General features: G+C 42.6%; 1 protein-coding gene and 1 long non-coding RNA gene across 3 annotated transcripts; one reads left to right on the plus strand and one right to left on the minus strand.

The window, feature by feature from the left end:
• Positions 1-39,947: 39,947 nt before the first annotated feature.
• On the minus strand, positions 39,948-105,549 carry CERK (ceramide kinase). Of its 2 annotated transcripts, none has more exons than XM_006120418.4 (13): positions 105,186-105,549; positions 93,349-93,453; positions 92,108-92,230; positions 87,766-87,891; positions 86,864-86,927; positions 81,322-81,467; positions 63,406-63,480; positions 60,593-60,745; positions 55,276-55,381; positions 53,519-53,586; positions 47,474-47,679; positions 44,478-44,686; positions 39,948-42,871 (listed from the first exon to the last, which is right to left on the minus strand). In XM_006120418.4, exons 1-13 carry the CDS (start codon positions 105,325-105,327, stop codon positions 42,796-42,798), a joined length of 1,599 nt encoding a protein of 532 aa, XP_006120480.2. In that variant the 5' UTR covers positions 105,328-105,549; the 3' UTR covers positions 39,948-42,795. The 2 variants fall into 2 exon arrangements, with proteins under 2 accessions (XP_006120480.2, XP_006120479.2); XM_006120417.4 differs by having other exon boundaries at positions 47,474-47,682; positions 105,186-105,543.
• Positions 105,550-111,730: 6,181 nt separating this feature from the next.
• LOC142826515 (uncharacterized) lies at positions 111,731-126,599 on the plus strand. The gene is made up of 5 exons (XR_012900699.1): positions 111,731-111,922; positions 115,137-115,331; positions 118,505-118,608; positions 125,558-125,682; positions 125,875-126,599. It is a non-coding gene; the product is annotated as an uncharacterized LOC142826515 (long non-coding RNA).
• Positions 126,600-144,179: the final 17,580 nt, after the last annotated feature.

Genomic DNA, 144,179 nt, shown 5'->3' on the forward strand with positions numbered 1-144,179 from the left:
CTTGTGTTCCTCAGTAAATGGTTTCTAAGGCTCATTTTCCCTTTATAGGCAAATGTATTTCCAAAAAGACCAATCATTTACATTTGTGATAGATATTTAAAGCATTCAGTAGTTGCTTTGAGGATAAGTATAGTAGCAGGCTAATTGTAATCTGTCTACTCATTTCTCTTGAATCTATTGCAGAAATAAGTATGTAAATATAGTTTAAATAAATGGCATTTGTCGATAGATGTTACCTTTTGCTTAGATATGTATTGTGCTGTGTGTTGTCTATTGGATTTAGGGCTAGGTCCTCCAGCCACTGATATTGTTAAACTCCCATTAAGTACAATGAAAGTAACATCAAACCATTTCCTTGCATAACTATCAAATTAGTATTATTAATATTCCTCTTCACATATGTGTTAAGTATGGTTGTGTGATGGGGTGCCTCGGCCCCACACTATAAAGCAGGATGTGGGCTGGGCCCACCTGGCTGGAAGTGCCCCTCCCCCATGGCCTTGCCGGGCATGCTCACAGGTGAGCTTGAGTATAAAAGACCCTGCAGAGCCAACACAGCCTGAGCCAATGCAGCAGCCGCTACAGCCCCAGCAGCAACCACTGCAGAGACAGCCACGGCCCCAGAGGCAGGCTGGAGGTACGGCAGTGGACAGACACATGGGGTGATAGGAAGTGGCCCAGGGAGGGGAATTGAGACCCCGAGTGCCCAGCGTGTTGCGGAGAGGAACCCCTGCTGAGCGAGCAGTGGACCGAGCCACTGCCAATAGGGACCTGGGCTGGGACCCGGTGGAGTGGTCCCCCTACCCCTCAGTGCTCCTAAACAGAGGTAGTTCCTGAAACCTGTGGACTAGGCAGCAGGGCCGTATTTACTCCAATAGAAGGGGGCACGACAAGGACTGGGACTCAGGGCTGTATTTACTCCCAATAAAGCAGAGTGCTTCAAAAACAAGGCTGCAGGGCTGTATTAACCCCGATAGAGGGGCACTATAAGGACTAGGCTGTATTTACCCCAATAAAGGAGCACTACAAGGATTAGAACTCAGGGCCTTATTTACCCCAACAGAGGGGAGTGCTACTCAGACTGGGCCTTGGGACCGCAATGACCCCTATGGGGGTGGGGGAAAGCTATAGGAATTTAGGCTGCTGAGCTGCACTGATCCCCTAGAGGTGGATCTGGGACTCAGACGCCAGCCATTGGGCTGTACAGACCCTGATAAGTGGACCCATGGGAAATTTTGACTGTGGGAATCTGCACGAGGGGAGACCATCCCTCAACAGGTTGTTACTAGAATAGTCTCTCTGCTGTGTCATGGGAAAACAAATTAAGTTTGTTTCCTAGAATGTGTCTGTTGCTTGATCTCATCAAAGTTCTGAATCCTGCAACTTGGAATAGGATACCCGTAGTAAGCACTAAAAATACTATAAGGCTACGTCTACACTGGCCCCTTTTTCGGAAGGGGCATGCTAATTTTGAAAGTGGGAATAGGGAAATCCGCGGGGGATTTAAATATCCCCCGCGGGATTTAAATAAACATGGCCGCCGCTTTTTTTCCGGCTTTAGGAAAAGCCGGAAAAAAGCATCTAGACTGGCCCGATCCTCCGGAATAAAGCCCTATTCCGGAGGATCTCTTATTCCTACTTTGAATAGGATCTCTTATTCCTATTCCCACTTTCAAAATTAGCATGCCCCTTCCGAAAAAGGGGCCAGTGTAGACGTAGCCTAATTGTTTAGGAGCTAAACTGTACCATAGGAAATTAGTGACAGATAAGGTTGATAACAACAGACTGATTTTTTTTTTCAAAAATGTACATGAAGGCAATTGAAAATGAGATGGGGAGAGTTCAGGGTACGTGTGATGTGGCATTCAATATGCTTTATGGCATGAATATGACATAACGGAGATATACTTTATGCAAGATGGTCCATGTACAGTGCCATTTGAAGTTAGGAATATTAACCTGTGTATCTGTGTTTCATATTTGCTGCTTTGGGTCACTGCCAAAACTTCAGAAACTGCAATGGAAAAGTCCGACAGGGTTGACAGTCCATCAGCTAATACCATGGACTGTGCATAGGCTTGTGCTTCCTGTGGGCATTCTATAATGCTACTGACCCGTGGATGACTTAGTTCTGGGTTATACTATAGCCCACTTCATGTAGTTTCTTAGTTGGGGTTGGTGAGAGACTGTGCATACCTTCTTCCACATTGAAGGAGATGAATATCATATAACTTTGGTTTTTTTACACCAAAGGGGTGTGTGTGTGTGTGTGTGTGTGTGTGTGTGTGTGTGTGTGTATACATGTGTGAACATCTGAGTGCTGTATTAAGTCCCTTAAGCTGAGTCTTCCTAGAGCTGTTCTCAGTATTTATACTTCTGTAGCTGGGGGTGGCCCTCTCGTAGCTTTGCTACAAGAGCCCTTAATGCCTGGCTCAGCAAGACAGGGTTTCAGAGGGGACCAGGCTGTCAGAATAGGCTGACTCAGTGGTATCTCAGCCCTTCAATTGGTGTCCTAAAAGTCCTAAACCATCGCAGTATGTAAAAGACCATGACTGGCAACTACATTCCTCTGCCACATCAACGCTTTCTGCAAGAAGAGTAAAGCTTATCTGAGAGAGCTTCTCAAGGGGAATGATAATCCAACACTGTAGAATAAACTCCCACGGGAACTAAGCCTACCACGAATCTTATCACTTTTGACTCTTAATGCAAGATGTAGTTCTATGACCTTGTCAAGTGCAAAATAAAAAAATCCCCAAGAAAATACTCCCACTGCACTCACTGCTCCCCTTGTAGAGAGGAAGAGAGAACAAACAGATGTTAGTCCCATTACTTAATGCACTGCTGGAAGACAAGCAGATACTACAGTGATGAGCACAGTACAGGAACACACCTGTATAAAATAGAATAGATGTTGAAATTTGCTACTGGTGAATGTTCACTTTGGTCAGATTTGCTATGGAACCCTTTAGCTCCATTGCTATAAAGGCAGGGGGACGGTGTAACATTTTCTTTGGTCCAGTCAGGACTAAAGATTGTTGGTGCCCTGTTGCCAGGCAACTATCTCTTAAGCAGAGAGGAGGCTAGAGGGATGGAATTAAAGCAGCAGGCCTAGATGTCCCCAAAGAGTGAGTCTCTGACTGGTTCAGTACCCCAGAAACCAGATGCCTGGGAGACAGAAGATAATTCTTCCCTCTGAAGTAATAGCTGAAAGGAAAGAGAGATGGAGAGAGCCAGAGTTTGGGTGTGGGGACTACAGCTCCCCTCAGTGACAGGTTTTACAATTTTCTCAAGCTCTGCCAAGGTAAGTATCCATAGAGCCTACCACACCGCTTTGAAGGGAGTGACTGCCCGATAGATAGTTCAGCTGACTGTCAGCTTGCTTAGCCTGCAGTCTGATCACTCTCACATGTGTTAGCCAGGAGGAAAAGTAGAAAGATTATATCTAAGCTTGTTACCCCCGTGTGAGGAGGTTTCAGACCATCTCCTGGAGCTGAACAGCTATTTCTTAGACCCAGACTGCTCTGTGACTCATTGTACCTCCGGGCTGGACTTCCACAGGCATGTTAGCAAGTTGACTTAACAACTTTGAGGTATATGGCATCCTCTATGGATGATTGTACATGCATATATTACAAATCTATAAATATTCACATTTTTTCAGTATAACTTCCTCTTTCCAATGTTTGTTTAAAATTTCTATTGTTTTATATAAAGTTTACTGGAATTTGGTAATTTGAGAATTGTGACCTTATTTACAGAGTGCCTGCAGTTACCACTGTAAAATGGATTACCCAATATTTCCCTGGAGACCCTGCCATCAGAAAAGCAATTCAGATAATCCAGATCACCAATCAGAGGAGTTGTGATTTCAGCAGTGAGACCCACATTGCCAGAATGACAAGAACCAGGACTCTGCTTCCTGCAGCTCCCGTTGGTGGGAAACAGCAAACCACAGACAATGGGAGCTGTGTGGCTCCATGGCTGAGAAGCCTTAGAGTAGACAAAACATCACAGGCCTGCTAGGGCTACGTCTAGACTGCAAGCCTCTTTCAAAATATACTTTCGAAAAAGCCTCTTTCGAAAAAGAGCGTAGAGACTGCAAGCAGTACTTTCGAAAAAGCAAGCCACTTTTTCGAAAGAAAGCACCCAGGCAGTCTGGATGCTCTCTTTCAAAAAAGCCTTGTTTGCATTCAAGAATGCCTTTTTTTGAAAGAGCACTTTTGAAAAAAGGCGTTCTTCCTCATGAAATGAGGTTTTCCGCCGTTGAAAGAAAAGCCGAGTACTTTCGATTTAATTTCGAAAGAACGCGGCTGTAGTCTAGACGCAGGTGAATTTTTTTCGAAAAAAACCTTGAGTCTGGGCACAGCCTAGGGGCTTTCCCTGGCAGGTCTATAAACCAAGTTTGAAAACCCCTGCTTTAAGGTGACACAGGACTGCTCCATCTATAGTCAGTCCTGGATCACAGATACGGAGGGTGAACCTTGTTGGGAACGACAGTAACAGAGAATTGGGAAGCACTCCGTGTTGCAGAGCAGGCATAATACAGGCCCTCATTGGTCTAGATTGCCCCCCAGAATGTCATTCCTGCCAAAAAATAGGGAGGAAAAAGCTCCCATTTAAAAAACAACTTTTATTTTAAAAGCAATTTCCACCTCCTGTCTTCAGGTACTCTGATGTCTAGATGTCTTCCTTGGCAGCCCAGAGCACCATGTTCTAAGAGAAGGCAGCAAAATGAAGACGAAAGGCTTGTCTGTACTTTAATCAGATTGTCTCCTGAAATCACAGTCTTTATTCATCTTCTTATAGGACCAGCTTTTGCCTTCTACCCTTCACTAGACTGGTGATAAATCACAATGTGGGCTGGAGTCAGCTTCTATTGTGTAATACACGGTTAATTCAAGATGCGGCTGAAGAAACCTTCGCTTTTGGGTCTGGCTGGCTCTGTGACCTCCCTTATTTGAAAGAAAAAGGGCTTTTGTGAAAGGGGAAAGGTGCACTAAATTAAGACAGATCAGTAACTCTGAATGGGCTGGAATTTTCAGAGAGGATTTTAGATTCTGGCCGTCAATCATTAGCAGCACCTCAACCAGACAGAATCCAGACAGCAGAAAATGAATATTGAGAAGACTGAAATTGCATTGAAAAGGTCAGCAGTTCAAACAGTCTCAAGTTAAAGTACAGTAGGGAGAGGTAATGAAAGGATAGATTTTCAAATGTTTGATTCTACCATGCTATTCATAAAAGGTCTCATCTGGGGTTTTCACATTTTTTCCCCCTCACATGCTTGTTCTTTTTTTTAACTCAAAGTACAGAATGGGGGGAACAGATGGATATGATGCCTGCTGTGCATAAAACAGTTAAAAGACACTGATATTCTAAAAGAGAAAAATAGCTATGCTAGTTCCAGTTAGAAATTGAATATGAGAATCACTTCGGTAACAATGATCCTGCAAGATACGTGTGACAGTAATATGTGTTTGTACAGCACAATGGGGCATTGGATCCAGCATATATATTTGGCTATATATTTGTATTTATTTATATTATTATATTTATTTAGTAATAACTATTATTAATAATAATAATGAAAGATGGGCTCAGTTTGCAAACCAGATCCTGATCCTCATTTGTAACATTCCAGGGTTCAGGAGTGTCCAGTCCTAGGGAAAGAATCCATTTGAAAAATTTGGATCTAGATCTACATGCAGATTTTGAATGCAACCTCCATATTTCAAGGGTGTTTACATTCAGTGCTATTGCTCAGGCCCATCTCAAATCCATGTTAATGACAGGTATCCATTCAGAGGAGTGTATTTTCAGAGAAACAGCAACATTTACAGATTCTGCACTAGACAGTCATTGCTACCAAGATGCTATAACCAATGACATCCATAAGCCCCTCATATATCCTGTTCCAAGGAAATGCTTTCTACTGTGCAGTGACACCTAATGTCATGGCTATTAGCCGATAGCATTCTGTTTGTGACATCTGATTGACATGTTGTCATGAGGAATCTTGAGTTGGCAATATGAATTTGTGTATGAGGATTATTTTAGGAGATGGGATGACAATTTTACATTTCTGTCTGGTACTGTAAAATGAACTGCACTTAGCTCTTTATTGTTTTTAAAGATCCCAGTGAAGATTTCTTCTGTTTTAAGCAAAAGAAAAAAATTGCCAATGATAAGCTGTGGACACCAGGAAAATCTTTTAACCTTGCAAATCTTACTGTGCTGTACATTAGTGTCAGAAACTGAACTAATTAAACTGGAAAGCTGCTTACTTCTCTCTCTGCACTCACATATTATAGAAGAGGAAACAAGATATAATTACTGGGGGAAATGGCCCTGAATATAATGGAAATTTTTTGCCACCTGTGAGCATTGTGAATGTGAAATCTTTGTTGTACAAATTACAGACTACATATAGTTCTGGACATCTACCTTTTAGAACAACGAAGACAAATTACAGGGAATTCAGAGAACAGTGAGAAATAACTGAGGGGCTGGAGAGATTGATTTATGGCGCAAGATTAAAAGAGCTAAATATTTTAAATTGCCCCAAATAGGGTCTAAGGAACTATAACTGTCTACAAGTATGTGAAAGATCGAAATAGCAAGGAGGCAAAGGGATTGTTTAGAGTGATTCTAAGAGGTATAGTTAGGAATAATATGATGAAATTGAGCAAAGGGAGATTTAAATTGACAAAATAGCTAACAGTGAGGTCTAGCATATTGTGAAATAGCTTCCCAAGTGGAAGAAGCCCCATTTCTTGGATGATTTAAAAATAGGCTGGACATCATACTTTCAAATATAATGTCATAGAATAGAAGAATAACCCAGTATGTGTTTTTAAACTCCAGTTTCTATAATCCGCAATTGTTTTTGATAGTGTAGACTACCTCCTTTTCCGTTATGTGCACCATATAATCTCCCATTGGCAATTGAATAATATCCCTGTCAGCTAACACGGACAATGAGTACAAGGAAAGTGTTTAATGCATTGTGAGCAGGTGGAAACAAGGAGGAGGAGCTAGCAGTATATGACAAGCCAGCAGCCACATTCAGAACTACAACTGAGGCTTATATTTAATTTCTCCTTATGAATCCTGCAACCATAAAATAATCACTGAAATTCTGAAAAAAGAGGAGGAAGAAGAAAAAAAGCAAAACTACCAACCCATCAATGTTCATTTGAAATGTCTAATGAATTGATTGTGTTTACTCCCTTTTTATGTTCTACTTCTGCATCTTTTCTGGTAGATGAATTCACTGGCTCCCATGCTTGCCAAAGCCGCACATTTTAAGTACGTATTACAGAAAGCAAATGTTGTAGCTGTCATTGTCCTCAAGTCCTGCTTATATTAAACCTGATGTGGTGGGCTTAATATAGCCAGGCTCTTTCCAGTGAGATCAATAGGAAGACTTGCAGAAGTAAAGGCTACACAGGGGGCCCTTCAGGAAGGAAGGCACGCTAAGCATTAAGGCAGTAGTAGTCATTAGCAGGAGCCTGGTTTGAAAGCAGTGGGAAAAGATAGTTTCATGGGTGAGATACAAAACCAGGAGTCAGGAACTATAACTGACTTCTAGGTTCTATTCCTGACTCAACCACAGACTTTTCTTTGTTTGATTTATAAACTAGTTGATAAATCTCTTTGGGCCTGAGTGCTTTCATCTGTAAAATGGGGATAATAACATTTGCCCAGAACTGAGAGCTCTTGTGAGGCTCAGTTCTCTTTTCTGATGTTAGATCCAAGTAATTAGCATTAACTGAGAACAGTTATTGCATTGCAAAAGTCTTTAAGATCCTCAGGTGAGAAATGCTATGGAAGTGAAAAGGATTATTTAATGTCTCTTTTACTGTGTCTATCAACAGATGATTCATCTTGTTTGTTATTAGTAGTGCAGTGTTAGATCTGACAAATCATGCTGGGAAGCAAATCTTAGTCCTTGGAAGCAGCAGGATAGGCAAGTGATGTCCATGAGCACAGCAACAAGAGATGGCGGAGAGTTAGATGGTCTCTATCTGAAAACAAAAAAAGGTAAAATGTAAAAGTGTTTCATCTTACAACCTTAAAACAGTCTTTGCAAAGCAATACCAGCTATCTCATCATGGACTGCTTCCATCTAAATACAGCAAAAGCCGGCTGTACCAAGTTTAAAAAAAGAGGACAGTCAAGTAACTCCAAGGCAGCATAGTTACTTTGTTACAAAACTGTAACCACAGTTAATGATATTGAAAAACAGAAATACAAAACAAAGCATCTGGCTTCAATATGCCAATGAACCTTCTGCAAGCCAAAAATAGAAAAGCTATCAGTACTTGGACTCCATTTAATAAATATTCCATTAGCATATTGGAAATACATGTCTAAGCTGTAAAGTGGTGCTAGCTCCTTGAAAAAATTAGCAATGGAAAATGTAGATCTGTCAACAATTAGGGAGATTCTTGGAATTATGTGAGTTATTTTTTTCAAAGTAGTGGCAGGGAAGGCTGACGAGGAAGGATATGTGGGAAGAAAGTCAAAAGAAATAAGATCCCCAATAAAGGTTCTGATGCTGGGTTAATGTTAATGTACTATCTTCTTTCTACCGCCAGCATGTAGTGCCAGCGGATGGCTGCTGAAGTCCAACTATCTTAAAGAACCTCTTTCTTCACTAATATTTTCAATAGAGGGTGTGCACTGCATAGTGAACCACAGGGAATGTTTCTAGCAGCGATGGCGTGCAAGCATAGTTTGCCACTGCTTCTAAGCACTAGCCAGAGAGACTGTGCTGGAGAGAACACATGCTGCAAGGTTAATAAGAGAGACCCTCACAAACCAGCCTGGTTCAAGCTCTAGGAAATATAGAGGCTGCTTTTCTGTTGTGTTCAACTCACTTTCCACCCCTGAGATGCTGGGTGATTGCTTGGGAAGAGAAAAGGAGAACCGTGGCTGGGGACCATGGACAGCTGACACAAGCTAGAGCAGCACCCAACCTGTTTTAAAGTGGTCCAGGGTCATGGCTGGGACAAAGACACAAGGATCTCTGACCAAATCTCTGGGATTCTCCTTCCCTACTACACTGCATTGTGCTGATACTGCTTTGAGGAACTGCTCTGTGTGTTAGAGCTTGTCTAGGTGCACAGTTCCGTTTGCCGCAATGTGAGGTGGAACACTACTGTTCCTGTTTCAGAGAGGAGTGAATTAAAATTAGTGTGTGGTACAGGGTCCATGTGGACATGCAGTGCTCAGCAGGCTAGTGCATGGTAGATTTACACTCCAGCGTAATGTGTTTGACTAGACCAACCCTTAACCTTTAATGTGTTTTCTGGTATAACGATCACCCTGGTTTTAAGAAAAACCCACCTCATGCCTTCCATAACCCACTCCTTGTGTGCTGGGCAGGGGCATTCAGACAGCCCCTGGGGACTGCATTACAAAGGGAGTATATTTAAAAGGCAAAGATAATTTGCCATGCCTTTGTCTAAGAGAACTCTCCTATCATCCTCAGAGTGCACCACCTGAGGAGCCAAAAGCAAGAGCAGCCCTAATACTGTGATGATATGAGGGTATATAAGTAAGAAGAGTAAGGGCTTGGAAGTCCTTCCCTGCTATAGATCAGTCCTTTCTTGCTTCAGGGTCTTGTCTCTGGCAAGGACCCAGGTGCTTCTAAGGTGATCAGTTTGAGGCAGTCTTATATCCTGGAGTGTTCCTGAGATCAGTGCAGACAGAACCACTCAAAAAGGAGTTTGTAGAGTCTTTTTCTAAGGACTCAGGGTGAGATTTCAATTCCCGTCAGGATCTCCTGACTACATAAATCAGGGCTACCTCTCTGTGACTTTCTTTCAGGAATGTAGCTATGAAGCTAAAATGTAGCTTAATGTAATGTCCCTTACCAGCCATCCTTTCAGACTTGCAGAAAGGAACAGCTAGTGCAGTTGATACAGATGCATTAAGCAGGCTGTTTGTGATTGTTATTAATGTTAAAGTAGGAACAGACCAAAAGGGTCTATTTAACACTATTGCCACCCTTTTACCATAAAGATTGTTTTCTTTCTTTAAGAGTGTAAGAAATGTTTGTGGGGATACTAGATCTGTTTTTACAGAAGGAACTGTAATTTTTCATTTTGTGAGTACAGAATGAGGAATGGGTATTAGAAGATAAGTGTGAAGGCCATCACCAGATCAGATGTTGTAAGAAGGAGCTGAGGACAGACATAAGAAAGATTGATCTATACCTCTGAGATGCAGATTGAGGACTCTAAAAGATAAGACATGAGCCTATCAATTGGGACAAGATAGCTGTGATATGAGAAGAACAACTTAAGAAAACAAGCACTCCTTAAACACTGATTACAGCATGACAGTGTGAAACTTGCTGATCTCAATGAGGAAAAACTGCTATAAAAGGGGGCTGCTTTGCCTCAGTTTTTGGGTCCTGTCTTGCCATCCTGGAGCATTGGTCTGGTCTGATAAAAGCCCCACTCCTTGTTCAGTCAACCTGGTCAGTAGGCTGATAAAAACAACAGACTGGTAACTATAGCAAGGTTGGTAGTGTGTGTGTGTGTGTGTGTGTGTGTGTGTGTGTTAGCTGCTTTACTAATGTATTCTTAATACATGGGATCCCCTAAAAAGATCCTGTGTGCTTCTTATAAGCATAACAGGCCTTCAGGGAAGAGTCCTTAGTTTTTGATTAGTTAAAAAAGTGACTATTCCAATTTTCCAGAGCAGAGCTGGTTCTAGGCATAAGAAGGAGATATTGAGGAGACGTGGGTTGGCATTTTGAAATATTTTGTCTTAACTTTCTAGTTCTTTTCAGTAGAAATGCCTATAAAATCTAGCTATTCCATATCCTCAAAATATTATCTTTTACACCAGGAAGACACTTCCAGTAACACTGCAAAACTTTCTTTCCACAATAGCGAATGTGAAGAAGCAAATAGAATACCTTTACCTTTCTTGCATATAAAAAAGGTCAGTTCCTTCTATACATTGAAGATAAATTAATGCAAACTTGAAAAAAAATCCTTAAATCAAACAAACATAAAAATGTAGACTTGCATATTGACAGATTATGTTGTGATATATCAAATACAGAAAAAGTAAAACCAGTGTACCATGAAGGATTATATCACAGCAGTCACCAGATCATCTGTCTGCTTCAGCTACTTAATCAAGCATGAGTCCATAAAACCACCTGGGTGGTTAAGACACGTAAGTGACTATGTGCGGATTAAAGGAGCACGTCAACACTAAAACAGTTGGACAGTGATGCATCCTGATACTTTTTTCTAATGTGACCCTCATCGACCACAGCTGCAGAACCAGTCATGTTGCCTTAGTGACAAGTATCTACCTAATGTAATTTTTCACTTTTGAAGATAGTCCTCTGTGACAGGCAGAGGCTGTTTATTGTGGCATTTCTGCTGCACATTGTTACACTTTACATGTCTTGCTGCATATTTGTGATGTCCCAACTGACAGGTGCATGTCTTAAGTTCTACCAGGGGCAGGAATTAACAGACAAGAGAGCCCAAAGCAGTGGAAGCATCTGGTAAAAAGAAAAAAAAAAGTCTCGTAGTCTGTATTCTGTCAAGTGTAATTAGAGTTGCCAATTGTCATTGCTGCCAGCACTTAGCTAAATAAGTTGCTGTGATGTTATCTAGCTGGCAAAGTCAAAGCCAGTCTATAAACTCAAAAGGTAGGATAATCACAAAAAATTATAATAGTCTAGTTATTTATTGCCTCACAAGCTAATTGGTGAAAGTCAAAAAGTTTAATGAACTGCAAAAGAGTTTTAATAAGTGTGTGCTTTGAAAAAAATTATCAGCAATACATGTATTAGTGGTAAGAGGATGTGTTCTTCAGCCCAAATAAGAAGCATACAATATATTGAAATATATTTTATTTCATTTCTTTTAGAATGACATACATGTGATATAGAAGAACATGCATATCCCACAGACCCAGAGTTTACTGCAGGTCCCCTTTCACTACAGAACTATACTTCAGGCACTACAGTTTTCATTTCAAAACGTGTAACCCTTCTGCCTGGTGGAGCCAGGGCCAGGTTCAATATCGAGGGGTTCCTCTCCATCCATCCAATACAGAACTGGCTCAAGACCCTACCCAGTAACCTGGGGAATTAACCTGGGCACCTTTGAGAGACCATGCTTCCCCACTTGCAAGCACAGAAACTAAGCATAGAAAATAAACTTTTAATAAAAGGGAGGGAAATAACTTGGCATTAATTTGGGAAAACACCACAAACAGAGTTCATAACCAAAACCATGAGTAACAGTCCCACTCTGTGTAGGATGGGCCATGTCCCTTTTCCTCTCAGCTTCTTAAGTCCAGCAATCTGAATGTACCTTTCACATGCCCAACCCTTTTCTGCTCCCCACTTAGTTGCTGCCCTTGGTCAGAGCAGACCCAGAGTTCACCTCCCATCCTGAGTGGTTGGAGGGAAAGAGGCATCTTATTCACTCTGCTGGTCACTTGCCATCCGCCTGTGCACTGCTTTCTGCCACTCATCACATCTCTCCTCACATACTGCTGGCTCCCAGTCACCACCCACTGTCATCCACTTTTTGGCTGCAACTTCTGTCCATCAGTCTCAAATGATTTCGACTTCCAAGTAAGGGAAAATAAATACAGTTCCAACTGTGTCTGGGTGGGCACAGGTCAAACCAGGCCAGGCAGGGAAAGCCATATAGCCTTCTAACCAGAATAACCTTCCCGTACCCCTTATAGGGCTCTGGAAGTTGAGCCCCGGAATTAGCAAGATTCTTTTTGCTAACTGTGAACCCTTTCATTTGCAACAATGTAGCAGACCTGCTTTTCTGTATTCCCACATTTCCAAAATTGGTAACCTTATTTTAGCTATTCCTGTATTTAATACAGACATAGCTGGTGTTGGGTTACACATTAAGTTGAATATAATGAGCAAAATACTACTCTATCTGCTAAATATCAAAAAATCTAAGCAAAGCAGGAGCAAACTGTATTACATAGGTACACCCAGAGTCTCCCCCCACTTCCAGCTAGCTGTAAGGGACACAGTCCTTTGGATCCTGCTTTCACATGTTATAACTGGTTGTGAAGAAAGCCCTCCATATATGAATTAAACCTAAAACCTAAAACCAATGCAGTTCTCTGCAATGCTGGCTTTTAGGGTCTGCAACCCTTCTGATACAACAGTCTGATGGGGGAGGAGGGCTGCCTGTTCACCTTCATGGGATGCTGAAGCATCATGATGACAATATCAGAGTCAATATGATTATGGCTGATCAGCTTCACATTCACTCCAAGTTTTCTGGCATCTGAAGAAAAACTGCAAACTGGGGCACTCTCGTGCTGGGGAGCTGACGAGAATGATGTCATGTCACCCAAAAGGAATATTTGCAGGAACCGTGAGGTTTGATAGTCACACCTTGCTTGTTGAAGCTGGTTATACTTCAACAATTTCACTCAATGTAATGGAATCGCTAGAAGCAACACGTCCTAGCTGGTGCAAAAGAGGCCCACTCTGTAATATGGGACACAGAGCTGATAGAATGATTGTTTCTGCACTGTATTTCTCTCGATGAAAAAAGATTATAAACGGTTGCAATGTGTATAATTTGTTTCTGACATTTATGTGGCAATGATTTGTAAACATATTGAAACTTTGTAGAAAGAAAGAATAGCGAGTAGTGTTTATGCTTGAGCAATAAGGGCATTCAGCACATATTGTTGCAGTTAAAAAGGAATTTAATTTTTGTTTTAGACAGGTAGTCACACGAGTCAGTTTCAGCAAAAACAAGGAGTCCTGTGGCACTTTAGCAGGGCTGGGCAACCTCGGCTAGTAAGTGGGCTGCCTGAGTGGCCCTCTTTCATCAAAATGGCAAGACTGTCTCAAACAAGATGGTCTCCCAAGATAGGGTAGGTTTGCTAACTGCACTTGTGTTCCTAGAATTTGTGAAGTGTGCTGACTGAACCATAGCAGCACTTTGATTGAATGAAGAGAGAGTATGTGGCTCTCACAGTCAATGTTGTGTGCAATCAGCACATCCCTCACTTCATGTGTGGAATCTGGATAAGAAAAAAACCTACATGGATGGAAACCAGCAGAATCTGGCAACACTGTGTATGGGCAACAGTAAACAAAATGTCGCTTGGGCCACATATAGACTCCCAATGGGTCATATGCAGCCCTCAGGCTGCAGGTTGCCTATCATTGCCTTAAAGATTAAGAAATTTATTAGAGCATAAGCTTTCATGAGTTGCAACTCATTTCATCAAATGCATGTAATGAAAGAATCAGATGGCAGGGATACAGAGATGGGAGTGTTATATCAGTGCTTCCAGCAGTGATAAGAAGGTGAAAGTGGGCCATATCCACCCTGACTGAATTAGCACTGATGTAACATTCTCTTCCTTGTATCCCTGCCATCTGATTCTTTCATTTCATTCATCTGATGAAGTGAGTTCCAATTCATAAAAGCTTGATGCCTAATAAATGTCTTAGTCTTTAATGTGCCATCGGACTCCTTGTTATTTTGCTAAAAGAGACTAACACGGTTCCCCTCTGAAACCTGTCACCATGCAAGGCATTGAATTTAGCCATATGAAGTGGAAATGCATCAGCTTAATGAAAAAACTTGCACAGCTATAGACATCAGCATCTTCATTCCCAAGTGCAAACATGTGGGCATCATGCCAAATGGGCTGAAGGTGAAAAATCCATTACCATCAACTTACTACACAGACTACAGTGGGAGATTGTACCACACACTATCAAAGAAACTACAGAATCATCTGATTGGCATCCTGTAGAGCAAGCCAGAGAAGATCAAGAAGGAGCTCTCAAAACTGGTGGCTCTTATATAAAGCTGACATTCCACAATAACTTCCACCTGTGTGGACTTTACAAAATTTTTGATTACCCTTGCCTCGCCCAACAATTATTAATCTATCCAGCTACACACACAGTCTGGCAGAAGAGTTTGTCCTATCTTGGTGACTCTCTTTCTGCTCCACCATTCCCATGCACATGATACAGTTCTGTGGTGACCTGGAAGCCTACTTTCACCACCTCTAACACAGGGAATATTTCCACTACACCACACCACTGAATAACACACTAACAATAGTGCAAATAAGTGATGGTCACATAAACACAACCCTATACCGAAAATCTACTGATCACTTACTCCATATGCCAAAAACGTAGGGCCTGGTGCCAGGGACCACAGCTCCTATTGAGGTCAATGAGGGTTGCACATGACTCTGCTAGAGTTGAATTAGACCCTCCTTCCATCCTGTTGCACTGGGTTTGTTCTTGTCAGTAGTTTTTCCATCATTCCTAATTGGCTGTTAATGAGCTGTCAGTAACATCTGCTCATTAGGTGCATATTGAAAGGTTGCTGTAGCTTGATTTGAAGTTTATCTGAAATATTACAGAATAAACGTCAAGCTGATTATTGTCATTACCCTTTTGTCCTGATGTACAGTACACACATTATGTGATCTCCCCTACAGATGAGGTGACTTTAAGTGCCCCTTTACAATATTTAAAGAGCTAAACAGAGGATTTATAAGTCATATGAATGCTGATCCAAAGCTCTGCTGTGACATAAACTACAGAACGGTTTAGTCTAATCCTGTATTAAAAACATGGCATAAAGTATCTTTTCTGGTTATTTATTATTTAATAACAAGAAATTGGGCACATTGGCTGAGAGGCAACAAAGATTGTATTTCTGAAAAAGGATGAGAGAGAGAGAGTGTGTGTTCATCTTTGGATATTCTACCCTTCATCCATTCTTTGTCTTCTTAGATTCTGAGATCTATGTTTTGTACAATGGAAGCCTGATCCTAGTACGTGGCTTCAAGGTGACTGCACTGTATTAATGAACAATAATTACTGAGCACCATAATTGTCAAAGGGAAGATGAGTATGGGCCCCGAGAGATTTGCTCTCAAGAAACAACTCATGTCATGAGCCCGTTTGATGTCAAATATGCTACACTGCAAGACAGCACTCAATCACATCGGCCCAGTTCTGAATGACACAGGAATTATGTGAAGGTTTTCAGATAACAATAAAATATCCTATTGGATGAGACCCCCCAAGGTGAGGTGCTGAATCTCTTCTGGTTATTAAAGGTTCCATGTCACTTTCATTGTGGACATGCAGAAAGAAAGACAAGATGTGAGGTACAGGGCTCACTTAGACTTCATCTGTAACTTAATTCCCCTGGGAGGGCTCCATCTGGAGGGAAAGGATTTATATACCCTGCCTCAGAGGCAGCTTACCTGAGTAACTTCAACCAGACCACCAGGTCAAGTGATGCCTTTACCTTCACCCAAACACCCTCCATCCACCCAAGGTCAATGGAGAACCCTTAAAGAAGCTACCACCCAGCTATTCCTGCTAATGGGGAAAAGAGCAAACCTCCTCCCCTAACACACACACACATTTGAGGTTGCAGGGAATCCATTCTTAAGAATAAGGATATTGGACTGGGTGACCTGGCAAGTTTTCAGGTCAGATAATAATATTCTGACCTGCCTATGTTTTCTCTGTGTTTTCAGTTGGCTATTAGCATTCACTTTCTATTCCAACCTGATGTTTGGTGTGTCTGGAAAGGCAGATGAAAAACAGCTGTGTGCTCAAAGGTTGTATGAGACAATAATAAATAAAGTAGGGATAAAAGAGGCTTATGGGGATAAGCAAGGAGATTAATGATATGATGTTTGAGGAACATGATTGGCTTATTAAACAGCACAGAGATCAAGGCAGGAACATGATGAAAAAGAACCTGGAGAAAATTATTAAAGAAGCATAAAAATGAATAAAGAAGGGTAAAGTAGCAAATATAAAGCAACTAGCAAAGAAGAGAGTAATGAGAAATTGTAACTTCTTTAAATACACCGTAATGGGCCCAGTGCCTGCACAAAAGAGTTTTAGGCTTCAAAACGACTTCAGCTTTTTTGCCAGGGCTTGGAAAGTCTGTAGAGCTGGCAAGAGGAAAAACACAGTAATTAGCACCTTTCAGCCACTGGATACCGGTGCCAGGTGGTAGACATTTCTTTCCTTCCCAGTTATGAAATAAAGTGCTGCCATCACAGCGAACATGGTAGATACAATTTAAGAGAAGGAGGAAATGTTAGCATAGATCAGTGTTTCCCAATTTTATTTGGCCACGGAACCCTTTTAAACTCAGAAGAATTTCGAGGAACCCCTACAGCCAGGGGAAAAATTGTCAAATATTGGCTCCTCTCTGTCTCTTTAAGAGGGGCGAAGGGAAGTGAGTGAGTTCTCGCTGAACCCTTACTTTCGCTTCGCAGAACTTTGGGATTCCGTGGAGCACCATTTGGGAAACACTGGCATAGATAAAGATCTGGGGTGACAGGCTTTGGTATTACAATGCAACTGGCAATAATGTATCAGTGTCTAGTCATTCCTCTGGGAAAATAGTAGTTCCCTCGGCAGCTATCCCTCGCCATGGTCAGTAGGTGTGGGGTGCATAGCACACTGAAATGTGAGTTCCAGGAACAGTTTTAAATAGATATTTCAGTACATGCATGAAGATTTAGGACAAGAACTGAGAATTAATCAGAGCTGAATGACAGAGCTGTAGAGTGTGGTGGGAACAGAGGTTTAGTGAGCAGGGTACAGGCATGGGAACTGGGAGACCTGAGTTTTAAGTGGCCGTGGGGTTTGTTACAATATTTAAAGGCTGTATCATCATTTTACAGGATTCTACCCAACAACTCATAGAGTGCAGCAGTGAGGGAAAAAATTCCAAGTTTCTGATGTTTGTTAGAAGATACCTTCATGAAGCCTGAGTTGAAACCATCTGGGGTTAAATATCTGTAATGGGGTATTATTCTTATTTTTTAAAGAGTATTTTTAAAATGTGGCACCCACACATTGTGGGGGCACAAACACAGACTTTGTTAGACACCTAACTGTGCCTTTGTGCTTTAAATTTAGGCTATTATATTCATTCATCTTTAACAAACATTGCATGAAGTTGAATAACTTAGCTTGGTGCATGAGCCCGAGTGGTCTGTTTGGTCTAGTTATTTTTATGAGGATACAGCAATAAATCTGCAAAATATCCATTTCCAAAACAAAAGCACAATGTATGTAAAGATCTCCCAAATGAATAAGCTTGGAGAGAAAATTTCTTGCCGAGAAAACCGACCTATTAAAAAAAAAAGTTGGCTGAAAAGTAATTGAGTTTTTTCTTAAAAAAAAAGTCAGCAAGCACCTGTGCAGTTGTGAGGAAATTGTGAAGACAAAGGAAGGCAGTTGGGGAAGAGTAGCCACTCAATCCCTCTGGATTTTTTTTTTCTGAAAGTGAACATGGTAACAAGCTAATGTAGGATTTTGACTGACCGCACAAAAGCTCTTGGCATTCGGTGGCAAGATAGAATGAACTGATTAAACTGTCTAAAAAGTGGAGCAGCTGTGCTTGGGCTTATTCAGAAAGACTATAGCACCAAGGCTAATTGGCAGTTAAATTTATCTGCCTCTGTTGCTATGTTGAAGGAAAGTTTAAGAACTGAAATTTCCCAGTAGATATTTCCCCCATTGACCTTTTAATTAAAACTCTGCTCTGCACTGCCTTGAATATAGAAAATTATTGAAGGGTGATGTAAAGAACATTGGTTATTTTTGTTTCACAACAGCCTGGCTTCCATTTACATTGTGTGGCCACGGGAGATAATTTCTGGGAGAAATGAGGAAAGAAGAGAGATAGAAGACAGGAGATCTGGGTCTCATTCCTGGCCATGTTAAGCATCTAAATCTACATTAGATAATAAAATTGAGTGGCCTCGTTTTCCAGATATGGATGTCACAGCTGCCACTCAAATCAAGCTTGAAAGAGTTGGCCTTAATCTTACAAGGCAATTTGTGCTTTAATAGAGAAGGCCCATGCAGTCTACACGCAACATAAACCCCAAACATGGGGCTCTGAATTCTAATCTCCATGCTTCATTTTCTTTTCATCTGTAAATGTAGATAATTATGCTTTACTATCAGGATAAAAATGACTAACATTTGTAAAAGATTCCCAGATGGAAGATGGTGGAATATGCTGTAACCTATCTGTGGGTGTCAACCCAAACCTATAGATAAAAGGAATGATAGCAAAGGTAAGGGAAAAACAGAAACTTCACTTTCTTGTACCAATGAACCAGGATAAAGGGAAAAAAGCTAATGTCTCACCCTTTACTTCATAATCAGGCTCTTGTTTAGAACTTTCCAAAGCCTTCCTTCTGCCTGGCTTCCAGCTGTAGATTTAAAGAAAGTGTACTCATATTCTCACAGGGGTTGTATTAATTAACAACCGTTGCAGAAGCAGCAGAGTTAACTGCCAAGTGATGAAGTGATGGGATTTAAACAACCCCACCAAAGCTCTGTAATTTAAAATTATATAATTTCTCAACTGCTGTCATCCAGTGTTTCCACAGCCTGTGAATTGTGTAGAGTTTTGCAAAAGTAGCCTATGTCTACACTATAGAATTAAGTCAGCGCAAAGTACGCCGATGATCATAAACTGCTATAGTTACAAAACATGCCATCTACATGTTTTGTTAGTCTATAAAGTGCTACCAGACCATTTGTTGTTTTTTTCTGTAACAGACTAACTTGGCTATCCCCTGAAGCTGCTATAGTTACGTCACCTGTGCATGTTCACACAACACTCCTTGTGTTGGCTAAGTGCATCTGCAACTGGTGCTCTAGCATTGACAGTGAGAGCATCACACTGCAGGTAGCTATCCCACTGTGCAACAATCCACCTTCTGCAGCTAGGAGTTGTGGGAAGGTGGAGTGGGTCTCAGTGCATCCTGGTTGCTGGCTCAATGTCCTATGATGAAGTTATGTTTGTGTTACTATTCCATGGGCTTCCGACTAAATGATGTGCCATTTTGCAGCCGTTCCTATTTACTGTGCACCTGCCATCTCTGCCTGAAAGAATGGATTCACAGAGATACACAGCTCTCTGCTGTTGTAGTCACTGTTCTGACCACAATGAGGTTGATCATGCAATATATCATGAGCTCTGAATCAGAACTGGAATCTGTAATGCGTGCCTTGCTGTGTGCCAGGGAAAGAAACCCCAGGTTACTTTTGCCATTCACCGAACAGCTGGACATGGAGGACCATAGCTTTTGGGCTCGGGAAACAAGCACTGAGTGGTGGGCTCGCATTCTTATGCAGGTCTGGGATGAGGAGTGGTGGCTGCAGAATTCTGAGGGTGCAAAATCACTTTCCTGGAACTGTGTGTGGAGCTCGATGCAGCACTGTGGCACAGGACACCAAAATGAGAGCTGCTCTCTTGGTAGAGAAGCGTGTGGCTATCACTGTGTGGCAACCACTAAGAGTGAGACTCAAATCAGTTTGGCATTGGAAAGTCCACCAGAGAGGTTGCCTGCACACAGGTGTTCAAGTCCACTAATTGCATCCTGCTATGAAGGACTGTGGCTCTGGGAAATGGGTGTGAAATAGTGGATGGCTTTGCAGCACTGGGATTCCTTAACTGTGGCGGGGGATAGATGGCAGGCATATCTCAATTGTAGCCCCAGAGCATCTTGTGCCAAATTATCACAACAGAAAGTAGTACTTCTCTGTGTTATTTCAGGTGCTTGTGAACCACTGGGCTAATTTCACCGATGTTCAGGGAAGGTACAGGACCCATTTATCTTCAGGAACAGTGACCTGTGCAGAGAGCAGTAAGCAGGGACTTTCTTTCCAGACCAAAAGATTCCAATGGGGAATGCTGAAATGCCCACAGTGATCTTGGGAGATCCATTGTACCCTTTAAACCCATGACTCATGAAGCCTTACACAGGAAATCTGAGCACAGCAAGGAGCTCTTCAACACTCGCTAGTGTAGATGTAGCCTAAGGATGAACAGTTTCCCTGGCAGTGGAGCATGGAGGCGAATCACCTGGTGGCTCATTTTGAGCAATCAGATAGCAGAGGTGTTAGAGGGGGTATGATGGTGCTATCCGAGGGCTTTGAGGCACCATTTTGACAATGATCATCAGTAATGTGTCTTTCTATAAAGCATTCTGCCATGCATTCTGACTGCAGCATGATTAGGGACTTCAGCATCTTGATTTGTTCCTCTGCCACTTTTATCATTCACTCCTGGCCCACTAAAATTTGCTCCTGACTCTCCTTCGTCTCCAGCCTAGCTTCATGCCCTCTGTTTGTTGTCTGGCAACACAGTATTGGTACACCTTCTGAAACATGTCCTCCTTGTTCTTCCTCAGTCATTCCCTTCTCAGGTGAAGGCTTTCCACCAGGGTCTTGTGGGTCCCCGGAAGGTCACATCTGCAGAAGAACAAGCAACAATAAATAGAAGCACGATAGTGCACTTGGAGCATTGAATCATAACAGTAAAATACAACTTCTCACTGTCCCTCAGAAAGAACGCAGCTCGACAAATTCCCTAAGAATGGAAAGTTTTAACTGTGGTAGGAGTAGTGTTCAACATGGGGCAAAGAATTTTTTAAGGGATTACTGCAAGTGAGCAGGGACTATATTGTACATACTGCCACCATTTTCCATAGCGTGTGTGTGTGTGTGCATGATTGAAGCTAATAGTTCACTCCTGAGGGTAAGCAAGGATGCTTGCATGTGTACAGCATCCGACCAAGTCCCTATGTTATTCATCTGTGTGTTGCTTTGGTCCCTGCACGAGTGACTGCTGATTGGTGCAAGAAAGTTTCCTGCAATGGGAGAAGGACCAAAGCAGTTCTGCCCAAGAGCATTAAGCAGAGGATTGACAAGTACCTCCAGGAAAATTTTCTAGTGATCTCTCTGGATGATTTCTATGAAATCTCAGTGTGCATTAACACACGGCTGTACCCCACTGCATAGCTGTATAAAGGAATGTGAAACAGTCACAAACATAGCTAGTCTTGTATATTTCTATCCCATAAGCCATGTTTTGCATATAACAAAACAAAGGACAACTTTACCTTAGGTAACTGAGCACCATCAACATAAAAAGATTACTTACCAGATTTTTCCTATCCTTTATCAGGTGTACCACAGATGGGGTGCTGGGACTGGCTTGAACCATCCAGGGTCAAGAAGCGGTTCTGGATCACCACTGAACTCTGTTGACAGTCACATCTCATCCTCCAACTCCACTTCCTCATCAATCACTTCATCCTCAGGGGTGAGTTTTCTAGCTGCTGTCTCAACTCCTGAAATATCCATAGGGCTGTTGGAGGTGGAAGTGGGGGTCACCACTGAGGATAGCATCCTGCTCCTAACAGAAGCAGCTGGTCTTTGGTGTAGCACCCGAGCAATGGTTTGATTCCTGTGCCTTCTTGCTATGCCTGCCTCAGCTCATTTTTCTTCATACTGCACTGATGCTTGTCTAGTTCATAGCTCTTATCCAACATGACAACAGAAACTTTTCACTAAAGCATTGAAATTCCTATGGCTGGAATGGAGCCAGGGCAGTGTAGCCTCTGCTCCCCACAGACCCAACATATCCAACAATTTAGGTGTGTGCTCCAAGTGGGTGAGGCTTTGCTGCATAGAGCCACCATGGTCAGCCAGGAAGATGCTATGAGACCTGTCCATGCTGAGTAAATTTCAAAATTCCCCAGGCCTTTAAAGGGGGAAAGGCAGATGTCAGCATACCCGGGTGCAAGGCCATAGAGTTCGAATGCTGACTAGAGTGGTCAGGATGGGCAGTGTGGGAGATCTCATAGAGGTCATTTACAGCAACATAACCAAGCACAGTATCTACACTGATACTTTGTCACTCTACCTTTGTTGCAAAAATCTGTAGGCCTCTCATCAAGGTGGTTTTATTTTGGTGTCAAAGCAGGAAAGTTTTGTTTTTGGAGGAACATTGTTGACTGTACACCGCCACTGTATTGTCAATAAAAGTCACCTTTTGTCAAAAAAAACTATGCAATGTAGACATGGCCTTAGATTAATTGTGAGTGCTTTATACCTTTCTCTAAATCCTTCTGGATCAGGCTGTGCCAGGGGTAGCCCACCTGTCCACTAGTGAACTGTAAATTGGGCTTTTCCATAAACAGCATATCAGACCATGACTGAATACGTAAATATTAAGTTCTAAAAGACCTACTACAGGCTGCTGCATGGCCTTGCCCAAGTCACATCACTATTATCTGCTGTTGTTCTCCAGGCAAAGGAATGCCTGTTAAATTTTAAGTTCTCTGGGGCAAGGACTTTCTTTTACTGTATGCATAGTAAGGCCCTGCTTGTTCTTGGTGCCCCTTGGCACTACCAGAATGCAAACAACAATAATATATTAAAAAATCATAAGTCAGGGCCCAAATATTATGAGACTAGCTTAAAATTATGAGATTTTAAAATAATAGCTTTGGGCAGCTTTCTGTTTAATGTCCAGTTTTGGGACCTTTGAGGTTAACTCAGATCATATTTTCAAGCTTTGTGCCACAACCATGAGGATCAAAAATAACACACTTTTATTTAAAGGGAAAGCTTTGATGCTTTAAATAAAATACCACATATGGTGAGAGTTGGCAATGGAATTGCAGCTTCTGTCCCTTCTCGGTTTTACACCTGATTGAGATTTCATGGCTTCTAGTGATGCATCCATGTTACACAGGGATGGTGCTCAAGGCAAGGAAAGCAAAGGTCAGTCTCTATCATGGTCCACTGCCTCTGAAGTTAGAGAGACAGAGGGTTAAGATGGTGCTCTGACTGTTGGTGTTGTGTATGCCCACACATGTAACTGTTTAGCTATTTAGATTTAAGAGTAACCCTGACTTTTTTCCATTGTAGTTTTACCCCAGGTCTATCTTTATTTAAATCTAGGGCTTGGAGAGTTGCAAATAGCATTACTGTATGTTATGTATTTAATTCCATGTCTCTCTCATAATATATATCATGTCTATTATTTACTCCTTATATGTCACAAATTATTCAATAAAGCAGTCATTTGGGTGTCAAAAAGCATCCACTAAGTATGAATTGAACAGCTCTATTTACTATTTTTTCTGTTTTTATAAATTGAACTTTTATCCCTTCTCTCGGTGACTTATGTAGTAGTACAGGTTTGGAATCATGTGGTAAGAGACGCAAGCTAATAGCATAGGTATACGCTGTCTCATTGTTGACAGGGTGTTGTGTCTTCAGTGCTGTATACTACACTTTTTGAGGGAGGGTTGGTCACAAAAGATAACAATATTAAGGCAATTACTTTTGCTACACTACCGTTGCATCTATGTGCAGAGTTTGTGCTGGCATTCTTAGCATCCTCTCTTCTAAGTGTGCTCAGAGAAGTCTGAGATGACACATGGTACAAGTGCTGGTGACTACTCCACACAAAGAGGACCAGTGTGTGGCTATGTTTTACTGGTGGTGGTAGCGAGTTAGGGGAAACATTTCCCATCTCCAACTTTTTTACTCATTCACTGGTATCTCTGTGAATGGGACTGTACTTTCAAAAATACCAGGCCACTTAGTCTTGGTGATTGAGCTGTGTAATTTTAGGCAAACAAGTTTGAAAACATTGATTCCCCCTCTGTTCAGTTGCTGGTTTCCTGCCTTCTTATCTCTTCTTCCTCCAAAATTAATAAAGATGTGAGTGATATTTTCTCTCTATATTTGCAGGTATCAGGAAAATCTAATCTATCAATCCATCCATGCACACACCTTTGCAGGGTATGCATCCTAGCCATCCTATCCCACCCCTTTTTATGTCACCTGTCTTCTCGGGGTATGTCTACACTGCACGCTTATTTTGAAATAAGCTATTCCGAATAGTTATTTTGAAATAGTTTATTTTGCAGTCTAAACTGCAGGGAAGCCTAAAAATTAGTCCAATGTAGGCTTGCCTAATGTAGATATGCTGTCTTCATTTACAGCCCGTGGAGGCACTGAGGAGGAATAACTTAAAATGGCCCTAGTGAAGAGCTATTTTGAAATAGCAGCAGTGGAGTATCTACACATGCCTTATTTCAAAATAGCTCTTTCGGAATAGGTGTTATTCCTAGTAGAATGAGGTTTACAGATTTCAGAATAAGCCATCTTATTCAAAATTTCGAAATAATAGAATGGCTGAGTAGATGCTCGCATTGTTATTTCAAAATAAGGCTAGTTATCGTGAAATAACAGTGCAGTATAGACACACCCTTAGAGGCAAACATCTTCTAAGCATAGACTGTGCCTTGCTAAGTGTTTATACAACTCCTAATACAACAGATCCCTGATTCTGATTAGAGTAATGCCTCTGGCATTATGGTAATGTTGATATTACATAAGAATACTAATGCTACTTCAGTTGCACCCTTGCAACAGCTAATTACAAACACATTAAGTGTTGCAACGGACTAAGCCCCCAAGGATGAAGGCCATTTTCTTGAAAACATAGCTCACAATATCTATAAAAATTGCTCTGCTTGTGAAGGGCCAACCTTATACACGAGTAGGGCCCTTCCAAATTCACAACAGTCCTTTCTGGTTGATTGTATGGTCAGCATTTTTTAAATAATAAATTTCAGCTATTTAAATATGAAATTTCAGGGTGCTGTAATTGTAGGGGTCCTGACCTAAAAAGGAGTTGTTGGTGTCACAGGGTTATTGTGGGAGGGTTGTGACACTGCTACCCTGATGTCTGAGCTGCTACTGGTGGCAAAGCTGCCTTCAGAGCTAGGCAGCTGGAAAGCAGTGGCTGCTGGCTGGAAGCCTACTTCTTACAGCATAGCCATCACCAGCAACAGCACAGAAGTCATGATTTGGCATTGCCACCCTTACTTCTGTGCTGCTGCCTACAGAGCTGGGTCCTCAATCAGCAGCTGCCACTCTCCAGCTGCCCAGCTCTGAAGGCTACAGCACAGAAGTAAAGATGGTGTGGTATGGCATTGTCACTCATACTTCTGTACTGCTGCTGGAGGGGCACTGCCTTCAGAGAGGGCTGACTACCCAACAACCGCCACTCTGTGGTTGCCCAAATCTGAAGGCAGTGCAGAAGTAAGGGTGGAAATACTGTAATGCCCTCAAAAGAACCTTGTGACCCCTCAACTCCTGGAACTGATTTTTGGGTCAGGACACCCAGTTTGAGAAACACTGGCCTCCCTTGTGAAATCTGTATAGTATAGGACAAAAGGACACAGAAAAAACAGTTTCACTTGCAGACGAGATTTCACGGTTCATGGCATGTTTTTCATGACTGTGAATTTGGTAGGGCCCTATGCATGAGCATATTCAAAGAAGCAAAAACTTGGCTAAATTCATGTTCCATGCCAATTCTGAGCTCAGGTTGTTAGCATGCACATAAACCTGTTAGGGGTCTGTACCGTTAATTCATTTCTCATAAACAGTGGATGGGTAGTGGAATGCTAGCCAGGTGTAGGATGATGAAATTTTTTAAACTATGAAATTGTTCCAGTAGGCTGGGCAGGTGCAGAAGAGCAATGGGATAAGTCCCTGAAAGGCATTTCTTGGACAGATGACGCCACACAGACTTTGAAACACCAGCTGCTTGTTGCACCTGTAAGTAATTGCTGTGCTGCTGAAAAACAAGATTGCTCTCTTGGGATGCAAGTGTTCTTTACTCTGAAGCCTGGGAAAATAAATGGCTTCTTTCTGTCAAAATATCAAAAATGTCATTTAGAGCTCAGCAATCAGTCTTAAAAGGTGGTACTTGTCTGACACAGCTACAAAAGTGGTGTTCTCCTCAGGAAGGAGCTTACATTAGTATCCTAATTCTAGCAGGTCCAGCTGGCTGGCTGGCAGAATGCAGAGAAGCTTTAATCACAGTTTTAAACAAAAGTGGAAGAAATTTTTGATAGGAACAAAAGTGGTGTCAGCTGTGTTGGCTGCGGTTACAAACTAACAATCAGCTGTCAGATATGCAGACAAAATAAAAAGAAGTAGGCTCCTCTTAAAATGGGGAGGTAATTTTACAAAAATATAAAGAACACACTTAAATTTAATTAAATGTTTGCACTCATAAATGGCTGCCCTGGGGGCCTTTTGAGGTTGTGATAAACATTCAAATTGTCAAGAGTATCTGCAGGAAGATTATATGGAGAAGTATTTTGATAAGGGAATTAAGAAAAAGGTACCTTTTCCTGCAGGGATACTCCCCACTTCTAAAAATGTGTAAGTTATGTTTCCTTAGGTGCTCACTGCTACCATTCTCCATGGTATTTATGCCAATGATAATCAAGGATGCTCACTACTGCAGGAAGGAGAAAACCAGACAGAAACAGTGTGAAGTCCCCTAATATTTTTATCGAATGAGTCAGCTCATACTATAGAGCTTTCTGTAATAATGCAATCTCATCTGGTATTGAATAGCCCTCTCCAGAGTCACTAGCTAGTTGCTATGCGCTATTGCCATTTTTTTATTGCTCTTCCTCCTTTACTGAATCCCCACTCCACCCTGCTGCAGCAGCACCACAAAGTGGCTGTGTCTAGACTGCATCCCTTTTCCGTAAAAGGGATGCATATTAAACATATCAATTGCAAATGAAGCGGGGATTTAAATCCCCCCCGCTTCATTAGCATAAAAATGGCTGCTGCTTTTTTAAGGCTCGGAGCTTTGCCGGTCTAGACGTGGATCTTTCGGAAAATAAAGCCTTTTCTGAAAGATCCCTTATCCCTCATTTTAAGATCCATGTCTAGACTGGTGCTTTTTTCCGGCAAAGCTCCGAGCCGGCAAAAAGCGGCAGCCATTTTGATGCTAATGAAGCGGGGGGGATTTAAATTCCCCGCTTCATTTGCAATTGAGATGTCTAATTTGCATCTTTTATGGAAAAGGGATGCAGTCTAGACACAGCCAGTATGTCTACACTGCACCTTTCATAGAGTCTGTATGGACTCACTTCCACTTATGGGGCTCACACTAGCATGCTAAAAATAGAAGCTTTGGTGAAGATTCAGGTTAGCCACCTAATTTCCAGTCCAGGTACATGAGAATGGCCATACAGGGTCAGATCAAAGGTCCATCTAGCCCAGTATCCTGTCTTTGACAGTGGCCAGTGCCAGGTGCCCCAGAGGTAATGAACAGAACAGATAATCATCAAGTGAACCCTCTCCTATCACCCATTCCCAAATTCTGACAAACAGAGTCTAAGGACCCCATTCCTACCCATCCTGGCTAATAGCCATTGATGGACCTATCATCTATGAATTTATCTAGTTCTTTTTTGAACCCTATTAAAGTCCTCATCTTCACGACATCTGGCTAGGGCAGACAGCTAACATAGGGTATGTCTACACTAGAAAGTTAGTTCGAACTAACGGACGTTAGTTCGAACTAACTTTCCTATGCGCTACACTAGCGCTCCGCTAGTTCGAATTTGAATCGAACTAGCGGAGCGCTTAGTTCGAACTAGGTAAACCTCATTTTACGAGGACTAACGCCTAGTTCGAACTAGCTAGTTCGAACTAAGGGCTGTGTAGCCCTTTAGTTCGAACTAGTGGGAGGCTAGCCCTCCCCAGGTTTCCCTGGTGGCCACTCTGGCCAACACCAGGGAAACTCTATGCCCCCCTCCCGGCCCCGGACCCCTTAAAGGGGCACGGGCTGGCTACGGTGCCCGTGCCAGGTGGAAGCCTGCCAGCACCCAGCTAGCAGACCCTGCACCTGGCACGGCACAGAGCCACCCACCCGATGCCCCCCAGCCCACCCCCTCTTGCCGGGACCAGGCTGGCGGCTCCCAGGAGCTTGCCCTGGACCGCAAGAGGCGGGCACCTTCCTGGGCTAGTGCGGACATCGTGGACCTCGTCCACGATCTCCGCACTAGGCACAGGAAAGTGGCCGTCTAGGGCAGGAGAGCTGCCAGCCTGGCCACCCAGGACCAGGTGTGCATGAAAATCAAGGGGGTCCACTGAGACCCCCGACCCTGAGCCCTGAGCTTACAATGGCCGTCCTGGGTCAGACCAAAGGTCCATCTAGCCCAGTAGCCTGTCTGCCGACAGCGGCCAACCCTAGGGACCCTGGAGGGGATGGACCGAAGACAGTGACCAAGCCATTTGTCTCGTGCCATCCCTCTCCAGCCTTCCACAAACTTTGGGCAGGGACACCACTCCTACCCTCTGGCTAATAGGACTCCATGGACCCAACCTCCATCACTTGATCTCACTTCCCTTTCAACTCTGTTCTAGTTCTAGCCTTCACAACCTCCTGCAGCAAGGAGTTCCACAGGTTAACTATTTGCCTTGTCAAGAACAACTTTCTCTTACTAGTTTGAAGCCTGCTACCCATTCCTTTCCTTTGGTGTCCTCTAGTCCTTCTTTATGGGAACTCAGGAAGAACTTTTCTGAATGCACCCTCTCCACCCAACCCCTGCTTTTAGAGACCTCTATCCTGTCCCCCCTCCGTCTCCTCTTTTCTAAGCTGAACAGTCCCAGTCTCTGTAGCCTCTCTTCATCTGGGACCTGTTCCCAACCCCTGATCATGTTAGTTGCCCTCCCCTCTCCCAGCCTTTCTCTTCCCCTCTCCCACCTCCTTTTCCCAGTCTCCCCCAGTTTTTTTCAATAAAGACAGAGTCAATGTTGGAAGAAACGTTATCTTTATTTTGTACATCAATAAGAAGGGGGGCTAGGGAAGGGCAAGTGGAAGGAGGTGAGGGAGGAATGGGGTACGAGCCCCCGATGGGGAGGACTGGGCTGGCTCTGCGGGCTTCTGGGGGTGGAAGCTCTCCTGCAGCCCCCCAATTACTCCCTCTCCCCAGATGGCAGCCTGCGGCAAGTGCAGCCGGGCTGATGGCCGAGTGGTGTGATGTGCCCAGTGTGGGCACTCAGGGCACTCCAAGCCAGAACTTCTTTGCAAGCGGGGCACCCCTTAGAACTGTGTGTCCGGGGTGGGGGTCGGGACCCTTTAAGCACAGCCCTCGGCTAGCCTGAGACAGTATCTCCATGCTCTAAGTCCTCCTTTTATGCCCTGCCGGCACTGCTTCCGGCCATCATTAAGCCCTGTTCAGAGTCCACTCAATGTGGACTTACTAGTTCGAACTAGCAAAACGCTAGTTCGAACTAGTTTTTAGTTCTAGATGCGTTAGTTCGAACTAGCTTAGTTCGAATTAACTAATTCGAACTAAGTTAGTTCGAACTAGCGCTGTAGTGTAGACGTACCCATACAAGGCATAGGCTTTCAGGGCTAGCTGAATAAGCCACTACCCCTACGTACTCTCTACTCTACCAGGTCCTAGCCTACGGTCCAAATTGTGACAGGAGGTAACCTCTGGGTAGACAGTGGACCGCCGCCCCAGGAACTCTTCAATTCACTCTGTCTCCTCTGGGTAAACCATAGATGGCAATCCTAGCAGCTCTTCTTTGCATTCCATTTCCCCTGGGGTCACAGTGCTACAGAGCTCAGCAGGGGAGCTAAAGTCTTCTAGCTGGCTTTCTTCTTATACTTCCTGTCCCACCCCTCTGCTTCTATCTGGCTTTGCTCCATCCAATGGGGGAGTATAGTGGTCCCTCCCCACCAAAGTCAGAGGGAGGCTACTCTGCCTCACTATGCTACTCAACTGAGCCCCAGCATTGGGAGTTGAAAAAACCCACACCCCTCAGCTTTTTATCTTGGTTAATTTCCAGTGCCATAATTCCACACTTCCTAGCTAATTCTCACCTGGATCTTTCATGCATCTTTCCCCCCTCAGTGTTTATAGACTTCAGCATGCATTTCTTCTCATTGGTGACACTGTTAAGTTCTCACACTTAAGTGAGTTACAAGCTAATATATAGAATGATGACAGGGAGGTGTGGTTGTTTTTTTTTTGGTCAAGCCTAGATAGAGAATTAAATAGTCTCCTTCACAGTCTGAGCAAACAGGACCCCATAATGTCAATATATTCTTTTCTCCTTTCCTCTGTTGATTTGCCTGGTTCAAGACATTTCTGGAGACTTTAATCACACTAACAACTTGGGGTTCACAGGATGTCAAGAGAGAAGCAAAATATGAGTTTTCAGGTCAAGTTAACAGAAAACAATTATCTGTGTAATGTAATAGATACAAATGACTGTTACACAAAACAAACCCGATGAAAAGTAGATTGAAAAACCACTTGGGTGAGATGTATAGTGGTCAAAACAGATATGGCCAAATTCTTAGCTAGTAACTAATGTTGCTTCATTAAAATCAGTTGAATTATGCTGAATTACATTTGCTGAGAATGTGGCCCTTCAGGCTCCATTGTTTTTGTTCATGGTATCTATACAAGAAAAGAAAATTGGGTTGCTTGCAGAATCACCAACATTTAAGTGGAGGGAAGAGGCTGTGTTAAGATCTGCTTGAATTTCAAAATTTTTATGTAAGATTGTTAAAGTAGAGTGATTACATGCCAAAGGCTTCAGAGCATAGTCACATCAAATTTTATAATCAGCATGCCACTGGCCAAGCCTTCAATGCAAATCAGAATAAACTCAGAGAGGCCTCGCCTTGAACTGGCAGCTTTTTTCTGTTGTATATCTATGTTCTGTGCTCCCCCTAGGGAAGAAGGAAAAGTACTCTTTACCTTTTTTTATAGCCACTTTCATCCTTTCCACTTTAGATCCAAAGTGTCTTAGTATTACTAAATTTAATAATGTTCATGCTCAGCAAAATGTCCAGGCACACAAAGTCCTTCCAGCAGTATAAACAGCTATTTTCTTATTTATTGGTTATAGTCTCTGACAAAATCCAGTTAAAGATATTAGGATGCTCTTCAGTCAAGTGTTGTGTAGATTTAGGATCCCATTGTAAGCAAGCAACCCTGTGGCAATAAATGTTAAGAACATCTACCCTGTAATTAATCTGTCCTATTTTCTGCTTTCACATATATATCATTGCTTTGCTGTTACAGAAAACAATACATAGTGCATGAATATGGACATTTATATTACTCATACACTTAGCCAGCATACAGAAACTGTGCTTTTTAAAGCTTTTCAATAAAGACTGGCTGTGGGATGGTTAAATAAAATGGTAACAAGCATCTCTTAGCAGTACCCTATTGTACTTCTGCTTCTGTGGAGACTCTCTTATGTTTAGAAACAAGTAAGGAATCTTGTTCACAGTATAAGAACAAGACGTTTCTTTTAACCCTCTCCTAGTGAACATTAGCTAGATGCAATGCAAGTGTGAATAAACCAACCCTTTACTAAAATAGCTATTGCCCTGGGTTTCTCTACCAGATATGGACTAGCTACAGAACTGGGGTCTGTAAAGGCACATAGTAAGAGCTCCCACTCTAAAGAACTTACAGTCTAAGGAGACAAGATGTGTTCATCATAATGTCCTTTCATGCTCTGACAGGTCTGGTGCACATTACCTTCCCCTACAGTATCACTGTGTAATTTAGGACACTGCTGGGGACAATATTCCAATACAGGCAGTCCCCGGGTTACATCAATCCAACTTACGTCGGATCCCTAGTTACAAACGGGGGGGGGGGGGGGAAGAGGGAGGGGCGCAGCTAGTGCGGGGTGCCTCCCCCACTGTCCAGGCCAGGGAGACGCGGAGCTAGCGCCCCCCTCCCAGCAGACCAGGGAGACGCGGAGCGGCTTTTCTCGCCGCGGAGGACACGGGTCTGCTGGGGGGAACAAGACACCCGCCAAAAGGGGGCACCCCAGAGCGGAAAAATTAATTTCCTAGGGAACAGCAGGAGCAGCAGGCAGTGAGACCCATTGTGTTACAGTCCCCACCTTGGGAGCAACAGCTCTTTCCCTCTTCAGCACTAGAGCTGCAAGTATCTTGTTAGCGTCACGTGAAATTAACAAGTCCCTTCCAGCCTGGCAGAGGTGAAGCTGAAAAATTACCCAGTGGTATGGGTGGACAAGAATGGGGAGGAGCAGGACAGCAGGGAAGAGGGGATAAGCCCCAACCCCACACCCTGGCTGGAGCGGAGCAGGGTAAGCCCCGAGGGGATGGGTCTGGTTGCAAAGTGGGTGAGTGGACAATGAGGACCCACCTGTGGCTAAACTCCTGTTCCCAACACAGAATTTTTCTTTAAAATTAATCCTGTGGATAAATTCACACACACACTTCACAGGAAGGGATTTCCATTTTCTGCTCAGTAGAATACAACAACAGCTTTGATTGTATCAATATTTCACTGTGCTCTTCAATGACTATTGATTACACTTAATACCCATTTCACTGAACCATCTGTAGCAAATTCTATTTGGAACAGTAATATGCATTGAATAAACTTTTTTTAGTTATAAAAAACAAAGATTCTGACTATTAAATGAATAACTGGGATCTTTCAGGTACTCCAAAAGGAAGATTTGGATATAGCATGAAACACTGAAACTTATGATCAATTTTTAATTAAAATATCAACCAAAAAAACCTTCATATCAAAACAGTATGTGTTTTTCTTAGAATAAGGAAGTTGTATGAGAATCAGGGTGTTTTCCACCTAACTCCAGCTCCCCGTTCCCCCCCAAAATATGTACCAGTTCCGACTTACATACAAATTCAACTTAAGAACAAACCTACAGTCCCTATCTTGTACGTAACCCGGGGACTGCCTGTATTTATATATTCACAAACGTAGCATCTACCATCTTGTCTACTGAACTCCTTACATCTAATATTGTTTTCATATTACCATGTTAAGGCATATGATGTGCCCCCAATATTTCTATCAGACTGAGGGTTTTCAACAGGTAATTGTATTTAAATAGAGACATACATGTTGTAGTTACAGATAAAAATGTGAGCTGTGTGGCTTTTGTTTTATGGTGCTTATTTTAATTATTGTTTGGCTCAGACAGTGTACCATCACAAAAAGATGTCATGGCACGCGGTCAAACAATTATAATACCCCTTTCCTGGACCAAATTCAGGTCCACTGTCACTTCTTTAGCATCAGAAAGTCAAGAAACACTCTGTACAGACTGGAGGAAGCATTAAGAAGGACTAGAAAGACTGTCAGGTAGAGTGGCCAAGGAACTGTACCACTGGAATATCGAAGAAGGGCCAAAAGAATATAAAGGAGTACAGATTGAGCACAGTACTATTGGACCCAAGGAGCACCGGAAGAGGGCAAGTTAAAAAATAAAAGGTAAATGGTAGCATGAAGTAAAGCAAGAGGAGAAACCTGCAGAGAAAAGCCAGACAGGAAAGCAGAAGTAGGCTGGGTAAGCTCTAGGAAAGGCTGGGCAGGACAACAGAGCTCAGAAATGATTTGTGGCACAAATGAGCATATGGAGGCAGGAGATAATGGCAGGAATTTACACATGGAAGAAAGCAAGAGTTTAACTTTTTGGAACTGGCAAATTTCACAAATGCTTGCCAAAGTGACTTCAAATGGTACAAAAGCAAAGGAGTGATTTTACGGTGTGTGTCCTGAAAGGTGCCAGAGTGAGGGAACTAGAAACTTATTGTCAGGGGGCCTCAGGAGGAACCATCCTCAGGGATGAAATGGTAGCTCAGCTTCAGAGTCTGTTTATTTCTTGCCCTCTCTATTGAGACTGCCAACAAAAGTGCTAATTAGTATGAGTGATAGGGTTGGCAATGAGCTCACAGGCTCATTTCACATAGGTCATCATATAGCAGTCTGATGAAAATGGCCTTCGTTAACAGACTGCCAGCACTACATGTGACCTGGAGAGAGAGAATATTTTACATCCCATTACCAATCACCAAGCCAGACTAAATCTACAGGAGCCATATAAAGAGCCCAAGGATCCCAGATAGAAAAGAGCTGCAAAATTATTTTCATTTAGTGGCAAAAATCTTTTTTACTAATGAATGTGTGACATTTTTCAACAACTCAAATGAAGTCAGAAATCAGAGACCTTGTCCAAATCGTTCATCTAAAACCAGTAAGCAATCAGAAAGGAACAACTACAGATCCATATAGTTTTATATGAACTATCCAGAATTATTTGCATTCAATATTAAATTAAAATAAAAAACCAGACAGTATCACTTTGCCATAGAAGTGCATTTTTTTTCTTGAAACTTTTTTGGATATTTCTCAACAATCGACTTGGAATTCATAGCTCACTTTCAGAAACAAAGACCCTTGGTGAAATATACAGAATTTTAAGAGAATTCATTTGCAGTAGAGAGAGGAATCTATAGGACCACAAGGTCTTCTTGTGTTCAGGTGCAAATATTTTGTAGGTGCAATTTACTACATATATCTACTTTTCAAATGCAGTCTACATTTCCAGTTTTTTTATCATATTATCCCACTGTTATCCCAAATTATCCCACTAGTGCAGCGACACTACTTCTAGCAAAATGCCTGCTAGCACAGTCTAGCTGCCAACATTTTACCATTTGCAGCCACTCCTAGTGTTAGGCAGCCTTAGCTGCCAAGGTGCTTTAGGGAACATCAAAAGCCAAGGTGGTGGTATGTGCTTGTTCAGAGGAAGAGGTGGTTAAAGCAAAATATCCAGTTTCCCCAGATATCAGAACACAGCCAAACATATGTTCAGTCTAGTTATCTGCTTGGGAATTTAGCTCTTCGGCCTTTTCATGGATGCAGCTGCACAAAGAGGCTTTGAAGAGTTATCTCAAATGAGCTTTTTGTCAAATTACAGGGTTTACCTTTTTCATAGAATCATAGAACACTAGAACTGGAAGGGATCTCGAGAGGTCATCGAGTCCAGTCCCCTGCCCTCACGCCAGGACCCAGTACCATCTAGACCATCCCAGACAGAGGTCTATCTAACCTGCTCTTAAATATCTCCAGAGATATTAGTGAACACATGAATGAAGGAATGGGCTATTTCACCCATCTCTCCCTTCTGGGGGGTCCTCCAAAAAGAGACTTTTGAGGGAAATGTGAACAGATGGGCTCTCTGAAAGCAAGTGATGGGGAAGGAGCAAGGTTTCCTATCGTGGTTGCCACCTGTACGGTCTCCTGGAACCTTGGACCTTCTTCATTCTTATCCTGGAGATGTCATGACCAGACCAAGGGAGCCAGATGACACTGCCACTTCCCCTTCAGCTAAATCCTCACCAGCTGAGATATGATATTTTGTCACACACATACCTTATTTCTTCTTTTTCCTGCCCCTCTTTTCCCTTCTAAGGCTATGTCTAGACTGCAGGCTTTTTTCTATTTCCGCTCTTTTTTTCAGAACATTCTTTTCCTAAATTTGGCCTCTAAACACGGGGCCAAATTTCAGAAAAACCTTCTCTTTCAGAACATCCCTTATTCCTCTCACTGAGAGGAATACAAGGATGCTGAAAAAACACTCCCACTTTTTTGGAAACTGTTCTGAAAAAGCGGATGCATTCCCTGGATGCAGTATCCCAGAAAAACTCTGCAGTCTAGACATAGCCTAATAAAAGTCTGGCTTAGCCAACCAAGATGGTATATTTTATAACACTGCTGTCAGCCTGTGACCAGAGAGTTAAATGCAATTCCCTGAACAGCCCCATCAGTGGTACAAATTGGCCAGTGGTGGACTGAGGCGAAGTCTGCAGTAGGCAATGAAGTTGAATTGAGATACACAACTCCAGCTATGGGAATAGCATAGATGGAATTGACATACCTTAGTCTGACTTACTCTGCATTCCCATTGTGGGGATTGATGGGAAAAACTCTCATCGACTCCCCTTACTTCTTGGGACCTGGTGGAATATTGCAGTTGACGAGATCATGATCAGTGGTCAATTTAGCGAGCTTTTACTAGCCCTGCTAAATCTGGGGTGCACAATAATTTTTGCGTGGGGGCATTTAATGAAATTTTTAAGTGGTCACAGGCCAGCTCCAACCCCTTCCTAATGGGGAGAGCCCTGAGGTGGAAGGGGTGGGACTCGGGTCAAGCCTCCCCACAGAGTTGTCTGGGGCCAGAGGCTTTTAAAAGCACAGCAAAGGGCTAATTGCTCCCAGCCCCACTGCTACCACATTGCCTGGGAGCAACACAGGTTGCTTCAGCTATTTAAAGGGCTCACTGCTCTGGTCCCTGCACCACAACCAGAAGCCATTTAAATAGGATCCTGCTGTCTGAACCACCTCCTGGAAATTCAGTGGCAATGGCAGCGGAATATAAACAGAAAGTGGGCAGATGCAGTCCATGTGCCAGATTAGTGTTAGGTGGGCCGGATACTGCCCCCAGCCACATCTTGCCCAGCCTTGTGCTAAATCGACCCCTGGGAGATTGACTCTGTGGAGATCAAGTTCCCGGTAAGTGTAGACAAGGCCTGAGTCTGTGTCCTGCATCTGTGTGTTTCCAGCAGGAGGGCTGCCAGTGAGCATCAACACCAGAGATGGGAGCTGGCTTTCTAGCTTTACTGTTCTTTTTCTTTACATTTTTGTGTGTGTGTGTCTTGTTGTGTCTTCTAGGAACCAGGATGGGACTTCAGCAATGGCACCAGCAGCTCCAGCCATCCCCATTCACTTCTCTTTCCACCAAAAGTCCAGTTAAGGCCATCTTTAATTCCAACTAAGTGATGCCCAACTAGTGGGGGGGATGCTGTTAAAATGAAAGTCTTACTTAACACTTTACATTATAATTACTTTAACTGCATTTCCTTCTTTTTCTATAGCTTTGAGAAAGGGTTAAAAGATTTTTTTAAATGGTGTATTTGCCAGGGTACTATTTAGGCTGAGGTCGCTGTACAGTAGACCCTGTTTTAAAACTCTTTAGCGTTGAACAATTTCAGATTCATATTAACAACTTTAACTCTGTCAGAAGCTGGGAATGGGTGATAGGAGAGCGCTCAAAAAATGAGGTTTACAGGATCTTTCAAAAAAGGGTTTATTTTCGACAGATCCGCATCCAGACTGCCTTTTTTTTTTTCGAAAAAGCTCCATTTCGAAAAAAAGTGGTGGCCATGTTTATGCTAATGAAGCATGGGATATTTAAATCCCTGCTTCATTAGCAATATCGACGTGAGAGGCGTAGTCTAGACGGACCCTGTATTCACTAGTTTTGTGATTCATTTTGGTATTATACATTTGAGTACATTACAGTTAGTGCATCTAAAACTGGGTTTGCATTTTACAGTATAAAGTTATTTAAACAGACTAGTTATTTTCAGTAGAAAACTAAGTTCTGAAAAGTTAGTTGCTATTGGTGTAGTGACAACTGTATGCAAATGTAACCCCCGTGTGCACTAAGCTCCAGAGGTCCTAAGTTCAGTTCTGCCTGTCAGCACTACACAAACTCAAAGAATTGTCTTAGTAATTAAATTTAAACCAGATTATCCATGTTTTTCTTATATTTGGCTTTTGGAAAGAATTATTGTTATTCACATGTAAAATGTACATAGTACAAGATGAGTGCAGTAATATTTTATTGAGTCAATTTCATATGCTATTTGTCACCTATAGCAGCAGTTCCCCACTGCCGGTCCAGACTGGCGTTGGGTAGCAAACCACTGGCTGCCAGGCTGCAGCAGCTCTTGGGGCCAGGGCTGGGATACATTACCCAGCACCTCCCCTCCCATTGTGGCTGTTGGGAGAGGCACATCCTTCCCCAGTTTGCTGCATGACAGGAGGGCCATGCCACATCCAGCACAGCAGCCTTAGGGAAGCCATGCCCTGAGAAGCAGTGCTGAGTTGGCATCTGGGAGTCAGAACAGGCCTAGGTGAGGAGGGCTGGGCAGGCACTGGGGTCTCCGGGGGCAGGACTAGTGCTGGGAGGGCCTGGGGGTGGGAAGGCTCTAAGAGGCAGGGGGTTTGTACTGGGGAACTCTGGGGGCAAAGCTAATACTGGGGGGGCTAGTACTGGGGAGCTCCAAGAGGTGGGGGGTTGACATTGGGGTGTCCAGGGTGTGGAGCTGGCTCTGGAGGCAGGGCTAGTAGTGAGGGGGCTATTGGAGCAGGACTGTTACTGGGGGGTAGTGGAGGGGTAGAGGGCCCTAGAGGGTTAGGGCTGGCACTGGGAGCCGGGGCTTTTTTTACTGTGGACTGGCAAACCCAGTCACAAACTTTTGGCAGACCGGTAACATTCTATTTGTATATTTGCATGTTCACATTTTGCATATGTATAATGAACATGCAAATATGTAATTAGAATGTTACTGGTCTGCCAAAAGTTTGTGACTGGGTTTGTCGGTCCACGGTATAAAAAAAAGTTGGGAACTACTGATCTATGGTATACTGTCAACTCAAACTTTATGGATTTCTTGTATTCATTTCTTCCTCCAATTTGAATTAATATGGCTACTAGGCACTAAATAAGTCCTGTAATCAGTTTTTCATTAGATGTATCATTGACCAACAAATGATCTGAGAACTGCATTATCTAAATTCAGCCTTGTTTCTTCCAGTTTATAATTCATGGTGAATCATCAGTACCATGACTTAGTTTAAACGTAGAAAATCCTTTTAACACACACACACACACACACACACACACACACACACACACACACACACACACACACACACACACACACACACACACACACTTACTTCAGCTCTCAAACTCAAGAAATTAATGGTTATCATGAAAGAAGGATGTAAGAATTTTACAAATTAGCTATAATCAAATTACTTTTTCAACAATGTCACAAAGCTTATAAAATATGCAGGGAACTGCAGAGTCACCACCCATAAAACATAAAATCCACTGGCTAATTTGCTAGTTCCTTGTTTTTTAATTTTTCAAACAATTGTATCTATTTGGCAGGCTCCCATGCATAAAGGATGATGCATACGCTTCTGGATTTGGTGCTTTGCATCAAACTGGCTATACAGTAACAATTATACTCACTGTTTGGAATTTAGATGTCCCAGATGGAAGCCTATTAATTAATTCTGTGTTTGGCTAAATCTGTTATGTTGCTGCCAACTAGCTTTTGCTATCACAAACCTATAGGACAGAGTTCTGGTGATGAGTACATTTTGGAGTGTGAGAGAACGTGGCTGGGTAAACAGGTTAGCAGGTTAGTGACAGTTCGCTTTACACAACTTACTCTGAATTTTGAAGATCTGCTGTGAAATTAGCACTACTAAAATAGGTCAGACTGAAATTGTGAAAAAGGAACAGATTGGCACACAAACTCATGGCAACAGAAAACCAACTGTATGGTGTACAACATAACTTTATTTTTCAGAAGAGTTCACTTCAACATGTCAGAACAAAATGTAGTTTTCTAATCTTGAAGCCAGCAAGATTTAAAAAATTAAACTTTTGAGTTTTTCATCTGTAATTTCTATATTGAAATGTTTTTTAGAAAAGAACAATCTATTCTAATATTAATGAAGACATAAGCAGACACTACTTACTTACTCTCAGCTTAAAATAAACATATTACACAATCACATATGGTGCTTTGGTAGTATAATAAACTACAAAGGAAAACAATTCAGAGGAAACAATGTAGTTTGTCAATTATCTACATTTTTGCTATGTTGTAACAGCCCCAGTTATATTTTTTATTTACTTTTCATCTTTCCATCAGAGCAAACTCCCTCCGCATTCCCTTTGTGGCTTATTCCTCACAATAGGGTCCTTCAGAACAGGATTGTTTCAAAACACTATGAACACGGCCTCTGGCAATAGGAGTTCTTAAAGGGTTTCAATGAACATTCATGACACACAAAGATTTTTACTCCACAAAGACCTCTTTTTCTCAGTCTTACACGTTTGATCAGCACATCTGAACAATGCTCTCACTTTTGAGTACATACATTGTACTTCTGACCAGCTGATACTGATACTTCAGAATATGATCAATATCTCCATCTGCTCATGAGCTGAATGTGCCATATCCACGGTGCTGCCTATCCAAGGATCAAAAGAATTGGGTTTCTCTTTAGACAGAAGTGGACAGCTAACTTGACACTTTTGCAAAACATGTATTTGTAAAACTGGATTATTGTACTTCAAGAGGAGGCTTTATTTCAAAATATAGTTAGTACATGTCACTCTAAAAATAGTGTAAATAATGCTTTTATGTTAAATGAGTTTAAACAATATTGGTTCAATCGATTTTCCAACCAATCCTATTATAGAACAGTGTAAAATAGTACTGCTTTTCAAAAAGTGTTCAAGTATTTCACTGAAATACATAATGAAAAATAGTCTAAGATTTATATTACTATATTTTAAAGGAAAATCATTTGCATATGTTATCAGAACACTGCAGTACAAATATCATTATAGCAATGATACAGCATATCACTTCAAAATTATAGTTAAACATAATTGCCTCCAATGAAAAAAAAAATCAGCCATCTAGGATAACTGTACTTCAAGTGCTTCAGCAGTACAATCAAAAATTACCAAGGTTTAAACAATGCAAACAGGTGGGAAAACACTAATAAAGCTAATCAGCAATAGTTTCAATAAATTATGTAAATACAGTACTGTTAGTTCAGACATGAAACAAGGCCAAACACAACTTTTTTTTAAACTATATACAGAAAGGGTGCTAAATTCTGATCTTCATTATGTAGACGTGAGACTGGAATGACAAAACAGAATTCAGCCCAAATCTATATTGACTTCAGACTTCAGCATAGAAGTATTAATACAAAAACAAATATACACATTTAAATAATCAATTTTCCTTGCTGCACTAGCAAGCAACTAACACAGTGAATTTATGATTTATCAAAGATTTTCCTCGTGACTTCATACAGGAAATTAACATTTATTATATGTTTCCACATTTCACTAATTAAAAGTACCTAAAACATTTCAGTCAATTAAATCACATTTAAGCTGAACATTTGGCTCCCTATCCTAAAAATAGTTTCATCTTGTATAAAGAACTTTGCAAAGGACTGTGCCATTGTCACTGCTGAGGAGGGAACCTTTTTGTGCATTAATTTAAAATACTTTAAAGATGTAAAATTTGCTGGTGCTTTATAATATGTATTCTCTCTTTTCCTTTTGCCTTTCTGGTATTATAATATGCCCTTGTGAGCTGCTTGTGAGATATTTCAGTTGCAGTTTGTGGTACAAGCTGCCCCGACTTGCGATGAGGTTGGTTCCAGAGATAGCGTTGCAAGTCGGGGGCATTGCAACTCGAGTCTGCATTTACAACAGTCTTCATATACCATCGTAAATGTGGGGCCAAGGATGTAAGTTTGGGGATTTAGGCCCCTTCTGCACTTACGGAAAAGGTCGTAAGTGCAGGGGGTCATAAATTGGGCTGTCGTAAAGCGGGGGCCTCCTGTACTTGGTATCATCTAAACAGTTCATTAAAGCCTTTTATAATCCCAAAAAGTTCCATGAAGGGGAGTTTATAAATACATCTGTAAATCATACCTGATCTTACATACTGTGCCTTTTATTTACTAAAATATTTCAAATCTCTTAAAATTATTACTTAAAGCCAGGAATGTATATTTGAATTGCATTGATAAGTTGCAAGATACAGTCAGAACCAAGTAATGAAAGATTAACCAAAAACTGAAATGAAAATGAAGTAAATGAAGATATAATATCACTACTATCCAGTATTTAATCACATGCATCTACAGAATAATTCTAGGAAAGCAGATCTTTGAAAACTGACATTGCAAATATCTTATTTTGATCTACTCCAATGGTGTGATTTCAGTGGAAAATTCTCACAATACTTAAACACATATATAATCATTATTGCAACACAGTCATTTCATTCTTTTAAAATGGCATGAACATCAATTATTATGAAAATGTAAGCCAATTAATACTCCTTGTGCCATATACATAATTTAGGTTGTTCTTCTGAGATCTCCTGATGAATTTAGGTTTAAAAATTTCTTTAATTAATGTACATAGATGAAGTAAAATATTTATAAAATTATATTTTAACAAACAAAATGCTTTTCAACTTTAAAATATGTATTAACTTGAATGAAATTCATATTTACTCAAGTAATTTTCTTTGTTTTTTAAACTGTGTGGAAGGATATCTATAGAAATTGCTCAATTGTACTCTAGCAGTAAATAGCTTCATCATTAGAGTTCTCTTCTATTCCTCTTGCAAAGAGTTTTATTAACTGACAATGAACCCTGCAAAATAAAGAAATTGTGTAGTCAAGATCTTTTTTATTAAGAAGTAATCACATTGCTATGAGCCTAATTTGAAATCACTGTGCATCACATACAGCTGAGCTAAACAGTCTACACTTCAGCGCAAAACTATTGCTTACTGTTGCTTACACACTTCCCTTCTGCAGAGTATATTGGACTATGGACTATTTATTCATAAGTTCACAGGTCCTGCAAACACAACTCCTCACAGAGACCTCTGAGTGGGAGTTTTGCATGAGCAGACTATATCTGATAGGTCATATCTATTTATATAAGCCTCAATGAAATAACTGATTCATAGATTCCAAGGCCAGAAGAAACCATTGTGATTATCTACTCCTTTGAATACCGTTCAATGGAACTCTGTCCTATGGACATCCATCTGTACTGTATAACTTTTTCTTTTTACCAGTTACAAACTGCTTCCTTCCACATGCTCTCCATCTGATATGAACATTTACAACTAGGTAAATATACTTCTCTACATGTCAAGGCAACATCTGACAAAGACCCAAAATCAGGGATACATATATCTTTATGTAGATTAAGGGTTGGTCTACACAGCAGGGTTTAACTCGAAGTAAGCTATGCAAATTGAGCTACATCAATTCCGTAGCTTATTCTGAAATTAGGGGTGTCTACACAGTAGTTATTTCAAAATAGAGCACTCTTCCTCTGACTTCCCTTACTCCTCGTACAACAAGGGTTACAGGAGTCAGAGTAAGAAGTCCTCCAGCTTGACAGTAATAATAAATAATGCTAGTTATTTTGAAATAATGTTGCTGTGTAGATGTACTGTAAATAAAACAATACGGAATTGATTCAGTCCTTTACAGAATATAGTTTCTAAAATGTAAGTTTTATGATCCTTTATTTCTGATTCAAGTAATTTTAATAACAAAAATAAAGGGATATCAAACGTGTGCAAAATATTAGTAACTTTGAGTTGTATACGAGTGACAGCCTTCAAAATGAAGGATAATTGAAGGATACAGGTTCAAAGCCAAAAGTGGATATTGTCAACCTTTATACAACCTAACTAGAAGTTCGGCAAACTTGTGAAGTTGTGTGGGACTAGATCCTCACTGGGTCAAATGACCACTGGAAGTGCTCTCCCTATCTTCCTTGTGGAATCCTGGGAATTATGGAAATAACTAATAGCCATGTAAGCTTTTCAGTGAAGTAGGAAGAAAAGAACTGACCTATTTTCCTTTCCAATCATTGTTTTTCAGGCATATTTACAATCAGTTTTACTTGGTAAACAAGAAGACACATGAAGAATAGCAAATGATCTCTGAAACCAACCAACCAGAATTCTTGTTGGAATGTATTTTGAATCTATCAGGTACATTTTAGTGTTTATTAGTATAAGAAAAAGTATGCATTTTATTTTTTCCTGTAAAGTATCTGGTAAAAATCAAATGCTAGCATTCAAAGTAATTCTTGAAAAAGATTCCAATAAGAATCACTGAATTCTTTAGGAATACAGTGTAATCTGTTACTAACTTCTTAAAACTGATTTAAAAGCAGACATCTTAAAAAGATCTCCTTGCTACTAACAATATACATCTCAATAGTTACTCACCTAACTTCAACAGCCAAGCTATCTAAAGTTTCTCCATCGCAGTTCCAAATACTGTTACTAAGAGTACAGCAACATGTTGGATGGTCACTGCAGAACTGGCTGAAGTGTCTCTTTCCTATATCCTTGACATCACTGTCATTGTCTTCTAAATGTTTTGATGTAAATTGAAACTTCTTTACCCGATAAACCTCTACAAATGTGAAGTCAAACTACAAAGAGAAATTAAAACAGGTATTCTATAAAGTATGTTATTTAAATTAATCAGTAAAGCTTAATACAGAAAGCAGCATTTCATTTTCACTGGGGTTTCCAATTTTCCAGAAGGGCTGACTGTGGCATGAAGTACAAGTGACATTCTCCTAATGTTACACAATAACTGAATGGTTCTTTTCACATAAAATACACGGTCCTCCAGGCTGTCAGGCCTTTGCTTTCATCACCACAACATAGGTTCTCAAGGGACTTTCCCCCTCACAAAACCCTGCCCTTCTTTACAGCTAATGGGGCATGATCCTAAAATTATTTTAACATGGCCAAACATTTTGTTTTTAGGGTTGATTGGTTTGTTTGTTTCCTGGCTGAAACTATTTACCAAATTCGCTCCGATATTTGTGACAGGTTTAGGCATCCCCTGAACAGTGCTTTGGCAGGAAATGTACTGTTCACCAAAACTCTTCCTGTGGTTCCAATCGGGAAGGGTCAGCTCTGGGCCCAGCAGCTTCCTCTCGCAGCCAGCCCAGCACCGCTTCCCACAACCTCCAGGGAAGCTGCCAAAAGGGCTAGCATGAGTCTGCACACTCCACTCTCCAAGGAGCTCACAGGTGGTGAGGGGGAAGAGGACTTGCCGGCCCCCAAAAAAACTAGCCCTCAGAACCTTGTTTCCCCTGCTCCTCGTCAGAAACACTGACTATCTGGACAGTGCTGTAACTTGTGCAATAGCTACCGTACGAGGCCATGACTGCAGCCCCCCACACGCCTGTCCTGCAGGCAGCACGTGCTACTCAGGCTGCATTCCTGGCCTGAAGCTGGGAGTGGTGGGGCACAATACCACGCACACAAGCAAAGCTCCACCAGACCACCACTCTGTCCCCTAATCCCCGCCACCCAGTGCACAGCCTGGAGTGGCTACGTCCTCCACTCCCCACGAACAGCAGCTCCCTGGAGACAGCGGCACATTCCACCATCAGGATCCCGGCCCCATGCACTTCCTTCCATGTATGCTGGTGGGAAGGGAGCGGGTGAGGAGCCGGATGCCAGCAGGGCTCTGCTCTAGGAAAACGCCACCGGCAGCCCACAGTAGTCAATGCTGCTTGTTGTCTTGCAGACCAGCACCGGAATTGGTAGGGACAGCATGTGTCTACATGACATGGGCATGGCCTGGCAGTGTGCCGCGGCCTGGTAGTGGTTTGCAGCCTGGCACCAGTCTGTGGACCAGCGGTTGGGAAACACTGGTCTAACGTAATTACCAAAAGGAATTTGGCTAAGGCAGAGCTGGGTAAAATACAACCTGCAGGCCAGATCCAGGCCACCAAGCCACCGGATCTGGCCCACAGACGCAGCGGGGAGCCCTGAATTCCCTGCTTGACTGGTTCTACCCACACACCGTTCAAAAAAAGTGGTCATCGGGCTGTTTTTCTTTTCATAACAGCGAGCCTGGAGGAGAGGAGGGAGAAGGCTTCTTGTGCTGCCCCTAACACCAGTACAATCCCACTGGCTGGTTTCTGGCAGCACATGAAGCACCATGCCCCCCTCCCCTCCAGCTCATAGTTATTCACACATGCACACAGTCCCTACAACCTGAGCAGGGGCAGGGCAAGCAGGAAGGCAAGCTAAACTGCCTGAGAAACACGCTGGGCTGCTGGCTGGGAGTCATCCAGGTAAGTTTCCCAGTCAGAGCCTGCCTCTGGCATCCCAACCTCCCCTTTCCCCAACCCTCTGCCCTCATATCCCCTCCCAGATCCAGCACCCCACTTCCCTGACCCAGATCACAATCTCCTCTAGGTCACAACTCAAATGCCTGCACCCCAATCCTCTGCTCTCCCAGGTCACAACCCAAACTTATGCCCCTTAGGTCACAAGCCAGACCCCAGCACCCAAGGTCACAAACCAAACTCCGGCACCCCAGTCCGGTGCCCCAGATCACAACCACCTCCTTCACCCAAACTCCCTCCCAGATTCCACACTCTCTCCTGCATCCCAATCCCTTACTCTAAGCTCCCCTCTGCACCCAATCTCCATCCCAGACCCCGCATATCCTCCACTAATATCATGGAAGAGTGCGGCCCTTGACCACTTACCAAATTCTTGGAATGGCCTCCCACATCAAAAATTATTGCCCACGTCTGGGCTAAGAAACCCATGGAAGAAGTCCTTGCTCTTATGCAAAATGTCATGAGATCTTTGGTTGTCACATACGGTCAGAATGTGTCATCCAGAATAAACAGATGCTTGTTTATTAATTCAACCACAAAATTATTTTTGTGCCAAATAATTCTACTAGCATTTAGACCAGGGCTACTCAACGTTGGAAGCCCCAGGGGCCACAATGATACTCTCAGCACATGCCGAGGACCGCAACTTAAGTGTGGTTGCATATACATGCAAATATATATGCAAATAGATTCTTTTTCGCAGTGATGGGCATGAATACAAAGATTAAGGCAAGACCATACAATACACAGGCCCCATTTAAGTCAGTTCTGCTGATATTAATAAAATGCAATATTTACCCACTTTCCACCCATACAACAGCACTTTTAATGAGCAATGACAATCTAAGAATTTAACTACTAAATCGCGTATCAACAGAACACTATTATATTGACTACTTTTTTCTTTTGGCTCCCACCTGAAGGCCACATGTTGAGCCCCGCATGAATCTAAACTACATCGTGGGCTGCAAACAAACAGGCTGCAGGCCGAATGTTGAGTAGCCCTGATTTAGACCATCTTCATATCCTGAATAATACATGGCCTTAAAATGAGACAACACATACCTGATCATCTTGGTTTGTATGCCTGACGAGATACCTTAAAAAACTGAATCTGGAGCATTTGCGAACTATAATGAGGTCAATAGAGCCATCTGCCAAGTGAGCTGCTGGTGAAAGACCTTTAGGACTCCGTGGACAGGCACAACTCATATTGACTGCATTGATGGCCAAAAACTTTCCTTTAATAACTTTCCAATCTTCTTCTTCATCTTCTGAAACACAAAGTCATGAATGTCATTAACACTATTGCTGATATATCTATAGGAAGGGTAAGATACAACTATGCTCAGCAAGTGTCAGTTATGTAATAAACATTTTAATGCATTATGAATATAATACAATACGTTTTGTACATTTTATCATGCATTCACCCGCAAAGTTCATATTGTAATACAGTAATTCCTCATTTACACGCGTTTCTGAAAATGTTTGTGCTAAGTGAAAACGTGCCTTGCGGTGTCAATTTTCCCATTAAAGATAATGGAAAAAGTGGGGTTTGCGTTTCAGGTGGTGGTGGCAAAGTCAATTTTTTGTTGGTGCTGGGTCATCAACGACAACATTATCTAGCAACACAAGATAACTAGCAACACAAGTCGCCATGATTTGTTAAAACACAAAGCTAAACATGTGAGTGAGAGTAGGAGTGCTGTGACCACATGTACTCATCCGCTCATGCGTATTACCACTGTTTTCACCAATTTATACCGCCGCACGAAGTAGTCCGCCACTTGATTATTTTCGTTTTATTTCAGGGACAGTCGTGTTATTTGAAAAACATTCCCTAAAAAAAAAAATCATGCTATTGCGAAAACGTGTTAAGTGGGCACGTGATAAATGAGTATTTACTGTATCTAATATTTCTTCCTACTAAGGATTCTTTTCAGGGTCTATAGACCAAAATGATACACATTGTTCTCTTTCATATCATAAATGTTTGACACTTTTATCACATGAATGTCAAAGTCAGTACCATATACTTAACATTAAATGGTAGTGGAATTAACCCACATGAAAGCAAAAAACAAAAACAAAAAAAAGTGGTGTCTATTTAAAAAAGGGAGCAACAGGAGACACAGCAATTTTTGCCGTTTTATTTTTAATTTATTAATGTATTTATTTATTAAGATGTTGATACTAGAAAATTAAGGATGTGTGTATGGTGGTTTGCTGCTCCACTCTGTTTTGATTTTTTCCCCAAGCCACAAATGTATTCAAATAAAATAAAAAATGTGGGAGGGAGGATAAATGACTCAAGGATGACTGAAGTAGAGAAGGAGGGAGTAATGGAGAGCTGAACACTTTTATGGCAACCTCCGTTTGCATGGGATTAACTGAGGGCAGAACTGGTCCCTGTATGGTATTATAAATCTGCACACATAACAGAAACATAACGTAGATGTTTGTTTTCATCAAGACCAAATTATGGGTATTAACAAATTATAACCAGACTCAGTTTAACTTTCTGGATGCATCCATTTTACTATAACGTAGCAGTATTTTTTCCCCTCACAGTCATCTGTTACACTGTTACACTGGAAACACTGTATACAACTGGCATTTTAAAAAAAAGTAAAGAAAAATAGTCAGAAAAGGAAGTTAAATTGTATGTTTTGGTTTCAAGTTTACATTTTTTCTGCCTTATCACTTCAATGAATTAAGAAGGCTACAAAGGCATTTTCAAAAATCCCTTCAAAATAGAAATGGACTTTAAATATTTAATATAGACTCCTTTATACAACTTATCCAGTGAAAAGATGCTTGGAGGCTATGGTGAGACACACTGTTTTAAGAATCTACCTAGACAGAAAAGCCGCACAATAGTTGATTAGGGTAAAGTATGTTAAAATAAATATTAAGTACTCAACAAAGCAGACAACCTTGGATTATCAATTTTGGGTGCTGAGTAGCAGTAATAAACAGTAAACTTCTGATAATCCGGCACCTTTAGGACCTAGGGAGTGCTGGATTATCAAATATGTCGGACTATCGGAAGGGGGGACTATGAGGGGTTTCGGGTGGAGTGCAGGACCAACCCGGCAGCACCCCAGCTGCTCTGCCCCGGCTTTCCCTAGTCAGCTGCTGGTCAGTTTCAGCAGCGGCTGAATCCCGGAAGCCGGGGGCAGAGCAGCTCCAATTGTCCGGCTGCCCGGAGCACTTCCGGGTTCCAGATGGTGCTGGACCATCAGGAGTGCTGGACCATTGGATGCCAGACCACTGGAGTTTTACTGTACTGTGTCAATGAAAAGTGGGGAAACGGAGGCTATGGGACACTCTACTTGTAGAGATTTTGCAATATAATGTTCTTTCCCTCTACTCATTTTGGTAAATCAGTAACAAATGGTTTTCATTCTGAGTTGAGCTTCTGTGACTTAAATGGAATATATCTTCATCTCTATGATGAGAGCATACTTGAGATTTCTTTCATCAATATTATAATTCTAATAGTCTTTGAATGTGATCAAATGGTTCTATGCTTGTTTTGGAGAAGAATTATCCTGATCATGCAAAGCTTGCCTTCAAAAGCAGTAGTGGTTGCCTGTGTTGGATTCATTTTGAACTGATCTTCCTTCAATCTAAACAACAAGACGGAGAAAGCAAGAGCCCAAGGGAAATATTTCTTAAAAGCAAGTCATTTCTCTAAATTCACTTGTATTTTCTACTTTTTGGACTCGTCCACTCAGACTCTTTGGCAAATTAACTAAAGGAAAGAGTGTTAAACATGGATATGTTTCAGAGTATTTGACTGAAATATTCATTTTAGCCTTGACTCTCTGCAGGCTGCTAAGAGCTGCTGAAATAAATAGTGCTAGTACTCAACATTTGCTCAGCACCTGCACAGTACTGAGAAATGCATTCAGTACTCAGCCATGTGAGCAAATTATTAAACCTGTGCTGAAATGAGCAGAGGGGAAAGTGGGCACGGTGGAGGGAAGGGAAAGTAATTTAATGCATGGGTGCCGTGGCCTTTTTAATCCTTTTAGTTCTTTTTACTGCAAACCAAGTACAATTGCAATACAAAATCAAGACTAGCAGATTATTCCACCTTGCTCATCAAGAGGACCAGCAGCTGACAGTATTCAGCATGATCAGAGGCTTAATGCCTCATGACACATACTGGCCACCATATTCCTGATGGCTCACTAGCTGGCAGATCCTATTCTCCTGAGCCAATGTTTATTGTATCATAACTAACATAATACCATGCTTAGCAACCTTTGTGATGGCCTCTTTCACAACTGCTTTTTAAATCTTTGCAGGGTCGAGTCTTTGGTCAACACAAGATGATTTTCTTCTAGGGTGACATGACACATTACCATCATCATGCCACTTTTTTCTGCACATAAAGATGCTGAAAGTTAATTCAGAGTTAGGAGGAAAATATGAAATTTGAAAGAACTATGGAATGCTAAGAAACTATGATAAGCTCTTAAAACCGATTAAAATATTACCTCAATATGATGCAATTTCATTTTACCAGGACTATGCAATGTTAAAATAAGTTATATAACCATAGAGAGCACACAAAATCAAAATCTGTACCTTTGATTTTGGCTGAATGTGAAGTGCATGCCCATAGGAAAAGCAGAGGTATGAGACAGTGAATGGAAAGCACTGCTAAAAATGTCCTTTGCACCTGATTTTTGGGGATTCTGGGACTGATTCAGCACCTTCAACAAGCACTGGCTCAGGTACACTGTGAGCTATGCAGGTTCCTAGGCATAAGTCAAAGCAACTTGAGAGTTTTTGTAATTTACTGCAGCTGCTAATATCTTAATGGGTTGAAATAGCAACTGGGGACCAGTGCAGCATGAAAACATCCTAACTCTTACACTGGCAGCAGGAGGTGGGCCAGAGACATAAGTCAACACTTTTGGAGCTAGATATGCTAGTTTTATGGCCAGAATCTACCAGTAATGTAAACATGACTCCAATATATAGGAGGATATGGCCCATTATGTTTAATATTTAAGGCCGTGATCCACTGAAATTAGGCTTTGGATCAGGGACTATGGAAATGAAGAACAGACACACAGGTCTGCACTAGAAATCTGTCCAAAAGACAAGAACACTGAAGAAGGATTTACATGAGGAGACTGAGGCCAGGAACTAGTTTCTAGTCAAATGGAATGCACCCATTTACATTAGTCTGAAGTTGCCTCTAGTCAAGATTCAAGGTTTGCCAAGATGATAGAGCGCAAGTGAGGGTGAGATAGGCTAGAGGAAAAGTGAGTTGCACAGAGCCTTGAAGGGGAGGGAGCAGTAATCTGAAGGTACTGAGGAAAGAAACTGCAAGTAGGGATGGAATAGGATAACCATTTACACAATTAATGGATATGGCTGGGCTTATCAGTTACCATGAACGATTACATTCAGGCTCCTGCCCCGCTCCTGGGGAGCTGGTTGCCACTCCGCACTGCTGCTTCTTGGGAGCGCCAGCTCCGGGTATGCACCAGCTTCTGGGGAGCTGGCTGCCACCCTGCACTGCTGCCTCTGATACAGTGGTTACATGTTTACCCAATTACCCACTTTTTAACATTCCTAACTGGAAGTCAACGCAGGAATTCAAGGAGTTCTGCGTGTGTTTTGGGGGGAGGGGTTGACATGATTGGAGCACCAGATGAGGAACAATAAACACATTTGGTGTAACTGGTAGGATATCACTGGGAAATATATTAAGTAGGCTGTGAAAAGTCCATGTTCATAACATGATATTTACAATTTTTAAATATATAACTGCTTATTCAGGATGAACATCAATGCTGAAAAAGTACAAAACCTTCACTTTGATCTGTCCAGACATCCATCTAGGAGGCAATTCAGCTTTCACACACTCTCAGGGCTTGATAATTAAGTGTTATTTTGTGATCAAGAATTCAGATGGTTTAGGATTCAGATGAACACAAAACAAACTCATTTTCTCAGGCAGGAGAAACCTGATCAATTGAACTGTTCAAGGAATTAGTATATTTATTAGAAGGATATTGGAGGATGATATTTCTCATGGTTTTTTTTCATTCTTCTTTTCAAACTGAATCCCAAATTCTTGACAAGTTTATAATAATTAAAACAAAGTAAAACTGATCTAAGCGTTTTAAGAATTTTTATTGTAATAAAATGCTACACCAGGGGTCCTCAAACTTCACTGTACTGCAACCCCCTACTAACAACAAAAATTACTACATGAGCCCAGGAGAGGCAACTGACGCATAATCCCACCCAAATCCTGCTGACCTGGGCTTCAGCCCTGAACGACTGGTTCAGGCTCCAATTTCAGTCATGGGCCCCAGTAAGAATAAGACAGTCCTAGTGAACACCATTAAAAGGAGTGGCAATCCACTTTGGGTCCTGATCAAGGCTCCCTCTAAGGGTACGTCTAGACTACATGCCTCTGGCGACAGAGGCATGTAGATTAGGCTACCCGACAGAGTAAAATGAAGCGGCGATTTAAATAATCGCCGCTTCATTTACATTTACATGGCTGCCGCTTTGAGCCGACAAACAGCTGATCAGCTGTTTGTCGGCTCAGCGCGATAGTCTGGACGCTCCCCTGCCGACATCAAAGGGAGCTGTCGACAACCCAGGTATGCCTCCTGGGATGAGGCATACCTGGGTTGTCGACAGCTCCCTTTGATGTCGGCAGGGGAGCGTCCAGACTATCGCGCTGAGCCGACAAACAGCTGATCAGCTGTTTGTCGGCTCAAAGCGGCAGCCATGTAAATGTAAATGAAGCGGCGATTATTTAAATCGCCGCTTCATTTTACTCTGTCGGGTAGCCTAATCTACATGCCTCTGGCGACAGAGGCATGTAGTCTAGACGTACCCTTAGTTGCATGGCAGCATGGCCCCACAGCTGCTTAATGAGCCCTGCTCAACTGCTAAGGGTTGGTGCACATAGAGCTGCCTAACTGGAGGAGAGGCATTTTTCCCTTAGGGCTCATTAAGCAGCTGCAGAGCAGTGCTGCTGCTCATCTTAGAGGGAATCTTAGTCCTGAATCACAGTTGAGAACCGTGGCACTATTCTTTACATTTATCACTACAGTAAGTTACCATTATGCTCTGATCCATAATTCTGTTGCTCCTCTAGTTGTTGCTTACTGTGACTGCAAATGTAGCACCTGAAAAACAAGAATATTCTTCAATTTAATTGTAGTATGTTTTTCTCAGTTATTGAAATAAGTGACTTACATGATTTCAAATTTGGAAAAGTTTACTTTTACCACAGCCTATATGCATTGTTCTTTAGCACATGAAGATTCCAAGTGCTTCTGAGTCAGTCAGTGGCTGGATTTACACTAAAGATATCTGTGTAAGAAATACCCAATTCATAAAAGGGATACATACACAGTAATGACTGACTTTAGTATTTAAACCATGCATATGTCACACTAAAACTTTTTTCTGCTAGTGATCAGAATCAAACTGAGCTGCCATTTTAAGAGATGTATAATACACTCCCAAGACTCTATACCAGAGTACCAAAGTACCAGAACAAGAGCACAAGTATGGCTCTTCCCCACCCACATCTGCACCATGGTCCTATTGCTCCAACTAAATCCATGGATTCCTGTACCCGTGCAGAGCCTCACTGATTTCAATGATCTGTCCTGATAGAGTGGACAGCAGGAGCAGGGTTCACACTAAGTCTTTGGGAGGGGCAATTTACAGCACTCCCAAGGGCTGAGGAGTCTGTCTGATCCCCATTTCAAACAACATTTTTTAAATGTCAATTTGTTTGGAAACTCCTGTTTAGCTTTTACAGGATTTCTTAATTTCATAATTATTTCCAAGTTCAATATTTTTAAATGGAAAATAGTGAAACACATAAAAATGTACTACTATCTTTGTTATGCTTCATTAAGATTGCCCATCATATTTGAGAAGGAACAGCTATGTGCTAATACTAGCGTGGGACAAGTCACTCCCAGGATAGGTATTTGGCAGCATGAACCGGACACAGGACACCAGGCTCTAAAGCCATGAGACTCTATTGTCCAAAATCAAACATCCTGGTTCCATCATGTCAAAACCAGCAACAGATTCTTAAGCCTCAATGACTACTGACAATAGCAGTTCTAACTTGGAGCAAAATTATTATTAGAATTGAACAAAAAGGAAATTAGAGATCAATTAAAATATTTGGCTATTTCAGGGGACCTTGCCCCCAGTTAAAAAAGGTTTGAGTTTTGCAATTTACTTCAGTGGGAACAGAACAAGTCCCAAATCCTGAAGCGACTAACAATATATGTAGTCACATTTACTTCAAGAGTTATCTTGTGATAACAGAAAAGATTTGTACTTCAGTGGGGCTACTCACCTGCATCAGTATTTCCGGGATTTAAGGCCTCATAGTGTGATTACTTCTTGTTTGCAAAAGCTAGAAGACTTTTGGATTTGTCTTTTGCTAGTGTTTACATGACATATGCCCTTGAGTATCTCTTTAGTAACTGAGCACTACATTATTGCTTTATTTTGCTTTTTTTAATAACGCAGGATGAAATATGCCAGCAGGTTAATAGACACATTTTTGTAATACAAGTCAGTGCTAGAGGTGTGGTGGTTTTTTTTTTTTTTTTTTTTTTTTTTTGAAGAGTTTACTTTGTCTACTGACCTAGGAGAACTTCCACAGCATGTTTCTGGATATGGAGAAAACAACATTGCCTAATCTGTACTGAAATAAATGTTCTGAATTACTTTTCTTTGTTAGCTCACACAAAGTGAAAGTGAATAGTTTATCAAAATTGAAACCCTCTTTTCTGAACCCTTTTAAAACAGTCTGTATATATTACCAATACATATTAACCTACCCTGTTCTGCATCTGTTTTTATCTCTTGGAGATCCCAGTGTGGGTTTTGCTGGCAGAAAGGAAACTGTTCCCTCATAATAATGATGAGAAAGAAATGTCTTAAAACCTATATAAAAATCAAAAAACAAAAACAAAAACAAAACAGTTTGCATAACTTTTTTGTTGAATTAATCCCACATTTTATCCATTCCTTAGTATTTCCTCCACCAGGAATTGCAAGAGAACAGTTTCTCTCTTCAGTTCCACATCTCTTTGCTATTCTGGAACTTTTAGAATGGCTGAAGAGAGAAAAAATACCTCTCCTTCATTTTCTTTATTACTTGAAGAACAAAAATTGTGGCTCAGACTTTTAAAGCCAGCTGTGGTGCTTACCTATGCAACATCCATTCATTTCAGTAGCCTGTAGATTGTTTTTTAAAGGAGAGGGGACAAACAATACTTCCCTGTAGCATAACACATGAATTCACAGGGTTACAGAATGGAGTGTACAGCCAAAATTAAAATGCAGATACTAGTTTCCAAAAGTCTCTGTCAAAGTGAGAAGCACTACAATATGAAGGTCAAAATACAAGAGTGAATGAGTATATTTCTGGATTTATCAGCAATTTGGCAAACAATCTTAAGAAAGAGTGATGACGAACTACAGAGAGTAGAAATATTTGAAGATCACTAGTTCATCTCCCCTAAAAAAACCCTCCATCAAATCAAAACCCATCAATCCATTTTTTTCTGACCAACATGATTTACAGAATTGAGGATAATAATGTTTTGTAGCATAGGATAATAATGCTTCTTCCACATTACTATAGTTCCACTGCTCCTCTAAACCCAAGATGCTCACTCTCTCCAGTGAATCCAATATCTTGCTCCATTTTTTTTCCTCATTGAAATTCTAATACAATATTTGTGAAGAGGAACAATTGTGTTCATTTGTTCTCCTACTACCAAATGTTGCTTCTTGCCCTTACTCTTTGTATGACTAGCATGTTAACAAAAAAACATTACCAAGCTCTCGCCACTAAAATTGGTTATTGAAAGTTAAGGCTCATATGTAGTATCACTATTACAAACAGCACATTAACAATAGCATTGCTATTACAGGTTGGACCTCCTTGATGCAGCACCCTCTGGACCTGACTGGTCCTGAACCAGAGGATTTGCCAGACCCTAACCCTAACCCATTAGGTCCCTCCTCTAATGACCCATATCGCCCTGCTACCCTCAGGCGCGGGCACCCCCCAGGGCTTTTTAACTGACACTCGCTCAGCTGCTGCCAGGACAGTTGTTGACATTTAACAAATTTTGCCTAACATGACAGCTTCCACAATGTAAATGGAAACAGTTGTGATTAATACTATTAGCAACTTTGTTCACTTTACTCACTGAATTAGTGTCTTGATGAAATTTATTTGTAGAGGAGGAGGTTACATACCTGTACCTGCAAGGCTTTTTGAGATGTGTGGTCCCTATCTGTATTCCACTGCAGGTTTATGTATGTGCACCATGGGCCCAGAACCAAAGAATTTGAAAGATGGGTCTGTTGGTCTGCACACAAGCCCTGACTCACATCAGGCCTCTAACCAAGGTGATAAAAAGTGATAAAAGAGTGGGGTGGTCTGCACATGTGCCCTGACTACCACATTGGTCAGAGGCATGATGTGAAAGAGTGATAAAAGGGTGGGGTTGATTGATGCCATCTCCAGTTCCTTCACCACTTTAAATCTGACAGATCTGAAATGGAAGGGAAAGAGGGTAGGACCACATATCTCAAAGACCCTTAAGGTAAATAACCTCCTCTTCTTTAAGTGATGGTCCCTATTATATTCCACTGTGGGTGACTGCAATACCTAAAGTGGGAGAGGGTGTGAGAATGAGGACAGACAGGTTGTGTAGACCATCACTCCAAAGGAGGTATCACTGTGACTTGCCCCAAGGTGTAATGTATTGTGAACATGTGGACAGAACTCGACATGGATATTCTACCTACACCTATCAAAGGGATGTCTTTAAGGGATGCCATAGTAATTGCGTGCAATTTAGTGGAGTAAGCATATACCCCACTAAAAACAAATTCAACAGCTGGAAATGGAGTTGAATGCAGCCAGAAATCCAATGGGAGATTTTCTGGATGGAGAAGGCCTGTCCACTGACACTCTATGCTACCACAACAAACAGTCTAGGGGACATCCTGATTGTTTTTGTTCTCTGAAGGTAAAAGTCCAAAGCTTGTCAGACATCGAGCGAATGAAGTCTATATTCTCCTGTAGACATGTATGGTTTTGTGAAGAAAAACAGCTAAGTGAAAAGACCGATTAATATGAAAGTGGGAAATGACTTTTGGGTAAAAATGTCAGATGTAGAGATAAGGAGATCCTATCCTGTGGAATATTGTAAATGGCATGTCTGCCACCATTGCTTCCAGTTGACTAATCCTTCTCCCTGAAGTGATAGCAACAAGGATGGAGATCTTCATGGAGATGAGGGAAATGGTACAAAACACCATTAGTTCAAAGAAGAATTTTCATAATACTGAGTACCAGTTTCAGTTCCCATTGACACACAATCATTTGGAGAGGAGAGCACATTGGTAGGAGGCCTTTCCAAAATCTAGAATTAGCATAAAAACAGATTAACCCTCCATACATGGATGTACTATGCTAATCATCACCAGTGGACTCACAAAGAGCTGAGGGAGAAAACCAATGTCTTTAAAGACAGAATATAGTCCAGGATTAAGAAAACTCTGCAGCTTCTGGAATAACACCTTTATGTTATACCCAATATGAAAAGAGTTTCCTTTTAGTCCAATAAAATTGTCTAGTGAATCTTTCCTACTGTTAGAATATCCTGTACTGCAGTGCTGATGAACTTATATATTTTATGGTTGATGTCCTACCAAATACCATGATCTGAGGTTCAGTAATTGTGAATTGGGTGAGAAGATCAGGGAAGTTCAGGATGGTAGTCAGTGGAGAGGATGACATATGCAGCAGACTAGGGAACCAGAATTGTCTGGAACTGAGGGTGGCAATCAGAGTGACCTGCCGTTTCTCACCAGATTTTGTATAGTACCTAGAAGTAGGAGCAGTAGTGGATGGAAGGGGTAGTTTAGTTGGTCTAACCGGGAAAGAAGGAGAGTATCACCCTGGGAGCAGTAACCAAGGGCATTCTTGAGCAACATATTGGCATACGTGCAGTTTGCCTGAGAAGTGAACAGGTCTCTGTTTGGGGACTCCCACGGCGCGAAGATGCTGTATAGTATTTTTGTCATGTTCTCACTCACGGTCAATTGTAAAGAGTTTGCTGAGTGAATCAGCAAGCATATTCTCCATCCCCAGAAGACAAGCTGTAGACAGAGTGATCTGATTGCTGATGAGCCGGTTCCAGAGATTGATTGCAACTGCGCACAGAGCGGTGGATATCGCTCTCCTTTGTATACTGATGTAGAAAACAGCGGTGGTGCTGTCTGAAATTATCAGGATTAGAGAATGAGTGGAACAGTAAACACCATCTTTACTGTTTGAAGTTCTAGGATATTGATAGTCATCCTGAATCCCATATCCTTTGGGTCATACATTTGTCCATATGAACTACCGAGCCTAGCATCCATGCATACATCAGTGATGACCTTGGCGAGAACTGTCAGCATGAGATTCGTGGAGTAGCGAATCACTGAGTATATGAACTGCAGCTCAGTCAGAAGGCAATGGAGGTGAAGTCTTGCAATGAGGGGGTGGTCACAAGTGCAAAAGGCCATGTGGTCAAGCACAGACAGACAAGTCTGGGCTGAAACATCAGGGTTGCTCATGATGCAAACTATGATGTTGTTCATATCCTGAAATCTGTCTGTGAGCGGATAGGTCTGTGCCAAGACAGAGTTTAGGGAATCCCAGAGTTGGGAAAGAAACTGGAAGCAATGATGGAAATGATTACTTGTCTCTCCTTTATGCAAGTCCCTGCATGAACCAATGAATAGTATTTTCAATTTCTTTACCTTCTAATGTTAACACAAAGCCACTTGTGAATTAAAATATTCTGAAAAGCAGATTAGACCCCAAGGTAGCATTTCAAAAACAAGGTCTTTTTAAACTCCTTCTATTCCTAAATTCAGTATAACCTTCATTTTTGAGCTACAGGCAGTCCCCGGGTTACGTACAAGATAGGGACTGTAGGTTTGTTCTTAAGTTGAATCTGTATGTAAGTCGGAACTGGCATCCAGATTCAGCCGCTGCTGAAACTGACCGCCAGTTCTGACTTACATACAGAATCAACTTAAGAACCCCAGGTGTCCCCAAGTCAGCTGCTGCTGAAACTGATCAGCAGCTGATTCCAGGAAGCCGGGGCAGAGCAACTCTGCCTCGGGCTTCCTGTAGTCAGCGCTGGTCAGTTTCAGCAGAAGCTGACTTGGGGACGCCTGGGGCTGAGCAGCTGGGGTGCTGCTGGGTTGCTCCAGTAGCGCCGCTCCTCGGCGCTACTGGACCAACCCAGCAGCACCCCATCTGCTCTGCCCCAAGCGTCCTGATTCAGCCGCTGCTGAAACTGACCAGCAGCGGCTGAATCAGGACGCCTGGGGCAGAGCAGCTAGGGTGCTGCCAGGTTGGTCCAGTAGCACCCAGAGCGGCGCTGCAGGACCAACCGGCAGCGCCCCAGCTGCTCTGCCACAGGCGTCTGGAGAAAAGCCTAGTCTGCTGGGGGGGAGGGGCGTACTAGCTGCGCCCCCCCCCCCCCCCAGCAGACCAGGAAGACGCGGGCGGCGGACCGAGACGCACCGCAGTCCCGCCACCTGGGTCCTCTGCGGCTTTGCTCCCCGTCTCCCTGGTCTGCCAGGGAGATGGGGAGCAAAGCCTCTGAGGACGCCAGCAGCGGGACAGCCGTGGCGCGCCTGGGCTGCTCCGCTGCCCGAGCCCCCCCCGTGGCTTTGCTCTGCGTCTCCCTGGTCTTCAGACCAGGGAGACGCGGAGAAAGCCCCGGAGTACACGGGTGGCAGGACCGCGAGGTCCCGCAGTCCGTGTCCTCCAGGGGAGCTCCGTTCGTAACTGCGGATCCAACGTAAGTCGGATCCGCGTAAGTCGGGGACAGCCTGTATTTGGGATGCCTCCACATTATGATGCACTAAGCATATATGAAGTTTTACAACAAGCTAGACTATTAATGAGATCTAATGTGCTTGGTGCTACTCCTAGGGAATTTCTGCCTGATTCAATCTGGCTGCTATTTTTGAAAAGTTTGACAAAAGTTTACTTAGAGAAAGGTTATCCAGCACTCCATTATCTTTAAGATATTCTACAAAAGGATGAAGTAATTAGACAAAAGTTACCTGAAAAGTCGTATCTGATCGTACCCATCCACCGCTTCTTTTCACTGTCTTTTAGAATATCACCATAAAAACCGTAACCCAACAGTGACACAGTGTACTTCAGAAATGCGTTGTTGTGATGTATGGAAGAGACATCCAGAGGCTGAGAATCACCTGTTAACAGAAATTCCAGGCTTTATCTCAGTTAAAAAATTCTTTGTTTCAAACCTGATACCTCTACTAATTTTTAACATTAAAAACATTTTGTTTTGCTGAGAGCTCTCTTATAAAACATGCATCAGAGAAAAAGAGAAAAATACCGCAAGGCTAGCAATGTCAAATACTGTTAAAGGAGGAAAAATAATGAAGACACAAGGAGGCAGTATACCAATGGGAGACAATGGAATGGGTGAAAGAGACAATTGCAGCATCTTGATGAATTCTACCATTTTTGAAGTTGCTTAATGTAATGTATTCGGGCTAATTCTATATTTTAGAATACATAAAAAAGCAATGCTTAAAAATACAAATTACACCTATATTTAATATTTTACGCCAAATACTATACTCTGAGCACGAGGGCCCCAATCCTGCAAAGATGTCCACAAATGCTTAACTTTATATTCACTTCAGTGGGACTACTCACAATTCATGAAGTTAAGTATTTGCCTAAATCTTTGCAAAAATATATAAATCACATTTTAGGATTACAATGGTTTAGCTTTTGAAAGCTAACAAATGCTGAAAGGTGGCATGCAAAATCTTAATGATGCTCTATCCTTCAGAATTACAATAGTTTTCAAATACATAACATTTTGTTCTTGTTTACAATAGATCATAACATTTTTATCAGTCTGCTGTGTATTGCTCTGTGCATGCTAGACAGTACCCACAAAAATGTATTCACCAAAAGTTAATGGTTTCAAAAAGTTATGAAAACAGTGGGTTAAAACAGAAATGCTCATTCAAACTTAATTCTCTTTAGCATCTATATAACTAGCAAACATCTCATACTTTATCCATTATAATCAAACTATATTCTTACACATGAAAGAAAGGCCTAAACAGAAATGATCACTCCTGGATATGTTAAGGCAGGCATGTCAAACTGGAAGCCTACTGAGGTCCACACAAATGAAAACTGATAGCTTTCAGGGCCACCAAAGAAAATGTACTTTATCAGAAAGTCGTAATTATTTATTATTATAGATTATGTTTTAGGTATATTTTATAATGTTTTTCAGGTCTTGTTTTAATATAATATAATAATTTGATGTATAAAATTGTTATTTGCACATATAAAATAATTTTTAATTTAAATATACATTTAACATACAGGCAGTCCCCAGGTTACATACAAGATAGGGACTGTAGGTTTGTTCTTAAGTTGAATCTGTATGAAAGTCGGAACTGGCGTCAGCCGCTGCTGAAACTGATCAGTTTCAACCGTGGCTGAATCTGGATGCCAGTTTTGACTTACATACAGATTCAACTTAAGAAACCCAGGAGTCCCCAAATCAGCTGCTGCTGAAACTGATCAGCGGTTGATTCCAGGAAGCCTGGGGTGGCTTTGCTCAGGTGTCCCTGGTCTGCTGGGGGGGTCCAGCGGCTTTGCTGGACCCCCCCAGCAGACCAGGGAGACCAGGAGAAGCTTTTCTCGCCCCGGAGGACACGGGTGGCGACCTGCCGCCCATGAGCTCCGGGGCGAGAAAAGCCCCGTTCCTAAGTGCGGATCCGACATAAGTCGGATCCGCATAAGTCGGGGACTGCCTGTACTTGTTAATTTTTTGTGAGATACATAACTTGTTTTGTTGAACTAAAAACAAGTATAGACCATGGTTAATCATCAGAACATGCTTCTGCGAAAATTTCAGATACTTTGTAAGTTTGAGATTTTGCATAAACATGTAATTATTCGTGCAACTGCAAAAAATTGACATATTTATTGTTATAAAATTAATATACATTTTGTGATTTTATTTGGGAATAAATACATAAAAAACAAAATAATCCCCTCCTCTCTCTCAGAGCAGGCACTCCCATACCTCCATTCTAACCCATTCCTCCTCCGTTCCCCCAGAGCCAGGTACCCCCAATTTAATGCCTCCTCCCTCCCCCAGAGACAGCCCACCCCAACCCAACGCCTCCCCCTCTTCCAGAGCCAAGCAATTCCTGCACCCCCAATCTAACCCCTCCCCCTTCCCCAGCCCCAGCCCCCCCAACCCAATGCCTCTCCTCTCCCAGAGCCAGGTGCCCCCAACCTAACACCTCCCTCCTCCTCCTCCAGAGCTAGCCCCCCCCAACCTAATGTTTCCCCACTCCCCCACAGCCAGGCACTCCCAGCCCCCCCAACATAATACCTGGTCTTGGAGACGCCATTGCTGCCACCACATATTTCTTCCTCAAGAGCACTGGGGCGACATGAGTATAGCAGCCAGCTGTGAGTGTGCGGTGGGCACCGTAAACAGAGCGGCCCAGCCGGCTGTAAGCACGTGTGCAGAGAGCTCAGCGCAGAGCGGCCTGGTTGGCTGTGAGCAAGTGCACAGAGCGCCTAGCGCAGAGCAGCCGAGCTGTGAGCACGTGCTGGGTGCCATGCATAGAGCAGCCCCAGCCGTGAGCAGTCGCTGTGGCACAGAGTGGCCTGGCTGGCTGTGATCTGTACTCGGCCACATGCTCTGAGTGGCCGGCGGGCCACACTTCATTCCTTTATAAAAAAGTACTGGTGGGCCGCAAAAAATTTCGATCGGGCCGCATCCGGTCCACCGAACGCCAGTGTGACATGCCTGTATTAAGGTCTTGAAAAGAAGTAAGTGGCATTTAAGCTGAATACCTACCTAAAATAATATGTAGCGCTGATGTTACTGGATCAGCGACACCAACTGTTGCATAGCATATGCAGTCCGTTGACCCTGTAAAAACAAATGCTTTTAATTTTTCATCCTCTAATAATAGAGAGAATACTGCTTTATATATGCGCAGTCATTCAAATAAAAACATTAAATTTGCTCTCATTGCTTTTATTCCATTCCCTGAAATGTGGAAATAGAATAAAACAAAGAAATAATATGGATATGAAAATTATAACAATCTATATTAGAACACTGATTTTCTCTCTCAGTGAAATTTACTCTTCTATGCACAAAGTCCATTTACTTCTATTTTATGCACTGAAGAATGCTGGATTTGGGGCGATAGAATCAGCTCCTACTTTACACCTCTTTATCTCAGCCTGTGGAAAGAAGTGGTAGCTGCTCCCACTTTACACCCAAAATTCAGAAATTCCTGCTCACTAAAACCTCATTAAAAGAGATAAGACAACCCACTCCCCAGCAATCAATTCACATCCTTGGGGCACAGTTCCTTAGAGCACATCTACAGAGCAGGGCAAAAGTTGAATTAAGCTATGCAACTGCAGCTACGTCAATTGTGTAGCAGAAGTCAAAATAGCTTAATTTGGCTTTTGGCGCTGTCTACACAGCAGGAAGTCGAAGGAATATTACCAAAGTACAAATTTACTGGGTTGTGGGCTCTATAATTAATCAGTAACTTTATATAAACGCCTGGATTGCACGTTTGAATGTTTGTCTGAAGTAAAGATACAACAAAAAGTCTAAAATCTAGCAGTTATACCTTGCCTTTGCATTAAAGGAGCATATTTATCATTACTGCATACTTTTGCTTAGATGAGGAACAGCTTATGATAAATCCCACATACTGGAAAAGAGTTGCTGTGACACAGAGTTTCCTAGGTAAAAAGTCCCTACTGTTCTTTAAAAAAAACTCTCATCTCAGACCTGATGAACTCACTACATGCAACTCATCATACAGGATATTTACCTATGTAAGCTAGCTATAGAAAACTCGTAACTTGTCAAGATTCATAATGATGACATTTATGTACAAGTAATATTTAAAATAATAAAAGTACTGTACTTGTATTGAAAGTATGGCTTTATGGACTCTGCATAAAAATTAGTTACCAGGAGATAATGTGTGTTGATGATAGCCCATTCAAACAGGAGGAAGTTGCCACCCTGCCTATTTTGCTGGCTATACAATATGAGGCTCAGTTGTTTGGTCTTGTCCAATGCTGAGACTTTCAATGGAAAACCATGAGAGGCAACAGTAGGCAATCAAAACCTCTTGAAGGTAAAAAAGAAACATTATAGCAAGACGGGAGCTCGCCATATCTATGAATAGATATAAAATTATTTTTCAGTCAAACACAGAAGAAGGGAAGGTATCCTGAATCCTTTCATTGTGGAAACACCTAGATAAACGAGGTGTTCTCATGAAAAATTGGGTCCTGGTTCACATGAAGTCAGCCAGTGCTGCAACAAACCGAACTCAGAGAAAGGATTCAGAAATCTACGTTTTAGATAATAAAGATAACTACTAAGTGTAGACTCGGGTTCTTTTTTTTTGTTTTGCTTTGTAACCATTTGTTTTCATCATTCTCACTTCTAGCAGAATCTTCATTCTTTTGTTTTTTTTACAAGTGCTTATGTGTTATTCAGGGGCAGTGCATTTAGATAAAACTAAACTGTTTCTCTTGCGGACAAAGGATCTGGAATGCCTGTTTGCAGACAATATCAGGGGCTGGATATCACAAAAGGGAACCATTCAAAAGGATAGGGATATTGTTAATCTGTAAAGTGAAGTCTCAGCTGTCATTGCCTGGAGGAGAGTGCACCAGTGGCTGTGAAGCTAGTGACATTAGGGAGCTGACACCTAAACGAAGGACAGGAAAGAACTCAGTGGGTAACACTGCCTCCCAGTTCTGGAAACACTGAGAACCATCATAGTTGTTAAAAGTAAACTTTGCTTTCTTTAGCACAGCAAATAATTCTTTTTCTACCTTCTGAATAATTTTAATAATTTTAGCTTCATGTCAATGGTTTTACTATTTTTGAAGGGACATGGTGAAATTTTACTCAATATTTAGATTTTGTAAAAACAAACAAATCTAAACCCAAGAGATTAGTTTGCATGCATTTTTAAAGATTCCAGTAAGACCAGTTTTTTGAGAGAGTAACAAGTTATATTGTGTACAAGCCAAACATCTCAGAATTCTATAAACATATATGACTTGCAAGTGACCTTAACTAGAAAAGCAAATTATAAAGAAGTGAAACAAAGTGAAATTGACTGTTTCTGTCTTCTTATTAATGCAAAGAAACATATTACACATAGTAAGGAATACTTTTGATTTGTTTGATCTGTTCATTGCCGCACAGATATGGAAGTTTTATTCAAAATTATTTTAAATGTGGCTACACCCCTTTAAGTTTTGGCCCTTCTTATCTATGTGTATAGATATTTAACATACCAAACATTTAACATTAGACAATTAAACCATAAAAAGATCTGTTCAACTAAGGACATCATCTATTTTATACTGTTTAAAATATATCACAGGATTAATTTAAAACCCTAATATAAAGGATGCATAATATACATCCAACCTTAGATTATGAAATACTGCCTTCAGATGAAGAACTGCAGAGTGAGTAGACTGAGTAGGGGGAAATTACCTTACAGGAGCCTAAACTGAGATGAGAAATGGGTTTGAGGAAAATCAAGGAAGGTTAAAAATGAGTAGTCCTGTGGCACCTTAGCAACTAACAAATATATAATCATGAGCTTTCATGGGCAAACCCCACTTCTTCAGATGATTAGTCAAGACAAAGCCAGGAGCCAGCATTTAGGTGAGATTTGCTATGGATCTGCCAGCCCTTCTCCTTCCTCCTTCCCTTAAATTGATAGCATAAGCTTTGAAGAACCCCTGTGTCCACTGGCTCATTTCAGATACAGCCCAGATATTCTGGACAGAGGCCAAGTCAGATTACTCCATTTTCACAAAGCCAATTCAGACTAAGAAACATGCCTAAGGATGAATGATTAATTTATTTGAAACGCTCTTTCCATTCATTTTCTCACCCCAGAGGAAATCAGGGCATACACTACTGGTAGATGGTGTCATCAGCACTGTCACTGAAAGATACTAGAGAGGAGGCTGTTCAATCTCATACAAACATTTTGCAGAAGCTGGACACAGTGATTTAGAGAGTTTAACGAGTAAGGCTCTGAAAGTTGGAGGAGGCAAACACACTTAATGTAATCATACTCCAAAAGAAACAGTAAGTGTGATAGAGAGACATTTCTGAAAGACCTGCAGTTCCGGTCACACTATCATGGGCAAGGATCCCAATTTCTTTTTTAGGGTAGTGACAAATATGATAGATGACAGGTGGCAAGAAGTCAAATCTGTGGTTTCATAGTAGTAACAGCTGTTCAGAGACTTAGTATGTTGAAATGCTAAACCAAATCTTTCCATTTTATTTTGCACTAGCTCCATATTCTGTCATCCAACAGTAGGAGCCCCAAGGGAATGAACAGAATAGGTAATCTATCCTGTCACCCATTCCCAGCTTCTGACAAACAAACTTGTGGTGGGAGAGGCCCAGGTTGGATATTAGGAAAAACTATTTCACTAGGAGAGTGGTGAAGCACTGGAATGGGTTACCTAGGGAAGTAGAGGAGTCTCCACCCCTAGAGGTATTTAAGTCTCGGCTTGATAAAGCCCTGGCTGTGTTGATATAGTTGGAATTGGTCCTGCCTAGAGCAGGGGGCTGGACTTGATGACCTTCTGAGGTCTCTTCCAGCTCTATGATTCTATGAACTAGGAACACCATCCCTTCCCTTCCTGGCTAATAGCCTGTCATGGCCATGAGGGATGGCCAGCAGCCTGGGGACTAAGGATTTAACTATGTCCCCTGTACCTAGCCAGGTATCTGCTCAGCCAATAGTAATGCAGGTAGGGATTTCAAACTGGGACAAAAGATTTTTAAATTTTCCCTCCTTTGTCTCTTGGCCAGTTTGCTCTCTAGATACTAAGGGAGACAGAAGACATGTCTCTCTTCAAGAAAAAGACTCTTCATAATATGTAAGCAGGGTAAAGTCTAGATAAATCCATCAGGTTTTATTGTTTTCTGGTTTGGGGATTTGGATCTGAAGTCTGTGCTGTTAGAAATGGATTTTCCTCCCTTTTACAACTAAGTTTTGGCCCATGGGGGAATCCTCCATAAGTATATAAATTAGTGGCTCTTACCATCTAGCCATTCCAACTATGCTTGTAACTGGGTATTGTTTTATTAATAATAAAAGTTTTCTTTTTTTAATTAACCTGGTATTGGTTCATTTCTGTGTCTTGGAAAATCTGTCTGTGGGATCTGCATGCCTCTGATGAGGGGACAGCAATCACAGACTGCAGCTTGTATTTTCTCTTTTCTTTTCAAGCTCTTTGGAGAAAAGAGCTTGGGGTGCCCTTGGATTGGTTTCAAGTGTCCACTCCTGTCAGTGGGTTCAAAAGCACTGGATGGTGGCAGCGGATTCCCCAAAATTTGGATATTAGTATTTTGGGGAGAGTTTTGTACCAAAGCCCACAGAGATCAAGTTTTGGGTTGCTTTTGCAGGGCCCCCACTTCCGCATTCATCCTGCCAGAGTGGGGAATAGCCATGACAAAGCCACTGATTGACCTATCCTCCATGAATTTATCTAGCTCTCTTTGAACCTCATTTGTAATAGTCTTGGCCTTCATAATATCCTCTAGCAAGGACTTTGTACAGGTTGATTGTGTGCTGTGCGAACAAATACTTCCTTTTGATTGTTTTAAACCTGCTACCTATTAATTTCATTTGGTGACCCCTAGTTCTTGTGTTATATAGGAAGGAGTAAATAACTCTTCTTCATTCACTGTTTTAACACCAGTCATGATTTTATGGACCTCCATCACATCCCCCCATGTCATCTCTTTTCCAATCTGAAAAATTCCAGGCTTATTAATCTCTCCTCATAAGGCAGCTATTCCATCTCCCTAACAATTTTTGTTGCCCATTTCTACACTTTTTTCAATGCCAACATATCTTTTTTGAGATGAAGGAACTACATCTGCCCACAGTATTCAAGATGTGGTGGGCATGCCATGGATTTACATAGAGGCAATAAGATATTCTCTCTCTATTCCTTTCTTAGTGATTTCCAGCATTCTTTGCTTTTTTAGCATCCACTGCATACAGAGTGGATGTTTTTAGAAAACTATCCACAATGACTCCAAGATCTCTCCTGAGTGATAACAGCTAATTTAGACCCAATGATTTTATACATATAATTGGGATTATGTTTTCAGATATGCCTTCATTTGCATTTACATTTAATTTAATCTGCTGTTTTGCTGCCCAGTCACCTACTTTAGTGAGATCCTTTTGACGTTCTTCACAGTCTGCTTTGAACTTAATTAATCTGAGCAGTTATCTATCATAAGCAAATCTTGCCACCTCACTGTTTATCCTGTTCTCAAGATCATTTATGATATATTGAATAGGACTGGTTCTAGTCAGACCCTTTGGGGACATCATTAGTTACCTCTCTCCATTCTGAATATTGACCAATTATTCCTGCCCTTTGTTTTCTATCTTTTAACCAGTTATCAATCCACGAGAGGACCTTCTCTCTTATCCCATAGCAGCTTACTTAAGAGCCTTTGGTGACAGACCTTGTCAAAGGCTTCTGGAAACCTAAGTACACTATATCCACTGGATTCCACTGGACTATATGCTTGTTGAGCTCCTCAAAGAATTCTAGTAGATTGGTGAGGCATGATTTCCCTTTACAAAAGGGAACTTAAGTTCAAAAGCCAAGGATTCTTAGCTTAACAATGGAGACTCACATATTGTCTACATTCCCTGTTCTTTGTTAGAGGAAAACCCATGCAGTGCCAGTAACCTTCACCAAGCTACTTCCAACTACAAATACGGGACCATGGGAACATTCCTGCTCTGATTCATTTTTGGAATTCTTGAATTCAGGCAGCGGTGTGGGAGACCTAAGGACAGAGATCACTGGAATTCATTCTGGCAAAGCCCTAAGGACACCTATATGCTGTCATTTGGACGATAACCTCTAATTCACCTGTGTATTATTTTCTTTAATTTATTAAAGAATTTCTTTTGTAAATTAATAAATCTTTAGTTAGTTTACTATGGATTGGCTAACCCTCTTGTTCTGGGTAAAATACTGAAGAATCCAGTGACCTGGGATGACTGAATGGTCCTTTGGAACTGGAAGAACCTAACGTTAGAAAGTGTTTTTGTTTTTAATAGCCTTGCATCCTAAACTGCAGCTTGTATGAGATAAACAGGAGTCTGTATTCCATGGTAAAACAAGTGTAATAGTTTAGGATTACTCTGATTACTAGGTTGGTAAATCTAATGATAGAATACAGGTTGGACCTCTCTCTCCAGCACCCTCAGGACCTGACCAGTCCCAAAGGAGGGAATTTGCGGGACCAGAGGAGATCCCCGATACTAGCTCCCCAGAGTACCTTCACTCCCTATCAGCCCGAGCCGTCACTCTACCCCACTGGGCTGCTGCATCTTTGGCCCTGGCTCTGCCATCAAAGCTGCTGCAGCTGCCATGTGTCCAGCCCTGGCCCCCCTACCACAGCTCTGCAAGTGCCACATCTCCTGCCCTGCTACTGGGGCTACTGCAGCCCCTGCTGGGCTACCAGGGCTCTGGGCCCAGCCCCAGAGAGCACAAAGCCACCAGCCCTAGAGGGATCCAAACCACCAGCCCTCTTGGTATTGTTGACTCCCTGGTCCAGGAACACCCATGCTCCTGCCGGACCACAAATGTTGCTGGATGAGGGAATCCCGATTTTGGGAAGTCCAACCTGTAATCATCAGTATGGGGGTTATCTGCCCTGTGTTCTGACAATCTGTTCTGAATTTAGCTTTCAAACAGGCTTTCAGTTTGGACTCATTCTAGGCACCTCAACTGGTATAATTAGCCTTCAGAATACAGGAATTTCCATGCCCTATCTTACTAATCATCCTTTGAATTTGGGTCTGATAGTAGCTAATTCCACAAGAAGTTGCAAGAAACCACATGGCAACTATTATGGGATAAGAAGATAATAGGGAAAGTTCCGTTCTGTAACTTGTGTGAAAGATTAGAACATGACATAAATCATGAGTGTTTGTAACTTTTAATAAAATTTTATTTTCTTTTTCTGTGAATGAACTCATTATCTGCCTGGACACTCATTAATGGATCTCCAGTCTCCATTTTGTTTCAGGGTCAATTCCACAAGCCAAATACACAGGGAAGGATTGGAACTTAACTTCATTTACAAGTTTAATTCTTATGCAAATAGTATGAACAGGGACATCGGCTACCTCACACACTACCTTTCACATTCTAATGACTTAACCAATCAGTGGAGGTGCTAATTATTATCAGTCTCTTGTAACTATCTGTCTACCCACAGTCTCTTTTTTTCCCTCCCCTTCTTTTGTCCTCCCCTCTCAGTTTTCCTTATTTATTCTTAGATCTGGATTTCCAATACTCCTGGATTTCCAATATGAAGAAATGGGTTGTGCCCACAAAAACTCATGATACCATCTACATGTTTTATTCGTATTTAAGGTGCTACTAGACTATTTGTTGTTGCTTAAGTTTTTCATTATCTAGGAGCATTTCCTTTCATCAGTATGAAATAAGGTCGGCTCCGGATAAGTTCAAAACCTCTTCATTTCCAAAACAGTACTGGCAGCAGCTGGACAGGCGAGAATCTATGATTGTAATGGGACTCAGAAGCTGATGAGAGATGTTTCAACCACAAACCTGGGCATGTGTATTGTTCCCCAATTCCTTATTTCAACTCATGCCCCTTCTACTCTCTGTACTCAACCATACCTTAAGGTTATCAAGATGGTCTTACTGACTGAAAACATCAAAATTAGACCCAGAAAGAATCTTTGCGTATGTAGAGGGCAGTGCCCAAAACACAGTGAAGGAAAACCTGTAGTGTTAAGAATGGTTGCTGGACTTGCTATATGTGTTTAGCCCTTTGAGAGAGCTGAGTGTGAAGTGAAGCCCTTTATCCTAGGGATGTTAGGAAGCCAGTAATTAGCCAGGTAGTTGATAGAATTTCTATGGACTACACAATTAGTCAATAAAGGGAGGAAGTGCTCCATCCTGGCTCACACTGGGTCCAGGAGCTACCCCTGCTGCATCTCTGCAGTTTAAATGTAGTAAGACACAGGTGGGCAGGAAGCCTGGCTCCTACTACATTTAAACAGCAGAGACACAGCGGGGGTAGGTCCCAGACCCAGTGCAAGCTGGGACTGAATTGGGCTTGCTCACAAAGAGTCCAACATCCCTGTCTGCGGGGGGTCCCAGTGCGGAAATGGAGCCCCTCCACAGAAAGGGGCTGCTGCTAGAGCAGCCTCTGATTGTGACCAGTTCCAGCCGCTGCAGACAGGGGCTGCTCCATGGGATATGGAGTAGCCTTTGCCTATGGTGAACCTGGGCCTGCCGCAGGTAGAGGCTGCTCCGCAGCAGTCTCCCCGACCCTCTCCCCGCATCCCTCCTCCCCCGCAGGCTACTACCTCCGATAGAGACAATGGTAGCAGCATGGGGTGGGGAGCAGGCGACACCATGGAGAGGATGCTGGGGGGGGGAAGGGAGTACTGACTTTTAAGCTAGCTCATCCCAACACCAGCTCCTGCTTCTCCCATCCCATCCTTGCTGCCTCTGATATGGGGGGGAGGGGAGAATGTAAGTAGTTGAGAACCGATAAGCCTAGGCTATTGGTTAGTCGACTACTCATTTACATCCCTCCTTTATCCAGCTGTGAGTAACTGGACTCCTGTAATAAAAAGTTAGGCTACGTCTATACTATGAACTAACATTGACACCTACCTTTCATAAATATGCTTGAACTATAGCTTCATGAGAGCCGGTATAGCTAGAGCAGTGTAGCTATAGTAGGAAGCCATAGCATGGCTTAGCTATACTGAGTACATACATCCCCGGGCTGCCAGTGGGCTTGTTCCTGGGCACCACTAAGCTGAGCTACCAATGCCTGTGCTACCACAGCTGTTATTTCCATTGGCCCTCTCTCAGGGAACTAGTGCAGGTATGTGCATTCAAGATAAAAATCACAGGCCTAGCTCCTAACGTGGATGTAGCCTTACAGTGCTTTCTTTGTTAAGGGCTGCATTTTTCTCTCTGGCGGGAAGGAAGGAATAGTTTTCTAGGTTTGTTTCACTTGAATAGACAGGGTCCCATACAACTCCAATCTCGATACAAGGTTACTGAATGTAGCTTGGTATGTGTGGGGCCAGGCTGGCATGAAATGAAATCAACCCCAAGTCAAGTGCTCCTTATGGTAGAAAATGATTGTTAAAAAAAATGCTATTCAAAACCTCTTGTGTATCACACAGGGAGGTCATAGAATGAGAGGGCTGAGCAACAACATTTAAAAGTAAAATAGCTGCACATGGTATACCGAGTCATTTGCTCACAACATATGCAAACTGACTTAACAGAGGATTGACTGTATCACTGCATGTTCTTAGCCTCAAAACGTTACTTGTGGTTATGACTGGACCATGGTACTACAACTGGGCACCACTATGAAAAGATGTTCCACAGCAATTTTGCAGGTGCATGAGTCTGAATCCAAGTCTCAAGTGGTACTGTTTATCAAAATAGCATGTGGTGCAAGAATTTTATTTGGAGCTCAGATTATCTCATTCCTATTACAGAAGGGCTGCAGGAGGCTTGCTACACTGCTCCCTGCTGGTTCCAGGTGTGGGAGAAGAGATACCTCCCGTCCCCGGCACCACAGCTTTGCTTCCCCAGCACCTGCTGGATTGGGTGGACTTCAGGTAGCACCACAAGTCTTCTATAGCCCCACTTCCATGAAAGAGGAATTGGAGAGAGCTCCCTGCACTGCTGTCCAAGCCACAGAACAGCAGGAAGGAAAGTCCCCATCTTCCACCTTGAAGTCTTGGCTAGAGACCTCTGCCGTGTTAGACTATGAGGTATTTTGGCTGAGTCCCTTCCTTCACCCCGAGCATGAAAGGCACATGGGTCAAGAAAGAGTGGGATAATGTGGAGGTTTCAGATAACTGGGAGCATACTGCAGATGGTTGAAGATCAAGTTTGAAGTCACGAGAGCTATAGAGTACATAAAGTCAATGGACGTTCTGGCTGCAGAAAGACTACAGGATTAGGAAATAACTTGGTACAAGAGGTTTGTGTTAATTATTGGCAACTTCTGTTGAAGTAGTAAATTCATTTCCGCTACATACCTTCCCCTTGGCCTTGATTCCATGTAAATGTTTTGCACATTTTTTCAAGAAAATGTGTAATAGTTTACAGTCAACATAATGTTCCCTTTGCATTGGGCATATTGAAGACGTGGTCATGACATTCACTAAATAGACATAGGGTGTGGATGAAGTTCATAATGTACATCCAAGGAGAAAGAATTACAAGTCTAAGGTGGAGATAAGCCACAGGATAATACTGCATTAAACAATATGACAGCTAAAGTAAGCAGCTAAACCAGGGGTAGGCAATCATTTTTTTTCTGGGGCCACTTCAAACATTTCTGAAGTGGCCCCGGGCCGCACTGGAAGGGTAGGAGAGGGGAGCAGGATACTTCCAGGTTCCCCATCCCCAGACCAATCATGATCTGGGGGTGGGGAAGCGCATTTGCCTGCCCCCCTTACCTCTAGGTGCCCATGCCCCTGGAGGAGACTTCCCATGCTCCCCTGCCCCCAGGCCAATAGGTTTCCTCCACTCTATCCCCACCCTGCACGACATTTAAAAGCACCATGTGCTCCTGGCAGGGTGGGAGGAGGCTTCGTGTGCTTCCCTATCCCCAGGGCAATCAGGGCCTGGGGGTAGAGTTGTTCATGAAGCCTCCTTCCACCCTGCCAGAAGTGTGGGGCGCTTTTAAGCGCCATGCGCTGCTTGCAGGGTGGGGACAGAGCAAAGGAAACTTCACATGCTCCTCTGCCCCCAGACTCTGATTAGCCTGGGGGCAGGAGCGTGCACAAAGCACCACAGTTTTTAAATTACTCTTTAATCTAGTGAGTTGACAAGTGAGAGTGGATGCACTCCCTGGAAACTGTCCTCTGTTGGCATAGAAGAACTCCTACTACAACTCTCTGAACATAATGGCTACGTCTACACTATGAGTTTTTTCGGCAAAAAATACACTAACACGATCTCATTTGCATATTTTCTGCCAATCCGTTTTTGCGCAAAAACAAGCAGTGTGAACGTTTTCTTTATGCACAACCCTCCCCTTTTTCCGCAAGATCCTTATGCCCATACCAAGAAAACTTGTACTGTAGATTTAGCCAGTATGAAATCAAAGTAGGGCTATGTTTGATTTCTTAGAATCCATTTGATGACATTGGCAGAAACAATCCAGTGTTTCAAGAGAAATTTGACAGGCTAAATCATTTGTTACTCGATTTGCAATATAGAAGTCTTTTGTCATATTGTTACTAGTGCTGGAACAATCCTAAAACAGTGAAGTAGACTACAGCACAGAGGTACAAATCAACTGATTGATTCACGAGGGCAGAGCTATACGACTATATGTACATTCAGCATCATGGGTAGCAATCTGGTCAACAGGTTTCATTCATGCCAGTAAATGCACAGGTTTATTTAACTTCAGTATGCAATTAATGAATACAAAAGGACTGGTGCTATGGCCAACAGGGGACATGTCAAAGAAATATACTAATGACCACCTGATCAGTCATATAGGTAAATTGCCACTAGATGCATTGTTCACTATATATAAACATCATAGCTCACAGTGTAGCACTAAACATTTTGAACAGCAGCTTTGGTTTCTGCTAGTGAACATAGAAACAAAGTGCTTGAGAAGCCCAGGTGGGTGAGTATATGTGATGGTATTATCATGCCTATGTCCATGCATTAAGTTCACAGATAAGGCATATACAAATAATTTTTGAATTTCCAGGCATGAATTAAGCCTGATGAAGTGTCTGCTATTCTGAATGCTATCAACTTAAGAAGTGAACTGGACACTATCTGGAATGTTGTGATTGGTTTTTGCATACACATCATAGATTACTTCTGAATTTAACAGGTTATACATAGAAAAAGATTAAATTTCTATTGCTGTCTAAACAATATTTGGGGGTATACCCAACCGAAGGAAGGAAGGTATTTTGAACCATAAAGGTTCCCAGGTTTGTAAGAAACAATTCAATGGAAGACGGCACAGTGACAGAAGCAGAGTATCTTGAAGGAGAAAGTCCATAAGGAAAATTTAATAGGAAGCAGTGAGAAGTGTGCAAGGAAACTGGTGTAGCATAAGAGAGGAAGCCATCAAAGTAATAGAGAAACAGTCTCAGAAGCCAGTCTAATATAGAGGAGTGACTCTAATAGTACTAAGATCAAAGGCACAACTACCACCTCAAAACAGGCCTCTTATTCCGTTTTAAATATTGAGATTAAAAGCAGGAAATATGACCCACAGAAACATACTTCTACCTTAGCTGAGCTTCATACTAAGAGTCTACATCTTCCCATCTCCCAGCCCCTCACCATAGGACAGGCTTCTCAGATTTTTCTTCCTTGCTTCATTGATTCTCTTATATTATCCCCAATTTTCTCGAACATTTTACCCTACTTCTATTACATTTTTCTTACTTCCTCAGTAAGGGTATCCTGCTATCACAGCACTTTCTTCAGTTTTCTAGGCATACCTAGGGACATGCCTGTAGAGATTGGGGGAAAAAAAGAGCGGTCACAAGGGAGAAAAAAAAAGACTGGCAAAGATGGGTAAATAAAGTTAGGAGGACTTTTGAAAGCAAGAAGCTTCAATTTGATGTGAAAAAGAAAGTTTTTTAAAAGCATACGCTTAAGTGGGGGACATTTTAAATCAGTGTTTCTGAAAGTGTGTTCCGTGGCACACCGGTGTGCCACAAGGCAGTTGAAGGTATGCTGCTAAGAACAGTGTTCAAAATGGTCACCCTTAAAAGGGCAATTCCTGCTCTCCTGATAAAAGGGAAAACTGTTCAGTTTTTTGCTTAACTTCTTTTCCCTGTCCTTTTTTGGTTGTTTTGCTCAACAACTTTTCCCTTGGGAATGGCCACCCTTAACGGGGCAAGCCTCCTTTCCCTCCCCCCCCCCCCCCCCCCGACTCCAACAAAAACATTCTTTGTGTTCCCCATTAAAAAAAATTATTGTTTGGAGTTCCTCGATCTTAAAAAGTTTAAGAAACACTGTTTTAAATAAAAGCTGTGTGAAGGAAGGAAGGGAAAAGGAAAGGTTTGTAAGTAGTATGAACACTTAGGACTGGTCTACACTAAAGGGGAAAGTTGAGTTAAGATACACAACTCCAGCTATGTTAATTATGCAGCTGGAGTCAACGGATCTTAATCGTGTATCTGGGCCATCCACACAGGGGAAGGTCAATGGGAGCAAATACTGCCATCAACATCTCTTACACTCCTCATGAAGAGCAGGAGTGCAGGTGCCAACAAGGGCAACCTTCAATTCAAATTAACGGGTCTAGTAAAGATCAAATTAATTCGAACCCTGGAAAAATTGACTGCGGCAGCATCCATATTTCACATAGCATAGACATAGTCTTGCTTTCCAACACACAGAGTTAAACTAGGAACAAAAACTTCAACTAGAACAATGGCTTCTGCTACAATGCATCATCCTACTTTTATCTGCTCTTAAAATGGTTTTTTTCAATTCTTGGGTATATCCTGAATTTCCTTCAAAACTTCAATTGAACATTTTCTTTATTATTAATTGGAAAGCATGCATAGCATGACAGATTGTACTGTAAAGTTTCCCTTTTGTCCCACAGCACAAGTGAAACAACACAGAATACACTATAAACCAGCTAATCTACTAACAGTTACTGAACCTTTTCATTCTATAGTTCCCTTTGGGCTCAGCTCTTAACATGAACTTCCTGTACTTTGCATTCAGGCTGACTTTTCACAAATGAATGTTCCATTTTATCAGTCTACTTCGAAAGGAGGTGGGTGATGAGGTTCATATTAATAATCAATATGTACTCAGCATACTTGCACAGAGACAGGGCCTCCATTGCAGGGGGTCCCACGCAACCAATGAATTCAAAAATAAAGAAATGGACAAGTGGCCTGCGGGTCACTTCTAACACACTAGATTATTTGGCCCGCTACACCATTCACTGATGGGGAGTGGGAGATCCTCTTCCCACGGCCCATCTCACCACTAAGATCCTGCAACCTCCATGGGGAGTCTGACATGCTGCAGGCCACAGAAGGCATACTGCTGCAGACAGAACTCTATTCTTCCAGGAGTCAATGGCACTGCCTTGCTGCTTGGCACTGCCAAGAGCTGTTTTTTTAGAATTTTGATGCATTTTCTCCCATTCCTCAATAGTCTTGGAACTGTGACTTGACTCCCCAGAACCACAGTATGGAACAAATGTTCTACCATATAGAACTTGAATAAAGATTTTTGGATAAATGTAACAGATGCTAGACAATATGCCTTTGCTAGCCACTTAAGATTTTAAATGTTACCTCCCTTGTCTCCAAAACACCCTTCTAAATCAGAACGGTTTGCTATAAAAATTCAATACATGTGTCTAATCTGAACAAGGAAAAATGAATAGCTACACGCACACTAAATTAAATATTACAGAAATAGATTTCCAATTCCAGAATGACAACATATAATATTTTTGTAGCCATAATTTTGTCTCATCAGAAACTCTCATCTAATATACACTGCACTCAGATTAACACCAGGACTACCACTGAGTGAGTTCACAAGGGTTTGGAAGAGAAACCCTGCAAATTTTTCTCAAACAGGTCACTGACCATTTCACACATGGACATCTTATGAGCTAGGAGACCTGAAATTGAGCATTAAGACTTGCATAATGAACAGAAATATGAATTACTGAAGTATACATTATACATAAGCATCTCTTTAAACAAAGATAAGAAATTGAAAATAAAACATTAAGACTCCCTGCCCTTCCTCCTAATTTTCAACAGTAAAAGCTAAACCAGTAAAAGCTAAACCAAAAAACCATAAATGCGTAATCAATTATTATGCATAAGGATTTATATTTATAAATTTGTTCCCTAAAAGAATATGCAACAAATAATGTAGAGGTTGTAGCACGTTAAAGACTAAAATTTATTTAGACATACACTTTCATGGGCTGGAATCCACTTTGTCATATGCACGATATGTTAGCCTTCAAAGTGCCACAGGACTCCTCACTGTTTTTGCTGAAACATACTAACTCTCTGAAATTTAGAGGTTAGCTTCCTTAAACATGTTCATTAAATATATTTTTTCAAAATTGCTATTTCAGAGCTAAAAGTAAAAATATGACTGTATTGGTAGAATGTGTAATACAAAACTTTGGAAATTACAGGACAATACAATATAAATTCACATATAAAAATGGCTGTAACAGTGGACGAAATGAATGCAAAAAGAAACAACTCAAATTTGTAGCAAACAGACTATAAAGGATCACACAAGAAAGAAACCTGAAGTTTAATACTTTAACATCAGTGAAGATTGTTTAAAAAAAACCCATAATTGCAAGTGTGTACATTAAACAAATGTCAGACGGTGACAAACTCATATACTGTACTTCAAAACCAAAAACATTTCAACTCCACTTTAATTTGTTCCTATCCCTAAAGTTTAAGGGTGCCGTAACCTAACTATGAGAGCTATGCTTTTTAGCTGCATCTTCTTTAGGCCATCCACACCATAAATAGATAAATGTTTTCAAATAAACCTGTCAAACCCTGAACACTTTACTCAGACAAACACACACACACACACACACACACACACACACACACACACACACCAACCTTGACTGAAGTCAATGGAACTTGTACTTGAGCAAAGAGTAAGGAGTGAGAGCAATTCAGATTTTGTTTGAGGTGTACAATTAAGTTGTAAATGGATTTGAGTGTGTGTCTTCATTAATATTATTAGGAGGAGCACATGCAAATCTCTACAGAGTGATTTCTAGAAAGCACATCTGATATACGGTACCTCACTGGACTATAAGACTAAATGAACAGGAGTGAGAGTTGGGTAAGTTTAACAGAACATAAATATCAAAACACTGAAATCCAGAATTTTTCTGTATTTTACCATCAATATACTCAGTGTTTTGTTTCTTACTACACTCTAGTTTCAACTTTTAGTCATTTACTCAAAGGCAGTCATGTGACTGTCAAAGAATAATTTTGTGCCTTACCTGAATTGTATGTCCACACACATCTGCAGTTCTAGAAACACCCCTGGGTATTATTAATATGAACTCCAGTTCTGGAAGAGGGAAAGCTCCCTCTAGCCCAGACTACATTTTGCATAGAGCCTTAGGAATCTCCTTTTTTGGTTATATGGGTCATTACTTTTCAAGTGTCAAAAATGTTTAGTTTTTGTAGTTAAATCTACATTGCCAGCAGACTTCACTTGGAAGAAAGAGCTTTGAACAATGCTTCTCATCAGTAGTAATGAGAATTAAACTGAAAAAGGTGGCTGGCTATCATAGAACTGGAAAGAACCTCTAAAGGTCATCACGTCCAGTCCCCTGCACACATGGCAGAACCAAACACCATCTAGATCATCCATGACAGGTGTTTGTCTAACCTGCTGTTAAAAATCTCCAATGATGGAGATTCCACAACCTCCTTTGCAATTTAAGCCCATTGCTTCATGTCATATCCTCAGAGGTTAAGGAGAATAAATTTCTCTTTCTTCCAGTTAACAACCTTTTAGGTATTTGAAAACTGTTATGTTCCCTCTCAGTCTTCCCTTCTCCAGATTAAACAAATTCACAATCTTAGTGAATTAGAATAAACAAGCACTTCATTAGACCCTGGTCTACACTAGGGAGTTATTTTGAAATAACTCATGGAGTGTACACACTTTTCTTATTTAAAAAGAAAAGGCTGGTTATTTTGAAACAACAACTCCTACTTTCCAAGAGGAGTAATGCTTATTTCAAAATAGAGGTAGTGTGGACGCTCCACTGTTGCTATTTTGAAGTTACCACTCCCCAAATCATTCCATGTAATTTCTCCCCAGTGTTTCCTGGGGCTTTAAGTTAAGGGAACATGTTCACATTAAGGCAGCCTGCCTTGGACTAATTTTGAGGCTACCTTGTAGTGTGGACACATTATCACAAAATAGTTATTTTATGAGCTATTACTTCAAAATAACGCTAACATATCTCCTAACGTAGGCAGGCCCTGAGATATGGAAGAAAACTAGCAGCAGGGCTTCTTCAGGCCTTATGACTACAGGACGTCAAGAAGAACATAAAAGATACACCTGTCTCTGGAAACTGTAGCCTGGCTTTCCAATGGTTCTATGCTTCTTGTGGCAGAAGCACAGAGAGGAGGTGAGGTTGTGTTTATATCACAAAAGGGATTTCAACACCTGAATACAGAATATTGGGGTGCTTTTACTGTACAAGATGTTTAGCCTCTATTCAGTAGGTTTCATAAAACAATGTTTTCAGTTAAGTGGTTGTTAGTTTGATTTTTTCCTTACCTTTCTTTTTCATTAACATTTATACTAGTATATGTAAGACCCAGAATACTAAATATAAGAAAGCAGTTCTTAGGTACTACAATAATTGTTATATACTTTAATTTTTGCTTCCTTCCCTCTTGCAAATTCCCTCTTCCACAAAAAAGGCATTGCAGCCATCACTATCTATACTGGCCCACCAATATCTTTATGGAGTATTACTATTCATATTGAATTCTACAGGTAGGCCTAACTACAAAAAGTTGTTTAATCAATAAATTAAGTAAACTGAAAGATAACCCTTTTTCATTCTTACCAGCAGGGATAATGCCAATCCTTATATTGTTCTGGACTAATGGTGCTTTGGGATTATTCTGATCTATGCCAGAATCCTTCTGTATTCTTCCAATTAGACCATGCATCACTTCACTGAACATTCCGTCCCCACCAACACAAACAATACTGCCAGAAAACACAAGTTAGAACACATGCTAACAGTCAATAAACACATTCAGATGTTCCAATTAGAGCAGACACCATTTATAAAAAGAGTTATCACTTTGTTCTTCCTATTTACCTTTATGATATATAAAAAAGGGGCACAGTTATCTTAAAACATTCTATTAAAAATACAAACAAAAAATTCAAAAAAACCCAAGTTAGACGCAGGAGCCACTAGCATGTCCCTCAGCCAAATTATGTAACTTTATAACAATTTTTTCTATTTTTAAATGTGCTCCCTCCCCCCACTGCTGTGTGAACACAGACACAAACATTAGTGAAAACTAACTATACAAGTAAAACAATGAAACAGACTGTACACAAAGAGCACTCAAATACAAGACAAAGTAAAAATTCCTCCCCTCTTTTAGCTGATATATTTATAAATAATTGGTAAATTCAAATAGATTATAGTTGTATCTCTTTTAAATAGAATTGTATTACATATTATCTAGGTTTTATATTATTTCATCAACTTTATTTAATGTGCTGTGCCACACACAATTACTATAAAAGACATACTTTGAATCCTTAACTAAATGTTATACATTTAAAAACCTTATAGTATCTACTACATATATTAGAAATGTGTGTCTGTCCGTTTGTTCAAGAACTCCTCTGGAACAATAAGAGCTAGGACCATCAAATTTGGCGTGCAGGTTCCTTTTAGCATAACTTAAAATAAGGCAAGGGATCCATTGTGCAAGGTCAATGGGATGTGCCTGGAATCAGATTGTATTATATAATACAGATGGGAGTTGTCTGACAGCAGGGACATTTAGGCTCCACCATGACCACAGCGGGGTCGCAGCACCAGTAAGAGTGGCCACATGGGGGTAGAACTCTGCATGTTGCAGGCCATGAGCTGGATAAGTGGCCTTCCTTCCCCAAAGCTTCAGGTGAAACCCTTCCCCTGTGGTCACCAGCTCCAGTGCCAGACCTGCGAAGAGGCAGCCCTGCTGGCCAGCAACCTCCCCAGGGAGTAGCCACTCCTGGGATGGGCAGCACAGTCCCTGCAGTTGCACCTTCCCCCTATCTCCACCACACAGGAGGAGCCAACGGGCAGGGCACAGCTGCCCCAGCCTGCCTCTAGGTCCCTCCAATTGCCCCCATAATCCCTAAGCCCCTACCCTGAAATCGTGCACCCTCCCACCCCTACACTGAGCCCCTCCTCATCTCAACACCTGTACCCTCCCACCCTGAGCCCCAACCCCAATTCCCCCCCCCCCCACCTCCAGCCCTGATTCTCCCCCCCTCTACGCCCAGCACCCTGCCTTGAAGGACCCGAGCAAAGCTGAGTAAGTCTTCTAGTATGTTTATAAAATGGAATGCTACTGGAGTCTCAAGTCTCAAAAGTACATAGGCATATATACTATCTATCTAAAGTAACTTATGCTTCCTAATTAGGGATGTTAGATAATGTGTAATTGAATAGTCATGTAAATGCATAAAATTTTAGCCATTACATGACTATTCGATAGTCCCAGGGGGAGGGGCCAGCAGTCAGTGCGCTCCAACCACACTGCCAGGAAGCCCTCAGCCACCCTGCACTGATGCCTCTGTATCAGAGGAAGCAGCATAGGGTGGCAGGTGGGAGCTGGTCCACAAGAGGATACAGTTTAAAGACTTGCTTTCCTCACAGACTGGGTGCCTGCCGCCCTACAATGCAGTTCCTGTCTATGGGGGGTCCAAACTCCCCACAGACAGATGCTGTGCCTCAAGACTTCGTGCATTCCCCCTCCCTCAGCCTGATTGGCCTGGAGGTGTGGGAGTGAGTGCATGAAGTCTCTCGTCCCTACTCCCACCCTGCAAGGAGCGAGTGGCACCTAGAGTGAACCATTAGCTGTTCATAATAGCTGGAAGATCACTCTAAACACCGTGTACCCCTGGCAGGGGGAGAATACTGTGTGTGCTCCACTGTCTCCAGGTCTCAACAGGCCACAGACTGGATCAACCCACTTGGCAGGCTAGATCTGGCCCGCAGAGGCTCTTGCCACCCCTGTGCTAAATCCTGACACCTTAAATTGCCTTGTTACGCAAAAGCATTAAAGAGTTGGATACACCAAGATTACAATTCTACAACCAGACAAGTCATTTTAACTATCTTCATAAATGAGTTTGTTTTCCAAATTTAATCCAGTTTAACTGGAGAAGCAACCGTAGTTGAAGCTCAGAATGGACAGAAGCCAAAACTGTAGCCAAAAGTAACATCAGAAACAAAGTATTACTTCATTGTAAATAATACCTGGTCTGTGCATAAGTGTTAACAAAATTCAATCCCTTTAAAAAAAAAAATCTTAATAGGGCCCAAGAAGAGTTATAATTAAAAAAAACTTCCAATGGGATGCATTATGAAAATGAGCCCAGTCTAGTCTTCAGAAAATTGTGTAAAAAGTCCCCAAGCTACACATACAAGCATTGGAAAGTAACATATTAAAACAAGTGGATTAGTACAATTACTCTCTAGTTTGTTCACCGTGTAACTAACTTGCAGGACCTGTTTCTCTTTAGTATTCATTCCTCATGAGGAATACTTTATTGCATATTCTACACTCTCTGTCTGAAACAGACTAGTGCAGGAAATAGGCACTCCACAGTTCAGATCAGAACAGAATTTGTCCTCATCATCATTCAACTCATGTAGACTATTATACTGATTCACTTTTTCATGTTACTTGTTCATTTAAATATTTCAATTCTGACAACAAAGCAGTTCAGTTGTCAAACGAATCAAACTCTTGGCATAGAGTAGAAAAATAAGCAGTTAAGGGGAAACCCTGTGGATATCCTACCTAAGTGACATTTATTCTTTTAGAGAACCTCTATTTGGTCCAGTACTGGAATCACTAAGCTATAAATATAATATAAATATTCAATATTTGTTCTACATGCCAAATACCTGGTTTTAAAAGTAAAAAAGAGGGCCAATTGCTCAGTTGTACATTATACCTCATTTTCTCACCTCCTTAAGTATGTACTATACATGTTTACATCCTTTACAAATTTCTTCCCCAATTCTAGATTGGATTTATGGTACTGTGAAGGCAAGGAAGTAGTTTGGAATTAAATGTACAATTGATAAGGATATTATCATTTTGCTCTCAACTAACAGCAAGTACAGATTCAATATTACCAGGATGAAACAGATGCCTATCCCTTCTGAGGATAACGGCCAATGTAATAGAGATCAAGAAATTCAGAGTATATTGCTTTGACTCAAAACCGGAAGTGAATATCAAAATGTCAATATGCAAAAAAATTGTGCTTCAGTGAAGAGATTCTGTATCTCTAGAGTAGTGCTTCTCAAAGTGCTCCACGAAACTAAAGGGAGCAGCAGGAAGCGGTAGCTCAGTCCATGCTGCCATCCGTGGCTCCCCTTAGCTGCAAACGATGAACTGGAGCCAATGGGAACTGTGAGAACTGCATGGCCACAATGCTGGTAAGTAAACAAACTGGCATGGTCAGTTAACATGGTTCTCAAAGTGGTTTTGCGGACCACTTTGAGAAGCACTACTCTAGAGCTATTCCTTGTTTTAATTATGCTTATGAATCTGCATCCCAGGCCTGGTTATTTGGTACCATTCCCAACTTTTAAGCTGAAGCATCACATGAATTGATCTCAGACAAATTGATTTGAAAAGATTTTTTATAACTGGATCTGTGGCAATCACGTATGCAGAAAAAAACAAAGTATCAGCTTAGTAACACTTTCTTCTAAAGATCAGACCCTCACTGTAACTAAATTTTTTACTGAATTACTGTAAGACACTGAACTATTTTTGCCTCTTTTTTAGTCTTGTTTTGTTTAAATAGCTTGGACTTTTCTCTTAGCCGTATGAAAGGAGTTCCAATTAAAATCTAATGTTAGAGAGATAAAATGGAGATATTCAGGAATAAGAAGATGACTGTATATAAAAGGACACCTGACTCGTTTTAAAGTAAGTATTTGAACAAATATTGGGCGTTATTTTCTCTGGGGATATACAGGCAGTCCTCGGGTTACGTACAAGATAGGGACTGTAGGTTTGTTCTTAAGTTGAATTTGTATGTAAGTCGGAACTAGTACATATTGTAGGGGAAACTCTAGCCAAACATTTCTCCAGAGCTCAGTTTTATTCTCCCACATCTCACTTCCCTCAGTCCTTTATTCTCAAGCTGAGGTGTCTGCTGAGAAAAGCCGCTCCGCATCTCCCTGGTCTGCTGGGGGAGGGGGACGCTAGCTTTGCGTCTCCCTGGTCTACTGGGGGAAAGCAGCTAGTGCGGGGTTGCCTCACCCCGTTTGTAAGTAGGGATCCGATGTAAGTCGGATCCATGTAACCCGGGGACTGCCTGTAGCTTAAAATTATGAGATTTTAAAATAATAGCTTTGGGCAGCTTTCTGTTTAATGTCCAGTTTTGGAACCTTTGAGGTTAACTCAGATCATATTTTCAAGCTTTGTGCCACAACCATGAGGATCAAAAATAACACACTTTTATTTAAAGGGAAAGCTTTGATGCTTTAAATAAAATACCACATATGGTGAGAGTTGGCAATGGAATTGCAGCTTCTGTCCCTTCTCAGCTTTACACCTGATTGAGATTTCATGGCTTCTAGTGATGCACCCATATTACACAGGGATGGTGCTCAAGGCAAGGAAAGCAAAGGTCAGTCTCTATCATGGTCCACTGCCTCTGAAGTTAGAGAGACAGAGGGTTAAGATGGTGCTCTGACTGTTGGTGTTGTGTATGCCCACACATGTAACTGTTTAGCTATTTAAACTTAAGAGTAACCCTGACTTTTTTCCATTGTAGTTTTCCCCCAGGTCTATCTTTATTTAAATCTAGGGCTTGGAGAGTTGCAAATAGCATTACTGTATGTTATGTATTTAATTCCATGTCTCTCTCATAATATATATCATGTCTGTTATTTACTCCTTATATGTCACAAATTATTCAATAAAGCAGTCATTTGGGTGTCAAAAAGCATCCACTAAGTATGAATTGAACAGCTCTATTTACTATTTTTTTCTGTTTTTATAAATTGAACTTTTATCCCTTCTCTCGGTGGCTTATGTAGTAGTACATGTTTGGAATCATGTGGTAAGAGACGCACGCCAATAGCATAGGTATACGCTGTCTCATTGTTGACAGGGTGTTGTGTCTTCAGTGCTGTGTACTACACTTTTTGAGGGAGGGTTGGTCACAAAAGATAACAATATTAAGGCAATTACTTTTGCTACACTACAGTTTATTGTAATGATTTCAAAGTTTCCAAATTACCATAAACTATCTTGTTACAATATTCTCTTCTCCAGAAATTAAAACTACACATTCCTGGAAAAACAAACATGTAAGGTAATGTGAATTAAATCACTTACCCATCATACTTGTATACATTAACTTCAAATAAGTTATCCTTAGCATGATTAGCATGTTCAGTTACTATGGAGAAAAACAAAAAACAAACAAACTTATTTATTCAAGCCTTCCTATTAAGCTAAGTTTCATAAACTTATCATGTAATGTTTCGTAAGTTCCAAAAACAAAATACCACATGAATGTGGCTGTCAAATAGAAAACATGAGACAAGGTTGGTGAAAGACTATCTTTTATTGGACCTCTCATCAACAGAAGTTGGTCTATTAAAAGATATTCCCTCAGTAACCTTGTCTAACACCCTGAAACCAACAGTCAACTACATTCCATACAAGCAGAAAGCAAAATTACGTCTTAGCTTACTTTAAAAATATATATATAGGAAACTGAAAAATTCATGTACATAAATGGTGCATTGCTATACTACTCATTTGTAATTGCAGGGCTACATTAAAAAGCAGTTACTACAGGTTGAACCTTTCTAGTCCAGTCCTCTCAGGACCTGACCGGTGCCGAAACAGAGAATTTGCTGAACCATGGGAGGTCAATATTGTCTAGCAACATTACTAACAAATCCACTGCTTACTGGATTCTTAGATGTTTATGGGTGAATTAGAGATAAACAGAAGCACAGAACACTGAGGGCCAGGATTGGTGGCTGTAAAACTTTATGGGATGGCAGGAGACTTAGCCACATCCATAGTAAGTGGACATCTGGCTAACTAAAATTGTGCTTGACAACGAATGTTGCCAGGCCAGAGAATGCCACACTAGAGAAGTTCAACCTGTATTCCATTTCATACACTTATTGCAGAAAGCTGAGCTGTAAAAGGCATTTTCTTGAGTTGCTTTAAATAAATTTATATTTAATACAAGATTGAAGTGGAATATTAACTTTACTTACTAACAACATCAGTTGAGATAGAAGCTAGACTAAACAATGGAGCCACTTTTTGTTCATAGATCCTCTTCCCTTGCCGTTTTCCTCCATATGGATTAATGTATACAAGCAGCTGTTTTGGTCTAGATTCTGGGGGAGGAAAGTAAACGAACACCCCACATTGTTAGTATAAAAACAAGACAGTTTTCATAGAACTGAAAAACAAATTTAAATTATATTTAAATACATACTCAAAATATTTTGTTACTGAATACAGGCAATTTGGACAACAGATTTTATTACATCTCCTTGGTATGAGGATTAAATGAGCTCCTTCTTACATGGAAAGAGCAGCAGAAGTTCATATTACTGTCAGGCAGTTCTGCATTCATGTTGCCATCCACTACAATTAAACAATGATTGCATCAGAGCTACAAATAACTAGATACAGGCTAAGATGGCCTTCTTTTTGGTAAACAATAATCAGAGAAACTGTATGCATCCAGTGGGTGAGATTAATATAGAAATAACCTTGTGTGGAAGGTATTACAAGAATAGAATTAGTAATAGCCAACTGAATAATCCTCCATGTGATAGAGAAGTGGCAAGTATATTTTGAAAAAATCGTATTCTGATCTATAGCAACATGCTCTGCAGATCTGAACTCAATATAATCTAAGAATATCTACCATTTCTGTCTGAAGTCTTGTTGAAAGGACTTCAATTTGACCCCAAAACCACCTATCACAAGAGGGCTATTCAACTGGACATCTTAAATGAGAATGATTTTTACTGCTAGAGGGCTTTAGGGTCACTATATTTTACTTACACTGGATCTTAACTGATTAATTTATTTCAAAGAGCAGGAGTTGGGAACCTTTTTTGGGTCAGGGGCCACTGACTCACAGAAAAATTAGTCAAGGGCCGCACAAAACCCCCTTAACTGAGAAGAGAAAGACACTTCCCACATTCCCCTTGAACCAGAACCAAGGGGGAAGGGGGCGAAACAGTGTAGTACATCTTGTACGCTCGAGCCTGTGGAGGGACAGCGGGGAAAGGAGGGCAAGTGACAGCATAGACTCCCCAAGGTGGGAGGGAGGGCTGATCCTTGGGGGCCATATCCAGGCAAACCAGGGGCCACATCCAGGCCCTGGGCCTGAGGTTCTCCACCTGTGCTATAGAGGTATTGATTATTACCCCTATTTTTAAAAGGCAAGTTTAACGAAATAGACCGAGGTGGCCAACCCATTAGAGACGAAGAGCCAAAATAGCAATGGATAGAGTGCAAAGAGCCACATATTATATATTTATTTGTATATATCTATCCATGTAGATGCCGGTACTCTGGGGAGGTGGAAGATTTTGAGCAAAATACATACATACATACATAAAAATAAAAAATGCCATGCCAGGGGCACTCTTTAAAAGCTGCGTGTCCCAGCCACCCCAGGAAAAGAGGTGCATGCAATTCATTTAAGTTATGCAGATATATATATATATATATATATATATATATATATATATAGTACACAAAATATAGTGATAAAATAACATTACAGAACATTTCGCACAAGAGCCACTCTGACTGGGTTGAAACAGGAGGTGGGGGCTCTGGAGTGGGAATGAAGGATTTGGGTATGAGAAGGGATGAGAGGTGCAAGCTCTGGGAGGAAATTTGGGTGCAGGAGAAAGGAGAGAAGGGGATGCTGGCTCAGGGAGGGGGCTCCAGTGTGGAGAGTGTTGGGGTCAGGTGGAGGGTGGGAGTGCTGAGCAAGCCACAGAGGCTTGTGGATGTGAGGCTGCAGGAGTTTGGGTTGGGGTAGGTGAGGAGCTCAGGGCAGGAAGGCTGGGAATATGATGGCCTTAGGACACAGATTTGCAGTGTGTGGATGGTGCAGGAGTGTTGTGGCAGAAGATTGGGGATGTGGTGGTGCAGGAGTCTGGGGATGTGAGAGGCTCAGGACAGGGGGTTCCAGTGTATGACGAGCTCAGGTTTGGGGTCTAGGGGTAGTGGTGCAGGAGTGTTATAATGCTGAGGCCAGATGGGGGTTTGGTCTCAAGCAGGGGCTTGTTGGCCAGGTTTCATTTTGAAATAAAATATTATGTCAAACACAACATGTTTCAGCACTGTCAGGTTTGTTGTCTCAGTAAGCATGTGAGCTGCTTCCCCCGCTCCCAAACAGCCGGCACGTTTCCTGAACAGCTAGGTCTGTGGCATGCCAGCAACTTCCTTCCCCTGCTACCTGCCTGTGAGGAGAGGGAGGAGAAGTGGGAGTCCCAGGACCATGCCAGCTCCAACTACTCAGGAAGCGCACGCTCTGCTCCTTACTCCCCATGACAGCTGAGTGCTTCCTGAGCAGCTGGAGCTGACTCCTATGCCCCCCCTTCAACCCAATCCCCTCTCCCCTCCCCTTGCCCAGAGCCAGGCACTCCCCCAACTCCAAGCCAATCTCCGCCCCACCTCCCCGGCTCTAACCTAAGGCCCAGAGCCAGGGCCGTTGCTGCTACTGCCACGTGCATCTCCCTTCAGGTGCAAGGATGTGTGCACCCCAGCCTTGAGCGCAGGCTGGGTGGCATGCCATGAGCATGGGGTGGGAGTGCTGTGAGCAGAGCGGTGGTCCATGAGCACCCGCTGGCTGGGACACTGAACACAGAGGGCTGGTGTGAACAAACACTGGCTGGGACACTGTGAGCGGAGGTGGTGGGGAGAGGAACCGTGAGCAGAGCAGCAGGCCAGCCAGCGTGTGTTCACGTGTGAACATGTGCTGGAATATGGCTCAGAGCGGCCCAGCTGTGAGCAGCCTTGCATAGAGCAGCCAGCCTGAGCAGTACCATCAGGAGCCGCATGCGGCTCGTGAGCGTGGGTTGGCCACCCGTGAAATAGACATTAATAAAATGGCCAAGCACTAAGCAGCCAAGCTTAATAATTGTAATTAATAAAATGGCCAAGCTTTTGCCACCAGTAGCACAGTGGCTGAGGAAACAGAGCAGGAGGTGCCTCCCTCCCTCCTTGGTAACGGCAGCATCTGGTGGCTCCATGCTTCCCTCCCCACCCATAGGGGCCTAAGACATACTTGAGGAGGGAGGTGGTGAAAAGGAGGAGGGCCACTTCCCCTGCCCATATGGCAGTAACAACCACACTCCGAAGGGGGGCAGCCTCACTCCGAGGCATGTGGGAGTGGAGTGGGAACAAAGGGGTATTGGGTGAGGGCATAGTGGGGTGAGAGTGCAAGAGGGTGTTGGCATGGTGTCAAAAGTGAATGGGTCAAATGGCATGGGATGTAGGGGTGGGGATCAAAGAATGTTAGGCACTAGGTTGGGGCTAGGCAGTCAGGTAACATTTTATTTGGATATTTGAAACGACCTCACCTGGTCTGGAAAAATCCCTCCTTTGGGACCAGTCAGGTCCGGAGGGTGAAGATGTGCACTCGCAATAGAAACACATGCTGCTGGCTATAGGTGATCCACTAGTCATCTGGGTAGCATTTGAATCTCTCCTGAGTGGCTGCTCAAGTGCTCAGCTTACAAGGAAAACTGCTCCAACCCTTCTGTCCCTCTTGAAGGAGACTAAGGGTGTGTCGACAAAACTATACCTGCGTCTACACTACCGCTGAGTTCTGTCGACATAACTTCGACAGAACTCAGCAGTTTTGTCGACACTGGTAAACCTCATTTTACGAGGCATGACAGAGTTCTGTCGACAGAAGGTGTTCTTGCCTGTAGGGTTGCGTCTAGACTACAGGGTTTTGTCGACAAAGCAGCTTGCTTTGTCGACAGAACTGAATGTGTCTAGACGCTCTATGTCGACAGAAGTTTTGTCGACAGATACTGTCGACAAACCCTGTAGTCTAGACATTCCCTATGGCACAAGTGAGTGTCAGGAATCACCAATGGGCAGTTACCCTTTCATGAGACCTCTAGTACTGAAGGGACAGCACCATCTTCCAGCCGTTTCAACCTTCCAACAGATGTTTCTTTAGATCTCGGACAACTGAGAAATTTGAAAGAAACTTCTATCCACTCAGCAAAAAGATATCTCCTCTCGTCCATTCAAAGTTACAATAGTATGGAAAGTCTGAAAGCCCCACATTCCCCAATGCTTTACACAGTCATTTACACTTGGACAAATCGATAAAAACCCTACTATTTTGATCTGTTATGGTTGGACATCCACTTTCCATAGGTATTAATGACTATTAAGTCTCCTTGTGGCAAAGGAGAATCAGACATTTGCTAGTTCAAATGCAGCATGCCTCCCCCAGGCCTCTCAAATGACCTCCTTGAGTGGGTCTAAGATAGCCTTAAGATAGCCACATTATTAGAAATGACACTAATGTTATATATTTCAGTAATATAAATAACTTACTCTGTAACTCAAGTAATTCTTTAAGTGCCTGTATCCACTGGTTGCATAGTTGCTCATCAATGCACCAAAATGTTACTTCTCTGCACCGCCAGCGGTGTTTTTGTGCTCTTTTCACATAATACACTATATATAGATATAAAAAAAAAAACAAAGAAAAACATCTATACATTCTGTATTTATTACAAGTCTGAAAGGTGCTTAACATGGCTATGTCTCTTAACCCCACAATTAAGTTGTTTCAGAAAAAACAAGTCATCCTGAAGCACCTTAAAACTAACGAATTTATTTGGGCATAACCTTTCGCAGGCTGCAGCACACTTCATCAGAGGCATGAAATAGAAACTTAAGTTTGGCAGGGATATATACACACACGCACGCAAAGACTGGAATGTTACACTACTATGCGGACGACCAATGCTAAGAAGGCCAATTCAAACAGGGTGGATGTAGCTCACTCCCAACAGCCGCTGATAAGGTGAGTATCAAAAAGGGGGGAAAATTACTTTTCATAATGAGCTAGACATTCCCAGGCTCTATTCAGACCTCATCTTGCACAGTAAAATTTGTATATAAACTCCAGCTTTGCAGTTACATGCTGCAGTCTCGTTTTGAACATTTTTTGCTCGTGTATGGCAACTTTCAGGTCTATTACTAAGCATTCAGTTTCTGGCCAATGGGAGCTGGGAGGATTGTGCTGGGGGAAAGTGCAGAGCACAGAGACAACCCTCCTCATGAGATGTCTCATTGCAGAGATGTATATTCTGGTGCCAGGAGCCAGCCGATCTAAGCAGAGTGGGGGGGGGGGGGGGGGAAGAAACAGCAGACAGGGAACCTGCTCAAGATTCCCACTAAGCTGCAGGACACTGGAGGCCCGAAATATCATGGGTGGGCCATATCCAGCCTGCAGGCTGTATTTTGCCCGCCCCTATCCTTGATGATGTGCTGGAAGCTGTAGGTAATGCCCAGTCGCTTTCTTTCTTGGGTCTGTCCTGTAGTAGGTGACTTCTGGATACCCGCTTGGCTCTGTCAATCTGTTTCTTATTAAGAAGGGTTATGACTTCATTGTGGAATCAAAGAGGAGATGAGACATGAAAGAAAGATTTTAAAGTATCTTTAACAATAGCTTTGTATATAAAAACTCTTTGTATATCTCCTAGATTCAAATCCTCTTTAAAATATCTACAGATAATTACAGTTAAATAGTTACTGTAGCATTCTAAAACCAGGAGCTGTTTCACTACCTGTGAAAGCATGCGGCTTTGCCATTTTTTCCCATTTTCCACTGGTACATTTCTTGTCAGTTTCTTCTACAGCAATAATCTCAGAGGCAGGCACAAAACAATTTCCTGTACAAACAACGCATACGGAAATGGAACATTAATATAAACATATTAAAAGTCAACACTTGAAGTGTAAAATGTGTATTTCATATAAAATGTAGACTATGCACGTAAATATCAGAAGCAGATTTGGCAAAGCCATGCACAAGCAAAGACCAATCAGAAATACAGGGTCACAAAACCAGTCACCCAAAATTTTCCCAGACACGTGTCCATCAATTCTCTCCCTCCCCACTCCTAAGAGAAGGGCAAACAGTCCAAAGCTGAGTAGCACTGAAACCCCATGCATCAGGTCCCAATGCCTACAGTGGGAAGATGGGCCCAACCCAAAAGGGCAGGAGTCACTGCTCAGAAATGAGTGTGGGACTGGCTTGTTCTGCTAACCCCTTGAGCATGGACCTCTTTCATCCTTGCATACCAACTAACACTTTAAAAGTCATGTTCTTAGGGCAGGGGTGGGGCAATAATTTTTGGTTGAAGGCCATTCCAAGATTTTGGAAAGTGGTTAAGGATCACACTTTTCTTTGGAGGAGTTGAAGGGTCTACGATAGTGCAGAAGGGTGCACAAGATAAGGAAGTGGGGTGCAGGAGATGGTGTGAAGTCTGAGAGAGAATTTGGGTGAAGGAGGGGGTTGTGACCTGGGTCAGAGGTGCAGGCTCTGGGTGCCAGAGAGGATTGTGGCTTGGGGATGGGGTGTTGGAGGGGATGTACAGGGCCCAACCTGGTAGGTAGGTGTGACCCGGAGGAGGGAACATGGGTGCGGGAGGGGCAGGAGTGCCAGAGGCATGCTCTGGCTGGGAGTCACTTACCAAAGTGTCTCCCGCCAGCATCCCTATAGCACCCCAAAGGCAAGCAAGGTTCCCTGACTGCTGCAGCCCAGGATCTTTTAAAACTACAGGCTGCTCCCTCCATTCAGCTCTGGAGCAGATGGGGGGGGGAGGGGCTTGTGCTCCCCCACCCCCAGACCAATTGCTTAGATTCTATTGACTAGTTGTTTCTGGCTAATAGGAGCTTAGGCTTGGGCTGGAGGCAGGGATATCGCACAAAGTTTTCCCCTCCCTCCAGAGCACAGAGACACATGGAGCAGCCCTGTGCTTAAATCAGCAGCAGCTGAGGGTTCCAGCAGAGGGGTCCATGGGCTGGATCCGGTAGCTTGGCCAGGAGATATCTTATCCACCCCTGGCTTAGGGGGAAGTAGTATAAAAATCACAGGGAGCATCAATTTACGGTGACTGTGCTGGGGACTTTTGATAAAATATGACAGGATACCTCTGCTGTGCTAATTATGAGAAAAGCATCCTATTAACCTTTTCTATACCTCTATCATGTTCTCTTATTCACCTCCTTCAAAACATTTCCAGTCGTCTCAATTTCTCTTCAGATTTAAATCCCTTCCACGCATCATTGCTCCAGTTTTTTGAGATGAGGAGACCAGAACTGGTCACAGTACTTCAGATGAAATCAAATCATTGATTTATATAAGGTCATTTATAATATTTATGAAATCTACTGAAATCTTCATATTTCATGTGTTTTAAACAGCAGCTGTACATTGAGCCGAGATTTTTCACTAAGCCATGCATGATGGATAAAGATCTACACTAGGGATGTAAAATCCCATTTAATGATTTAAACAGTTAACCATTTAAACAGAGGCGGGTGTGGCTGGAGCAGCCCTTGCCCACACAGAGCCTGGCCAGAGCAGCGCACTGTGAGCAGGGGTGCTCCAATCTGGCTAGAACAGCTCCTACGCATGGTGGCCCTGGTCCTGTGCGCTGCAGGCAGGTGTGCTCTAGCCATAGACAAGTTTCACAATTCCTTCTGAATGTGGTCAGGCTTAGGCTCAGATGTATTCCTGGCAACAGAGAATTCCAGAGACATACCTGCTACAAAGAACATGTTGCCTGACAAATCTCCTTAGTTCTCAATCTTGGGAGTTTAATTTAAGCATTCTAGAGAAAGATAGCAAGCAACATGGCAGGTCAGAGGGGAAATGGCACCTCTCAGGAGTCTAAACCCTAGGGGTATGTATAACTACATTCTATTTTTGAAAGGATATGCAAATTCCACGGGAATTTGTCTTCCATATCTCACTTTCGAAAGCAGATCTTTCAAAAGTGAAAGTAGTCTGGATGCTTTTTTGGGGGAAAAACCCTCTTTTTCAAAAAAAATGTGTGAACCTCATTTTTAAGGAAGATTGCTTTTTTCAAAAAAGTGTTCTCCTCCCTCCCCCCCCCCCCCCAAAATGCATCCAGACTACTTTCGCTTTCGAAACATCCACTTTCAAAAGGGAGCTCGGAAAAAGATATGCAAATTCCCACCGAATTTGCATATCCTCTTTCGAAAATAGAACGTAGTCTAGACATAGCCTAGGACTTGTATGTCAGTTGAACTGGAAATGCTAAGTTATTCAGGAGCAGCCAGCCAGCCAATACCAATTGTATTTTTGCACCACACTTATCACAACTTAGACCAGAACCACTCTCTGGATAAAGATCAGTCTCTTGTGATGGGCTCCAAATGCTCTTTGTCACGTGCAGTTAAGCTTTTTGAATCCTGGTAGCAATTATTCACTGTTCCTAAATTTCGGTCTCAGGAAGACTCTTCAGATGCAGATCCTGTGCGCCAGACACCCTTCTTGGCAGTGAGATACTACCTAGATTCTGGAACAATGCCTCAGCATCTGGGGGCTCAGGAGGACTAAGACACATTATCCTTACAGTCCATCTGATTGTGGGAGCCCTGGTTTCCTAGTTATCCTTTTAATTGCTCTGTCACAGCTTCTCCCTCAGTCTCTCCTCAAGCTTGTGCTACACAAAGAATGCTCAAAAATACACTAAGATTACATTCAAACCAGAGATTCTAATATAACTGGCATTTTCAAAAGAAAAATGGAGTTCATAGTTCTTTCAAGTTAGCCTACCTCTGAAGTCAAGAGATACTCTGAATTAGGGAAAGCTTCCAAGCAACCCGTATAACAATATGTAGGCTTGTGTACAAGATTTTGGGGGAAGAGTTAAATAATAGTTAGTGAAGCTACTGGAGTGTATGATGGACACTAATCTGCATAGTCTTTCTATATAGAAGTTAATTATTTAAAAGAGGGTAAGGACATTACAGGTTGGTACACAGGAATTTCTGTGGGGGGAGGAGAGGGTGCGGGCTATGGGAGGGGCTGCTGGCTGCACCGCTCCCACGGTCCAGCCTCACCCCTGGCCTCTCTCCGGGGAGAGAAACGGGGGAAAATCAGCTCCAGACTTCCCCTTGGTTGGCCAGAGCACAGGGGACGGAGGCTGGGGCAGCTTGCTACCTGTGCTTTTCCCTGGCCAGCCAGAGCATGGAGGGAGGTTGGCAGCACGTCACTGCTGCCTGTCCCATACCAGCCAGAATCAGCCCCATGGCGGACCATGAAGGACAGTGGGGGAGGGAAGATGGGTTTGCACTCTTCACACCCCTCCTGCGTACAGGCCTGCATTAATAACTCTTCACTCGTGGGTTTCACTTCTGTCTTTGTCTGGGAAGCACCAGTGAGGGTGATGAAAAGTATCTTGAAAATTCCATACAAAAACTGCTTATTCATTACTGGTGAATCCTTAGTTTTAACTAGGATTTGAGAAATTGCAGTTCCTTCTAGGAAGACTATATAATTTATGCCCTTACTATAATACTAGTACCAGACAGGCACACTGTCCTGACAGGAGAAGACTGCACCAACGTTAATGAAGTTAAGAAAAATGTACTCCATGAGAGAGGTAAACTTCCAGCTCTCCCTTCTCCAATACTTGCTCAAGATGGAGACTAATACCGAGAATATTTCCATATGGTTTTGGAAAGTTACCACACTAAATATCGATGGACAAATGTTACCGAGATGAATGTAGGGACTCACTTCACTCTTCCAATACAACAGTGTGGGGAAAACATATGGTCAAACAAACAGTAGCCTAGAATCCTTGTCCATTGCACTCTATTCCCTCCCCTTTTGTAGTTTGCCCTGAGCATTCATATTTGGGTGCCTATTTACAGAGACTAGCTGCTCTTTCATTGAATCTTACTTAAAAAAAAAAAAACAGCCCTCCCTGACCCAAAACAGAACGACTTACCTGCCAACAGCCTGAAATATAACCATAAAAACCCACCCAGAGAAATAAATAGTACGGCAACCCTCTGAGAATTGTGGAACAATTATTCCCCTTGAAAATAATCCACATTCCAAGTCTACTAACTCCATGTATCTCCATAACAGTATTACACTAGACTGTGCCACCATAGAGGAGTTCACTACTGTTTACACTGCTGTGAGATCAATATCAGTCCCTATATGTACAATGAAGTTTATTATGGGCTTTTATAGACTACCTTTTAAGTTAACAGAACATACATTGCTCAAGGATATAAAAAAGCAACTCCGTGAACCATGCAAGTTACATTAATGTAAACGGTGTTCACATCATGTTATGTCAGTAGGAGAGGCTCTTCCCTTGGCATAGCATGTCTTCACCAGATGTGGTGCAGCTGCATTCATGTAACATAGACTAGCCCTAAAAGTTCATCCTAGCTGAATGAACTTTAAACACCCATCTAGTTGAGTCCCCACACATGCACTCCCATCTGTATCAAGATTCAGCGGACATAGAATCTATTGTTGAAGCTTAATAAAGAAAGCAAGGTTCAAATACAATCTAGTAAAATCACCCTTCCCTTGTGGAAGCAACAGAATGATATATATTGCATGTATAAGGTTTCATGATTGACCTATTCAAGACTTAGTAAGACACAATTTCTCGGTTAAGAGGATTCATTCCATAAAGACTCATGTCCTACTTTTAATTTTACATACTCTACAACATAAGTCTCAAGATAGAGTCAGTGTTGCTTCAGAAAAACTCCTTTGTCACGTGAAAACTCATAGAATAGTGTGTTGAAAAGTCCACTGTATATCTAACAGCATATTCTGACACTTGTCTTTTTAATATTTCTAAACATAAGAACAGCCATACTGGGTCAGACCAAAGGTCTATCTAGCCCACAATCCTGTCTGCTGACAGTGGTCAATACCAGATGCCTCAGAGGGAGGGAACACAACAGGTAATCAATCATAACATAAAGTAATAATACATATTTTAGTGAATTATGAATATTAAAAGATGAATTCTAAATCAGAATATTACTTTAGATTACACTGTAACAGGCACAACAATTTCCTGCCACAGAAATATGGACTTTTTGGACACCTAGTATTAAGAGGATTTCTTAGGCATAGAGTAATGTAATTTCCCCAACTCTGGTTATGCTAAAATCCAGACTTTTGAAGCTATGCACTGTAGAGACTAAGGATGTTAAATAGCAGTTAATTTACTAAACAAGTAGTCGAGGGAGAGCCCCACTGGGGCTCTTGTACATTTCAAAGGAGGAATGCAGAACACCCTGTGCAGCCTGGGGCCAGTGGGAAGTCCTGCTGGCTCTGGGCTGCACCTGGGTATGCCAGCTTTGAAATGTACAAGAGTCCCCAGTGGGAAGAGGGGGTACTTCAAAGGGCAGTGCCACACAGCTGAGCCCCAAAGTGCTAGTTGTGCGGCATTGCCCTTTGAAGTACCTCCTCTTCCCTCCTCCTTTGCTGAATATCTGATAGAGGCAGCAACGGGGAGGGGGAAATCAACTAGTTGACTGACTATCCGATAAGCATTTGCTTACTGGGTGGTCGACTAGTCTTTAACATCCTTAGTAGAGATACTGTCTGCCAATTACACGTTAGCAGAAGGACAAATTCAAAAGCCTAAACCTTATGTAAAGAAATGGATAACCTGTGCAGACTCTGTTCAGGATCTAAAAGCCATGGTGAAAATCCAGTTGTGGGTTTTGAAGGGCAGCTTAGCAGAGCTCTAGATTGGAGTTGGGGGTAATCTCTTAAGCTGTAAGCATGTGTATAGGATCCTTAATGTGTTTTTTCCAATTCCTTTATCTTAAGAATAACTGCTCTCTCAAAGAGAACTGAGTGGTAACTTAAGTTGGGTCAACACATTACTCATAACCAGAGGAGGGAAAGTAAATGCAGGCACTGTCCTTTTAGGCAATCTGGCTTGTTGGGGATATCACAGTGTCAGGCACGGAGCCACAGAGCCTTAAAATCCCTGGTCAGGAGGGAGAGTATCACCAGTCTCTCCCAGGAGAAGTGATAACCTGGAGCTGGAAACCTGAAGGGGAGCCCCCTTCCTGGGCTGGGGGATGGGATGGGAGAAGGAGGAGGGGATATGAGCCTAGCTAGCTTAAAACTGTGACAAATGCATGTTTAAATACACAAGCACCAGAAAAATGTGATGAACACTGGTTACTATTGTGTTGCCAATCCTTTGGTTCCTCATCAGCCTTTCAGAATGACATTAGGATAATTGCCTGATGTAACTGAAGTTCAGAGTGTTTCTTTATAGATATACCCATTTCAAGAACAAGGTCAGAAAATAGGGTATGTTACTTATTGCTTTACAAATTCACATTTTATGCCATATTGACAAGTGACAGTACTTCATATTCTCTTTGCTTTCTCTTTATATCAAAAGAAAACAATTATTTCATTGAGACACACAAGAAAAACAGGCACATGAGGGTGCATCTACACTGCACCCATAGCTCAAAATAAGATATGCAATTTGAACTACGCAAATTGCGTTATCTTATTTTGAAATCACTTATTTCAAAATTTGGCACTGTCTACACAGAACTTATTTAAGTATACTCAGTACAGCCAGGCTGACACACCAGCAGCCAGCAAGGGAGAATACTCAGAGCAAAGCTGCTTTCTGTAGGAAGGGCAAGGTACAGGTTAGTTATCAGGTGAGGCAGTCGGCAGGGATGTTCTGAGGTGGTGTACTGGGACATGGGTGGAACCCAAGTACCCTGGGCCTATAGAACTCACTGCTCCTGCTTGAGGATGCACTTCATTGGCTTTACAGCAGACAATCTGGGGAGAGGGGTGTTACTGTGAAACCTACATTTTACATCAAATTTCAAAACAAAAAAATTGGAAAAGAACCACACCTTAACTGATCACCTAGTTTAAAAAAAAATGGCAAAGTTCCATTTTAATAGCCTGACAGCCCTAGAGGCTGGTGCCCTAAATGTCCTCAGAACAAGAACACATGGGTAACGTGACTCAGCCTACTGGCAGAGAGCCTATGGTAATTCAGGATAAAGCCTTCTCAAATTTGCTCCTAAGGGAACAAATTGCACACAAAATATTTGTAAATTGTACATGTCAATAAATAAATGTGGAAGTTCCAGCATGGTACTAGGGAGCACAGGCCACTAGCTGGAAGGAGGTGGGAGAGCATGCTGCAGTCCCACTCTAGGATAAACTCTGTACTGAGAATACACCTAAGAGCCAATCCAGCTCCAGAAATACCCCAAAGCCCTGTTCCTCCATGCCAGGTGCAGCACGTGTGGGCAAGCAGTGCCAGCCCAAAAGGCTCCAAATATGGAAGGCTTAGTATTGTGAGATCCAGATGTGGGATGAGAGGGTTCTGTGTCAGACAATGTGGGTGCAGGCAGCTCAGCAGGGGGCTCTGTATGCATGGGGCTCATTCCTACATAAAACAGAACCCTCTGTAAGGTCCAGATGAGGGTGGCTCGGTAGGTGGCTCAGTGGGGGATGGCACTATGCAATATATTTACTTGGACTCAGGTCTGTGTGCCAGATCCCTAGGTTTGAGCATAGGATTAGATAATTCAAAATCTAGGATTAAAATACAACGTAAATGCTCAAGGCCACGGTTCCCTGATGTAGGTCAGCTGGTTCAATTCCTAGTCACCACAGGCTTACATTACTGTGTAGATGTACCATTAGGCCTAGTGTGCATGACACAGTTGGGTCAATGCAAAGCAGCTTACATCAACTAATTATGTAAGCGTTTACACTTACATTTTGCCCTGATGATGTAACTACCTTGCTAAAACAATTCAATTGAACCTATGTAAGTGGCATAAAGATAGGTCTGCACAGTTTCGTTTCTGTTTACAGACCAGGCCTTCACTTCCTGTTTTTTTTTTTTTTTTTTTAAAGTCAACTTCATACAACAGTACATTCAACAGAGAAGAAAGAACTTTGCTATTAAGTCAAATGTCTGGCAAGGTGTATAAAAAAAAAGTCAGAATTTACAATAAAGTGTCAGTCCTGCAATTAAAACCAAGTTTACAATACAGATTTAACAAATCTAGGTGTTAAATGTTGTGCCAAATGTTTACATTAGCAAATATGAAACTGCTAACGATAAAGTGTTTAGTGTGTAATAGATTTATTATACAGATAGTTCTTAATTAGGACATTTAAAGGGACACTTTAACACAAAAATAATTATCTTTGATACAAAAAAATCTTTGATACCTGACAAATATTACTCACCATTTATTTCTATTTCAAGAATAATGTTTACATTAAGTACGGCCTGGTTTGTACCGAGGCATGCTACTTTTGTAGAGGATTAATTTGTGTTCTGTAAGTCTGGCACTGTATCTAAACAAAAACTTGTTAATTTTAAATAAAAATATATATATATTAATACAAAAGTTGAGTAAGAGTTAAAGTTAACTAATAAGGTTCCCACAACCATGTGTTCCCTTGTGCACACAGTATGTACAGTGTATAATTCATTTGCTAAATTCATACAATTTCAGCCAAAGACTGAAAACCGTAAGTCTGATCAATGTAAATCCAGACTAATTACTTGTAGTGTACTAGCTACAGTAAAAATTCTATTGTGGTAGGCACTGTACAGATACACATAAAAAGCCAGTCCCTACACCCAAAGAGCTCACAATATAGGTGTCACTCTAGATTTGCACTCTTCCAAAGAGTGCTTGATCACATAACTTAATTTCCTGAAATATGTGCACTAAATTTGCTTTCTTAGTCAGTTTTTTGCCTCAAGATGAGAGGGAAAGAAAAATCACATTATAATATGTGGACAAAAATATATTCAGTTATTTTTAAATGCAGCAAAAACATAACTCAGCATGTAAGAATGATTTAATGGTCAGGGCACTAACATGGGACTTGAGATAGCTAGCTTCAATGCCACTCTGCCACTGACTTCGTGTGACCATGTCAAATCACTTCATTATTCTCATGTCAGTCTCTCCACCCAGCCACTGAAATGGGAATAAAAGTACTTGCCTACTTCCCAGAACTATTATGAGGAGCAACATATTAAAGACTATGGAGCAGTTAGGGTGATAAGAAGGACCACAAACGTCTTGAGATAAATAAAACTGTTAAAATAAACATGACACTGCAAAAGGGGCGAAACACTATGTGTGCATAAGGTTGCATTGCATGCCTATCATAAAGGTGGAAATCATGGATTCTGTGACTGCCATGACTTCTGCACTCTGCCCAGCCCCTGGGACTGCCACTCCAGATCTTTGAGCTTGTCCCCAAAGGACAGCCACTTCACTGCTGCAACTTGCTCCATGGACAACCAGGGCAGCTCCCCACCATCCCAAGTGGTGGCTTTCCTCCACCTCTACCCTAAAAGGAAGTGCCCTGGAGTCCCCATCTAAGATGTAGTCAGTTATATTTGGGGTGAAAGTCCACAGATAGGTCACAGGCGAACAAATTCACAGCCTGGGACCTATCCATGACTAAATCATAGTCTTACCTATGCGCACTACAGTAACATCTAAAAGGAAATTTTATACCTTTCCCATTCAGGAGGTTTCCAAAAAAAGATTACTCCATTATTTCTAACATCAAATTTCTTCAAACTTGTCAGACACTTTTCTTCCAGTGAACTGAATGTGTACCCTAAGTCTGAAGTTAAGCCAGGTCCCCATGTGCACCAACTCCTGCAGAACCCCTCCACTCCCATGTGTAAACGTGAAACAGCTGAAAACTTCCAACATAAACCAAATAAATACCAAAATAAACACATATTAACATCCCTAGTACCGATTACCATGAAGCTAGACATTTGTATAGGCACAGCGATATGACTAGCAAGATTTAGCCTAAGACCCATAAGTCTTTGTGGCAGAGACAATCTTATTACATGAGCATAGCACCCAGCACAACAGGATCTTGACCAGGGTTGGGGAAAAGAGCTTCAGTGAGCTGGATCCAGTCTGTCTAGAGGGCTGATCCAACCTGGGGTCACCCTGCCGCTCCCACACCACCAGGACAATCAAGACCTGGGGACAGGGAAGCACAAAGTCTCCTCTTGTCATCAGGGCGTTCTGAACAGCTAGCGGTTCTCTCTAGCTGCCTGGGGGAAAAGTCTTTACACACTCCCCATGCCCCCAGGCCAATCAGGGACTGTGGGTGGAGGAGCATGGAAGTGTCCTGGACCAGCCAGCTTCTGAGGCAGGCTGGGGCCACTTCAAAAATCTGTGAAGTGGCCCCCCTTCTAAAATTATTGCCCTCCCCTGATCTTGACCCTTAGTTATGCTGTCATAGTAACTTAGAGGCCTCAAAACACCAGGCAACTACCATCTTTACACTTAAGAGGAAAGCATACTTGAGAAATACTGGAATTATTAAGTAGTCAGCTCAGCAAACACACAGAGAGAACATTTCAGCTGAAAATACACTATTTCACTGATGAAGTTTTTCCTGACATCTCAGATGTGATAAATGTATTAAGTTGTGGCTTGACTATGTTAATAGTCTGATGTTAGACTTGCTAGTTGTGATCACATATTACAGCTAAATTACACAACTACGATCACTCTCAAAGTGACTAATAGTCTCCTGCATATATAAAAAATTGGAACTTTTTCAGCTATTACTATTTTTATAGAATGCTCAGAAACAAAATTATGCACAGCTGGCCTTGTATCTACTGATAAACTTTTGAGGAGGGGTGGGGTAAGGGTGAGAAAAATCCCTTACTAAGGCCTTGTCAGATTATGAGGATTTTAATAAATGTGGTCCAAAGTCTATGCATGCAGCATTTCCCATAATTATGAAGTTACTTAGTGAAAAAACTCAAGAGCAGAAGTCCGCAAAGCTATTTTACTATTAATTCCCACCAGCTATTTAATCTGGTGCCCCCTAAAGTCCTGCCCTAAATATATGGCTTTCCTATTTTGCTCACAGCATGTCATCTGCTGCTTAAACCATTAACAAAGTGTAACGGATGACATAAAAGCTACTGTGTACTGCTCAATTTTTTAAAAAATCTATTTTTCAGTAGTACTCAAGAAGCTCCTAATAAATAATGCACCAAATATAGCATAGTGGGTTAAACACTACCCACTACAAAGAACTCCTCCAGAAAAGACCATTGCTTATCTGTGTTCACAGCGAGAGAAAAGAGCAGGAACCTTTGAAACGATATGTTCGTTCAGCAGAACTGTTCACAAGAGCTTGTACAGGACTGCTCACTGGTCTGCCTCCTTTACCACAGAGGTGGCTGGACATCGGAAAAGGTGCCTGATCATCATGCGGTTACCTCCTGTGCATGCCAGTGACGGCAAGGGCCCAAGCAGACAACAACAGGTGCATCCTATGTCAACCTCCATAGCCCCTCCAGCCATACAACCTCGCACAGCGCAGAGCCCCTTCTACCGCACCCCACGTAGCCCCCACCACTGCCAGAGCGTCGCCAGCGTCCCCTACTACACCCCCGCCCCACAGCCCCTGCCAGGCAACCTCCCCCTCCCCCGGAGCCCCGCCCATCTCCGCCCAAGCCCGTCAGCGCCCCGCTACCGTCAGAGCCCCTCCCTCCCGCCGGGCCCCCTCACTCACCGCCGCGCCGGCGAGGCTGCGGATCCCGCCAGGACAGCAGCCCCCGCTCCCACTCTAAGGTGACCTCCCAGGCGCGCTGCCCGAGCGCCAGCGAGGAGACGAGCCGGGGCCGCCGCCGCCGGCCGCCCACGGGCTCCTCCATGGGCGCTCAGTGCCGGGGCACGGCTGCCCCGCGACGCATGGCCAGGGCCGGAGGAGCCGCCCCGCTAGCGGACACCGGGATGGCGGCAGCCAGCGGCTAACGGGGCCCAGCCTCACCGCTAACCGGCTACTGCCCGGGGGCGGGGCGGCAACGTCAGCACGTATGCAAATCACCGACGGGGCGGGGTGGGGGAGGGGAGGCAGCCTCGCCGTCTGCCAGGCACCAGCTGGAAGGTGCAACCCAGCCGCGACCCCACCCGAAGGGAGAAACCAGTCGGCTCGTGACCAGGCGTCGGGCTGCGCGCCGCCTGCAACTCCCAGCATCTGGCCCTGCCTGTTGTCGCCTTGCAACGCCTCCCGGGCTCGCCAGGTCCCTCCTCTCGCGCCCTTGCACGCAGTCCGAGCGGAGCGTGGCCAGAGCGCGGTCCTGCTCTGCATGCGAAAGGAAGAGCCCAGAGGTCACTCACTGCTGGGATGCTTGCACCGTGCTGGGAGCAGATGTCTCTCTCAGTATGTGGGGACACACAGTGCAAGAAGTGGGGTTTCCCCATGAAAGCTCATGAGTCTACATCTATATATTAAACAGCTAGTAGTCCTGTAGCACCTTGAAGACTAACCGTGTATGTTTCTCTCCACTCCCCGAGGAAGTGGGTTTGGCCCATGATTCTCTCTCTATATATACAAGTTCGTATGCAGGAATTTCTGGTGAGTGTGTGGGGGTTTTTTTTGTAAATGTGGAGTGCAAGGGTGTGAATGCACCCCCTATGGTTCCCCAAGTAAGGGGGGAAATCAGCCCCAGCCTTCCTGCTGGCCAGAGCATGGGGGAGGGAGGCTTGGGCAGCAGGCCACTCCTGCCTTCCCCTGATCTGCTGGAGTATGCTTGAGGGACCATGTGGGATGCTTTCACACCCTTCCCACACATAGCCTGCACATGGGGCCTGATTTTGTGTGTGTATGTGTGTACGTACACACACACACACACTTACTTTGTTAGTCTCCAAGGTGCTACAGGACTACTCATTTCTAAAGTTAAAGATTAACACAGCTACCCCTCTGAGACTTTTGTACAGTTAAACATTCCATCTCTACCTGAGTCTGGCTTTACCAACACCACCAACAAAACTATTAAGTTCACCCCAGCTTGCGTGCTCTTAAGGCTCCTATCTAAGGCTCCTATCTCAGATAGCTCCCAAGAGTCTTCCCTGCACCGCCTCCCCCCTCTCATTCTCGTCTCTCAACAATGCACGGGTGAGGTAAACAGCCATTTGCTTAGGTAAAGCAGCAGAACTGGCAGGATTCTGCTGGGAGAGGGTTAACATCTGCTGACAGGACCAGGTGTACTATGCAAATATTGCTTGCGTGTTAAATTATGTAACGATTAACTATACCAGCTGAGTAATGCTGCCCATTTGTCTCTGTATATAGGTCATGTATGTTCACAGCCGAATTAGTTGGTTAACTGTTTCATGTCTGAGTGCTGTCTTCTTTAAATCAGTTTACATTAATGAGGGCAGTAGTAAATGGCTAAACAAGAAAGTGTCTAGTACTTGGGTGCAGGTAGTGTAAGCCTTACAGGATCAGTTTGTAAACTGGAACCCATGGTCTACCACAGGGACAGGCAGTTATTTTTGATGGGGGCAGCCACTCCAAGAATTTGGTAAGTGGTCAAGAGCCCCACTCTTCCATGATATTAATGGAGGAGCTGTAGGATCTGGAATGGAGATCTGGTGCAGAAGGGAGTTCAGGATAGGAAATTGGGGTACAGAAGGAGGTGTGAGGTCTGGGAGGGGGTTGTAACCTGGGTCAGTAGTGCAGAGTTTGGGGAGTGGGCTGGTCCACAGGTCATATTTTCCCTCGTCTACAGCAAAGTTACTGCAAACGTGGGATGGGAGCCATGAAAGTGCTGATGTGTCTAAGTCCCTGTTTTGAACTCCCCTGTGATTCACAAAACTCCCACTGAACCTGCTAGGTGCCTAAACTCACCTAGCACCTATGTTTTTCAAAGTATAAGTTCCTGTGTCCTTGGTGCCAATAGCATCCCTCAGACATAGAATCATAGAAGATTAGGGTTGGAAGAGACCTCAAGAAGTCATTTAGTCTGACCCCCTGCTAAAACAGAACTAATCCCAACTCAGTCATCTCAGCCAGGGCTTTGTCAAACCCAGCCTTAAAAACCTTACAGGGAGCTCACCAGCCAGGTGTGAGAGGTATGCATGGAATGCAAGTACTTTCCCCTCACTCCCCGATAGTTTGGGGAACGGAGTGAAAAGCAAGCCATGTTCTGGAGCACATGGATGCTCCCCCACCACCTTCCTGGAATGGCACCCTTCAATAATCACTTGCCTCAGTCTTCTGGCAATGCTCCTGCTAATCAACCCAATATGTAGGCCCTTAGTCTTCTTAGCAACAAAGGCACACTGTTGACTCATATCCAGCTCCTTGTCCTCAGATCCTTTTCTGCATAACTACCACTTAGCTGGTTAATCCCCAGCCTGCAGCAGTGCATGGGATCCTTCCATCCTACATGCACGACTCTGTGCTTGTCCTTGTTGAGCTTCATCAGATTTCTTTTGGCCCGTTACTTTATTTTGTCTAGGTCAGTCTGGTCCCTTTCCCTACCTTCCTATCTATTTCTCCCACACTGCTGAGTGTTGTCTATAAACTTACTTGGGGTGAAATCCCGCCCATCATCCACATCAGTGTTGAGTAACCTGCATTCCATTGGGGTTCTATGTTAGCAATGATACATTTTGTTTATTATTGCCCACAAGATTGCCCGGTTCCACTGATTTCCATCTGCACAGGTGTGAGGTTTTTTCTGTTGGTGTTACTAAAGTGACAAAGTGTAAAGCAAGGGCATTTAAAGTGAGGTGTGTCTTCCCTGCATGCAACATTGACTGTGAGAGCCGTTCACTCCCTCTGCATCCAATCAAAGTGCTGCTAGCGTTCAGTCAGCACAACCCACAAATTGTAGGCACACAAGTGCAGTTTGCAAGGGTACCCTATCCCAGAAGACCATTGTGGTTACAACAGTCTTGCAGCCCATTGAGATAAAGAAGGGCCACTCATATGACCCATTCAGTCTCCTAGGTTACCCATTGCTAATCCAGATCATTAATGAAGATGTTGAACAAAAGTGGCCCCAAGGCTAATCCCTGAGGCACTCTGCTTGATACCAACTGCCAATTAGACATGGAGCCATTGATCACTACCCCTTTAGCCTGAGACATCGAGGCACCTATCTCTCCCACTAAGCCCCACCTTCCCACCAGGGAAGGCAGGCTTTTAGCTATCTAATTTAGCAGTAGGCCTGCTCAGAGGGAGCCTAGTAGATTGGGTCCCACCTTATAGCAATTGTTAACCTGGTATGTGGGAGATGCAGGTAGTTCAATACTCCCCACCAGTGCCAACAGGCAGGGGCGGATATAGGGCAGGGCGAACGGGGCGGCCACCCTGGGCCCCGCACTTAAAAAAGCCCCACGCATGCGCCATGGCACCACCGCGCATGCGCATGGTGTCACGGCGCATGCACCGTGGCAAAGGGGGGGCCCCGTGGAATTATGCTGCCCGGGGCCCTGCAAAACAGTCATCTGCCCCTGCCAACAGGGGAAGAAGGATTTGAACAGGGTTCTCCCATCTCTTATAGCCGTGATCGAATCAGTGAGAGCTATGGGATATTTTCAGGGGAAAAGAGGAGGAACTCCACCTGTCTCTCCTATTGAAAACTTCCCTAGTGGAGCTGTACTAACTGAAATGTGGTAGAAGCCGGGGGACCTTACCTAAGGCACACCAGCTCTCAGATGTTTGCCCCAACCATATAGTCATTTTCACTCTCTGGCCCAATGATAGTTCTACTCTGGATAAACACTTGGACTACATCTACACTGCCCTCTCTTGCACAAGAAAATATGCAAATGAGGTGAAGCAGTGAATATCGCCGTGCCTCATTTACATACTTAATGAGCTGCCATTTTTGTGCAAGGGGCTTTTGCGCAAAAAGAAGTCATCTACATGGCTCCTTTTTGCGCAAAACACCCTCTCGTGCAAGAGCCATTCTGCCACTTTTTATCACCGCTTTGCCTCATTTGCATATTTTCTTGTGCAAGAGAGGGCAGTGTAGATGTAGTCTAGGGGTTTCAATTAATCACCATTAACTGAAGCAATTAACTCAAAACAAGTTAACTTGATTTTTAAAATTAATCAGTTTTAATCTCACTCTTAAATAATAAATTTCAATTGGTATTCCGTTGTTATAAATGTCTTGGATGCTTTTCTATATTTTCAAATATATTGTATTCTGTGTATTGAAATCAAGGTACAGTGCTCAATTTATATTACTACAAATATTTGCATTGTAAAAAAGAAAAACAAAACAAACAGTATTTTCAGTTCACCTCATATAAGTACAGTACTGTAATCATTTTATTGTGAAAGAGCTACTTACAAATCTAGAATTGTTTTTTTTCAAAAGTGCATTTAAAACCAAAACAAAGTAAAACTTTTAGCACCTACAAGTCAAATCAATCTTACTTCCTGTTCAGCCAATCATTGACAAACGAGTTTGTTTAGTGGAGAAAATGCTGCCTGCTACTAAATTACAATGTCACCTGAAAGTGAGAACAGGGGTTCACATAGCATTGTTGTAGCTGGCATTGGAAGGAGAGAGCCCATTTGTGGACTGCTAAGCAAAGCTCACCATTTTCTTGTAAATTGGATTTAGGCACATCTTCTTCAGAGGATACTATTCCTCTTATCAGCATGTTCCATTGGAGAGCTAAGATGGCTCCCTGCCTACTGTGTTGACTTTGGTGGATTGTATTCTTAGGTACTATCTCTCCCTACTAATTGTATAGACACTTGTGGCCCCTAACTTGGCTTTGTGGATCTCTGCATTGTTCCTTGACTGTGTAGGCACCTATAAGTCAGGTGCCATGATGTTAAGATCTGCAACACTTAAGTCCCTTCTTGGTTCCCACCCATGGTGCTGGCTCTCATTGTTTGCACCTACGAAGTCACATTCAGCAACATCTACAACATCTTGTTAATTACCTCTGTAGGCAGAGTAGGAGGGAAACTGCCGACACATTCATTTCTTTATTAAGGTGTGAGTCACATTTATGTGACCATCGAGAACTGGCTTAAAAAGAAAAATTCACCATATTTAAAAGCCAGGTTCAATAGAGACAATTTTCATTGTCTTGCTTTAACAACAAAAGAAAACCAAATAGTTGGAAGCTGCTGCACATGCAAGTCAGTGGAGTTACATCAGCATTAAATATGGCCCAAATCATTATCAAATCATGCAGGTTTGAGTTGTACAGCCCCAAAGCATGGCTCCACACAAAGATGTCAGAGCAGATCAGGGTAAATCAGTGTACTGTAAAGGTCTCAGAGCTCTCCTGATGTGGTAGGGGGACTTCACATTTAGCTGCTACCAATGTCCATTTGCTTCTGGCTAGATACTCTGCTTATTTGCTACTGGTAGGTTTCCTTAAATTGGCACACGTCTTAAAAAATCTTTTGGGTTAATTATCCCTTGGCACAATAATGAACAGCATTTTCAGTGATAACAAGCAGATGCAAGATCAGTTTACTTATATAACAAAGTAGCAAATTTACAAGTGAAACATTCAGAATAAAGTGACTACTTTCCTTCCTAACAGAAATAACAGAGTACATTTTCTGAACATTTATCAATAACATACATTGATCTTAAGCTTACAAAATAGCAATTGGAAGCATAACACAGAAGGAACCCGTTCTATATGAGCACCTTACTTGTGTTTGGTCTCTGCTAATGACCCTTTGCACAGAGTTGCCCTATTATCTGGTCTCTCTCGCATGCTTTTCTGAGGTTGGCTCTTTCAATATGGCAGAACCAAAGTACTGCAGCTCTGAAGTAGGTATTTTGTAAGTGGCAGCTGCATCTTTCCCTCTTCCACTACTACATATTTGTTTGTTCCTCCTCGCTGTCTTTATGCTTTCCCTTTCTTATTCCTGAGTGTAACGGGGGAGCCCGTCCTGCTCCCCGTCGCCTCTGCTTACCCCCTTTTTGTAGTCCCCCTCACCACTTGTGCTCCCCGACTTCCCTCCTTCTCGTGCTGCATGCCTCTCCTTCAGTGTCTTGTGCCTCCTTCCTCCTCTGTTCTCCCCTCCTCCTCTGCTCTTTCCTCCTCCTCCGCTCTTTCCTCCTTCTCCGCTCCTTCCTCCTCTGCTCGCTCTCCGTCTCCCTCCTTCCCCTCCTTGCTCCTCCGTTCCTCCCCTGTCTTCCCCTGTTCCCCCCTTTTAAATCCCCCGCCGGCGTCCCGTCCTGGTGACGTAGGGCGCCACGTCACCAGGCTCCTCCCCCGCCGTGCGTCCGTGCCCGGTGACGTCAGACGCCACGTCGCCGGGGCTCCGCCCCTGCCGTACGTCGTCGTCCGGGCGTTGCCCCGCCCCCGCCGCGCTGCCCGTTATCCGGGCCGCAGCAGAGGAGCAGGCTCTGCAGTGCCGCCGTGCTCCCTGGGCGGCGCCCAGGAGAGACAGCGCGATCGCGGGCTGAGTGCGGGGCGGGCCGCCAGGTGGGGTGTGGGGGCGGCGCAACCCGTCACACTGAGGTAACAGCATATTCTTAACAGTGACTTCACAGACTTGCTTCCTAAGATAAGATTCTTTTGACTGAACTGTGATGAGAGTTTCTATGCAAGAAATGCCTTTTATACAGATATTCCAGAGGGTAGCCGAGTTAGTCTGTACAGAAAAAACAACAAATGGTCTGGTAGCACTTTATAGACTAACAAAATATGTACCTACTAACGCGATACATAGAGAAACATTGGAATCAGAGTTCATCTGCAAATTCAATTCACATGCCAAAGGACTCAGTGGTAATGAAGGGTGGTTGGGGAACTATCAACTTAACACTTGTTGAAGGTGCAAACAACTCTTTGTGTAGACTCCTATGTCAGGAAGGATACTATCAATTGACTTTGATTCTTATCTGCTTAGTTTTAACTACCCAATCTTCAGATACCTACTGATTCCCTCTAGGTCCCTGTCTTTCACCCCCTCCTTTTTTTCCTTCCTCGCCACCCCCTTCTCTCCTATTTCTTTTGGGTCTGCACATCCTAAACTCAAAACTCTGGTCATCTGAAGAAGTAGTCTGTGCCCACGAAAGCTCATGATATCGTCTGCATGTTTTGTTAGTCCAGAAAGTGCTACCAGACCATTTGTTGTCTTTTTTATACAGATAGCCAGTTAACAGAAAATTTGCCAGTAGCCAGCATTCAAGAAATCGTTGGCATTCATCACTGTTCATGGGTTTTCTCGAATCAAAAAGTGTGGCTGTTGTTCACTGCAAATGAGATAGGTTATGTCTACACTATCACCCTAGTTTGAACTAGGGTGGTAATGTAGGCAAATGGAGTTGCAAATGAAGCCCGGGATTTGAATTTCCCGGGCTTCATTTGCATCTTGCCAGGCAGCGCCATTTTTAAATGTCTGCTAGTGAAACGAGGAGTAACGGTAGTTCGGAATAGGAAGCCTAGTCCAAACTACCTAGTCCGTGCCGCATGTAGCCATGCGGCACGGAGTCCGCACTAGCGGACATTTAAAAATGGCGCCGCCTGCAAGATGCAAATGAAGCCCTGGAAATTCAAATCCCGGGCTTCATTTGCAACTCCGGTTGCCTACATTACCACCCTAGTTCGAACTAGGGTGGTAGTGTAGACATACCCATATTTACATGGTTAAAGTGGGTAAATGCCTATGCACAAATGAGTTACAGTCTTAGATTTCAAAAGGTAATAAAAGTTCTGCAATATGCAATCTCTATATGCCTTGTAGGGCCAACCTAAACTAAGCAGCTTGCAGATCCCTTGCTTATGCTTAGAAATGTTTTAATTTCCGAATTCCAAGCAGCACAGTTCCTTCTGGTCAGGCCTGTTTTAATTTCCTTCCTACTGAGTTCAGACTGATTAAACAAGCATCAGCGCTGTTCTCCTCTTCGAGTGGGAGTGGATAGGGGGCAGGAGATGCAGTCAACTAAGGTTTTGTCCTTTGATGTTCCACAATAGCTCCTTTGTCTTCAAAGGGCTTTCTGATATGTAGGTCCAGTACTTTACATTAATTAATGCACTCATTTCCTCTTTGGAGTGTTATACAATTAGGAGAACTTTATCATGCAAACAATCAATGTAACTTCATACCATGGGTTACAGATGTTACAAGTGAGATCAATATGTACATCATCTTATAGTCATTTCATCAAATGTAAACACATTCTTATCAACTTAACATTTGTTTTAACAATGCTAACACACACGAGCAACACACACAAGCCAGACTGATTTCTGGCTATGTGTTTGTCAGTGTTTCTTGAGGCTTAGGCATGAGGTCACACCTGGTCTGCAAGCTTCACACTAAGGACTCACGCTTCTTTAGCACGCGCACCAAGAGGCATTATGAGGCAATTGCAAGGGAGTTCAGTTTAGTGAACTGCAGCATCTGTTTTTCCTCAGAGTCGCACTGGAATGAAGTGGGGCTGAAGCCCTAACTTCTTTCCCTAGCCTTTCTGGGTAGTTTCCATCACTAGCAACTGTGCTCAGTCTTGTACTGCAGGGACCAATTTTACTATCCTCATTTTACAGATAGGGAAGTGAGGAACAGAATGAAGTAACTTGAGCTCCCAACAGGTCCATGGCAGAGCCAGCTATGGAACCCAAGTCTTTTGGGTCCCATACCAGGTCTGTTACCACTAGGCCACAGCACCTGGCTTCCTCTATAGAGGTGCAGTTGGGAGAGTGGTTTCTTCCATTTACCCTTACACATTCCCATAAGGGCCAGCACTATGTGTGCTAATGGAGAGATACAGGTAGGATTAGTGGTGTAATTTAGTAAGGAATTTAATAGGCAGTCACAATTTTAAATTCCTATGTGGTGCAACTCACAGTTCACCGTGGACAGTTTTTGATAGGGGTGTTTTCTACTCCCCATTTGCAACTTTGACATGTTTCTTCTCTTCATGAAAAAGAACCTACTGGGAAATGTCTGAAATATATCACTTGAAGCACCTTGGGAAAAGTGAAAGGTGTACACTGAGGCCAAATTCTTCCATGTACACACATCCACATCCTATTAAAATTGGACACCTAGAGCTGAGGGAAGAATTTTGTCCTTTAATGCTTCTAAAAAAAGAAAACTAATGACAAAGGTAATAACGTAGAGACGAAAATGCATTTTGAGATTAAAATGCTGAATGACATTCTGAACTGATGAGCAAACAATGACCTAGCTAGTAAGTGAAACAGCCTTTCAGCTGATGAGAGATGACATCATTCTCTGAAAATTCTTCAGTCATTTTACAGTCTTTTATGCTTATATTTTAAAATATAAATTCCAGTAATTATTGGAAACAGTCTGGGAAAACAAATCCTGAAAGCTTGTCAAAAAGGCTTCTATGCCTCTGCCCTTTTGTCATTTGAACTAAAAGGTAATTGTGGGAAAGTTATTGGCATACTGGATGGTCTGGGAATAGATCCAGTAGATAATTTGCTTTCCTGTGAACAGCAATGCTGTACTTGATCATGATCCATGGAGATTTGGAGAGCAAACTTCTTTCTTTTTCTCCTAAAAAGGTGCTCCAAAAGAGGTATCATTAGAAGCCAAAGGGAAATTAGTTCTGGAATTCTGTCTTAAGAATTAAACAAGAACTTTGAATTAGATTTCCTGAGATATGGGCTGTATCTCCATATTCTCTGCATGATACCATAAACATCCATTGTAGTATATACAAGTATTATCATTAAAAATAATAGTGATGATTTGTTTCAGGTTGCTGTGACCATGGCTCCCATCCATAGTTACTAGCCAAATGGAAAATGCCATTAGCATTACTGCCAATCCTCCACTGAGTCCTCAGGAGAGTAGCAAATCAAATCCTAACCATAAATCCAGCAAAAAAGCATCGCCAGCATTACCAGGAGGAGGGAAAGAAATGTGATTTTATACAGATTGCCATAAATTAAGGTGAGAGCACTCTTAAATTTAAAAACTTGAGATCCCCTGTCAAGGGGTGTGCACTCAGCCCCACAGTGCCTCCTGCTGGTAGCTCTGAGGAATTAGTCCTTTAGTCCACAGGGTGCCTCTTTCTGGCTGGTGTCTCCCCTGTCCTCACTTCACAATCCTGTTCTAGACCCGTGTCATTCCCTGACCATGGCATCCTCTTCAAGACCCTGCCCTCTGGCAGTGCCCACCCCAATAATCTCTCATCCCCCTCCCAGGGGCTTTGTGTCAGCAGTCCTTAGTCTCTACTGCCACTGTGGGCCAACTGTGGCCTCCAAGCCTAGCCCCTTTGACACAGGAACAAACCACAGTCTATCTGGAATACACCCTTCTCTTAGGAAGGTATCAGCAGTCCTGCAATTCACCCACCACAGTCTCAGGGGCAAGCCATAGCTTGTTTGGGCCATACCATGGTGGCAAGGTGTGATGTAAGGGTGGCAAGGTGTATGCAAGGGATATAGAGCCAGCAGCACAGGGCAGCAACCAGATTCTCGGGAGCAGGTCTGGGAGCTTGCACGTAACTGTAACGGAAACTGCTAAGCTCATACTTATCAATTAGCCATTTAAATGGTTACCCTCTTACATTCCTTCCTCCAGCATACCTGAGAAAAATGTAAACCAAATCAGAAAGCAAATCTCACTGCACAGAATAGAAAAATCTGGAGAGAACATTTACAAGGACTACAGGAATCTAATCTGAGAAATTTACTTGACTACAAACAGTGTCATTAAAGAAACCATTACACTAAAACAATGCATAACACATGAAAAAAGTCTTAAGGAATGAACCACTGACTATTAGTAATGCTGCTGGACCTCTGTCATCTACAGGTGGAACCAGCTCTGTGATTTTTGGAGCTTAGTACATGATCCTCTGCTGCATGAACTAAAAGCCAGCTGGCTATTAGCAAAGGCTATAAAGTAGACTTATTATTCTCTCTCTGTAAGTGGTCTCAGTTCCACTAGATTCGACGCTACACCACACTCAGAAGGCATGTGGATTACACATACCTTTACAGTTTAGAGGGACTCAATAATATGTTAAAATCAAAAAATGGGGATGAGATTTACAGACTCTAGAAAAGACTACCTGATCCCTAAGACTGAACTTTAAATTGCTAAAAAAAAAAAAATGGGATTAGTGGAAAAAGCTGACATAACTTAAATTTATATTCAAAATAGTTTCCAAAGAATTATTTCCATGTCTTTCACCCTAAAGCCATTGGAATGTCACTCCAGTAGCTATGAGGCTTACTACAGAGCTCTGACTAGTCTCTGGAAACTCTGAGAAGCAGGTGAGATGTTCAGCTCATCACTGAACTTCTGCAGGTTTTCCTGCCCTGTTCTGGGGGTAACATTTTCAAAGGCTCCTAAATGCCTCGAGGTCCCTTTGGATAACGGATTTGCATTGTCCTTGGTTACTCATTTTTGCAACTGCTGCTATCCTCTCCTCAGAAACCCCCAAACGCTAATATCGCTCTTCTCAATCCTACAATTCACTGTGAGGCAGGGCCGGCCCGAGCCATTCGTGCATCCCGGGCCCCGGGAACGCGGCACCGCCCCTGGGAGTGCGGCACATGCGTGGCCCCACCCCACCCGGTCCGGCAGCCCTGCACGGTGCCACCTACAATGGGGCATCCCAGGCGGTAGCCCGGTCAGCTCGTAGCTTGAGCCAGCTCTGCTGTCAGGCTATGTCCACAAAAACTCTGCAGAGTTTTTGCACAAAAACTCACAGAGCGTCCACACCTCAAGCACGTTTTTGTGTGAGAAAATTTACAGTGAATTGACAGAACAGAGGGGTTTTTGTGGGGTAGATATTCCTCTTTCTATAATGAATAACTCCTTTTTGCACAAGAACTCTTGTGGATGGGAAACGGGGGGCGGGGCGGGGTTGCGCAAAAACAGCCTATAGAAAGATGCACAGGTGCCCTCGTGGCCATTCTGTTAATGGCAATCAGAGCTTTCTTGCAAGAGAGCATCCATGCAGTCTGGATGCTCTCTTGTGCAAAAGCACATCACTTTTCCAATTCGCTTTTGTTGTGTGAATGTTCTCTTGTGCAAGAAGTTTTTGCAGAAGAAGCCTGCAGTGTAAATGTAGCCACATACTTTGAGTTTCCACTGTTGCCCACACTATGTCAGCTCATGCAAAGTCCAGCTCACCTCCCATAGACGATGCATCTGATATTAAAATGATAGTAGACTTGATCTTATTTAGTAGTCCTGTAAGACAATATTCTATTCAGTTTATTCCAGCAGCTCAGTCACAGAAAGAGACAGACGTATACAACACTGTCAACTGAGAACAAAACAATTTAGAAAAGCTAGAATATATTAAATACAATACAAATACTTGATGCCACACTGTTTTTAAGCAGAGCTCCCACTGATTTACAAAAAAGGGTGAAGAGCTTATATCTTCCTAAAGTTGTTTCAAGGGTAGTTATCATACCAGGTCCTGTGTTCCTCGTTTCAGATTCTTTATTTAAAGTTGTATTTATAGTTTAAAGCTAGGATGAGGTAATATTTTTGTTTTTAAACTGTTTTCAAAGCTTCTCCTTGAAACTGGATTGAGGCAGCTCATATATATGTTAATTAGTAGTATAAATTTCACTGTCTAGAGCTATAAATTGTTTTAAAAGTGCCATATAAACATAAAGTAGATGCTTAAAGAAGTAAGCCAAATTATCTGTCAAAGGCTGTTTTTACATGCAGAGATTCAGAACAATCAGATATAAAATGCATTAGAGTGGTTCGTGTTTGAACTGAGTAATCTTCACTTTGATTGTTGTTCAAAATACTGTAGTAAAGAAGATGACAGCTGGGTATGAAGTTGTCTGAATCACTGGTACTAGAATGCAAATGCACTCCATTAGTTTGCATAAAATCTGCAAGCCAGAGCTATTTCTGCACTGCCATCTCAGCATGTGGGTAAGTCTGAATAGGCTGTCTCTCTTCCTCATTTTCTCACACCAAAATTAAAAGGAATGCTGAAAACATTATGAACTGAATATAAAATCAGGCACAGCTTACCCAAAGAGGTGGGGGAAGCAGGAAGAAGAGAATCAAATTAATATTTAAAGCTATATATTTAATTCTAGAAAACATATGTATTAAAGGATATCTGCTTTACTTTTCAGAAAAGCAGAAAAGTAGCATTGTTCCAAGGCAGGACAGTGCTGAGATGAAGACTTTTTTTGGTACACTCAGGAGATTGAAAGGGGTTGTCGGCTTGTCCACAAAGGTAACAATGGCTGACAAGTCATTTGGGAATATCTCCAATATTATGAGAGACTTGTGCAGGGTGACTGGTCCACACATCAATCTGCAATATAGAAAAGCTAGTTTTGAAAACAGCAGGCTATGAAAAACGTACATTCTCAAAGGACTTCACAAGGTTTTAGTTTAAATTTGTTCATTCAGTCAGAACTGTGACCTTAAATATTCGAGCAAAGCTTTGTGAACCCTGTCACCTTCAAACCATCTCCTCTCTTTTAATGTGAACAAATTTGCAAATTCATGACTCTAAATAATTGTTTCAAAAATCTGTAGCGAAAAACTTACAATTGGGGGCATGGGTAGTGTGTGCACAGCTGGCTGTGGGAGGATAATTCCCAACCCTACTGCTTCCATCCAAATTTCTGCCCCTTCTGCACCCCCCTGCTGGAGCCCAGAGCCTCCTCCACCATAATTGCTGGTCCTGCCCTAGGCTAGTGCCCCCATGCCCGCTGAGAGAGTGGACATCCTGGCCCTATCCCTGGAATGCTGGGGGGGGGGGACAGAATGGCCCCAGTGCTCCCAGCAGTGTAGCACCAAAAGGGAGGGTGGCACAGTCCGACCCTAAGCCAGGACCATTCCACAGGGGACTGGAGATGCATGCAGTACTCCTTCTTGAAGCAGAAGGGAGAAACTGGGATGGAAAGTTGGCAGGGCCGTGCTTGGTTGTTTGGGGAGGCACAGCCTCCTCTCGCCTATGATAACCATTGCCCATGCTTGGTTGTAATCAGTATTGCTGGAAAAAAATCAAATACAGAAGAAACCACTCAGGGTATGTCTACACTAGCCCCCTAGTTAGAACTAGGGAGGCTAATGAGGGCGACCAAAATTGCAAATGAAGCACAGTATTTAAATATCCCGCGCTTCATTAGCATGTTCCCGGGCGGTCTCCCATTTTGGAAATTGACTATCCCGGAAGAACTACCCACGTCTACATGCAGCAGAGAAGGGCGATTCCGAAGTAAACCCCTTATTTCGAATTACCAGTTGTTGGATCCAGAACAGTAGCAATACAGTGGGAGTGGGGAGGGAGGAGATATCTTCAGGCCCGTACTCAGGAATTTCTGTGGGAGTGTGTGTGTGCTTTTTTTTTTTTTTAAATAAATGTGGACTGCAATTTTTTAAATGTAATTTTTTTTAAAATATATCTTTCCTGCTGCTCTTTTCTCCCCATAGTTATATTTAAATCTGTTTTGAATAATAATCGGCACAACTGGACTATACGAGACTATTTTTTATAAAGGATATTTATTTTTGAATCATTTTCATTTACGTTTTAAATGGTCTCTTATTTTCCAGTTATATTCCAGAAGTGACTAAAAACCAATTTCAAAAATAAATAGTAATTTAAACTAGAATAATATTAATATAAGGAATCAACCCAGTTGCAGTGAAAATGCTGTATACAGACGTTTTAAAATAAACTGTCAGCGATGGAAAGCAACCCATACATTGCATCAGTTCGTCTACTGTTGCTTTACATTGGTGTCCTAACTGGTAGCCATCTTTGCAATGAAAAGAACAATAGTTTGCTACCAAGCAGCGCTAATTGCCTGATGCCAGTGGGACGCCCAGTAGGGTCCAATTAGAACCCAATTATATTCTATATCTGGGGTGCCCAAGATCGTGGTTGACCAGTCAGTTGCAAGTGGTTAACTGGTAAATCATGAAGCAGACCAGCAGAATGCTTTCCCGGCCTCCCAGGAGGGCTAGAATAGATTTAGCCTGTTTAGTTGGGCTATGGCTGAGGCACCTGGCCTGAACCATGGGAGGGGCTGGTGGCTGCCCCACTCCTGCCACAGTGGCCGAGCCCAGACCCCAGCCTCACTCCTGGGAGGATGGGGGGATTAGCCCCAGCCTGCCCTGGCTGACCAAAGCAGGGTGAGGAAGACACGGGCAGCATGCCTCCCCTGCTTTCCCCTGGCTAGCCTGAGCACTGGGGAGGGAGGCTGGGGCAACTTGGAAGGGTCATGGGGGATGTCTGTACCCTTCGCACCCCCCCCTCCTGCATACAAGTCTGATCTTGTTTGGACCTACTTCTGTTGGTGAGAGAGAGAAGCTTACGCACAGCTCTTGTTCAGATCTGGGCTCTATAATCTCAAAAACTCTTCTCTCTCACCAACAGAAGTTGATCCAGTAAAATATATCACCACACTTCCCTCCCTCCCTTGGTCATTCTGTTATCTTTGGACCCACATGGTTATGACAACACTTCATACAATCAATCCTATTCGGGTATTCATATTGAAACACGATCAGACAGAACATGGCAGGGAGAGATGAGAAATTAGAAGCATTGCATGTGAATTTCTCAGGGCACGTCTACACAGCAGCGTTATTTCAGAATAGCTGACATTGTTTCAAAATAACAAAGTGAGTGTCTACACAGCAAGCCGCTATTTTGAAATAATTTTGAGATGGCTGGATTCTTATTCCAACTTCTGTAACCTTCATTTCACAAGGAGTAAGGGAAGTCAAAAGGAAGAGTGTTCTTCTTTCGACTTCCTGCTGCCAAAAGCCAAGTTAAGCTACTTAGACTTCAGCTACACAATTAATGTAGCTGAAGTTGCCTATCTTAATTTGACTTTGCCCCATAGTGTAGACATAACCAATGTGAACAATAAGGACTCAGCTCTAGGCTAGATTGTATCTGGTCCTGCCCTCATGCATAAAGGGAGAAATAAGGGAGAGGGCACAAAAAAGCCAGACACGATACAGTTGTAGTTCATGTCCCACACGTCCACTGCACCAATTTTTGAGGGAGTGGTGGCCCTAAGAGTAATTTTGTTCAGACACTTCAGCCCTATTTCCAGCTGTTCCTGCACAGTTCTGAATCACACCAAGACAGTGCCATGGTTGCCACACACACGTTATCTGAAGAATATCAGAAAAAACAGCAATAGTAAAGGTGAATTACAGGCTGAAGAAAGAGTGACTGATCCATTCCTCTTGCTTTATAAAGAAAATCTCCCTGGAAAACTAACAAGGGTGGAGCTACTCTTAAAAGTAGCTTAACTGATGCCCCATATTGTGTACCTCTTTATGCTGCAGAAGCCAATCTAGAAGGCACCACATTGAGCCCATGGTTCTATACAAAGGAGAGTTTGCTTATCTTACAGATCTGACTATACTAGTCTTAAAAGTTTCACCTTCCACTGTTTCCTGTGGAAATCTATTTAGCTGTTCATAGGATGTGATGTTTGACAATAATGGTGGCTACCCTCAAACACAGAAAGAATAATGTATAATCTGATGAAAATTGTAGGACTAGGAGGCTGCATGTTTGTAGCTATAATTGACATAAGTGAGGCTTGAGATACTGAACACCATAGAATGGCCCAATCCTGCTCTCTGGACCGACACTGACGTGTTGGAATGGGATCCAATTGCTGGAGCTCATGTACATCTCAGCCTTCCAGGCCTGGATCAAGATTGGTCACTGTTCCTAGCTCTTGGTCTCTCAAGCACACCCCGGGTGCAAACTCCATGTATGACTCCTTTCCTAGGATTCTGCAGTCTAGTCACCTAGACAATAGAGCCAGTGTCTCAACACTCCTAAGTCTCCAGTTACTTAGTCATATTCCCTTCAAATTGCACCCAGCCTTGGTTCCTAATTATACCTTTCAGGGGCAATGTGGCAAGAAAACAAAGGAAAAAGGTTTACAAAGAAATTTCTTACATACACACATTACTGCTAAAAACCATACGAGAGTTACAGATCTATGGAAAGCAATGAGCACTTACAGACAACCACTCTGAGGGTGTGTCTAGACTACATGGCTCCGTCAACTGAGCCATGCAGATGAGGCAGGACGACAAAGGGAACTGAAGTGGCAATTTAAATAATCGACGCTTAATTTAAATAAAAATGGCCGCCGTGCTGTGCCGATCAGCTGTTTGTCAGCACAGCGCGGCAGTCTAGATGGGGATCTGCCAATCCCAGAATCCTTCGTCAGCAGATTCTTTATGCCTCGTGAAACGTGCCTGTTTAGACGTACCTTGAGTGTTATCATCCCATGAGCAGTGTTCCCTCTAATTTTTTCTCTGTGTACAGAATTAATTTCATTATGTGCACCAAAACATGTGTCAATGTGTACCACCAGTGCACTATGTGTGGATGTGCACCACCAGAATCAGCTGGGCAGCATTTGAATTTCATCCTCCCAAGTGCTCAGCTTACAGGGAACTCTTCCCATGAGTCCTGCATTTGAGGTCTATCTTTCTTGAGTTCTTGGCTTGTTTCACTGGGGTAGACCCATTCAAAATTGATGGTCCTTGATTCCTCAGACACAGCTTCCCAGATGCAACATCTACTATGTGTTAAATTCCTGCTATAGAATGAATGTTCTAAGCCACACTCAAGTTTACATTCAAAGGATGGCTCACAAAACTAGAATGGAATTCATAAGCTGACCCAGAGATATCCACCAAACTGTCGCATTCTCTCAGCATTTTTTATTTTTAGATATTAATCCAACTATTCCTAAAAGATAAAATCACAACCCATTATAGGGTATGTCTACACAGCTTTTAGTGACAAAGCTGTATCACTAAGGGCACGTCTACACAGCAGAGCTAAAGACAAAATAAGTGATGCAACTTCAGCTACATCAATTGTGTAGCTGAAGTCGAAATAGCTTAATTCAGCTTTTGGCACTGTCTACACAGCAGGAAGTCGAAGGAAGAGCACTCTTCCTTTGACTTCCCTTTCTCCTCATAAATGAGTTACCATGAGTCAGAATAAGAAGTCCTTCAGCTTGCCATTATTTTGATATTATGTCGAAGTAAGTGCTTGCTGTGTAGATGTGCCCTATTTTATTTTGGAATAACGTTCGTGTGGATGGGTTTGGGGTGCGATCACCTCCTGCTGACCGAGCAGGGGGGTTTAGCGGACCCCCCCGTCTGACTTTCGAGATCGCAGTCTGGGTCCTCTGCCCTAGGGACGGGTAATTCGGGTGCGACCACCCCCTCTCGAGTGAGCAGGAGGGATGCAGTGGACCCGCCGTCCGACCTAAGACATAGTTGGTGGGGCTCTTGGCCTCCAGTCCAGCCCCTCCCTCAGAAAGGGGGGGGTCCCGTCGGCCTTGCCCGTCAAGCCTGCCAATGCTGGCGTACACTGACGTATCCTGGGCCGCTGGGTTATGGAGTAAAGGGGGGAAGGGGAAAGGAGGACCCGGGCCCACCCTCTCCACCGGGTCCCAGCCAGGGGCTCTGAGTGCAGGTTGCGACACCGTCCCTGAACGACAGACGAGGGTTCACTTTACAACACGTCTGTCCACAGGCACCACAAGGACCCTGCCCGGGCTGCTTCCTTCCCCCCACAGGCCCCTGGCGACTGGACCCCGGCTCCTGTGTGTCTACCAAGGTTCCTGTGTCCGGCGCCCGGGTGGGTCCTCCAACATCCCTTCCGGGGACTCGCTCCCCTGAGCTGTTCCTCTGTCCGAGCTCCCCTTCCACTGGCTGTCAGGGCCATCTCAGGCTGCCCCTCGGCCAGGGCTCGCTGTCCACCAGAAAGGGAGGCTGTCCCTCACCACCTCTCCACCGGGGCTCGCTGTGCGCCAGCCATGGAGGCTCCCCCCATCTCCTGCGCCGGCGGGGCCTTTTGAAACGGCCCGCCGGCCATGATGAGACCCGGGGGTCCCGCCCTCCCCGTGACGTGGGGGTTTCCCTTGCTACATCCTGGCCATCGCTCACTGCCCCTACCCCCCCGGCAGGATGCCGGGGCCAGGGCCAGCGTTCTTCCTGCCACGTAGGTGCAGAAGTAGGTTTTGGCCTTGCCGCAGTTCAGCGGCAGCGTCTCACTGCTTGGGCTCCCTGCCCACGGCCACACTCTCCTCCTGCCTCCCCCTGCTGTCCGGCGTGCAGGCCGCTAGCAGCCTGTCACAGTTAGTTATTCCGAAATAACACTACTGTGTAGATGTACCCTAAGAGTTAGGCAGTGTAAAAGTGTTGTTTCTCAGCACTTTTTCAGGCAAAAACTTCCACATCCTAGAGCAGCATTTCCTTTGTAGGTAAGAAACTACTCCTACTAACAAAGCATGGTTTATACTATACGGCTGTGTCTACATTGGCACCCCTTTCTGGAAAAGGGATGCTAATGAGACCAGTCAGAATTGCAAATGCCGCGGGGGAATTAAATATCCCCCGCGGCATTTGCATGAACATGGCTGCCGCTTTTTTCCGGCTCAGGGTTTTGCCAGAGAATAGCGCCAGTGTAGACTGGACCTTACGGAAAATAAGCCCTTTTCCGGAAGATCCCTTATTCCTACTTGAAAAGAGCTTATTTTCCGCAAGATCCTGTCTAGACAGGCGCTTTTCTCCGGCAAAATCCCGAGCCGGAAAAAAGCGGCAGCCATGTTCATGCAAATGCCGCGGGGGATATTTAAATCCCCCGCGGCATTTGCAATTCCGACTGGTCTCATTAGCATCCCTTTTCCGGAAAGGGGTGCCACTGTAGACACAGCCTGCTAGTACTTGCCATGGTAAAGCTTTTGTTGTTTGGAAGGAAGGGTTTTAAGCACCTGTGAATGACAATAGCTTTGTCATTCAATTGCCGATGTAGACAAAGCCTTAGGTAGAAGCTATTTCAAATTGTTGTGGAGGGGGTCAGAGAGACTGAAGGAAGGTGTGCAGAGGTGTCCTACTCAGCACACATTTCATTGCCAATCTGGAAAATACTGATATTTACACAATCTTTCTGACCGTACTTAGTGTCTTATCTTCCTCTCTCTGTTCCACCAACAATGCCAGCCTCTGTGACATTATTGGATTGTGAGATGAATGTAACCAAATCTTGCACAAAGTGGGCCAAGTGAGGTGTCTATCAAAAGCTTATGATTCTCTGATTCGGTTTATACTGTTCATATGCATATATCATTTTTGTATTTGCAGTTATGAGAATTGTATTTGTATTTCAGATGTTTGCTTCCGGCTTGGTCAACCTATAGTGAAAGAGTGAGTGAACAGGAGTACTTGACTAACAGTGCATCTTAGGTGGTGCCAATCCACATCTGATGAGCTTTGCTGTGAACATTCAGACCATGTAAGCAAAGGTTGATGCCTAGAAAGGACTGAGTCATGTATGCACAGATGAATTGCTCATGTGATAAACTCCATCTTGGAACATACTTTCACACAAGGAAAGCAATGGAATTCCCTCCACATGGGCATGGGTATAAAGAGGGCTTTTCCATTTTTTGCTTCATTCTTGTTTTCAATCCAGTCTTCATTCTAGGTAATCGACTATGAAGGATCTCTGCTATGAACTGAAGCCTAAAAGGACTGATGACCCATTCTCACAGATGATGTATTCCAGAGATTTATAAAACAGAAAATTATTCCATATCTTGTACAAGCCTGCAGCAAGAACTTTGCAACTGATGTATGTAATTTGACTCTTTTAACAATTTTACTCTCCTCCTTTCCTTCTTTTCTATTATTAATAAACCTTGAAGTTTTAGATTATAAAGGATTGGCGCAGCATACTCTTTTGGGTAAGATATGAGGTATAAATTAACCTGGGAATGTGGCTGGCCCTTTGGAATTGGAATAACTTGTTTGGGTTTGGTGAGATTGGTTTTCATAACCTCTCATCTATGTAAGAAGTGGAACTGGTGTGGCACAGAAGAACTGGAGTGTGTGCTTGTATGACTTCTTGCTAGCCAGTGGGGTAAACAGAAGTGCTCTTTGTGGCTGGTTTTGTGTGCCTTATAGTGGAGGACCCCCCCAGTCTTGGACTGTAAATAGCCCTGTCTCTAAGCAGTTTGCCCTGATTTGACCCTTTCAGTAGTGCCCCCAGAAAACTACTTTATTACAACCTCCACTGCCTATTAATCTACTTTTAGCACTGACTTCTTCATGTTTTTTTTCCATGCTTCCCCATATACATGGTATGTCCTCTCTAGTTCCTGTATGCCATGTTTTTCTTAGAAGTCTCTCTGTCCAGATAATTGGTCTATGAGATCACAAATACCAAACTAGTAAAATATTACTAATTAGGAGAAGAAACAATTTTTATTCAGACTTTGCAAAGTTCTTTGTTCCTTTTAGTTTTGTTAAATAAACCTGTTCTCCTTTGCTTGTCACCCATACAGATATTTCTACTCACATTGTCCCTCTGAGATCTGTGTCCAGTACTGCAAACACTGTGGTCATAATCTGCATACTTTCTTCCCAATATTTATCAGTGCTTTTATCACAGTAGTTGCTTATAGATAATATTACCTGTGATGCATGCTAATATGAATGTTTCCAATCTGCTGGTGATATGGAATGTTGCTATTCAGGAAATCCAGGTTAAATGTTACTCCAGAAGTCCTTGCCCTTCTGCTGGCAGAGAGCAGGACATGCTCAAAGATAAAACACTTCAGCTCCAAAGATGAGATTATCAAAATATTATACTATTGAGCAACCTGGGCTCATCTACTCTAACAGCTGCCTGGCTGGAAGACTCCAGGGAGACCTCTCATTAGAATCGCATAATGAGGTGATAATAACATCTACCTCCTGGGAAACCACTTGCTATTCCTTTTGCAAGAGGTATTAACAGCAGACTCAAAGGAGACCATTTATTGTCCTATTGAAGCAGCAGTACTGGGGACAACTAAAATTTCTATTAATTGTGCCCTCTTTGGCTCTGATGAAAGGCTTAAATAAGGCTTCTACTTATATCATTCCATTTCAAAGATAAAATGGTGCATTACACATGAAGTTCTAGAGGCAATGAAAAGACTCCCATTGGTTTTGGATCATGCTCTATTAGCGGGATGGTGATGGAGCGGACAGTTTGATTCCTTCTACTGCATAATGGGGGTGAACTAAAGGAGCACAATAAGGGCAAGAAAAGGCCAAATCCCCTCTGCTCAAGACCATGGTAGGTCATTGTTGTGAAAATTCTGTGGTTGGGAACTGTGAGAATTCTCAGAACATTTCAGAGCAGAGGGAGCTCAGGCCAGGGTGTGCTCCTTTCCAAATCTGGTGCATCTCTAAATCGGGTGATGGGTCCCAGGGATACAACCTTAACTCTCCAGTCTGGGCTGTCTCTCACAATGCTTTGCTATTGACAAACAGCAAGGCAAAGGCCTACAAATATAATTCAAAGACTGTGTTAGGATCATAGCAGATAAACAGACGAGCCATGGGCTGGAAATAATTATATCAAAATTGGCATATTGGAAATTAGTCCTAGCTGGTGGACAACATAAAGAGGGTGTGGCATATTCTGCCCATCACTTGGGCAGATCCCCAGCCCAGTCAGGAAGGAGTGAAAAAGTGCATCTGGGTACAGTTAATCACAATATAATATAATGATACAGTAATATAGGTGGGGGATGATGAATGTGTGCCTGTATTTAAACTTTAGAACCTATTTTGGGTGGAAGGGTCACATTTTTTTAATCAACTGAATTGGCAGACATGCTTTTCACCCAGTTTGCACCCCAATTGTCTTGGCTTGAGGAAAGTCAAACAGATCCCCGAAGTTTCATATCATAACTGATACAATCCTTCCCTTTTTCAAAAACATTTCAAATATTCCTCTGAATTTTCCCTTTGTCGTCCATATCACCTCGGTTTAGACTAAATAAAGTTTGAGCAAGCTTCTTCCAGTCCAGCTATGGGCATTGTAACATCCATGTGGCAAGACAAATAGCATTTGTGGAAATTGAGATATACAGATGACTATGATTGCAAATTTTTGGGCACAGTCTGGAGCATTTCTCCTCTTCTCTGAATATGTCACAGGCACAGCTCATAAAAGGAAATACACAAATGTAGGAGAACTGCTCAGTGCCATCTTGTCCCGCTCTAAGGCTACGTCTACACTGGCATGAATTTCCGAAAATGCTTTTAATGGAAAAGTTTTCCTTTAAAAGCATTTTCAGAAAAGCGCGTCTAGATTGGCAGGATGCTTTTCCGCAAAAGCACTTTTTGCAGAAAAGCGTCCGTGGCCAATCTAGACGCGGTTTTCCTCAAAAAAGCCCCGATCGCCTTTTTCACGATCAGGGCTTTTTTGCGGAAAACAGTACTATGCTGTCTACACTGGGGCTGTGTCTACATTGGCCCCTATTCCGTAATAGGGATGCTAATGTAGCACTTTGGAATAGGCAAGGATTTAAATATCCCCCGCGGCATTTGCATTAACATGGCTGCCGCTTTTTTCCAGCTTGTAGATAAGCCGGAGAAAAGCGTCAGTCTGGACGCGATCCTCCGGAAAATAAGCTCTTTTCCGGAGGATCTCTTATTCCTACTTTCATATTTAAATCCCCCGCGGATTTGCCTATTCCAAAGTGCTATATTTGCATCCCTATTACGGAATAGGGGCCAATGTAGACACAGCCTGGCTCTTTTGTGCAAAAGTCTTTCGGAAAAAGACTTTTGCCCGAACAGGAGCAGCATAGTTTTTCCGGAAAAGCACTGATGATTTTACATGAGATTGTCAGTGCTTTTCCGGAAATTCAAGCGGCCAGTGTAGACAGCCGGCAAGTTTTTCCGCAAAAGCAGATGATTTTGCGGAAAAACTTGCCAGTCTAGACACAGCCTAAGAGAAGACGTCTTTGTGCAGGCAAAGAATCTATTAAAACAATTCCTAATGTTTCCTTTCAGGCAATAGTTAGAGCAAGCTAGACAAGTGTCAGGCTTCCATCTCAGAAATTAAAAGACACTGGGAAGTACATCTGTACAAATTGTATAGGAAGAATCTGAAATGTCAAAACTGTTAAATGCAGCATTTCCCTGCCTTTTGTTTATGGGCCAATCTAAAACCCATTGATGTCAATGGTAAGACTCCCAATGTTTTCTATGGGCTTTAGATCAAGACTATATCTTGATTAGTTGGGCTCTTTGTTTTCCAGGGTGAACGTAATGCTAAATTCACAATTACTGAAACCAATTTGTTGGGCTCTTTGTTTTCCAGGGTGAACGTAATGCTAAATCCACAATTACTGAAACCAATTTGTTACTCTATTACTAACTCCTTTGCCTTCATATTAATTTTAACTGTATTTGTTAATTTCACTGTTTAGATTTTGAAAAATTATTAACATTAAAACACAGATATTTTAAAATATGCATATGTAAAGCATGTCACCTTAAAATTAGTGGCTGCCATTTTGAATTGGATGTCATCTGATGTCGGCAGGTACCTTGTGACTCCTTTTTCCTCGCTTAAGAGCTGTTAAGTCAGATAGGCTGTTTGAACAATAACTTTGTGCAAATACCCTATTTGAGAACTCAGATCAAAGCCTTTAAATAGCGATCACTTGCAGTTGAGTAAACTGAAGATTCCTAGCTGCAGTTTGAGTTTTCTGGGAGCTACAGCTGATCTTGTAACTTTCACATATTTTTCAGCTTTTTATTTTTGTTGATCTTGATACTGTGCAGATGTTTAAAAACAAACAAACCCCCATGCTAAATATAAGTGGTCTTAGTTGCTGGTGCATCATTATCCCACTCATCAGTATTTGCAGAGACATGACATTGTTTCTATTTACTGAATTTCTAGATCTTTTATTAATTGCAAACTGCAAATTTACCTTTAACAACATAAACAAGATGCTACTTATAGAAATTACTGACTTCTATAACTGGAAAGCTCACTTTAAATCGTAACAGTTGAAACCCTTGAAACAAGTATCATGTTCCATCAAGTCCACCAAAATTCAGTATTACTTCTGCTAATCCAATAATAAATTTACACTGCTTTTTAGTCAAGTTTAAATAGTTGAGGTTATAGAATCAATAACAAAACTTGGGGATTTTTTTACCCTTGCAAGAGTTTGTGTAACAGGCTGAAAGAGTTGAACAACCAATCGCCACTGAAAAGGAAATACTCTTGTGAGCAGTTCATAGACTTTTAAGGCTACAATGGACTGTTATAATCTAATCTGATCTTGTGCATATCACAGGATTTAAATTTCACCCCATACATTTCACCCGCATAAAGACCAATAACTTTGGGTGAACCAAATATATATTTTAGAAAGAAGCATTCAATCTTGATTTAAAGACTCCATCTGATGGACAAACTATCACATCCTTTAATATGCTGTTCCAATGTTCACTCTCCTCACTGTTGAAACTGTGTGCCCTTATTTTTAGTTCCAGTTTTTCTAGGTTCCACTTCCAGACACTGAATCTTGCTAAATTCTCTGTAGAAGTGATTCATCACTGGTGTAGTGGTAAAGAACAATCTTTGGCCCTTCTGCAAACTTTATCAGCAATGATTTTATTTCTTTTTCTAGATCATTGATAATAAAGACTGAGTAAGTCTAGCTGAGAACTGATCCCTGCAGGATCTTACTAGATATATTCTTGTCTATTAATGTTTTGTTAAGAAATATATTTTGAATATATCTATTAGATATTTTTAATTCATTTAGCATGTGCCCTATAGATATTTATTGTGCTAATTTTCAGATAAGAATGTCAATGAATGTATAAACATAGAATGGATGAGTATAGAATTTATTATCACGTAACATTCCAAAGTTTATTGCATACAACTTCATTTAAAAAGTCTGTTTATCATCACAGAAATATATGCTACTTGGGTTTAGCTTGATATTTCTGACTAAACTGTGGATGAGAATATGACTAAAATAACATGTATTGTATGCGTATAGTCCTAGTCATGCCATGTTTATGTATTTTCTATCTTGAAAATATATGTAATTTTTAAAAATAGGTCTGCATACACATAATATGAAAGAATGATTTTGAAGAAGAACATTCTCAAACTTGATTAGTATTCACAACTGTACCTTCTGTGCAGCACATTACCACTGTTCAGATTTACAGAGATTTTTGCAGAATGATGCATAACATATTCATTTCCTCTGGCTACTTGTGAAATCTTATTTTAATGACCATACATGCCAGAATTATTACCACTGTACTTCAGTGTCTCACTACAAGAGATTAATCTTTTGAGGTTTTTCCTTTTAAAATAGTTCTGACTTCTAAGAAAACCTGAATGCACTATCATTCCCTTTCCAAAACTCAGGGACCCTCCAGTGATCCTATGTCAGTGTGCTAAGTACACTTCCTATAATAAGATGGCAAGACTTGAAGCACTTGTCAAGATCATTCAAGTGAAATTTCAAATTGTGATTTTTATGGCTTAGAAGCTAAGCTGATCTTTTCTTCATTAGTTGATTTTCAACACCATCCCCAATCCTTTGTTAAATAAGAAAGTCATATGAGTTAAACTTTAATACTACCTCTGTAACTGATTTACCTGGAACATTGTTTTCTTTACAGAAGAGATGAAATATTAGTTCTGCTCCCTACTCCAACACTCAACCTGATTTATTTATTTGTAAGGAAAGCTAAACAATACATCTTTGTATTAAAATTAATTAACAATACAGCAGTCTACTATGCACAATGTGGAGAAAAGTATATTTTATATTTATCTAGTCCGTTCCAACCACCCATTTTTGGCTTATTTGAAAGTCTCACCCTAAATGTGGATTCAGAGACTTTTCTTTAGACATCTATGCACATGGCCAGAAAGGATTAAGCAAATCGCTGGATAAATGACCCAATTCAGCCTTTAGGGACATACTGGTAAACAATGTTTCTGTTTTTTGTGTGTTTACATATATATTGTTACAGGTTAACAATATAACCAAATGGTTCCTGTCTATGAATAAGATTTTCAGTAATCCTCATATTTGATTTGGGTGTCTGGGTGGACGCCTAAGGCTGGGTTGCTAAGAGGGAACTGTGTTTGGCTTCTGGGATAACTAGTAAGGTACTGTAGAAACAGTTTTGGGCTGGCTTGTTAATCTAAGAACTGGAATATCTACCAGCTTTGGGTATTGTCTGTCCCATTCTTTGCAGTTTGCCTTAACTGAATAATCTCAGTGTGGTTCTGCTGTCACCTTAGTCAAAACATCCAAGATTAACACTTTGTCCAGTTTGATGGATGAGTAAACAGTTTGGTTTTAGGAACCTCAACACTGGAGTTCTGAACAAACACCCATGGGATGGTATCCTCCACCACTTATGGTACATTTTACCATGCATTCTTTAGTCAAACTCACTGAGATACTAAGTGAGTGATTATAACTTTCATCCTACCTTTATAAAATCTTACAGCCTCCGTAAAAGCACTTAACTGAAAAATGTATCGAGAAAATCCACTCAATCACCTGGGAAGTGGAGGTGGAGGTGGGGCTCACTGTGATGCAGAGGCAAAGGGCAAAGTTTACAGGTTTCACAAATAAGATTTATATAAAGGTCACAAGTGCTGTTTTACGCTGCTCCATCTCTGTATGCGTAGGTAACTTTCCCTTTTGGCCCACACTAAAATCATTGACCCTCACTCCAAAATGTTACCCCTCCGTTGTTCTAACTCCTTCTGCAGTGCATTCTGGAATACTTTTTATGAAAGAGTGCTATACAAATTTATGTTATTGTCAGATTTTCTCAGGCGCTGTACTATAACCAGTGATATCATCAGTACAGAAAGACAATTATAAAATAGTCTATTTTAAAGTGGTGCACAAAGAACTATGTACATTACTCCTGTTTTCATTGTGCATTTAATTCCTCCATGCATCCTCTGAAGATTTACCCTTTAGCATTCCTCCATTTCAGCCAAAATCCCCTGTAGCCAACATAACAATGAGTGGGAGAACCAGCAAATGTAATCTGTTGGGATTTTCTATGCCTTACTTTTAAAGAATCTTTCTGTTTCCCAGCAGAAAATATTTCTCATGCATTTTACAATTTTCTGCAACCACTAGAATTTAAAACCTGCATTTCCATTACATTGTTCATCTCATTGTAGGCAAGCAAGTGCTCTGTTTAAAATAGTTTAACCTGCTAATGGCAGGGTTGGCTAAAACACATTCTGTTTGAGAAAATTAATTATGAGGAAGTATGGTTCTTATAGAGAAAGTTGCACAACAAGGCTTCTTATATTTAAAACAATAAAAATAAATCTTATAAATGGAAAATGTAATTGATGTAGAAATACAGTGTCCACTTCCATAGAGATTATACAGACAATATTAAACAATATAGCTTTCTTTCCAGGGCTAGTGTGAAAAACCAAATGGTTTATTTTTGGTATATAAATTACTTTACTGAATAACAGCATTGAGAAAGTTCCAAACTCTGACAGCCACTGAGCCCTCCTAATGTCCATTGAAATCAATGAGTACCAACCGTCCAGTTTCTTCTTATCAGCTGCTAGAGCTCTTGATTATATAAATATTAGCTTGTTCTAAGCATCTGCTTTTTGGAAATGATACTATATTGCAAGAATCATCTACTCCATAATGAAATACACCACACCACATGTATCTCCAAAATAAAATGTCTTTTGAAAGCCTAAACCTTTTCACACAAAGTACAGATTTGCAATTTTCCCATCTGCAATACAAGGCAGGCCTATACAGGCACTTCAGGAATTGAGCATTTTAAGAATAAAACCGATAGTAAATTATAAAGACCTGCTGTAACTCCAGTATATGGAATTAATAACAGGTGTGCTAAAAAAGCTTTTACCATTTCTGGCAAAAGCTAGATTTCTCACTCCTCTTTTCACTCCAGAGTCAAGAATTTATTGGTTTAATTCAACAATTCTCTGAAGTTGTATCATTTTGTAATTCTATACTTGAACTTTCACTGCATGGGCCAGCCAGCGGCTAATAATAAAGAGCAAGACGTATGTAGGAAAGAGAGCATATTACATTTGCCAACCTTGCTATTTTCCCCTAGTTTTCAACTTGGGAGCTTTTTAGAGTCCTCTAGCTTCTTTCACATATTCCATCAGAATTTAGGAAGGGACCATTTCAAGTAATAGAATGTCAGAAGGTGAATGTTCAGTGGAATACAATGTGTTGTTATACATTGCCATTCAATAGAATGTGTCATAATGTCAGTCAGTCTATTATGGCCCTACAAGTGCGTTTGGGTTTTTTGTGTTTTAATTGCATTGACTGCTGCTGGAAAATTAGTAAGTGGCAGATTTTGTTCAGGGTATGTCTACACTACCCTCCTAATTCGAAATAGGAGGATAATGTAGTCATACCGCAATTGCAAATGAAGCCCGGGATTTGAATTTCCCGGGCTTCATTTGCATAAAGCCGGCCGGCGCCATTTTTAAATGCCGGCAGTTCGAACCCCGTGCCGCGCGGCTACACGCGGCACGGAGTAGCTAGTTCGGATTAGGCTTCCTAATCCGAACTATCTGTACTCCTCGTGGAATGAGGAGTACAGCTAGTTTGGATTAGGAAGCCTAATCCGAACTAGCTACTCCGTGCCGCATGTAGCCGCGCGGCACGGGGTTCGAACTGCCGGCATTTAAAAATGGCGCCGGCCGGCTTTATGCAAATGAAGCCCGGGAAATTCAAATCCCGGGCTTCATTTGCAATTGCGGTATGACTACATTACCCTCCTATTTCGAATTAGGAGGGTAGTGTAGACATACCCACATTGATTATGCATGAAGGCAGAACAGCACTGAACACATTATCAGACATCTGATAATTATCAGACATTTACCCAGAGGGCCACATTCTCTCCAAGTCAATTTTCTTTCTTCTTTGAATATATTAGGTACATTGTTCTATACATACACCTTAGCAGCACATCCTGCTCATCTCTTGACCATAACAGAAAGAAATCCATGTATAGAACATTGCCAAAACTGACCGTATAAGCCATGCACATATCTATCTTCTATATTTTTCTATGTAAAACAGGCAATGATAACTTAAGGAAATCACAAGAGTTGCCTAGGATTAATTAAACAGAAAGTTGTAGCAGGTTAACTGGCTAAGAAGCACTTCTTATCCAAAGAGCGGCTCTGATACTATGATCTGTGTTACTCCTTTAGGACTTTTCTCTATTGTACAGTGTAAGATCTTCCATTATTGAGATCAGTCATATTCAGAGATAGCCAAAGTCTATAAATAATGTTTTGCCCTACTGTAGTCTGGGTATGTCTACACTACCACCCTAGTTCGAAGTAGGCTGGTAATGTAGGCAACCGGAGTTGCAAATGAAGCCCGGGATTTGAATTTCCTGGGCTTCATTTGCATAAAGCCGGGCGCCACCATTTTTAAATGTCCGCTAGTGTGGACTCCGTGCCGCGCGGCTACATGCAGCACGGACTAGGTAGTTCGGCTCTGAGCCAAAGCTGCACTCCAGAGAAGAAGCCAGGATTACAAGGTGAGAAGTAACACAATCCTTTACTTGTCTGAGTGACCTCCCAAACTATCACAATTACCCTCTTCATTCAAATCCCTTCTAAAACATTTCTTCTGTGACATCTACAATGAATTAGCCCACTGCATTTCAAACTGTGGGTCAGCACCCCAACATGAGTTGCAAACCCATTTTAATAGGGTCACCAGGGCTGACTCAGTTTCATAGTTTCATAGACTTTAAGGTCAGAAGGGACCATTATGATCATCTAGTCTGACCCCCTGCACAGTGCAGGCCACAGAATCTCACCCACCCCTCTTAGTATAATCCTCTCACCTATGTCTCAGATATTGAAACCTTCAAATACTTTGAAGGCCCCAAGATGCAGAGAATCCTCCAGCTGTGATCTGTGCCCCATGCTACAGAGGAAGGCAAAAAACCTTCAGGGTCTCTGCCAATCTACGCTGGAGGAAAATTCCTTCCCGACCCCAAATATGGTGATCAGCTAAACCCTGAGCATGTGGGCAAGACTCATCAGCCAGACACCCAGAAAGTTTTATTAGGGCCTGGGTGAAAAAAAAAAGCCTGACCCCCAACTACTCAGGATCAAGGCCAAAGCCCAAGGGCTTCATTCCTAGGGGGCGGGGCTCTGCCTGAGGGTTAAAACCTTGGACTGTGGCTTTGGTCCCCTCTACCTAGGAAGGTGGGGGCTTGGGCTTTGGACCTGTCATCCAAAGATCAGGCTTCAGTTTCCCTCATGGAGTCATGTAATACTGAGATTGTAGTCTTTTGTACAATTATCTAATAAAACTATTTATTATTAGTGTGTGTCTTATGAAATGGTGGACACCAAACTTCCAAACTTATCTTGGTGATCAGCCATTAAAAGAGGGCACAGAACGTTGTGTTTAGAAAGGGGGGAAATTCAGATGAATATAGGTCAAAGTTTAAAAAGTTGTCATAAGACTGAGGAATCTGCCTCATTAATCATTACAGTTTGAAACTCGACAGCAAATAGTTTAACTGAAAAGGCAGATTTTTATTAAAAGCCTGCAGTATCCCAGAAAATGACATGTGGAAGATATTACCAAATTTATACAGTTTTAGTGGCTTATTTCAGTTTGCTTAAACCTGTTCCTTATTATTCAAGCAAAATGGAAGTAAATTGAGTTTAAAGTGAAATAAGTGTCCACATAGCCTTTCAAACTGGTTTGACTAAATTAGTTTAAAATCACCTTAAGATAAATCCGTGCAACAATGCTTGTAGAAAAGTCTATGGGAATATCTCCCTAAGGAAGAGTACCTCACCAATAATGAGTAAGTACCTTGTGATGGTTCCTCCTGTGATGCAGTCTGGGAGCTGCAAGAACCATTGTGCCCCTCCACTCACCCAGCTTAGCTGGCCCTTTTCTCACTTTCCTTTGCTGGTGATACCTTTTCAGGCACTATTATCACCCTTCGGGACAACAGGTAGCACCACACCCTACTGAGTTACCTGAAAGCTTTACCTAACCTGCTGAAAGACAGACAGCCAGTTTCCCAGTTCCCCAGACTTGCAATCCCATCCCCACCTTGCCTTGCCGGTGTATGAACCCAGAATTATAACATCTTGCACTGCACAGGGATGTATATAATGTAAAGCTTGTCTACCCTGTGAGGAGCGGAAAAGATATGTAACAGCCTTTGCTCACCCAGATGAGATTTTCCTCAGACTCTTCATCTAAAGGCACGCAGGTTTAGATAAAACATAAAACACGTGTATAGATCAGTAGTTCCCAAACTTTTTGGCATCACGTCCCCCTTTTTGATTTTTGAAAAACCCTCATGCCCATCCCCCCGCCAAACAGCAACAAAACTTGTTGAGGAAAAAACCCAAAGGAACTGAACAGGGCAGCAAACCTTGATGGGTGGGGAGGCTGGGTCACCTCGCGCCCCCCCCCTGGAATTTCTTCATGCCCCCCAGGGGGGCACACCCCCCAGTTTGGGAACCCATGGTATAGATTAAGGTAGATTTTAAGTGGTAACGAACAGATCAAAGCAGATTACCTAGTAAATAAAACAAAAACGAAGCCTAAAAACTAGATAAAATTTGAATCAGTAATCTCTCACCCTGATTGATGAGACAAGGAAGCCACCAAGCTTACATACATAGGCTAGAAATCTCTTTAGTCTGGAACCAGCATTTCCCCCAGTTCAGCCTTTGTTCCTCAGATGTTTTCAGAAGTTTTCTTGTGTGGGAAGTGAGACCAAGAGATGATGTTATTCTCCACCTGATATAACTTTTCCATATGGCAGGAAACCTTTGTTCCAGTCTCAGATTCCAATACATTTGGTGGGAAAATACAAGGACCAAAATGGTGTTTAGTGTTATGTGGGCTAGTCACATGTCCCTGAATACCTTGCATACCATAATAGCCAGTATTCATAGGTTGGCTGAAACATTTCCTGGAGGGCTAAACTCTTCCATGGTCCATTGGGCCATCAGAAGTATCTGTCTTCTTCATTGCTGCATCTGAAAGGCTGTATGTGTTTTCCAGAGCAAGCATATTTGAAATGTAGATATATAATATTCATAATTTCAGATCCAAAATGATAAATGTATACGAGTTTCCCAATTTTATTTGACCACGGAACCCTTTTAAACTTGAAAGAATTTTGTGGAACCCCTAATAACAGCAACTGGTTTGACAGCCGAAGCTTTGACTTTGTCCAACACAGCGCTAGTATATTCGTATTCAGTCACCCACATGATCCACACTCCCTAAGAGTGAGTACGGGAATTTTTTGTGGCATATAACAGGTGATCGCACTACTGACTGACTGCATGCACAGCACTGAGTAGTGACATCATCGTCCCTACTCTCTGGCTAAGCTGGCAGTACACAGGTACACTTATCGTGGCAAACACAAATGAAAATTTGTTTTCAATAAAATTCATAAATGCTTAAATATTAATTATTATTTTTTAAATCATAAAATGTTATTGGAATGGAATTTCTTCACTGAACCCTTATTTTCACTTCGTGGAATCCTGGGGTTCCACGGAACGCCATTTGGGAAACACCGATGAATACAAATAGGATAATCACAACCTTTCCACAGACACCTCACAAGACATTTCTTATGCAAGAGGCATCATAATCTATAGGTTGAAATTTTCTGATTCATTGCTGCATCTGAGAGCCCATGGATCAGAGAGCCCTTGCAATTAGGAGCAGGGGCTAGCTGAGAGTCAGGCAGTGAAAGGGCCGGGAGCCCTGCTGGGGACTGGGAGCAGAGCCAGAGCCTGGCCAGGAGGCTGGAAGTGGAGCCAGGGAGCTAGCATCATGGAGTCAGAGACTAGCGAGGGGGAGGTGGCCTGAAATCAGAGCCAGACCCCTACTGGAGAGCCGGGAGCAGAGCTGGAGCCAGGCCAGGGGCCAGAAATGAAACTTGTCCCTTGGCCCGGTGGCCAGGAGTGGAGCTGGTCCAGAAGCTGGGGCAGGGAGCCTGGCCAGGCTTGGCAATGGTGCCCATTGGCTGGGGCTGGCAGCAGGATCAACATCTATGAAAGAAACCCAGCTGAGAGATTGTTGGCCCTTGGGGGAAGCCCAGGGACTGGCAGCAGAGAGGCCAAAATTGACCATCCCTGGTCCAATAAACACCCTCATTCATAACTGGTCAGGTCCCAGGTGGGGCCGGACTAGGGGAGTCCAACCCGTGCTATATATTTTAGGCTAGGTCTACACTATCACTGTTTTTTGGAAAAAGCTACGCAAATTGCACTCTGCAATTTGCATAGCTTTTTCCGATGGCTTTTCTGGAAGAGGCTTTTCCACCATTTGGCCCTGTCTAGATAGGGCCAAATGGTGGAAAAGCCTCCTCTTTCAGAGGAGCCCTTATTTCTCATAGAACAAGGTATACAGGGCTCCCTGAAAGAGCATGTTTGCTCTTCCTAAAAAAAAAGCGGAAGAGCACACGCGTTCCATGGATATGGAAAAAGCGGAAGAGCACACGCGTTCCATGGATATGGAAAAAAGCGGAAGAGCACACGTGTTCCAGTGGAGTTTTTCCAGGATATCTCCAGTATCCCAGAAAAATCTGCCAGTCTAGATGTACCCTTAGAGAGTTTATCTGTTTGTCTGTTTGATCAAGAACTCGTCCTAAACATTAAGAGGTAGGACCACCAAATTCAGTATACAACTTCCTCTTATCATAACGTAAAGCAAGGCAAGGGTTTGGTTGTGTCTGGACAATGGGATGGACTTGGAATGGGACTGAGTCTCATAAAACCAACCAACCAAACAAAAAAGAGACACAATCACCAAATCAAGTACAGTCCTCAAAATTGACATAACTGAATGAATGTTGAAAGAGACTGAACCAAGATGAGTCAGAAAAATAGAATGAACCTGAAATAGGATTGTTTCTCAATAAACCTTACAGAAAAGAGATAAAATACAGAAATTTGAAGTAGTGATCTGTTTTGGCACAGCCAAGTCAATGCTTAAGTTTTGAAAACTAGAAGACAGTGTTTCTGGAAACCAAATAAACTATATCGCCTTTTTGTTAAAATATAGCAAATGATAAGAGTTTATAGGGTCGAAGAAAAAATACACTTGAAGGAATACCCATTTTAAAAAATTACTAAACATAATTTCATCAAAATAACACTGTTATTTTTGAAATATACAATAATTTCATTTTTCTTATATTAAAAAAAGAGTTAAGGAGTCATGCAATTCCAGGTAAATCTGCTAGTATAAAAATATATTGAATTAATATTTGAAATAATATAGTGAATATTATACAAAGTTCACACTCAGTTCAATATTTAATTGAGTAATATTCTCCATTTTTAAAATTTAACCAAAGTTTCTGTAGAAGTTCCCTATAGCTGCTCTGGTTTGCCACATTTGTTAGGGGGTCTTTGGTCAGAATGCAGGTCAAGCTTTTCAAAGAGTTCAGAAGAACTTTACCTCAATCTTATTACTAATCAAAACACAAAAATATATCTTAATAAAAAAATTGTGTTACTACTTACTAGAGTATATTCATTTTATAGGTATTTCATTTATCTTTTCTTATTTTAGTGTCACAGTTAAAAGTTGTGCATTAGACATTAAGGGATACTGACAACTCTGGATCTAATTTAAATTTAAGTGAAGACTCAGCAAAAATTTTCTCATGACCTTGTCACTTATTCACAGGTTTTATTTTCACTTTAGCTACTAGAGGCAGTTCATATTTCATTAAGCCCTTTGTATATCCTGTGAAAAACTGCTGATACTCAAGGTCACAAAATATCACAATGTGCTTATAGAGCTATATAAGATACCAGTTTAAAAGTATCTTATTTAAAGGACATAAGTACAGAACAAAATATTATATTTAATAATCAGGGCATGGAAAACATCAAACTTTTGCCTGCTGCCACTTTCCTTGGACTAGCAACTTCTTAAATCTTTAAAACTTCTTAAACTAAAAGTGGCTGGTGAGGATGTGGGAAAGAGAGAGAGAGAGAGACTCTCAGGGGTGGGGAATCTATTTTGGGTCAGGAGTCACTGACCCATAGGAACATCAGTTGAGGGCTGCACATAAGTGAGAAGCAAAGCCAAAACAAATCCTCACTGATGTAGCCCCGAATGAGGAGAAAGACACTCCTCATATTCCCCTTGCACACCAGAGCCTAGGGGGGCCCAGGCTAGTAGATTTTGTGTGCTCCAGCCCTGTATGGAGGCAGCGGGGATGGGGGGGGGAGAGGCTAGATTGTTAATGCTGGGGGGGAGCCCTGAGCCTCAGGGGCAGAATCCAAGCAAGCCAGGGGCCACGCTGGGCCTTATGTTCCCCATCTCTGCTCTATAACATGGTGGTTAAGGCTCCAGTATGGCAAGTGAGAGACTAAGACTCATAGCCATCCCATGGAAGGTGTGGGGTCCAAGACAAATCAACCTGTATTTCTAATTTGCCAGGGGGTGTCCCCTCCAGATCCACCCAGACCCTGCACCTCATGTCCCAATGCCCCACCCTGTCCTACTTCTTCCCACCTCTGTCCTGCTTCTTCTGACCCAGTTCTGCCTCATTCCATGAGTGTGCTGCTACCTCATTCCTTCCCCCTTCCTCCTCAGGGCATGTTGGAGGACGTAAGACACCGAGGAGAGGGAGAGGTGTCGATAAGGGGCTGCCCAGTGAGTGCTGAGCACACACTGTTTTTTCCATGCATGCTCCAGCCACAGAGTTCTCATGGAGCTGGCATCTACAGCTGCCGCTGCCAGAGAGTAAGCCCTGCATGACACATGCACACTGAAATGCAGGAGACCTCAAAGCACAGCTCCCAGAACGGTCGCTCTGATTTGCCATGCCCAAGAGATGGCTCTGCTCAGAGTACAGTCCCATTGTTCCCAGAACTCTTTAATTATTTATCCAAAGTGGAACAGCTTCAACTGGAGAGACTGAATGTACCACCATCAAAATATTCTCTAGCCTCGTGGGTCAAGAACTCTCCTAAGAGGTTAGAAAGACCTTTTTCCTTGTTAGGTAGAGGGGGAAATTGAACCAAGGTCTCCCATATCCCAGGTAAGTACTAATCACAGGGCTGAAAGACGTGAGGAAGGTGGCACTCTCTCCTCTGTCTGCTTTGTGTGGAGTTAGTCAGGAACCTGATTCACTATTGTATTTCTAAGCCACATGACTCCAGGAGCATTATTCAAAGTCATGGATAGAGATCAGAAATAGTCATCTTTCTACAGTCAAGACTCAGGAGCCTAACTCCAAGAGAGGGGCAGGGCTTATGGCTGTCATTGGCATCTCCTAACGAATACCTTAGGCAGCTCCCTAACCTAAGTTGACCTTTCTGGCTTTGGTAGATTCTATTCTTAGGAGCCTATCTATCCCCATGCAAAATTGATGCAAGGAGACTAATATGGATCCCATTGTTGTTTCAATGAGTTCCTAAGCACCTGCGGGTATGTCTACACTACAGTGCTAATTCGAACTAACTTAGTTCGAATTAGTTAATTCGAACTAAGCTAATTCGAATTAGCGCATCTAGAACTAAAAACTAATTCGAACTAGCGCGTCCACACTGATTGGACGCAGGGGCGCATTTAAGGGCGGCTGAAACCGGTTCCAGCAGGGCATCAGGTCAGTAGTTGCTTTGTGTGGCTGCTGTCTGAGGCTATCTGAGGCTTGTGCTTAAAGGGACCCCCCTGGACAGCCGGTTCTCAGTTTTTCCGCTTGCTTGCCTACCTCGCCGAGGGACAGCAAAGCGTTTTTCTCCGCGCCCATCTGTGTCGGTGCTTCCCTTCGGGGACGCCGCCGCAGGTGGCAACATGGAGCCAGAGCTCGCCCTGCACTTTCTGGTGCAGTTTATGGACTTGCTGCTGCAAGCCTGCCAGCAATGGCTGGAGGCTGCCTGGTTCCACCTGGTGCACGTCAGCCCCTTGCCCATCCGCCTGGCCACCCTGGGGGCCATGGAGCAGCTGCGGCAGTGCCTGGGCGCCGGCGTGCCCCGCCACATCTGGCGTCTGGACACCAGCAGCGACTGGTGGGACCGCATCGTCCTGGAGCGCTGGGAGGACCGACAGTGGACCCAGAATTTCAGGATGAAGAGGAACACCTTCCTGGAGCTCTGCGAGTGGCTCGCCGCTGCTCTGCGCAGAAGGGACACTCGCATGAGGCCCGCCATCCCCCTCCAGAAGAGTGTGGCCATCGCCCTCTGGAAGCTCTCCACGCTGAACAGCTACCGATCCGTCGGGAACCAGTTCGGTGTGGGGAGATCCACCGTTGGAGCGGTGCTCATGCAGGTACGGCACTCGCCGGCCACTTGGCCGAGCGCGAGGGGGGCTGCAAGGAGGGGATGGGCTGCCCCAGGGAAAACGGTGGGTCGGGGAGGAGGAGGCAAAAGTGCCCCGCACCGGAGGGGCCGGTCTCTCTCGGCCGTACTACATGCCGCCTGGGGGGGTTGCTACCGGGAGTGGGGCGTGGCGTACTGCCAGGGCACGAGCTCTCCCAGCCACCCGGGTGCCCCACTGATTCGCGCTTTGCTGTGTCTCTCCACAGGTGGTCAAGGCCATCAACCGGGTGCTGCTTCGCAGGCTGGTCCGCCTCGCTGACCTGGACTCCGTCATCCGGGGGTTCGGCGCCCTCGGCTTCCCCAACTGCGGGGGGGCCATCGACGGGATGCACATCCTCATCCATGCCCCGGAACACCAGGCCTCCCAGTACGTGAACCGCAAGGGGTACTTCTCCATCCTCCTGCAGGCCGTGTGTGACCACCGGGGCCAGTTCACGGACATTAATGTGGGCTGGTCCGGCAAGGCACACGACGCCAGGGTGTACCGGAACTCCTCCGTGTGCTAGAGGCTGCACGCTGGGACCTTCTTCCCTGACCGCCACATC

This window comes from Pelodiscus sinensis, chromosome 1, assembly GCF_049634645.1.
Source record: "Pelodiscus sinensis isolate JC-2024 chromosome 1, ASM4963464v1, whole genome shotgun sequence".
Lineage (NCBI taxonomy): Eukaryota > Metazoa > Chordata > Testudines > Trionychidae > Pelodiscus > Pelodiscus sinensis.

Coding starts and splice junctions, on each gene's coding strand:
- CERK (XM_006120417.4), bottom strand. CDS start 105,327: ATGGAGGAGCCCGTGGGCGGCCGGCGGCGGCGGCCCCGGCTCGTCTCC. Junction 92,231..93,348: donor AAAGCCGCATGCTTTCACAG/GTAGTGAAACAG, acceptor ATCTATATATAG/TGTATTATGTGAAAAGAGCA. Junction 86,928..87,765: donor TATCTCAACTGATGTTGTTA/GTAAGTAAAGTT, acceptor TTTTCTCCATAG/TAACTGAACATGCTAATCAT.